The sequence below is a fragment of the Cricetulus griseus genome, chromosome 7, assembly GCF_003668045.3.
Source record: "Cricetulus griseus strain 17A/GY chromosome 7, alternate assembly CriGri-PICRH-1.0, whole genome shotgun sequence".
Taxonomy (NCBI): domain Eukaryota; kingdom Metazoa; phylum Chordata; class Mammalia; order Rodentia; family Cricetidae; genus Cricetulus; species Cricetulus griseus.
In genome coordinates, this window is record NC_048600.1 from 83,774,827 (window position 1) to 83,909,784 (window position 134,958).

A 134,958-nucleotide genomic window follows, 5' to 3' on the forward strand; every position below is an offset into this window, starting at 1 on the left:
ACGGGGAGTGGGCTGTTAGTGATTATAAAGGGGAAAGAGGTGGGCAGAATCTTTTGGGGGATTATGAGAAACAACCTAAAATTAAGCAATAGTTGCATACTTCTTCAGATATTAAAAAACCAACTTTGATGGGCTAGAGAGATGGCTCAGAGGTTAAGAGCACTGGCTGCTCTTCCAGAGGTCCTGAGTTCAAGTCCCAGCAACCACATAGTGACTCACAACCATCCGTTATGAGATCTGGTGCCCTCTTCCGGTATGCAGATATACATGGAAGCAGAATGTTGTATACATAATAAATAAATAAAAAACAATAACTTTGAACTGTACTTACTAATTTATTTGATGGTACCAGGGATTGAATCTAGGGCCTGTGAATACTCATTAAGGAATTTCCACTGTGCAATATTCCTTACCAGTTTTTTATTTTTTTGTTTTGTTTTTGTTTTTTGTTTTTCGTGTAGCTTTGAAACCTATCCTGGCACTCGCTCTGTAGACCAGGCTGGCCTCAAATTCACAGAGATCCACCTGCCTCTGCCTACAGAGTTCTGGGATTAAAGGTGTGCGCCACCAATGCCCGGCCTTGTTTTTGTTTTTTGTTTTTTTAACATAATGAAAATAGATTTACTAAAGGAAGGAAAGGACCTCTGAGGATAGGAGGGACCCTAACAGAATGCCAAACCCCACCCCCAGACATGGTCTCAGTATGTAGCCCTGGCTGTCCTGGAACTCATTATGTAGACGAGGCTGACTTAGAACTCACAGACATTATCCTGCCTCTGCCTCCAACTACTGAGATCAAAGGTCTGCACCACCACACTGGGTTCTCCAGTTTTTACAGAAAGGGCCTTATGTAGTTCATTCCGTCCCTAAACTTACTATGTGGCTGAGTGGTGCTATGAAAGGCATGTACCACTTTGATGCCTGTTTGCTTTTTGTATTTTATTTTTTTAAAGATTTTATTTATTATGTATACAACATTCTGCATCCATGTATATCTAGATGCACACCAGAAGAGGGCACCATGTCTCATTATAGATGGTTGTGAGCCACCATGTGGTTGCTGGGAATTAAACTCAGGACCTCTGGAAGAGCATTGTGCTCTTAACCTCTGAGCCATCTCTCCAGCCCACTTTGTGTATTTTAAATTGGACTTTAATGTATTGTACTTTAAAATTATTGTATATACACAAGAGGTGTCTTAACTTTTTGGCTTCTTTAGATTACAATGAACAAATAATAGTTGACATTTGTTAAGTACAGAATCAATCATTAATGAAAGCTGACAAGCCAGGAGGTGGTGGAACAAAATTTTAATCCTAGCACTTGGGGACTCGGGAGGCAAAAGCAAGCAGATCTCTATGACTTCTGTGTTAGCATGACATACAGAACAAGTTCCAGGACAGTCAGGGCTGTAAGAAAGAGAAACCCTGTTTCAAAAACAAAAAAGCCAACAAACAAAAAAAAAGCCATCTTACAGGTCCCATGTTTGCTAACACTAATAAAATGAGCATTTTATTTTTAGATTTTATTTATTTATTTATTATGTATACAACATTCTGCTTCCATGTATATCTGCACACCAGAAGAGGGCACCAGATCTCATAAAGGATGGTTGTGAGCCACCATGTGGTTGCTGGGAATTGAACTCAGGACCTCTGGAAGAGCAGTCGGTGCTCTTAACCTCTGAGCCATCTCTCCAGCCCCTAAAATGAGCATATTTAAGTAATAAAATTTCAGTGATTAAAAAAGTTTTTTAGGGGCCAGGCATTGTTGGCCCACACCTTTAATCCCAGCACTCGGGAGGCAGAGGCAGGCAGCAATCTCTGTGAGTTCGAGGCCAGCCTGGTTACAGAGCAAGTGCCAGGACAGACTCCAAAGCTAATAATAATTTTTTGGCCAGCAGTGGTGGCACAAGCCTTTGGTCCCAGCACTTGGGAGGCAGAGGCAAGCAGAACTCTGTGAGGCCAAGCTACACAGAGAAACCGTCTCTCAGGGAAAATTTTTTTTTTCTTTTAAAGTAAGTGTGTGTGTGTGTGTGTGTGTGTGTGTGTGTGTGTGTGTGTGTGTGTGTGTGTAAAGACACCCACAGAGGCCAGAAGAGGGTGTCTGATCCCCTGGAGCTGGAGTTAGAGTCAAGGGACCTGAATATCCATCCTACGGACAAGCGGTAAACACTTAAACACTAAACCATCTACCCAGTCCTCATTGGTTTGGTTTGGTTTAGTTTGACACAAGGTCTCACTGTGTAGCTCTGGCTGGCCTGGAACTCCCTATGTAAACCACACAGAGATCTACCTGCCTCTATCTGAATGCTTGGGTTAAAGTTGTGGGACACAATATCTGGCTGTTTTTTTTTGTCTGTTTGTTTTTTAAGATTTATTTTTACTGGGGCTAGAGAAATGTCTTAGCAGTTAAGAGCACTGGCTTCTCTTTCAGAGGACCCAGTTTGAGACCTGGCTTGTACATGGTGGCTCACAACTATGTGTGACTCCCAGGGATGTGTCTTCTTCTTCTGGCTTTTGAAAGTGCATGGCCCACAGATTTATATTTAGGCAAAATACCCATACACATAAAAATGCTTAAGATTTATTTTTATTATTTTAAATTGTGTGTAAGAGTGTGTGTATGTGTGTGTGTGTGTGTGTGTGTAAATGCAGGTGTCCTCAGAGGCTCCAGAGCTGGAGTTAAAGGTGTCTATGAGCTACCTGATATGGGTGTTAGGAACTTGAACTCAGGTCCTCTGTAAGAGCAGCAAATACTCTTAACTTCTGACCCATCTCTCCAGCCCTGATTTTTTTTAAAAAATCTGTGTGTATAGTTGTGTGTGTGTGTGAGAGAGTGTGAACACTTGTGCACCACATGTGGAGATCAAAATACAATTTAAGGTGTGGGTCCTTGTCCTCCACCCCGTTTAAGACTGGGTTTCTTTATTGTATACTGATACAAATGGCCTGGTAGCTGGACCCCCAAAATCCGGGATTCTTATGTCCCCACTTTGCTTTCTTAAGTAGGAGCACTTGGGATTACAGATGTTCATCACCTCACTGATTTCATGTGAGCTCTGGGGGATGCAAATTCAGGTCATCACCCTGGGTAGCCTGATTTTTGTTTGTTTGTTTGTTTTTTGTTTTTTTGTTTTTTGAGACAAGGTTTCTCTGTGTAGTTTTGGAGCCTATCCTGGCACTGGCTCTGGAGACCAGGCTGGTCTCAAACTCACAGAAATTCACCTGCCTCTGCCTCCAGAGTGCTGGGATTAAAGGCATATGCCACCAACACCCGGCTGCCTGATTTTTTTTTTAATTTGCTTTTATTTTAAGCATAAAAGAGGAGGGAATGGAGAGATGGTTCAGTGGTTACGAGCACTTGCTGCTTTGCCAAAGGAACTGGGTTCAGTTCCCAGCACACACATGGCAGCTCACAACTGTCTATAACTCCAGTTCCAGAGGATCTGACATCCTCACATGCATGCATGCAAAACACCAATGCACATAAAATAATTAAAAAAAAAAAGACAGAGAGGAAAGAGGGTCTAGAGAGATGGCTCAACGGTTAAGAGCCTGTATTACTGAGTTCAATTCCCAGCACACACCTCAGGCATCTCACAATCGCCTATAACTCTGGCTCCAGGCCTCTTTAGGTAGGGGTGTGTGTGTGTGTGTGTGTGTGTGTAAACAAGCAATACAGAGGTGGGGCAGTGGTGGGGCACGCCTTTAATCGCAGCACTCGGGAGGCAGAGGCAGGCGAATCTCTGTGAGTTCCAGGCAAGCCTGGTCTCCAGAGTGAGTGCCAGGATAGGCTCCAAAGCTACACAGAGAAACCCTGTCTTGAAAAACCAAAAAAAAACAATGCATAGGATTAAAAAAAGAAATTTTGCTGTTTTTCAGGACATGGTTTCTCTGTGTATATCTGGCTGTCCTGGATCTCATCTGTAGCCTACCCGGGCTGGTCTCCAACTCACAGAGATCCACCTGCCTCTACCTCCAGAGTGCTGGGATTAAAGACATGACTACCACCACCTGTTTTTTTGTTTTGTTTTGTTTTGGTTTGGTTTTGGTTTTTCGAGACAGGGTTTCTCTGTGTAGCTTTGGAGCCTATCTTGGCACTCGCTCTGGAGACCAGGCTGGCCTTGAACTCACAGAGATTGGCCTGCCTCTGCCTCCCGAGTGCTGGGATTAAAGGCGTGTGCCAGCAACACCCGGCCCACCACCTCTTTTAAGAATGAATCTTAAACAAACAAAGCTGAGTGTGGCCCATGCCTTTAATCCCAGCCTTGAGGAGGCAGCCTGGCAGATCTCTGTGAATTCAAGGTCAGCCTGGTCTATAAGGCTACTTCCAGGCCAGTCTTGGCTAGTTACTTAGTGAAACTCTGTCTAGAAAAACTTAGTAGAAGAGGCCCTGTGAGACAGCTGAGTGGATAAAAGTGCCTACAGAAGAATCCTCTGATCTCCACATGTAAGCCATGGCATATGCACATCCCCACATGTATCCACATTCACACATACACATAATAAATAAGAGAAGGCAACATAAAACTAGTGGAATATTTGAGACTTTATTTGAGAAATTGTTGCATCGATACCTGGATCAATGGAATTAGCTGCAATTCTATGAGTTCTCACAGTGCTCTTCAGCACCACTTTGGTTCCAATTCTCAGTTTGCTTCATTCTTGAAAACAGTTACGTACAAATCTAAGTGCTGCCAAAAATCCATGACATGAATAAGGTGTCACTATGGAGTCAAGGACAGTTGTCTCTGGAAAGATGGGAACCTTTAAAAGTCTACTAAAAACACTTGCTCAGATTTTTTTAAAATTGAGCTAGGCCTGGTGCTGCATGTCTTTAACCTCTGTTCTTGGGAGGAAGAGGCAGGTGGATTGCTGTGAATTCAAAGCCCAGCCTGTTCTACATAGAAAGTTTTAGAACAGCCAGGCCTATACAGTGAGACCTTCCCCAAAACAAAACCAACCAAACAAAAAAGGCAAGCCTCCAAGATTTTCACTGCCCACAGAGTGTGCCAAAACTCGATTGGGGGGCACTGGCCTGCACAGGTGTGCTCCCATCTCAGGAGTCTGAGGCAAAAGGCTTAGGAGCACTCCAATGTCCTTGGCCACAAAGGGAGTCTGGGACCAGTTCGGTGTCACCAAGAAAACAACAACAAAACAATAATAAAGTTTTCCTTAATTTCCTTAATTTGAGCTTGCAATATTGTTCAGTTTCATTTGGTTCACTGTTTGGATTTGAAATATTGCATTGCTAATTTGATAAAAATTTTGGTTTTGAGACCATAAAAGATAATGTACTGCAGGTCATAACACCTTTTCAGAATTTGACATTGATTTAGCCATCTTATTTTTGTTGTTGTTGTTTTTGTTTTGTTTTGGTTTTTTTGAGACAGGGTTTCTCTGTGGCTTTGGAGGCTGTCCTGGAACTATCTCTTGTAGACCAGGCTAGCCTCCAACTCACGGATCCACCTGCCTCTGCCTCCAGAGTGCTGGGATTAAAGGCGTGCACCAGCACTGCTGGTTCTTATTTTCAAATGTCAGTGATATCGCCATAGTCAGTATCAGCACTTGTAAGGACTTTAGCTCTTAGGAATTTCACAGCCTTGAGTACCATTTTCGAGACTATTATCCATTTTTAATGATTTTGCACATGATTTTTATTGATCCAGTGAAACCTTCATTCAGCTGAGTTTGGAGTAGCAATTGCTTCATCTTCTGTGAATTTTACAAGCCCTTCTTTTACCTACCATCCCTGGGGCCTGATCAGTAACTATACCAGATATGGCTGGCAATTGTCAAAGAAAAGCACCTGAACATACCTTTTTATTGATTTGTATAAATTTCCTGATTTGTGATATGTGTGTGTGTGGTGTATATGGGGTGTATATGTCTGTGTGTTTGGTATGCTTGTGTATGTGGTATATGTGTGTGTAATGTGTTTGTGTGGTGTGTGTGTACATGGTATGTGTGTGGAATATATGTGTATGTGTTATGTGTGTGTTATGTGTGTAAAATGATGTGTGTGTGGTGTATATATGGTGTGTGTGGTGTACATGTGTGTGTGTGGTATACATGTGTCTATGGTGTGTGTGTGTGGTATATATGTGGGGTGTGTACTTGTACTTGTGAGTACAGGGCCTTCAGATGTCAGAGGCACTGGGGCATTGGATCCTCCTGGAACTGGAGTTACTGGTTGTGAGCCACTCAATATAGGTGCTGGTAATTTAACTCCTCTGTTAGAGCTGGTTGTGCTTTTAAGTTCCAAGCCCTCTCTCTTGCTGTGTTCTCCCCCACCCCCCACCCCCCCCCCCCCCCCGCTGACGGGTTTCTTTGTGTAACCGTCCTGACTGTCCTGGAACTCACTTTGTAGACTAGGCTGGCCTCTAACTCAGAGATTCGCTGCCTCTGCCTACTGAGTGCTGGGATTAAAGGCGTGCACCACCACCACCTGGCAGTTTCATTATTTTTAATTACATGCTTGTGCCTGTGTCTATGAGTCCAAAGGTGTGGGATGCCCCTGGATCTGGAGTTACAGATTGTGAGCTTCCCAACTTGGCACTGGGAACCAAACTCAGGTCCTCTGAAAGAGCAACAAGTGCTCTTAATTGCTGAGTCATTTTTCTAACCCCTGAGATATAACGTGTGTGTGTGTGTGTGTGTGTGTGTGTGTGTGTGTGTGTGTGTGTGTATTTGAGAAAGTAATCTTTTTCTGCCAGTTCTTCTATTTTGTCTTTATGATAAACAAAGATGTCTTTGTTGGGAAAAAAGAAAAAAGAACACAGCAAGAGAGAGGGCTCAGGAGTTAAAAGCACAAACAGCTCTTACAGAGGAGTTAAATTACCAGCACCAATGCAAAGAAAGTTCCAGGACAACCTCCAAAGCTACACAGAGAAACTCTCGAGGGGAAAAAAAAGCAGCTGAACTATGGAAATCCCCCTAATAATCAAATAAGAGGGCTGGAGAGGGGGCTCAGTGGGCAAGAGCACTTGCTGCTCCTGCAAAGGACAAGGTTTGGTTCCCAGAACCCACATGGTGGTCCCCAACCAAACACAGCTCCATTTCCAAGGGATCTGACGCCCTCCTCCAACCTTCATAGGCACTAGCTGGGCATGCACACGGTACACATACATGTTTTAAGTATACAATTTTGAGCTTGGATACATTCCACAGCTATCTTCTGTCCTGTAAGACACACAAGCCCATGGATTGGCTGTCTTGATGTGAGGTCTCGGTAATAGAGAGCTTGCTTAGTCAGCCATAGACCCTAGATCCAACCCCTATGGCCATAAGGAAACAAAACATGAATGGGAAAATACCAAGTGCTAACAAACACAATCATGACAACAGGACAGAGTGGTGATGACTCTGGGGCTGCTTCTCAGGGATGTGTTTCCCTGAAGGTGGACTGGAGTGATTCTACTGCTGGAAGGGTAGCCAAGAAGGCGGAGGCTGCTGCTGTCCTACAAAGGGGCCATACCAGTGGTATGAACCAGGTAGGGGTAGAGAGGATGGGGAGAAAAAAGTGGAAGTGAGAATGAAGACTAGACAGATCTTGAGATAGTGAGCCTCTGAGAAGGAGCAGTAAACTTCCAGACAGAGTCCTAGGTCTCTCATTCAAAGGTGGTGGTGGCCTTTACCAAGGCCAGAGACCCCAGAGCTTTTCAGCTCTGAGTTCAGGAGGATGTCTGAGCTGAAAGGGATCAAACTCACCTCCTAAACCGGTCACATCTGATAGTGGGGGAGTGGAGAAGTCCACACACAAACACATGCTCAAAATTAAATCTTAAAACAAAAATCTCGCCAGGGCGGTGGTGGCTCACGCCTTTAATCCCAGCACTTGGGGGGCAGAGGCAGGCGGATCTCTGAGTTCGAGACCAGCCTGATCTACAAGAGCTAGTTCCAGGACAGCCTCCAAAGCCACAGAGAAACACTGTCTCGAAAAACCAAAAAAAAAAAAACCCCAAAAAAACCAAAAACCAAAAATCTCAGCTAGGCCTGGTTGTGTATGATTATAATCTGAGCACTTGGGAGGAATAAATAGGAGACTTAGTTGCTCAAAGCTAATCAGTCTAGAATATAGAGACCCTGTGACAAAAAAAAAAAAACTGGAGGAGGCCGGGCGGTGGTGGCGCACGCCTTTAATCCCAGCACTCGGGAGGCAGAGGCAGGCGGATCTCTGTGAGTTCGAGACCAGCCTGGTCTACAAGAGCTAGTTCCAGGACAGCCTCCAAAGCTACAGAGAAACCCTATCTCGAAAAACCAAAAAAAAAAAAAAAAAAAAAAAAAAAAAAAAAAAAAAAAAATGGAGGAGGGCTAAAGAGGTGGCTTAGAGGTCCTGAGTTCAATTCCCATCAACCACAACTATATGTAATGAGATCTGGTGCCCTCTTCTGACCTGCAGGTATACATGCAGGCAGAACACTATATAATAAATCTAAAAAAAAAAAAAAAAAAAAAAAGAGGCAGGGCTAGAGAGATGGCTCAGTGGTTAAGAGCACTGACTGCTCTTCTGGAAGACCCAAGTTCACTTTCCAGCACCCAAAACTGTCTGTAACCCCAGTTCCAGGGGACCTGACACCCATGGCAAAAATGTCAATGCACATAAAATAAATAAATTTGTAAAAAATGGGGTGCAGAGATGGCTCAGTGGTTAAGAGCATTAGCTGTTCTTTTAGAGGACCCAGATTCAATTCCTAGCACTCAGAAGGTGACTCACAACAGCTTGTTCAGTGCCAGGGTATCCAACATCCTCTTCTGGCCTCCTCTGGGACTGCACACACATGGTGAACAGACATTTGTATATACACAAAAAGCAAAACAAACAAACAAATCTTTTTAAAAAAATCAAAATAGGGGCTGGAGAGATGACTCAGAGGTTAAGAGCACTGACTACTCTTCCAGAGATCCTGAGTTCAATTCCCAGTAACCACATGGTGGCTCACAACCATCCGTTAGGAGATCTGGTGCCCTCTTCTGGTGTGCAGATATAAATGGAAGCAGAATGTTGTATATACAATAAATAAATAAATTCTTTAAAGCAAACAAAAAAAATCAAGATAGGGCTGAAGAGATGGCTCAATGGTTTAAAAATTTGCCATTAAGCCTATATTCCATCCCCAGAGCCCACGTGTTAGAAGGAAAAATGTAGGGGACAGCAAGCCATGCCTGTTAGAGGCTGGCTACAGGTGTGCTTGACCACGCCTGTTAAGCGTGAGGTCAGAATGATTCCGCATAGGTTCTGAAGGTACAGGGAGCCCATGGAAGCCCCTTCTCCTTCCCCTTCTCCCTGGTCTCTCTGCTCGGCTGCCCCTGGCATGCTCTGGCTTGCCTTTGGCTGGTATTTATCTGAATAAAGGTATCTTGAACCTACAAGCTCTCCCATCAGAGAAACTGTAATTCCTGCAAATTGTCCTCTTACCTCCACTTGAGCACTGTAGTGTGTGTGTGGGGTGCGCGCGCCCACGCGTGTTTGCACTCACTCACATGTGCAAACAGATACACACACAGAAGATACATAAAATATATGTTAAACAAAAGCAAAAAGGGACTGAAAAGAACTGGCTGCTCTTTCAGAGGACCTGGGTTCAATTCCCAGCACCTACATCACAACCATGTGCATTTGATCTTCTCTTCAGGCTCAAAGAGCCGCAGGCTTGTTGGGCTGTGATGGTGAAAGCCTTTAGTCACAGCACTTGAGAGGCAGGAGCAAGCAGGCCAATCTCTGGGTTTGAGGCCTGGTCTACAAATTGAGTTTCAGGACTGCTACACACAGAGAAACCCTGTCTCAAAAAACAACACAACAAAGAGAGAGAAGAAAATTTTCACAGTAACCTCTTTCCATGATTACTCAGGCACCAGACAAGCTAAGGCTTCTAAATACTTAGCTTACTGTGTGACACAGTGAGTACTCAATATATTGCAATTCTTCTCTGCCATCATAAATGGGGAACTCTTGTGGGCCCTCGAACTCTTCCTATCATGTGAGGACAGCGCTCAAGACAGCTTGTTGGAGGGGAGAAAATCAAACAAACAAACACACACAATACAGCAAGGTGTGGCGGCCCATGCTTTTAATGTTGGTATTGGGAGGGAGCAGCAGTGGTTCTTCATGCTTTGAGGCCAGTTCACATAGTGAGTTCCAGGCCAGCCATGGCTGCATAGGGAGACCCTGTCTCAAAAACAAAAGCAGGAGCTGGAGAGAAGAGGGCTCAGAAGTTATGAGCCACTGCTGCTCTTGCAGAGGACTTGGGTTCAGTTCCCAGAACCTACATGGTAGCTCACAACAGGATGGAATTCTACTTCCAGGGAATCTGGCATCCTCTTTGGGCACTGAACACATGTGGTACATAGGCACATAGATAAGCAAACCATCAAAATGAATGAATGAATTTTAAAAAATGCAAGCTGGGCGGGGGCGCACGTCTTTAATGCCAGCACTCGGGAGGCAGAGGCAGGTGGATCCCTGAGTTAGAGACCAGCCTAGTCCACAGAGTGAGTTCCATGGCGGCCAGAGCTACACAAGAAACCCTGTCTTAAAAACAAAACAACAACAAAAACTAAGCCAGCTGGTGGTGGTGCATGCTTTTAATCCCAGCACTCAGGAGGCAGAGGCCAGCTTGGTCTACAAAGCTACACAGAGAAACTATGTCTTGAAAACCAAAAAAAAAAAAAAAAAAAAAAAAAAAAAAAAAAAAAAAAAGCTGGGCGTTGGTCTTAAAAACAAAACAACAACAACAAAAACTAAGGTGGTGCATGCTTTTAATCCCAACACTTGGGAGGCAGAGGCAGGCGGATTTCTGTGAGTTCGAGGCCAGCCTGGTCTATAGAGCGAGTGCCAGGACAGGCTCCAAAGCTACACAGAGAAACCCTGTCTCAAAAAACCAAAAAAAAAAAAGAAGGAAAAAAAAAAAACAAACTAAGCAAAACAAAACAAAAACTTCTTTGGGAGCGGAATCCAAGGCCTCTAACAAGACACTGGACCTGCCTTGGACTTGTAGAACAGCACGGAATAAATTTCTGTTATTTATTATACTAGTTAAAAAGAAAAATATGAGCTAAAGTTCCAAGAAAGAGGTGGTAGATAAGGGTTTATCAGGCGGAGCAGCTGGGATGAAGTGAAGGTGGGTGGAGGAAGGGGAAGCCCAGCAGATCTAGGGAAAGCAGAGGCGAGGGCAGCTAAGAAGTGAGTGGAAGAGAAAATGACAGTGGCCACGGGTATGGGACAACCTAGCAGCTAAGAAACAAGAAAACGGCTATAAAAGAGAAGAAAGAAGCCACACACTCTTATGAGAGCCTTTAATCCCAGCACTGAATAGGCAAATGCAAGCACTCTCTGTGAGTTCAAGGACAGCTGGTCTACAGATGGGAGTTCAGGATGCCAGGGGATGTTACATAGAGAAATTTTGTCTCTAAAAACCAAAAAAAAAAAAAAAAAAAAAAAAAAAAGAGGGGTGGTGGTGGAGGGTGGGGAAAAGAGAGTGGCGTGGTGGAGCATGCTTTAATCCCAGTACTAGTACTAGGGAGGCAGGGACAGAGTCCCAGGACAAGAAGGGCTACATAGTAAGACAGCATCTTAACCAGTGTCCTCCAAGCAAAAAAGAAGAGATGAGAGGAAACGAATTTGCGCAAAAAAAAAAAAAAAAAAAAAAAGCAAGTTGGAGAGGAAAGTCCAGGAAGTTTATGTTCTGTTGTCTGGGAGACAACAGAAGCAACACTAGCTTTTTGTTTGGTTGAAGACAAGGTTTCTCTGTGTAGCCCTGGCTTTCCTAGAACTCCAGCTAGCTTTGAATTCAGAGCTCCACCTGCCTCTGCCTCCCCTGGCAGGGATTAAAGGCCTGAGCCACCATCACTTTTTTTTTTTTTTTTTTTTTTTTTGAGACAGGGTTTCTCTGTAAGTTTGGAGACTGTCCTGGAACTCTCTTTGAAGACCAGGCTGGTCTCGAACTCACAGAGATCCTCCTGCCTCTGCCTTCTAAGCGCTGGGATTAAAGGTGTGTGCCACCAATACCCAGCTGAGCCACCATCACTTTGAATTATTGAATTATCTAAAATAAATGCCACCAGTTCTCACCTTTGCTTTGCTAAGCCTTAGCACCCAGTAGAGTATGTTCTAAAAATGAAGCCGAGGAATGGCCATGAGAGACTATCGTCACATGCTGAAAACTTAATTCAGTGAGAGGGAGGAGAGGGGAGTTTAACTTGGCTGTGTTCAGAAGGCTGAGTCCATGGCTTGGAAAGGATTGTACTGTGCTCAGGGTCTGCAGGAGGCATAGGACTCAGGATTAGAGACAAACATTTGAGAACTATCAGGAAGTGCATAGTTAGGACCATTGAGGTGGCTCATCACCTAAAGGCATCTGCTGCAAAGCTTTACCACCTGAGTTTGATCCACAAGGCCCACGTGGTGGAAGGAGAGAGCCGACACCCCCACAGGTTATCCTTGGATCTCTACAGGCACTCTGGCATATGCTCCTCTAATAACTAATTGCAATGGGAGGTGTAAGTGTTTTGCCTGCATGTATGCAAATGCGTTGCACACTTGCAGGGCCTGAGAAGGTTAATAGAGTGTGTCAGATCTCTTGGAACCAGAGGTACAGATGGTTATGAGCTACCATGTAGATGCTGCCACCCAGATCAAAGTTCTCTGTAAGAGCAGCAAACACTCTTAGACACCGAGTCAGGTCTCCAGTCTGTAATAAATATATTAATTTGTTTTCTTACTTAATTAATTTTGGTTTTTTTGAGACAGGGTTTCTCTGTTTAGCTTTGGAGCCTATCCTGGCACTTGCTCTGGAGACCAGGCTGGCCTGGAACTCACAGCGATCCACCTGCCTCTGCCTCCCGAGTGCTGGGATTAAAGGCGTGCGCCACCAACGCCCGGCTTTATTTTTTATTTTATGTGCATGGTGTTTTGCAATGGGTGTCAGGTCCCCTGGAACTGGAATTACAGACAGTTGTGAGCTGCCATGTGGGCGCTGGGAATTGAACCCGTATTCTCTGGAAGAGCAGTCAGTGCTCTTAACCACTGAGCCATCTCTCCAGCCATCTATTTTAATATATATGTAGCAGATCTCTCTACATAACCCTGGCTTTCATGGAACTCATTATGTGTACCAGGCTGGCCTCAAATTCCCAGAGCTCCATTTGCCTGGGCCTTCTGAGTGCTGAGATTAAAGGTGTGTAACACTACACCTAGCTAATAAATATAAATTTTAATAAATTAAAAAGAAAGTAATTGCCAAAGCTAGAGAATAAACAAAATGACCTACAGGTGATAGAACATAGCCCTGAAGATGCTAGACATGTTGAAATTGGCTGAAGAGTTAGAGAAGGCTGGGTTGTGGAAGAGATGAATGGCAATGAAGACTGAGGTAGGAAGGTCTAAAGTTCAAGTTCTACCTAAGTTACAGAAGGAGTTAAAGGCCAGCCTGAGCAACTTAATGAGACTCTGGCTCCAGAAGAAAAAAAAATGTAAAAAAAAAATGGGTAAGAAAGTCAGGAGACCTGGTTGAGTGGGAGAGTTAACCCCACCACCACCACTACCAAAAAAGAAAGGAAAAAGTCGTCGACAAGTGTTTCAGTTGGAAAAAAAGCCTCTGCTTCAGGTAGCACATGCACACTGGTGGCGCACACCTTTAATGCCAGCACTCGGGAGGCAGAGGCAGGAGGAGCTCTGTGAGTTCCTACAGATTGAGTTCCAGGTCAGCCAGGGCCACAGAGTGAAATCCTGTCTCAAAACCAAAATGAAATAAGTAAAAAGATATTTTAGACTTATTTGTTGTATGAGTGTTTTGCTTGCATGTATTTATGTGCACCATGCCCAAGAGGCCAGCCACAAAAGGGCATTAGATCCCTTGGGATTGGAGTTGTAGATGCTTGTAAGCCACCGTATGTGCTGGGAACTGAACCCAGGTCCTCTGCATGAGCAGCTGGTGCTCTTAACCCAAACCAACTCTCCAGACCCAAACGCAGGGCGTTGTAAATGGTAGTCAAGCTTTCTGCCAACTGAGCTACATCCCTGACTTTTGACATTTCCCAATTTTTTGTTTTCAAAGCAGGGTTCCTTTGTGTAGCCTTGGCTGTCCTGGAACTCACTGCATAGACCAGGCTGGCCTCGAACTTCCAGAGATCTGCCTGCCTCTGCCTCTGCCTCCTGGGTGCTGAGACTAAAGGCATGCGCCACTGCTGGCTTACTACAAACAAGGGCTCTCTTCTTCTTTTGGGAGAGCTTCCTCTGACTTCACCCTGGGACTCATTATTCAGTCCACACATGAATTCGTCCACATCTTTATGATTCTTCTGTTGCAGCAGTGAGATATTCTGATTACTTTCCATAGCAGTGATGTCTCTTCGAGGTCAGGGCTCGACACAGATACATCATACTTAACAGTGTAAGGAAGGGGTAGTCATTTTTGTGTACCTTACTGACTCACTGGCGATTTCTTTTCTTGCCTCTCTCTTCTCTTTTTCTATTCACTATTCCTGGTGGCTTAGAAATCACAGCCCTCAACTCTGAGAGGACCATAGGGTTTGGGTGAGCAAGTTTGCTGATGGAATTCTCGTTTGGAATGTGGCTAGGTGGACTCCGGGAGCGGCCAGCAGAGGGCGCGCTGGGACAGGGAGAGACCACACCGCGGCCGTCGGCGTTGCAGACACTAGCAGCGCCAAAGCGCAATTGCCGAGTGGGGACCAGCGCAGCGGCGCACTCGTGCTACTCGGGGGGGGGGGGGGGGCGCGGGGGGCGCTTTACCCGATAAAAATCGTCCGTGTCTTCCCATGTGGAGGAGGCGGCCCTCGAAAGCCTTACTTAGAGCCGTCTGCAGATAGGGAATCATCAGCACTTATTCAATAAACTGATCGGTGGGTGGTGCGATGTTTTTAGATGTCAGGGATTACTACAAAATTCTTATTGCTGTGGCGGTTTTCTGCCTCGTGTGATGTTCAGTGGATTAAAAGAAATAAACGGTCTAAGCATTGCATTTTAAAATAAGTCACGATATGATAGGATAGTTAATACTTGAAGGGACCCATCCCAAGAGACAGTAATTCTAAGCAAACTGCAAGCCCAGGTGTGCCAGGGGTCCTGAGATCCCGGACCTAAGAAAATCGGTGGGAGGCGTCAGACCTGTGGCAGCGGGTCAGGGAAACTTCCTGTAGCAAAAATAACTTGTTTTTGGTTTGCTTGTTTTAACACACGAGCCCTGGCTGGTCTCAAGCTAGTGACAGTTTTCCTGCCTCAGCCTTCAGAGTACTGGAATTACCGGTGTGATCTACGGTACTCAACCTAGAAAGAATGTATCTTAGGGTGTTGGTTACATGCATGGATACATTTATTAAAACCTTGTTGCGTTTGTCTTTTCTTGAGACACTGTCTCTCACTGTAACCCAAACTGTCCTGGAACTCACTCTACGACCCAAGCTGACTTTTTAACTCGAGGCAATGCTGCACTATCGGGACTCGAGAGCTAGAGGATCAGGAGTTCAAAGCCAGGCTGCGCTACAGAGACCTTGTTTCAAAACCCCTAAAAACACAGAAACGAGGGCCTTCTGCTTGCGATAGCCACTGTGCCTGCTCAGGAGTGTGCGGGGAGGTAGGGGCAGCAGAGTCTAGGCACCGACCGTCCGAAGGGTAGAGGCCAGAGGGACCTTCCCTGCACAAGGTAGCTGCTGGCCGCTACCCCCACCCGGGTCGTCAGGGGCAACCTGGAAGGCTCGCCCCGGGCCCCGCCTAGCGCGCACAAGCCAGGTGGCCGTTGGGGCGCCACCAGCCGGTTTGATTTCCCGCGGCCGGTGGAAAGGGGCGGAGGGGGGGAGGGGAAAGGAGTCTCTGGCCAATGGGCTGGGCCGAGCGCATCACGTGACGGAGGGGAGGCGGGGCCCAGGTGTACTTACGGAGTCGCGGGCGGGGGCCGCGGTTTCAGAGCCGAGTCCAGGAGGCGGGGCTGGCGTGCGGGCCCGGGGGGCTGCGCGGCTAGGATTGGCCTGCGGCCGGGAGGCGGGACCTGAGCGCGCCGCTACAGCCGGCTGCGATTGGCCTCGGCTCAGGGCCGCGGCCGGCGTGCGGGAGAGGCTCGGGGCGCGAGGACCGAGCCCGGTGGCCGGTCCGCGAGCCGGGGGAGGGCCGGGGCGGTGGTGGTGGCAGCGGCGGAGGAGGCGGTGGCGGCGGGGGCCGGTACTGGACCCGGCGGGATGAGCGAGGCGGAGGCGGCAGTGGTGGCGACAGCGGCCCCCGCGCGAACGGCGCGGCAGCGGGGTGGTACCCGTGCCCGCGCCGCAGAAGCAGGCGGCGGGGCGGGCGGGGGCGGAGCCGCCTCTGGTCCCGCTGCTGGGACCCCCTCAGCGCCCGGCCCTCGCACCCCTGGCAACCCGGCGACGGCGGCTTCGGGGACTCCCGCGCCCCCGGCCCGGAGTCAGGCGGACAAGCCGGTGCTGGGTGAGGGGGGGCCACGCGCTAGGGCGAGTCTGAGGGTCGGCGGGCTGGGGGAGGGGCAGCAGGGTTTGGCAAGCCGAGGGTAGGCCTGGCCCAAAGGACTAACCGGTCCGGGAGCCGCCTAAGGAACTATTAGTGGATCCCTCCGGAGGGAAAGCTTGCCGCACCTTCCTGGGCGGGAGGGCGGGACGGGCAGGTCCATCTTGGGCCTTGGGTAGGAAAATAAAGCCTCAGGGCCCGGCCACGCCCCGGTTGGCGGGAGACTTGGTGTAGTTGACTCCGGTTCTTACTAGGTCAAGCTCTGAGCTTGGGGAAGCAGGTGCAGTGGGGACCCTTAAATTTGGGAGGGCTAGGAAGGCTGTTGAGTTTTGACCCTGAGGGTGGACCAGGTGAGTACCCGGTTCTAGGTGAAGGGAAGGACCTGAACTTCTTAGGATGTGAGGAACGTGGGTTTGAACGCCTGAATCCCCTGTGTGAGTGATTCCAATTAGTAGAAGAACCAGGGTACGAATACTTTGATGCTCCCGGTGAGATCTGGTGACTCGAAACTTAGTAGGGAGGCAGGTTAGATTCTAGCTTAGTTTTCTCTCAAAACTCAGCCCAACTCCGTCTCTTCCCCCATCTTACTGTCCCCACTGCATCTCTGCCTGGCAGCAATCCAAGTCCTGGGCACTGTCAAATGGTTCAACGTCCGGAATGGTTACGGATTCATCAACAGGTATCCAAGGAGCCCAGGGAGGGGGCGGAAACGGGTGTCTTTTCCTAAGTGGCCTGTGGGACTGGACACCGTATTTCATCTCCACCCCTGCCAAGGCACATGGTTGTCATGTCCAGCTGAGGCTGGTTGAGAGTCTTTAACCACAGCACAAATGTGTGCTTCCTGGCAAGGTGATGCTGTATCCACATCTTGAAGGGCAGCAGGGGATTAATGATCCAGGAACTTGGCAAACCTGACCCTGACCTTCCCAGCTCCTCTGTCTTCACCTTCCGGAGTTGCTTCATTATTTTTAGCTTGCTGTCCCTTTGGGGTAGAATGTTAGGGGCTCCTGGTTGGAGCCCTCACTGGCTTCCTGGTTAAGGGCAACACTCATGGCACTTACACACATTCTCTCAAGAGCTGTGGCTCATTTGAGCCCCCCCCCAACACACCTGATGGGACTGAAGCTGGTGGGGGGTTCCTACCCAGCCAGAGGCTGTTGCTTCTCTTCAGTTGGCAGCCCCACCCCTCTAAGCTGTGGGAAAGGCTGTGGCAGAATCTAAGTAGAGCCAGGTCTCCCCTACTGTGGCCTTCCCCAGCCCAGGCACCCTGCCCAGCCAAGCCCTCCTGGGAGCCTCAGTTCCCTCTTTGCAGGCTGACCTCTGTGCAGACCCAAGTACTTTAGAACATTTGTTCTGGGGAAGGCGGCTTCCTGCAAGGAATCCCTCCTATCCCCTGTCTTGGAAGTAAACCAAAATCATAGGCTAGGTAGTGATAGAGAATGGGAGTGTGTCTTTCCAATCTGTTCAGTTTGTAGAGAGTTTATGGTTCACCTCCAGGCTGAGGGTGAAGATAAAGCTTCGTGGCTGCTGGCTGTTTGGAGAATGCACCTTAGGCCCGTTCTCTTCTCGCAATTGTATGCCCCTGGCCCTGCTTTCTCTCGGAGCACAGAAGGAAGGAGCCTGTGGAATTTTCCAACCCCAACAAGGGTTGAGGAGGGGAGGAGGGGATATTGGCCAGGGACAGTTACACCCGGCACCAGCAGGTTCTGAGGTGCCCCTGGGGTGGAAGGCGAAGCTGTCCTGGCTCCTTCAAGGTGCCTTTGCGGCTTCCTTCTGCCTTTTTCCTGATGAAGTCCAAGTTTTCCGCTGGGGATTTGCAGCATGATTCTCTTTGCACCAGCTTTAGAGGTCCTGCTGGCTTGCTCTTCTTGTTCCCAGTGCCCATTATTCCCCCCAGGAACTGAAACAGTGGAGAGGATGGGCCCATCTTGGGAATGGGCACCTAGGGGGGCCTCAGTGGAACTGAGTGCCTTACCCATCACCCCCTTAACCACCCATCCTGTTCTGCAGGAATGACACCAAGGAGGATGTCTTTGTTCACCAGGTAAGAGCTAGGTTGGCTTTCTGAGGGGAGGCACCCGCCCTCTCTTTGGAAGCCTTTGCCACAACTTCTAGCTGCACACAATATATTTCTCTGGCTTTTAACTTCACAACGGCCTGCCCATGAGGAATAGCTGGCCTCCCATCTACCTCAGGTGCCTGCCTCTATGAACCACCATTAGCCCCACTTTCCTTGAGTTGCTGAACAGCTGTCAGAATTGTGCATGTTGCCCTCAGGGCACAGCATGCTCACCACCTCCTGGGACCTGTTAACACCACTGGAAGGAATCAGGCAATATTCCGAGGGCAAGGCAGAGTCGAGTCTCAGTGTGTTCCCTGAACTAGCAGCAGCATCACCTGAATTGTCAGGCCCTGCCCAAGCCACTGAATTAATGAACCTTGGGGCTGGGGCCGGGCACTCTGTTTTAACATGCTCCCAGGTGATTCTGATAACTGGCTAGTTTGAAAACCACTGCTCTGGTGGAGAGAGTGCTCAGTGGGATCCAGGTAAGAAGCAACTTAAGACCATTTCAGCCTTTGTTTTGCTTTTGAGTTTCTGCTGCCTCCATTTTTTGAAGTCCTTGAGGGGTAAAGGGAGAAGGGAGGATGTCTTGGGGACAGTGGTGGCTTTACAGTGGATCCCTCAGAACTCTCCTTCATGACTTTCCCCTACTAATACATTTTCTTGTGGTACTGTGGTGGAGCTGTGCTCCAGGCCCTCCCCTACTACTTTGAACACTTTCTTACTCTGCCCCTCAGCCCTAGGAGACTCCAGTAAATGTCACAGTGGAGTTGGGTGGAGGCTGAAGCTGGTGACAGAGATGGTGGTCTCTGCCCTCACCTTTCTCTCATGACTTTTCCCCCAACCAGACAGCTATTAAGAGAAACAACCCCAGGAAGTTTCTGCGAAGTGTTGGAGATGGGGAGACTGTGGAGTTTGATGTCGTCGAAGGAGAGAAGGTTTGGGAGCTGCTGTGGGGTGGGGTTGGCCAGGGCTGTGGGAGGGTGGCCTGGTTGTTGGCCTAGGCTTTGACCCTCCGGGACCAGCTCTGGCTGATTGTGGGGATGGGGCCTGTGCTCTCTCACCTGGATGTTATCGAATGCTAGGGCTGTTCTAGGACGTGTCCTAAAGAGTCCATCCCTGTTACCAGCCAGTAACAACTGGGTTTCTTCTCTGTAGTTCACCAAGCACTTCCATGTCTGTTTTCTACAGGGGACCCCAGCCCTAACAGGACCCTCAGTCAGTCCTCTGGAGTGAAGGAGGGACAGTGGCTCTCTCTATCTCATCCTGTCCTGTCTTTTACACAATGGGGGGAATGTGGCAGTTATTTCTAAGGACAAGTTGTTTCTTCTCAGATGGGTACAAACTCCTTCTGCTGCCCCTGGGGGGAGGGGAGAAAGGAGTGATTTTGAGGAGCAGCAGGATAGAGGACTTGGGCCAGAAGAAGGGGGACACTAGTGATCTGACAGGTTTGTAAGTGCTTTGTGTTTGTTATCAGGGCAAGTTCTGACTGCTCCCTCTCTGCCTCCCCAGGGTGCAGAAGCTGCTAATGTAACTGGGCCTGGGGGGGTGCCAGTGAAGGGCAGCCGCTATGCCCCAAATCGACGTAGGTTCCGCAGATTCTTCCCGAGGCCTCGCCCAGCTGCCCCACCACCCATGGTGGCAGAGGCTCCCTCGGGTGGGACTGAACCTGGCAGCGAAGGGGAGCGGGCAGAGGACTCAGGGCAGCGACCTAGACGACGGCGCCCACCACCCTTCTTCTATCGAAGGCGGTTTGTGCGAGGCCCTCGGCCCCCCAATCAGCAGCAGCCCATAGAGGTGAGACAGAGTTGCAGTCAGGGAGCCAGCTCTCCACTTCTGGAAAGAAGTGGGCCAGTTGTGGTGGGGGGCAGAGACCACAGAATCCTCAAAGGAAGTAGTACTGAGACTAGGAAGAGCCAAGGATTACCTGGCCCAGGGACAGACAGCAGGGGAGCTCAATAGCTCACCTAGGCCTTGTATATTCCCAGGGCTCCGACGGGGTAGAACCCAAGGAGACAGCCCCATTGGAGGGGGACCAACAGCAGGGAGATGAACGGGTGCCCCCACCCAGATTCCGGCCTAGGTACCGAAGGTAAGACTTCACTTGTGTCTTCCCCTTCAGGGTGCAGTGTTGGGCCCATGTAAAAGGACAAGAGTTCTAAGAGCCTGGAACAGGTGGGGATAAGAAAACAGGAATCCTGGGAGAAGGGAGTCTACCCTGGGTGCCCTGGTCCTGTCAGTCTTTCTCTTTCTAGGCCTTTCCGCCCCAGGCCACCCCAACAGCCTACCACAGAAGGTGGGGATGGCGAGACCAAGCCCAACCAAGGCCCCACTGATGGTTCCCGGCCTGAGCCCCAGCGTCCACGAAACCGCCCCTACTTCCAGCGGCGTCGGCAGCAGCCCCCTGGCCCCCGGCAGCCTATAGCCGCAGAGGTGAGGGTCTTGGTTGCCCAAGTTCAGTTACCCTCCTTTCTGCCCTTTTCCTTTGCTTCTAACTTCAGTCCTTTTGAACCTCTGCTTTCCTTGTCCCTGTTCTTCCTGCCAGCCTGCTTGGCCCACCCCTGGCAGGCATTGTATTCACCAGGAAACCCCAGCACAGGCAATCAAGTCCAGGTTTCCTTGAAGGGATGCCCTACCCCCATCCCCAGCTGTTGGGAGTGTGATCTGTGGGAGTTGGTTGGAAGGTATGAGAAGAGGAAAGTTAGGGAAAAGTGGAAGGTAGGATGTAACAAGTCTTAATTAGCCACGGCTTTCTTTAGACCTCAGCACCTATCAACAGTGGGGACCCCCCCACCACCATACTGGAGTGATTCCACCTCAGAGGACACCCAGAGCTACCATCTGGTGAGAGTTCCTCTCAAGGCAGATGATTAAAAAGGCCAGGGACTGGGTTCTGCTAAATTATCCTTTTATGATTTGTCTTTTTTTCCCTCTTAGGTATCTGCCAGTTTCCAACTGACTCTACCCAGCATCCCCCTCCCCCCTATCCCATAATTCATGACATCAAAACATCGGCTTTTCCCTTGAGACTCAGGAGGGCCAAAGCAACAGCCTTTGGCTTTTTTCTCTTTTTTCCCCTCTCCCCTCCCAAGGGTTGAAGGAAGGGATCCATCCTTACTGTTCAGAGGCACCACCTCCCTCCCCTAAGTCAGGCTGAGAAGGAACCAGCCAGCTCTTAACCTCCTCCTGATTGTTTTTCTTTCCCACCCATTTATTTTTTGTTTCCCTTCGACCTCCCCCCAACACCTCTGAAGCCATTTTATGAACTGTCATGTGCCACCTGAGCCTCCAGTAAAAACAAAAGCAGGCTTTCTTGTTGTCTTGGTCTCTGCCTCTTTTCTGTTTGAGAATGAACCACCTTGCATGGGAGTCAGATGTGCACAATGGGCAGAGCCTGCCATTTACTCCTTGCTCCAGTGTCCAGCTATTGAGTTCTAACAAGAGCCCTCATCACTGAGAATCATGAGTCCGTTATGAGAGCACTGTCTCTGTAGTGCCTGGGCACTGATGAACATAGTTTACAAAACACTTACTGCGAATTAAAGCAATAGAGAACAAAGGAGGGAGCCAGATGGACCCAACACTCGGGAAGCTGAGTCCACTGGATTCCTAATTCTGGGTCAGCCTGGGTCACATGGACTCTGTCTCAAGAAAAGTGTTTTAAGCCAGGAAGTGGTAGCACATGCCTTTAATCCCAGCACTCGGGAGGCAGAGGCAGGCAGATCTCTGTGAGCTCCAGGCCAGCCTGGTCTACAGAGTGAGTAAGCTCCAGGACAGGCTCCAAAGCCACAGAGAAACCTTGTCTGAAAAAAAAAAAAAAGTGGGGTATTTGGATTCAGGACTGTAAATCCAGCACTCTAGGAGGCAGAGGCAAGAGGCTTGCTATAAGTTGAAGGCCGGCCTGGGCTGTATATTGAGACCCTGTTTTTTTGTTTTTTTTTTGTTGTTGTTGTTGTTTTTTGTTTTGAACAGGGTGACAAAAGTAGATAGGAATAACTGGCAGAATCTAGACTCTTAGAGACTTTTGAGCCCTTGAGCCGAGGTAAAGCAAAGAGGAAGAGGGGTGGGTGAAGGCATCTGCCTGTCTTAGCCCACCCTCCGGTTCCTCCACGACAGGACACTCCTCTTCATACAGTGACTTTATGGATAAATCTCTATATACATTTAATACAGCAGCCCTTGGGTTTCTGCTCCCTACCCCGTTCTTCAAAACATACAAAAATATCCAAAGGCTCCCTCCCAACCAGTCTATAGGCAGCCTTTCAGATTCCCTCTTGCCCTTAGTTGGTCAAAAGCTTTCAGGTCTAACACCCTTCCTGAAGGGGAATAAGAAAGAGCTGGTACCCACACTTGGCAGCCCTGGGGAACAACAGGCTATCGCCCCAAGTCTAGAGACTGATGCTTGCTACTGCTCCTTGCTGTGTTCAGGTAATTGCTGTTGTGTTCCTTTGCCTTGGAAGGTGGAGCCTACACAGACTGAGGAGAGACTAGACTTTGGGAGGGTATGTCCTTTGCCCTGGAGGGGTCAAGACAGAACCCCCTTCACCCAGAATCTTATGTGGCAAGAATTCAGTGAAAGTGCCAAATTGTGGGCAGAGTTAGAGTTGGTAGGAAATCGCTCATATCTGTTCCTGTTCATCCCACTGAATTCAGCTCAGCACTTCCCCTCCTGCAGGTCCACTCCTCTAAAGGGAACAAAGGTATTCTGGGGCCAAGTCTTGAGTAGGGGCAGGAGGAAGGCAGGAGGGCAGAATAGCCCATGGGGTGACCACAGCCTAGCCACAACACATAAATAATCCAAGAGTCACAGGAGGGGAATGAGGGGGGTACTTGAATCACCCTTCCCTCAGCTTCCCAGTTCTCCAGGCTGCAGTTTCCTCCATCCTGGAGGAAACGGGAAAAGAGGGCTAAAGTGCTGCAGAGGAAAGGAGGGGGCTGTGGGGGTGGAGAGGGTGGGTCTTCCACCCTGCCTTGCCCCTCAGTCGTTCTCATCTGGCCCTAAATATTCAAGTTCTGTACTGGGTTTCACCTCCTGCTCTAAAAGGGAAGGTGTCCGGCGGAAGGCAGCTGAGATCTGGTCAAACGTCCGGCCTCTGGTTTCAGGCACTTTTAGGAAGGTGAAGATGAAGAAGCCAAGCAGGAGGACGGCAAATAGAAGGAAGACGTAGGGACCCATAGCATCCTGGGACAGTTGGAAAAAGAGGTGTTGACGGGTGGGAAACCAGAAACTAAAGACTAATAAGGAGCTGGAGCTACTTAAAGGAGCAGATGGCTCCTTCCAGAGGCAATAGAAATGAAAATTTACATTGAAAAACCTCTTCAGCTTTTCACCCTTTGCTGTCCTAAGAGTGTACACTTGGAGTAGATTCCTAAACCATTTATAGCATTAATAGAAAGTATCATTTTATTTCTGGTCTAATTTATACCATTGTTTATTTTTTAAAAGATAGCTCTGCTGCTCGCCCACCTATTTCCACCCACTTCTTTGATTTTTGATTCTGGTGTAGTTCCACCAGAGTGGCCATCCAGAAACGACCTGTAGGACTGGGAAGGGAGTCCCTGGCCATATAGCAAGGGAACTAGGGGTGAGTTGCCTCCTCTCTGGCCACTGGTAATATGAAACTGGGTAAAGGGAGGGGAACCTACCGCAACATACTGGAAACCCATGCCAACGATGAAGTTACACGTCCAGTTGGAGAAACCAGCTACAGCCATGGCTGCTGGGCGGGGTCCTTGGCTGAAGAGCTCGGCCACAATGAACCAGGGGATGGGGCCAGGGCCAATCTCAAAGAAGGCCACAAAGCCAAATATGGCCACAATGGAGACATAGCTCATGGCTGGAACCCGTTCCTAGAGGCCGGGAAAGAATATAGAAAGTTTGTTCTGGCCTCTCTAAGATCTCCCCTTGTCCTTGACCCTGATAACTGAAATCTCCTTTCCATGGCTTGGGTGGAGGCTGCCATTCTAGGCTAGAACAGGTCTTGGGGATCCCCTGTCCACCCCCTTTTTAGACAGGGTCTCCCTATGTTACCTAGACTGGCCTTGAACTTGTAACCCTTCCACCTCAGCCTCCCAAGTATTGAGCTGCCCTGGAACATGTCTGAGTGCTGCCATTTTGTTGGCTACCTCAGGTAGTTCTAAGGTGGAGATATATTTCGGTCTTTTGTTCCTATAATGGTTGATTCCCCCTTGGCTCTGAAGATGTGTCTTTGGGAATTATTGCTCCTGAGACTTCATAGGGACTGCTAGACATGTGCTATGCTAGGCCCTGGTGTGGCCAGGGTACCTGAGACACACAGACTACAGACTCTAGAACCCAGCACCCATGTTCCTGGCACACAGTCAGCCACGCAGTCTCTTGAGGTTATTCCCATGGCTTAGACTGCTGTGTCCTCACAGCCCCTAGGCCTCACCAGCAGAAGCAGAGCCACAGTCATCAAGATGGCACAGCCACACATGCCTGCCAGGCCCAAGAGATGGAGTGTCCGTCGCCCAGCCCGTTCTACTAAGAACACCTGTGGAGGAGGGCAGGGCTGATCAGTTGGGAACAAACACCCAGGCTATAAAAACCAGTGATGTGTCCATTCCATGGGCAAGCAGTTACCGAGACCAATGTGAAGACAGTGTTGACCACACCAGCTCCTATGGTGGCATAAGCTGGCTGTCCCACCCCAGCAGACTCAAAGATGCTGGTTGAATAGTAGAAAACCTAGGAGTAAGAGAGCAAGAAAAACAATGGCGGGGATGTCTGTCCTTCATTCCAAACACACCAAAGTGGACTGAGCCTGAATACTAATAGAGGCGATAACCTGCTCCCTTCTCCCTTTCCCCACGCTGGTACCTGACCCATGGTCTGTCTGGGTCTCCATACGTACAGCATTGATGCCTGAGAGCTGCTGGCTCAGCTGCAGCACAACTGCAATGATCAGAGGCTGCCTGTGGGTGCGGCTGCCCAGGAGCTGGGGCAGGGACATTGGACGCTCTCGCTCCAACTTCCGCTTCTCATCCTTCAGCTCAGCCAGTGCATCAGACACATCGGCCCAGCCTGTCAGGCGCTTCAGACCTGGGGGTGGGGAATGTCAGGCCTTATGGAGCCTGAGAGGAGGCCGGGTACTAGCAAGATGGGGTGGAGGTGTGCGCCGGGGCTATATGCAAGGCGAGAGCTCACTCTTTCTGGCAGGCCCCTCCAAGTTCCGGATGATGTAGAGGTATCTGGGGCTCTCAGGACAGAAGGGCAACAGAATCAGCTGAAGGAGGGCAGGAAGCACTGTGATAGCCAGAAGCAGTGGCCACAGGGTAGCTGTGCCCAGCATAGACTCCAAGCCCAACACCTGTGGGAGAAGGTAGAAAGACAATAAAGGTGTGTGTGGTCTCCTTCCTGCCCAGCATGGATGTCCAATCCAACTCCTATTCCTAGCTCCCTATAGGCCAGCCCTATTTACCTGGGCAATTAGAATGCCAATGACGATGGCCAGTTGGTTGAGTGTTCCCAAGGCACCCCGAAGATGAGTGGGGGCAATTTCTCCCACATACATAGGCACCAACCCTGATGTTAACCCTGGGCAGAAGGAAGAAAAGAGGGCTGAGGGTAGCTGCATATTCCCTTACAGAAGTCCATACATGGTTAAGGACAATAGGAACACAGAGTAGAGCCACAGCACCCATGGGTACCTGAGTAGGCGCCAATGAGGAACCGTCCGAGAATGAGTATTTCATAGGAGGCAGCGGCATTGGCCAGGCCCATGAGGGCACCCCCCAGCACTGCCAAGACATTGTTGGCCAGCATAGCCCTTTTCCTGGCAGGCACACAAAGAGGAGAGCTGGTCAGGGCACTCATGCTATGACCCTCTTTCCTTCCTCCCTATCCCTGCTCTCCAGCTCCATACCTTCCCAGCCACTGAGAAATGATGCCAATGAGAAAGGAAGAAATCATGCCCCCCACAGAAAAGATGGCCACGGAGAGAGCCCAAAGTGTAGTGAGAGTGCCTTGTGGGATGGAACCGGCTGCCTCAGGACCCTGTCTCCCCAGCCATGTTGCATTGTAGCTCTGTTCGATCACCTGGGGGACAACATAGGAATGAGTCTAGAGACCCTTCTCCTTCCACCGCCTCCAAGTACTCTCCCCCTGACAGCTGTAGATCTACCTTTTGTGGGGCATTAATGACCCCAATGTTGTAGCCAAACTGAAGGGAGCCGAGGACAGCTGAGAACACAGCAAGGACCAGAGTCCCAGTCACTCGCTGCCGAGGGGGTTCCCCATCCTGGACAGACAGAAAAAAAGGGAGGCATGTCACATAGAATCATTTTTGCCTTCCTTCGGGGGCCCAGGCCCAGCTGGGGCAGAAGATGCTGGGCTCCATCCAACATACTGGATGAGAGAAAGTGGGCCATATTAGGAATTGTTCAAAGATCTGACTGTAAACAGAACTCAACAGGAACCTAGGCATGTAGGAAAAACAGATGTCTGTGTTCACATTATAGGCAAATTCTGAACCTCAAAATTCCCTTGTGACCTTGAGGCAGGCTTAGATTTGTGTGACCTTGGGTAAGTCACTTCCCCACTCTAAAGGGAACCTCGGTTTCCTCTTCTGTCAGGTGATATTGCCTCCCTGGGCTACCTGTCAGTCTGCGAAAACACTGCAAAAATCAAAATCAACTCTTAATAGGAGCCCAGACATCGCCTGTTTCTATAAACTGATAAATTTAGTATTAGCATCAGCCCTAATCCTCATCTCTTCCTTCTGCAAGTTCTCTTGGCTGGCTCCAGCAGGCCCTCGACAGGCCAAAGAAGGGCCATTCCAGAAAGGACATCTGGGTCATTGCCTTGGGTGGCTTTAAAGTCTCGGCCTAACTTTCCCTCAGCTCCTAAACCGAGACTAAGTACTAGGGGATATAACAGGGGATTTCAGCAGGGAGAGAGCCATGCCCAAGCAAAGAGTGAGGAATGGTGGTGGTGTGGTGTGAGGGGCGGTGGCAGTGGTGGCTGCTGCTGGCGGCACAACCTGTCTCCAAGCGGAAACCTGATCTGGGGGGTGGGGTGGGGGCTGACACTCCCCTCTGCCCCTCCACCCACCGCAAGGCCAAGAGAAAGTTCAGCCTCCTGGAGGCCGGCCAGGGGTGGGGGTGGGGCCCCCGAAGTGCCTGGGTCCCAGAAACACTGTGAGTCTGAACAGGCCCGCAGCTCCTGGGCGGTGAGACTCAGGATCTGCCTTCCCAAATAGAGTCGAGGGCAAGGTGTCCCCCAGTGCTGCGCACAGTTAAGACAGGACACAAATTCTGGATTCGTAAGAATCCAGTCCCAGCCTGGGCGCGTGAAGAGTCTTTCGGACCCCCTCTGCCTCTTGACGGGATTGGAATCTGACAGTCACGGGTTGTCTAGGCTGAGTATAAATAGCCAGCCCCCCAGCTCCAACCCTTGCGCCTGCGCAGGAACCACCTCCTAGCTGACCCCAGCCTCGACCCCCGCCCAAGACAGGCCGGACCCGCGTCCGCGACTCGCCCCCGAATGCTGAACCTTACTTCAGAGCCGATCTGCTGGAAACCCGACGGCATCTTATCTTAAAAGAACTGAAGACTCTGGCGCCGCAGTGAGAACAAGCGAATGCGGTACCTGCCCCCGCCTGGTGGGCAGAGGGAGAAGACCCCGGCCAGGCGCCCCAAAGTGATGTGCGCAGGGCGGGTCTGGTGGGACCCACGGCCGCCAAGTCCAGGAGCCGGGGAGCACCGCGGCTCTCCGGGATCCAGTGGGAACCGCTTGCGGGTTAAAGATGCGGGGAGCTGTAGCCACCGCCTCACTCCCGCCCCGCCACCGGCCACGCCCCTCACAACACCATTGGCCAGGAGCCCACACACCCCAAAAGGCCACGCCCCCACCCCTAGCCTAGTGCGGACGGGGAGACACGCCCCTGTGGTTCCCGCCAGCCTCCGAGTTTTCAAAGTAGGGTTCTTGGTACAAAACGCTCCTCCCGCCATCCAAAATCCTGGACTGCGAAACTTCTTAAAGAGTTGAGTGCAGCTGGTCCCCCTGTGAGGTCGAAGAGGAGGAGGGCATGGGCTAAGGTGCCCTTGCAGCCAGGGTACCGGGTAACTCCAGCAGGGTGACACGGAGCGCGCGGGGGTGCGTGTGTCAGAAACAATGCCCCGAAGTAACCCGGGGCGGCTATTTTTAGCTCCCACGTTAGGCTCCGCCAAATGTCAGGTCCCGGGTGTCCCGAGCGGGGGAGGGCAAGGGACATGGAGCCTTAAAGGGTTGGCTTTAAAGGGGATGGCCCAAGGGACCAATCGCTTCCGTTCCCGGCGTGTCTGGGGACCGAACCTTGGGCGGGGCTCTGCCTACTGGCCCATCCCCTACACACATTCCCTACCTTGGTTTCTGGAGGGGGCCCAAGGGACAGGTGCTCACGCCAGCCACACTACCCTCCCTGAAGTCCTTGAGCCTCCAGGCATGTGCTGGCCGCGTGGGTGACATGCTTTCCACAGTCAGCTCCTGTTTTGGGTCTGCAGCTGAGAAGGCACGATCTAGGCACGTCCAGGGAGAGAGAAGCCAGACCGTGTAGAGAGAGCTCGGGTCAGAAAACGATCCTGAGAAGTGCAGGGCTGTAGCGCCATCTAGAGGAAGAGCGAGGAAACTCAGTGGATCGGACCAGGGTAGGAAGCCTCTGGGCTGGGGTCTCTATTAATAGTTCCCCTGAGATTTCAATCCACCCCTCTCTGGAGCGCCAGAATGGTGCAGTTCATAAGACGAACATATACAAACATGGACTCCTCCTACTTTTCTTACTCCAGTGAAGTTGGGGGCTTCCCGGCATTGGTGTTTTGACTTCATTCCTCTCTTGTACACTGGGTTTTCTCCATCTGTTCTACTACCACTTTAGTCCAAAAATATCATGAACTGACTGCTTTTCCCTGTTTCCCCTCTTTCCTTAAAAAGGTGGCATAGGGGCTGGAGGCATGGCTCAGCAGTTAAGAGCACTGACTGCTCTCCCAGGACCCACCTGGATGCTACAGCACCCTTTTTTTGGATTCTATAGGCCCCAGGCACACATGTGGTACACAGGCATACACACAGACAAAACATTGCTTCACATAAAAATAATAAAATTAAATTCATAATGAAAGGAAGGTAGAATGGCGAGCGGTGGTGGTGCACACCTTTAATTCCAGCACTCAGGAGGCAGAGGTGTCTCTTATGTTTGAGTTCCAGGACAGCCAGGGCTACACAGAAAATCCCTGTCTCAAGAAGAAAATAGAAGAAGGAGGAGGAAAGAAAGAAGGAAGGAATGAAAGAAGAAAGGGGGCTGGAGAGATGGCTCAGAGGTTAAGAGCACTGACTGCTCTTCCAGAGATCCTGAGTTCAATTCCCAGCAACCACATAGTGGCTCACAACCATCTGTAATGAGATCTGGTGCCCTCTTCTGGTATACACATATACATGGAAGCAGAATGTTGTATATGTAATAAATAAATAAAAAAAAGAAAGGAAGGAAGGAAGAGAAGGGTAGAGTACAATTTTCAATAGTTTGTTTGGTTTGATTTTTTTTCTGAGACAAGGTTTCTCTGTGTATCCCTGGCTGTTCTGGAACTCAGAGAAATCCATCTCCTTCTGCCCCTCCCTCCCCAATTCTGGGATTAATGGCATGTGCCAAATTTTCAATAGTCTTACCACATCACTTTTGTTTTGCTTTCTTTTTTGAGACAGTCTCTCTGTACCTGAAGCTGGCCTGGAAACTCACTATGTACTACTGGCTGGCCTCAAACATGCTGTTTTATCCAGTCTTCTGAGTGTTGAGACTGCAAATCTGAGGTTAACATTTGCCTAGAGTCACTGCCTCTTTTTCTTTTTTTTTCTGAGACAGGGTTTCTCTGTGACTTTGGAGGCTGTTGTCCTGGAACTAGCTCTTGTAGACCAGACTGGTCTTGAACTCACAGAGATCCACCTGCCTCTGCCTCCAAGTTGTTCTGTTTGTTAGTTTGTTTTGGTTGCATGCATCCACTGAAAGAATATTAATCCCACTGATTGAAAATAAGACCACTATCAAAGCCAAATTTGAGGGTTGGTCTGCTGATTATGGTAGATAATGTATATGGGGCAATAATAATTTATAACCAGAAAGGAAGAGGAGAGACTGCTGGAAGGTCAGGAGGACTGAGAAGGAAGGGAAACAGACACAGGGATGGTGGGATGCCATAAGGGGAAATGGCAGAAAGAGAGTGCAGGAGCCAGAAAGGTCAAGACACAGAAGAGAACAGGAGGGAGGCATGGACAGGGCTGAGGTGAAAGCCATGTGGTAAATGGGAACAGGGTTGGATGCTGAAACCCTAGTCGCTCAGCTCTCATTGGGATGTCTCTCAGGTATCCTAAAGTGGTTTTTGTTTTGGTGTGTGTGTGTGTGTGTGTGTGTGTGTGTGTGTGTGTGTGCGCGTGCGCTCATGCCAGCAGACACCAAAAGAAGGCCTCATATCCCTTAGAGCTGGAGTTACAGGCAGTTGTGAGGTGCCTGATGTGTGGTTACTGGGAAGTGAACTAATGTCATCTGAAGAGCAGCAAACACTCCTAAGTACCAAGTTACCACTCCAGCTTTGGTGTTCAAATGCATAGAAAGTGGAATCAGACAGCTGGGCAGTGGTGGCACACACTTGGAATCCCAGCACTTGGGAGGCAGAAGCAGGTGGATCTCTGTGAGTTTGAGGCCAGCCTGGTTTACAGAGTTCCAGGACAAGTTCCAAAGCTACAGAGAAACCCTGTCTTGAAAAACAAACAAACAAAAAGAGTGTTGGAGAAGCCCATCAGTGGTGTCTCAGGCCTTTAATTACAGCACTCTGGAGACAGAGGCAGGTGGATCTCTGAGTTGGAGGAGACCAGCCTGGTCTACAGTCTACAGAGTGAATTCTAGGGCAGCCAGGACTGCACGGAAAAACCCTGTCTCAGAAAAAAAAAAGTGTTGGAGAAGTAGAGGATTCAGAAAGGGTATAATGAGAGTTGGGAAGGAGAAAAGAGGCAGAAATTTGGAGATGGAATAACTAAATTGGATGGAAGAAAAGGGAGCCACATAAAATAGAGAAACTTTACATTGGAGCTGTGTGTGTGCTGATCTTTTACAGAACCCATTGTGGCTTTTCCTAATCTCTGCCGCTTATCTCTGGAAGCTAATCCCTGCAGACTTTTGTTTTCTAAACCCTGTATCTAGGTAAGGAGGCAAGAGGACTGCAGGAGAAACCCAGGATATTCCCAGGCCTGCTTCCAGCTCCCAGTAACTACACAGATTCACTTTGCTTCCATCTCCTGGGTGGGAGGTGGAGCTTTGCCCCCAGTTCCAGAAACATTTCCTCCTTTCTGCTCTTTCTTGTATTTTATCTGTGTGTTTGGGACAGGTGCAGACTACTGAACTAATGACCTAAGTTTTAAGACAGTATCACTCCATTGCCTAGGCTAGCTTGGAATTCAAGGCAATCCTGTCTCAGCTGTCAGAGTACTGTCACCATACCAATCATAACACAGCTCTTGATTCCTGTCTTCACTGATCTACTTTTTTTTTTTTTTTTTTTTTTTTTTGGTTTTTCGAGACAGGGTTTCTCTGTGTAGCTTTGGAGCCTATCCTGGCACTCGCTCTGGAGACCAGGCTGGCCTCGAACTCACAGAGATCCGCCTGCCTCTGCCTCCCGAGTACTGGGATTAGAGGCGCCACCAACGCCCGGCTCATCTTACTTTTAATACATTATTACTATTATTGGTGGTGGTGGTGGTGGTGGTGGTGGTGGTGTGTGTGTGTGTGTGTGTGTGTGTGTGTGTGTGTGTGTGTGTGTATGTGTGATAGCACACTTGTGGAAGTCAGAAGACGGTAGGATCCAGGTTGTCAGACTTACATGGAGTTGCTTTACCTACTGACCCATCTTGCCAACCTGTTTTTCCTTTTAGAAGTGTATCTCCAGGTTGGAGAGGTGGTCAGGTTGATAGAGTGACTCTCTAGCATTTATGAATCCATAGATTCCGTCCCCAGCACTATATAAAATAGGCCTTGGGGCTGGAGAGATGGCTCAGTGGTTAAGAGCAGTGGCTGCTCTTGTGAGGACCTGGGTTCTACTCCCAGCACCCACATGGCGGCTCACAGCTGTCTGTAACTCCAATTCCAGGGGATCTGGTATCCTTACACCAACGCACATAAAATAAAAGTTAAATAAAGTATTTTTTAAAAATAGGTCTGGTGTCGGGGCTGGAGAGATGGCTCAGAGGTTAAGAGCACCAACTGCTCTTCCAGAGATCCTGAGTTCAATTCCCAGCAACCACATGGTGGCTTACAACCATCCGTTATGAGATCTGGTGCCCTCTTCTGGTGTGCAGATATACATGGAAGTAGAATGTTGATACATAATAAATAAATAAAATCTTAAAAAAAAATAGGCCTGGTGTCACATGCCTGTAATCCCAACACTCCATTAAGGAGGTGGAGGTAGGACTGGGGGTTCATGAGCCACATGGAGAATTTGAGGCCAACCTAACTCTGTTTAGTAACACAGTGAGAGGCCTTGTCTCAAAACACACAGTGCACACTCAGGAGGCAGAGGCAGGCAGGGTCATCTTATTTTACCTGCTTATGGTCCCATTAGTGGTCTCTTACGTCCCATCTAATTTCCAACCACAGCAAATAATAATGTGGCCATGACTTTTTATGCTTGGTTCCTTTGGGAGATTTGTCTATGTCATGACTGTGACTGTCTATATTTATAACTACTCATAGAAGCAGAGTCGCTGAGTCATAGGGTGTTCTGCCTAGTTTGATTCTGTACTGTACTGCCAGCTTTCTTCAGATAGGCTGCCCCAGCAGTACAGGAGGTTGTCACCACTGTCCTCTTCAGCACCACCCAGTGGTGGCACAGTCTGGAGTATGGATGATTGAGCTGAGCCCCAGCTGTGTTACTCACCAAGTTGGTGCCCTTTGTAAAGGGACCTGAGCTCTTTGTGTTTTGTTGACCTAGTTGGGGGAGTGAGAAGGGTGATATTAACAGTAGCTGCATCTTCTGGCCCTAATGAAGGTGAGCGGTACATATTCACAGAGTGCTAAGAATGGGTCCCGTGGCAAAGCTCATTTGTTTCTCAAAGTAGATTTACTAAGGTACAATTGACATTGAGCTGATTGCTGGAGGCTAACCCCAGCACCTGGGAAGCAGAGGCAGGCAGATCTCTTGAGTTTGAGGCCAGCCTGGTCTACAGAGTGAGTTCCAGGACAGCCAGAGCTACACAGAGAAACCCTCTTTCAGCAACAACAAAAAAGATAATTGACATTGAAACCATCACAAAACTATACAGTTCGGGGTTATGACATAGGTATACACAAGTGACTAGCCCCACAATCAAGGTAAGGAACATTCAAGAATGTATTTTATGTTTATGAGCATTTAAGTGTAGCATTGTGCAGTGCACAAAGAGGCCAGAAGAGGGCATCAGATACCCTGGAACTGGAGTTACAGATACCTGTGGGGCCCATCTGATGTGGATGCTGGGAACTGAACTCCATCCTTGGCAAGAACAGTACAGGCTAGCCTCTCTTAATACACAAGCCACTTCTCCAGCCCCATTTCTCTATTTTCTGTTTGCTTTTGAAACAGGGCCTCATGCAGCTCAGGTTGGTCTTGAATTTTCTATGTAGCTGAGTGTAATATTGAATTTCTGATCCTTCTGCCCCACCTCCCAAATGCTGGGATCACAGGCATATGCCATCGCGTCTGGCTGACTTCGTTCCTTCTTATTGCTGGATAGTATTTTTTTATGACACTTATGTATTTACCCTTGTATATTTGTGTGCACATGAGCCTACCATAATGCACCATTCAGAGGTTAGAGGACAACTTGTGAGAATTCTGGGCCCACAAATGTGGGTCTTGGGGCTCAAACCTGAGTCATCAGGCTTGGTGGCAAGCACCTGTATCCACTAAGCCATTTTGTCAGTCCATGAATAGTATTCTAACATGAATATATCACAGTTTGCTTTCCCAGTCCCTTGTGGGGCTTAACAAATAAATCTGCTAGGAGCATTTCTGAACAGGTATTAGCATGGACATGTGCCTTCACTTCCTCAAGCAAAATCTGAGTTATGTGATAGGACACTTCCCGACTGTTTCCAAAGTAGCTGGGTCACTCCCTATCCCTACCAGCATCCTGTAAATTTCAGTTTCTTCACACCCTTACAATACAAAACAAAACAAAAATCCCCAAAAGCATTTAGGAAAGGTGGTGTCTCCCTACGGTTTTCTCTTGTTAGTAACAGCTTAAACATCCTTTTGTGGGGAGAAGGTGCTGGGAATCAAACCCAAGGCCTTGCACACACTAGGCATGTGCTCTGCCAGGGAGCTATGTCCAGAACCTTTGTTTTCCTTGAAACAGGGCCTTGCTTTGTAGCTCAGGCTGGTCTTTCATTCACTATGTACCAGAGACTGGCTTTGAACTTGTGTTGTGGCTCATAGTTGTAATCCAAGCACTTGGGAAGCTGAGGCAGAGAATCACTGAGAGTTTGGGGCTAGCCTGTGTTACATAGTTCTAGGCTAGCCTGAATATGAGAAGCTGTCTCACAGACAAACAAACAAAAACAAACAAACAAAACCCCAAAAAACCCCAACAAAACCCCAAACTCAACTCAAACTGTTCTAGTGTTTTCCTCTGATGTTGTGCTGACTGTATGACAAAAGCACCTGGACAGGGGAAAGCTTCACTTGGCTTACTCAGAGTCCATCCTCAGAGATGCCAGGACAGGACTGGGAGAGACTGTGGAGGAAAGCTGTTCACTGCCTTGTCCTTTGGCTTGATCATCTTGCTTCCTTTTTTCTTTTTCATTATTTAGTTATTTATTTTGGTTTTTCTTTTTTTCTTTTTGTTTTTTTGAGGCAGGGCTTCTCTGTGGCTTTGGAGACTGTCCTGGAACTAGCTCTTGTAGACCAGGCCGGTCTTGAACTCACTGAGATCCTCTGCCTCCTGAGTGCTGGGATTAAAGGCGTGTGCCCGTCTTAGAGGCTAGTTTTGATGGGTGTGGTGGCACATGCCTCTAATTCCACATTTGGGAGACTGAGATCCACACTTGTCTGGATCAAGCAGTAAGACCCTGCCTCAAGAACCATAAGGCTGGAACGATGGCTCAGTTGTTAAGAGTGCTTTCTTTCCTAGAACTCCTGTGCCAGAGGCAGGTTGATCTCTGTGAGTTTTAGGTCAGCCTTGTCTACAAAGAGAGTTCCAGGACAGCTAGTGATGTTACATGGAGAAACACTGTCTCAAACAAACAAACAAATAAACAGAACTTTAGCAGCCTGGCCTAAATAAGACCCTATCTAAAAATAGAACAACACCAATAACAAAAAACCCTTTTTTTCTACTTTGGTCTTGTTTTCTAGTTGGTTACTGTTGGTATATTAGAACACTAGTGATTTGGGGCTGCAGAGATGGCTCAGCAGTTAAGAGTATTTGCTGTTCTGGCAGAGGACCCACATGGTGGCTCACAAACATTTGTAAATCCAGCTCCAGAGGATCCAAAGTCCTCTTCTGACCTCCTCGGCATTAAACAAGCACATGGTATACATACATACATACACACATACATACATACATGGAGACAAGATGCTTATACATATAAATAAATAAAATCTAAAACTTTTCAATAAAATATTAGTGTTAGTTTGATCTTGTATAGCAACCTTGCTGAATACACATGCTGGTTCTAATGGTCTTTCTATCAATTTTATTTCTTTTCTTTTATTTATTAAGCTTTATTGTTAGTTTGTGTTCCTGTGCCTACATGTGTATGTAGACCAGGCTGACTTTGAACTCACAGAGATCCGCCTGCCTCTGCATCCCCAGTGCTAGGATTAAAGGTGTGAGCCAATACCACTTGGTGACTTTTATTTATTTTTTAAATATTTATTGATTGATTGATTGAGACTATTTAGTCCTGGCTGATCTGGAATTTGCAATGTAGATTAGGCTGGCCTTGAATTCAGAGAGATCCTCCTTGCCTACCTCCCTAGCCCTTCTACTATTTTTTTTAAGGTTTTCAGTTTGTTCTGTTTTTTGGCTTTCTCCATACTATGCCTACTCTGCACTACTAACGCACCTCTCTGTTCCCTTGAGTATTCTTTTTTTTTTAAAGATTTATTTTTTTAAAGATTTTATTTATTATGTATACAACATTCTGCTTCCATGTGTATCTGCATATAGAGGGCACCAGATCTCATTACTGATGGTTATGAGCCACCATGTGGTTGATGGGAATTGAACTCAGGACCTCTGGGAAGATCAGTCAGTGCTCTTAACCTCTGAGCCATCTCTCCAGCCCCTCCCTTGAGTATTCTAATCCATCTGTCCCACTCACCTTCCTCTTTCCAGCTAACAAACTCAGTGGCTTAGTGTCACTAATGAGCATCCTTGTGTTTTCCCCCCCTCCCTCTAGTATATTTGAAATAAACCACTGACTGCAAGAACTCAAATGGATGGATAACTGGACTTACCACAGTTGGTACCTCTGCCTCCCAAGATTAAACAATAAAGGTGTGAGCCACCATTCCCAGCTTAGTGTCATATTGAGGTGTGACAGAGGGTCTAGTGACATCTCATCTCTACTAACATTGGCAGATCTCAGGATGCTGTTAAATGTACTATACTACCCACAGTAGCAAAGACTTTCTAGCTCCAAGTATTGACATTGCCAACATAAGCGATGAGCCTCTAATCCCAGCAACAGAAAGGGAAGAGCAAGAGTGTTATTGTAAATTATTGTGAGTTCCTGACCAGCCAGGCATACATAGTAAGATCCTGTCTCAAAAAATGCCAAAAAAGCCAGGCATGGTTGTTCATGCCTGTAATTCCAACACTTGGAAGCAGAAGGGTCATGAAGTCCAGGCTGCCCTGGACCACAAAACAAGATCTTGTCTCAAACAAACAAACAAACAAACACTAACCAAAACAAAAACCCAACAACAAAAAACCGCAACCAAAATAAAACAAAACCAACACAATCCTGCTTCAAATCAATGACTAAGCTCCAGAGAGTTTACCGGCACAGGGCCTTTGCTCTTGTTCTTCTTTCTGCCTATAGCATGGTTCCCTCATGACTGACTCATTATTAACAGTCACTTGCTCAGAAAGTCTCCCTGATCTCACTCGAGATTGGACCCAACCTTATACATTACCTTGTTTCATTGCCTTCAAAACAAGCAGCATTTTATGTCTTTATTGCCCTGCTTTATCCTCCTCCTAGAAAATAAGCCAGATGAGCAGCTTGTCCTTATCTGTCTTGTCTACCAGTGTATCCTCAGGGTTAATTACAGTGCCCAATACATTTATAGGCATTCAGAAAACACTTGTGAGGCAGTGGATGAATTTTTTTTCAGAATTCATGCATTGGTAATAAAAATCTAGACACATCTATACTTTACAGTGCAGCAGGGAAATTGATACTCAATCCCTAAGCACACAAAAATAGTTTCAGACTATGATAAGAGCCTTGACAGGGAAATACAGGTAACCATAAGAGCCTTGAGCAGATGACCTGACTCAGCGTGGGTGGGGTAGTCAGGCTAGGCTTCCTAGAAGAGAGTTCAGCCAAATGCTGAAGGATGAATGAATGTGTTAGCTGGTAGAGGAAGGTGGGTAGGGTAAACGGATGGGAGCATTCAAGCATAGAGAACAGAGAGCTGCTTTAGTGGGTAGAACATGCATAGTATGTTTTGGGGAAAGAGAGAAGGCCAACATAACTGAGTGACAAGGCAGATATATCACTAGTCGAGAGTGCCACTTGGGTGTAGCTCAGTGACAAGCACACTAATGTGAGGCTCTTGGGTTCAACCCACAACAATGGAGAAAAAAAAAAAAACTGCCACTGAGTGATTTTTACTTTGTTTTTAATATTTATTTAGCTATTTTTTATGTGTATGTGTCTGAGTATATGTGGGAGCTGGAGGAGGTCAGAAGAGGCATTGGAACTGGGCAAGGTGATACATTCCTTTTTTTTTTTTTTTTTTTTTTTGGCAGGGTTTCTCTCTGTGGCTTTGGAGGCTGCCCTGGAACTAGTTCTTATAGACCAGGGTGGTCTCGAACTCACAGGGATCCACCTGCCTCTGCCCCCCTAGTGCTGGGATTAAAGGCGTGCGCCACCACTGCCCAGCCCCCCCCCCCTTTTTTTGAGACAGGGTGATAGGGTTTCTCTGTGTAGCCCTGGCTGTCCTAGAACTCACTCTGTAGAACACAGAGATCCATCTGCCTCTGCCTCCTGAGTGCTAAGGACTAAAGGTATGTGCCACCACTGCCCTGCAAATTCTAGCTCCTTTAATCCAATTATTCAGTTAGCAGAAACAGGAGAATTTCTGTGATTCAAGGCCAGCCTGGTTTCCATAGCAAGTTTCAGGACAACCAGGGCTACAAAGAGAGACCCTGTCTCACAAAAACCAAAAAAGTTAGAAAAAAGTGATGATGATGATGCCAGTTGTCCCAGCACTTGGGAGGCAGAGGCAGGCAGATCTTTGAGTTTGAGGCCATCCTGGTCTACAGAGCAAGTTCCAATACAGCTAGGGGTATGCAGAGAGACCCTGTCTCAAAAAGAAACAGAAGACGAAGAGGAGGAGGAGGAGGAGGCAATGGATCACCTAGAACTGGAGTAACAGGATTGAGTGTCACAGTGTGAGTGTTGGAGACTGAACTCTGGTCCTCTGCAAGAATAGTAAACTCTCTTAATTGCTGAGCTATCTCCCAAGCCCCTCTCCCCTCACTAAGTGCTGTTTTAAAAAAGAATGGCAAGATTTAAGTATATTGGGTACTCTGGGGAGTGGATTTAGGAAAGGGCAGAAGCAGGGAAATTGATTTGGGGCCAGTTGTGGTCTTCAGGTAGTAGATAGTAGGTTGGCATGTGGCTGTGAGAATGATTGCTGGTTATAAAAACAAAGGGATAATGAGAAACATGGACTTTCAGAGCTGGAAGACACTCTCCTGGAAGGCTGGCTTCAAACTGTTCTTTAGCATGCACCAACCACATCCAAGCAGGAAAAAAAAAAAAAAAAAAAAAAAAAAAAAAAACGTAAAAAAAATCCCAGCTGTGCACAGAAGTTCAGGTCTGTAATCTCAGCAGCATGCCAGAGGCAGAGCCAGGCAGCCTTCCTGTAAGGTTCAGTCTAGCCTAGTCTATATAGTGAGATCCTGTCTCAAAGTTAACCAACCAACCAAACCACCCCACAAAACAAAAGTCAAAAGGTCACAAATAAGAGAGTCCACAAAGGTCTGCATTTTATACAAAAGCAGGTTAGTTAGCTGAACAAGCAGGACCTTTATTGGATAAATGAAGGGAGGGTTAACAGAGAGATGTATTAGGGGAAGGAAGAACGTGGGGAAGGGGAAGGGGCTGACTGAAAAATAGCAAGAAGGGCAGTGGTGGCGCATGCCGCCTTTAGTTCCAGTACTCGGGAGGCAGAGGCAGGCGGATCTCTGTGAGTTCGAGGCCAGCCTGGTCAACAGAGTGAGTTCCAGGACAGTCAGGGCTTCACAAAGAAACCCTGTCTAGGAACCCTACTACTCCCCCACCCCGGGAGCCCAAATAAACAAGCAATAGCAAGAGTAAGAAAGATGTATGAAAGTCTGAGAGAGGTAAGGAGGTCCTAGGAGAGGCAAGCTAGGAGAAAGAACTAAAAAGGGGGTTAGGGAAGGCAGTGACAGGCACATTGTGTGGTTGGACGGCTAGGCTCTGGAGGGTGCAAACAGACTGAAAGGGAGCAAAAATGCAAAAGGGAGGAATGAGAAACTTTACGTTGGGCAGAAGGATGCCGCCAAACTTTGGGAAGTCTGAGATCCGGTTCTTTAGGGGTGTGTCAAGGACACCTTGGGGAGTCAGAGGCTAGAGTGGGTGGGAGGTGGTGTGAAAAGACACACATAGGACCCCGGAGGCTCAGGATGAGGGAAAGTGTGTCTGGGGAAGGAGGTGAGAGTGGAGGGTAAGCTTGAAACGACACCTGGGGAGGGGAATGTTGGGTGTGGCAGCGACTCTGACCTAGGTTCTACTCTACTCTTTCCTCACCCTGGGAGGAAAGGGTTTCTGTGCTTTCTTCCTTTGGGAAGAAGGAGCCTGGATGTTGGAGGAGGCACTGACAGGCTCGGGTAGTAAGTCCTGTTATCCGTACTGGCCTCAGGGACCAGTATGTGGAGCCGCTGAAGAGCCATGCCTGCGTGGAGGGCTTGAGCCGTGAAGCGGAGGGTTGCCAGACCATGTCTCCGAGGCAGAAATTCCTAGAAGGGTGTAGCACCTGTGATTTTTATCATAACGGGCTAGGGCTCCTGAAGACAGCATTGGCCATGGTAGGAGACTGAAGAAAAAAGGTGAGTGTGGAGGCGAAAGCAGGGCTGGACAAAGAGTACGCGCCGAAACCCGCAGGGAAAGCGCGGCCGGGAGCCCTTCCAGGGCGTCTAGGGGACTGGCTCCGCAGTGACCCAGGCGCACCTGTCTGCAGAAGAAAGGAAGGGGCACTCTGGAGTCCGCAGCGGAGACTCCAGGGACTCGTGCGACGCCCTCACCTACTTCCCATCAGCGGTTAGAGCCAGGCAAATGAAGGGGCGTGACGCTGCGCTCAGGTTTCTTCCTCTTCACCTGGCTGGACAAGGAGGGGGTGGGGGCCAAGACTTCCGGTTCAGGTGAGTGTCCCTTCGGTGACGTCAGGTCACCCTCCACTGCCCCTCTGGTCCCGCCCCGGCTCCCGCGCTCCCGTTGCCTGCGGGAGCGCGTCCCCGACGCCCTACATATATACTCAGGTGCGCCGCACCTGTCCGCCCGCACCTGCTGCTCGCCGCCCAGCTCTCCGCCGAGCACCGCAGCCTGGGCCCGGGGGCCCGCGTACTTTCTGGGGGCCACGCCCTAGCGGCCCCTCCACTTCTTTGGGTAGTCTCTGCGCACGCCGGAGGGAGCCGCCTGGCCTTCGGGGGCCCCTTTTGTCTGGAACCAGTCCTTCGGGCGAAGCCGGTTCCCTCTGCTGTGAGTGTCGCTTCACCGGAGGGGACGATTTGTTTTTACCTCGGTTAACAAGATTTACAGTTAACCGGCCAACCGCTCCCCCCCCCAAAAAAAAACCAAACAAACCCAAAACTTTCTTTTTTCCTGTTTCTGGGTGACTTAAACCTCCGTCCAAATTTTCTTGTGTTGCTTCCCGGATTTTGTTTTACTGTAGGGTCGCCCTCCCGGCGCGTCCCATCTTTTCTGAGACGGAAATGGCCAATTCGGGCCTGCAACTGCTGGGCTTTTCAATGGCCATGCTTGGCTGGGTGGGCCTGATAGCGAGCACTGCCATTCCTCAGTGGCAGATGAGCTCGTATGCTGGCGACAACATCATCACAGCCCAGGCCATGTACAAGGGGCTCTGGATGGAGTGCGTCACGCAGAGTACCGGCATGATGAGCTGCAAAACGTACGACTCAGTGCTCGCCCTGCCGGGTAAGGCCGCGGGACCGACGGGGCGGACGTGCCCGGAGTCAAGGTGGCGGGGTTGGGTGTGGGGCAGGGCTGAGGTCGCACGGCCTGGCGCCCGGGGTTGCCAGGGAGCAGGAAGTGGACGCCTTGAGCCCAGTCGGGTGGGATCCGGAGGAAGAGGGCCTGGGACCCGGCAGTCACACGTGGGCTCACGCCCCTCTGCCCCGCTTGAAGTGGGGAGTCCTGGGAAGAGGCGCCCCTTGCCCCTGGGCAGTCAGTGGTCTCTGTCTGCTGCTTCTTTCTCTGGGACAAACGGGGGTCGGGACGGAGGCGCCTAGGGCCGCAGTGGTGCCCTCGTTAGACGTGGGACCGCACTTGTGGCCTCTAATCTTATCGGCCGATTAGCTGAAGCCACAAACCCGGTGGCCTCGATAGCGAGGGCAGAGCTAGGACACGCGCCGGCCCGTGTGGCTCAAACGAGGGCCCTGGCCGCCACCTGCACTTCCCTTTCGCCCCCTTTCTTCCTCCCTTCCCCCTACCTGGCGCGGTTTCATCGAAACCTCGGCGCCCCGGGCGGGTTCTGAAGCTGGGGCGGGGCGGGGAGCTGGATGGCCGTCGTGGCGGGATGGGGGCGGGAACTGTCTGCCCAAGGACTGTCTTGGACGGAGGGGGCCCCAGGCTGGCGGTGGAGCCCAACTGGCACACTGCGGTCCAGGGGTTAGTGGGCGCGGTTTGCAGCACTTAGGCTGGCGCCATCCTAAGGCTACATGCCATTTCCAGCATTGACCTCCTTCCTCCTCCTCCTCTGCAGCGGCTCTGCAGGCCACTCGAGCCCTAATGGTGGTGTCCCTGGTGTTGGGATTCCTGGCCATGTTTGTCGCCACGATGGGCATGAAGTGTACAAGCTGTGGGGGTGATGACAAAGTGAAGAAGGCCCGTATAGCCATGACCGGAGGCATTGTTTTCATCGTGGCAGGTGAGCCACAGGTCCAACGTGGGATCAAGTGCTCTTTTCCACCCAGAACAGCATGCCAAGGTCTTGGTTTGGACACCCAATAAATAGCAGAATCTTTTTTTCTCTTTCTAGGTCTTGCTGCCTTGGTAGCATGCTCCTGGATTGGTCATCAGATTGTCACGGACTTTTATAACCCCTTGACACCCATGAATGTTAAGTAAGTCTTCTAGGGAGACAAATCTGTGGACTTGGGACAGGGAGGAGGACATCAAGCCCCAGTTGACTCCAATCCTTTCTCTCCACAGGTATGAGTTTGGTCCTGCCATCTTTATTGGCTGGGCAGGGTCTGCTCTGGTCCTCCTGGGAGGTGCCCTGCTCTCTTGCTCCTGTCCTGGCAGTGAAAGCAAAGCTGTATACCGTGCACCCCGCTCCTACCCTAAGTCGAATTCTGCCAAGGAATATGTGTGAGCCGGGTGCTCGGCCTGTGGGCAAGGTGTGGGACAAAGGCCTCCGGGTCACTCCATCCCTGAACACCATGTACAGTCCTGGGGGCGGGGAGGGGGTGGGGGGGTAGAGGAGGGACTGGGAGACTACGACAAAACATAGGGTGTGCTTTTTGTACAGTAATAAAAATTAAGTTTTGGAAATTAGGTGTCTTTTCAGGCCTCCTTTCTCCACACCTGGATCCTCACACAGGAGTTGGCACTGAAGTGTGCCTATAGTAACATCGAACTGAGTGAAGTGCCAGTTGTACCCCTAGGCCTTTAGTCCTTAATTTTTTAGGCTCTTACCCATTCTCCCCAAACTCTTTTTCTCATTAAGTACTATCCTGTGTGGTCAATGCTATATGGGTGTGCATGTGTAGGTCAGAGACAGCTTTGTGGAAGGAGGTCTCTCCTTCTACCTTTCTGTGGGTTCCAGGGATTGAACTCAAGTCACCAGGCTTGTGGCAACTGCCTTTACCTGCTGAGCTATCTCTCCAGCCCCTACCCACAACATATACTTTTCTTTAAGTAGTTACCAAGGAGCTTATTCAACTAATATTCATGTGTATCTGTTTTATTAGAAATAGGCATGGGAAGAGAGAAGTTCCTTATTCTCTTGCTGTACACTATGCTTTCACCACACTTTCTGCCCCAATTAGATGCCACTCCTTGGTTCATAGAACAGGGCCTCCATACACAAAGCAACAAAGGGAGGGTAGGGATCGGTAAGGTTCTGAGGCAGTCTTCCTCTCCCATTTGTCTAGTCAAATGTCTAAGTCATCATCTGGGTCTTCTTGGTCCACGTCATCAAAAGCATCTGGTTCATAGAAGATGTGGCTAGTTGTCTGGCCTGGTCCACGGCGCAGCAGAGCTTGTTGTCTGAGGAAGGAAGAAGTGACGATGATGAGGGTGGGTGATAGGCAGGTCTGGATAGTTCCTTCTAGGTGACAGCGATACTCACTTAGGCAATCCTATGTATGTCATTTTCCCACTAGGGCCTGGAATAGGGACTGCCCTAACAAAACCCAAGTCCTTAGCAGCTGGAAGGGGAAGATTCTTCAGTCATGCTTTACACCCACCCACATACCCGGCACAGAGCAAGAGGCAGCTCACGAGCCCTGTCAATCAGTCCTTGCCACACCCATATATGTTACAGTTTTGGCACCACTACCTGGAGAAAAGGGCCACCTCCTCATCTGGTCTGGCTCAACCAGGGCCCATAGCTTTACTGGAGAGAGTGAGGAAAAGGCCCTCTATCATTGTAGGAATTCTGTATAGGTGGGCAAGGAACCACTCCTAGACTTGTCTCTGAAGGTGGACTTCAGTCCCTATAAAATCTTGAGGTTAATCAATAACCCGTCATTGCCCCACCTTCCTGGACCCAGATGCTGAGATCCCAGCCCAACCCTTACTTTTCAGAGCTGAACTGGAAGGGTAGAGTGAGGCTGTCTCTTGCTTCTCTTTCTTTCTTGGATAAGTGAAGGTTAAAGGTCAAATCAGTCGTGGGATCCACCTGTGGGTACAAGTGCTGTTGCCAATCAGTTCTTCTTTTCAACCCAGACCTCCCAACATCTAGGTTTTTGTTTTTATTTTTTCTTGAAGGACAGGGTTTCTCTGTATAGCCTTGGCTGTTCTAGAACTAGCTCTGTAGACCAGTCTGGCCTTAAACTCAGAGCTTTGCCTGCCTCTACCATCTAGCATCCTCTCTCCCCCTTTATAGATTTTCCAGACAAGGTTTGTCTGTAACTTTGGAGCCTGTCTTACAACTGCAGACCAGGATGGTCTTGAACTCAGAGATCCACCTGCCTCTGCCTCCCAAGCGCTGGGATTAAAGGTGTGCACCACTACTGCTTAGCTTTCCCATTACAATTTTTACTTTTATTTTATGCTCACGATATTTTGCCTGCCTATGTTTGTGAGGGCATCAGAAGCATGCACTGCCAATGCCTGACTAACATCTCTAGCTTTATTTTTCCTTGTGCCAGACTCTAAGCTCACGCCTGGCCTGGCTCTGCCACTTGTAGATACCTGGGTTGTGTGAGGATCCGGGTGTAGCTCGGAATGGAGGGGAAGCTTCTCACGGAGATCCACACTCAAGTCAGGAAGAATGGAGAACCACCAAGTCTAGGGAAGAAAAACAACTCCCTCATTTATTTGGTGTAAGACAGCATTCTTAACTGGTTAAGTTAATAGACTCTTAGTTTTTGGAGACAGGATCTCTAGTCCTAGTTGTCCTGGAACTCACTATGTAGCCCAGGTGAGCCTCAAACTCACCTACCTCTGCCTCCCAAGTGCTGGGATAAAAGATGTGTGCCACCATGTATGGCTAGTTTATAGCTCTTGAGTTGTGGAACCCTGAGTTCAAATCCTGTGTATTTCACTTGGTGTTTATTACTTAGGTAAGTGACTTAAATTTTAACAACCCCGGATTTTGTTTTCCAGTCTGAAAAACAAGGATAAAACAATTACTTCACAGGGTAGCTGTGAAGACTGAATGAGGAAAATGACAGAAAACACAGGGAAGGGATGGGTAACAGCACTCAATGGCAGTGTGTGTGCTGACATGTTTAAGGACCACAAAAAATAAACCCAAGATGCTAGGCATGGTGGTACATGCCTTTAACCTCAGAACTTGGGAGGCAGAGGCAGGTGGACCTCTGTAGGTTCCAAGTTAGACTAGCCTCAAAAATAAATAAATAAATAACAAATGAATAAGTAAATAGATTAATAAGATCAAGTTCCAGGCTAGGCAGGGCTACAAAGTGAGACCCTGCCTCAAACAAAATGAAACAAAACAAATCAACACAGAAGTAATTAGATAAGCTTTCCTTTTTTTTTTTTTTCTGAGACAGAATCTCATGTATCATAGACCAGGCTGTCTCTGAGCTTACTCGGTACTTTAACTCCCAATTCTCCTGCCTCTACCTCACAGGAACATCCTTTTTTACTGCTCTTCCCATCATGCTGCCTGTCCTGGCTAGTTTTATTTCAATTTGATATTGAGAAAATTTCTCCGATTGATCCAGCTTGTAGGGTATTTTTTAAATTAGTGAATGATGGAGAAGGGCTCAGATCCCTTTGGTGGGATCCCTTGTGGGCTGGTGGTCCTGGGTGCTATAAGCAGGCTGAGCAAGACAATGAGCAAGCCAGTAAGCAGCTCTCCTCCTTGGTCTCCTCATTGGCTCCTGCACCCAGGGTCTTTGCCGTTTTGAGTTCCTGGCCTGGCTTCCTCATTGATGAACTACAACATGGAAGTGTGAGCCAAATAAACCCTTTCCTCCCCAACTTGTTTTTGGTCATGGAGTTTCATAGCAGCAATAGAAAGAAACCTTGACTAAAACACTGGCCCTTCCCTGATCCTAATCTCCAGCCTTCTCTCTTGTCTTTCCTGACCTGGTAAGTTGCACGTTGTTGGGGCCTTCGATAGAGGATGGAGGCTGAAGTCTGGCCCATTTTACCACTCACAGTCACCTCTGTTTGAGCAAGGGTGCTCAGTGCTCCCATGGGGCCGGGACCATGAAGCTCTTCATGCAGTAGGCCCAGGACACGTACCTGATCTACTAGGGAGTCAGCACCTGGATAAGGACAAGAAATATAGAACATGAAAGATACAAGGTAGCATTTAGGTGAAGGCCTTGGAGTACACAGTGAAGAGAAGAAAGGAGAGGCCCACATCCTACCAATAGTGGACCTACCTTGGCCAGTCTTACTATCTCGTCATACTGCTCTGTGCCTTTACTAGCTCACACCTTAGTTATCCAATCCAGATCTGAGTAGGGACCACTGTTTCTATCTTTCAGGACGACACGAACACTTAGCATGTATCTACAAATTCTGCAGCCTCATCAATTACTGAGCTGCTTGTATGCTATGGATATTAGGTAGTGTCTTCCTTCCTTTCTGGGAGTATCAACAGTGTGATATTCTGTCTCAAACACTTTGGCATGTTTTATTTTTTACATTTATTTTGTGGGTGTTTATGCATACACATTATGTTCCACGGTTAGCATATGCCACAGGTGCTTGTGGAATCAGAGGCATTGAATAAAGGCCCTCAGACTTGGTGGCAAGCATCTCTACCCACTAAGCTACCTTGCTGGCTGGCCCAACCTGGCACATTTTATTTATTCACTTATTTCTGAGACAAAGTCTCACTAGATAGGCTTTGCTGGCCTATATATGGCCTGATATATAGATCAGGCTGGTCTTGAACTCATAAGAAATCAGCTTGCCTCTGCTAGGATTAAAGGTATGTGTCTTTTCACAGCCAGTTCTAATTTTTAAAAAATGATTTATTTTTATTAATGTGTGTGGGAGTCCAGAGGCCAGAAGAAGGTATTGAGCTTTATTTCCAGTCACATTTACTTCTTTGCATCTTTTAAGAGAACAAGCTTCTAGAAGGCAATGATGCAGTTATAAAGGCAGTCTTTATTTTTCCACCTGACACTGCACTGCATTTATATTTGTAAGATAAGTGAATGAGGGGCTAGAGATGTAGCTCAGCTACTAAGCTTCCTGCCTGGCATAAAAGAAAGCCCTGGACTCTAGATGAGTAGCTTATACACTGTGCATGGTGATATGGTCTACACTTAGCCTCAGGAGGCAAAGCTCAAGGTTGATCTAGCCTCTTAGCCAAGCCAGGTCCTGTACATCCTTCACCAGCATCTAGCTGAACTGAGACCATTACAGAAAACCATAACTGACCAAAGTACAGAGAACAAATGATTGTATAATGCCCATCCCCAACGGACATATCTACAACACAACTCCTGAACCTAAGGCTCAGGAATCATCTTGGAAGAGGGTTGGAAAGATTGTAAGAGCCAGAAGAAAAGGAAGTTTGCTCTGAGATTTCTTTTTTTTCCCCCCCTTTGAAAGATTTATTTATTCCTGTATTTACATAGAGTGCTGTGTTTGTGCACACCAGAAGAGGGCACCAGATCTCATTACAGATGGTTGTGAGCCACCGTGTGGTTTCTGGGAAATGAACTCAGAACTTCTGGAAGAGCAGCAATTGAACTCAGAACTTCTGGAAGAGCAGCCAGTGCTCTAAACTGCAGAGCCATCTCTTTCACCCAGTAAGTCTCACTACCATAGCTGCCTAAACAAGACCCAAACAAGGGAGACACCAACAGACTAGCTACCATGGAAGGGGAGAATAAATCCCACAGGGCCTCAACACGAGACAAAGAACTACAGGCAACTAAGGGATGCTGACGAGGGAGAAATTGTCTTCCCAACACCAAATAGTCAGCCTTGAAATCATACACATATAAGTAACATACAAAATGATGAATAGGTTATATTTAAATAGTTAGGAATACATATCTATGTAACATTAGAGATTTTTAAAATTATTCAGATAATAATAATAATAATAATAATAATAATTAATAAAAGAAACTGTTGCTACGCATGGTGGTGCACGTCATTAATCCCAGCACTTAGGAGGCAGAGGCAGAGGCAGGAGGCAGGAGGCAGGAGGCAGAGGCAGAGGCAGAGGCAGAGGCAGAGGCAGAGGCAGAGGCAGAGGCAGAGGCAGAGGCAGAGGCAGAGGCAGAGGCAGAGGCAGAGGCAGAGGCAGAGGAATCTCTGTGAGTTGGAGGCCAACCTGGTCTACACAGCGAGTTCTAGAAAGGTTCCAAAGCTACAGACAAATCTTGTCTCAAAAAAACAAAACAAAATAACAAAAAACAAAGCAAAATCCTTGTTACCCCCCTCCTCCCCCCTCCCAGAGTATGGGATTAAAGGCATGCTCAACCTTGGCCAGCTAGACACACAGTTTTAAAACAACAAATCTCCAACAGCCAATACTCCACGTCCCAGTTCTCCCCAAAAGGTTAAGGAGACAGAATATTGGACTGGAGATCCCTGATGGTGACATTCTTTGCAGGAGGTGCTCTGTGAGGGTAAGTAACAAAGGAGAAAACTCACCTGAGGAGACACTTGGCTGGCTCAGGGCATGCAGGGTTTTACAGAGTGTAATACAGGGGAGATGGAACAGCAGCCAGCTGACAGAATCCAGAGCAATGGTGACAGGGCCAGGATCGGTCCTTCTGCACAAGGTTCTCAAGGTTCCTAGAGGTCCTTCAGGGACAGCTTCACCAGATTTTGACCAGTTAAGAGGGTCTTTAAAGAGGTCATGGTAAACCACACTATAAAGGGAAAACAGAAGACTCCACACAACTTTGAACATTTTTTTTTTTTTTTAATTTGTTTTAGACAGGGTTTCTCTGTGTAGTCCTGGCTGTCCTAAAACTTGCTCTGTAGATCAGGCTGGCCTCAAATTCACAGAGATCCACCTGCCTCTGTCTCCTGAGTACTGGGATTACAGGCTTGTGCCACCACCACCCACCTCTTCCTGATTTTTAGGCTCATTTTCCCCCTCAATTTCACCAATATCTTAAATATTAATGAAAGCTAATTACTGAAAGGGTTTGGTGACTGACAGTAGACTTTGGTGTCTTATAACCTAGGTTCCAAGGCTGACTTTGGACGATGTCCAGGGTCACCTAACTGGGAATTCTGCCCTTTAAAGTCCTTTTGATATTTGTTTTAAATTCCCCTTCTGGGGGTTAGAGAGCTGGCTTAGTAATTAAGTGTATACTGTTCAGAGGACTGGAGTTTAGTTCCTAGTAAGTTCACAACTGCTTATTACCTGACTTTTAAGGGATCTGATGCCTTTTTTCTCACTTCCACAGGCACTTATACTCATGTACACATATTTATACACATTATTAAAAAACAAATCTTGGCCAGGCAGTGGTGACTTATGCTTTTAACCCCAGCATTCACCATTCAGGAGGCAGAAGCAGCTGGATCTCTATGAGTTCTAGGCCAGTCTGGTCTACAGAGTGAGTCCCAGGACAGCCAGGGATACACACAGAAACCCTGTCATGAAAAACCAAACCAAAAACTCACCCAAACAAACAAAACAGAAAACCAAAACCAAAACCAAAAAATCCTACCAAACTAGGCATGGTGCAAACCTGTAATCCTAGCACTCAAGAGGCAGAGACAGGTTTATCTCTGTGAGCTCAAGATCTGCCTGGTATACATAGCAAGTTCCAGGCCAGCCAGGGATATGTAGTGGGACCCTGTCTCAAAATAACAAGACAAAACCCAAACAACAAAACAAACAAAAACTCCTGTCCTCTAGAGATACAGCCATACACAAGGACTCTGCCATTCCTTACCATTGTTTTCTAAGACTCACTAGAGCAGGCAACAAACTTGTCTCTTAACCACCGAGCCATATCTCCAACCCCAACAAGCTTGTCTCATCCAGTGTTCTATTACCAGTGTAGCACAGCTCCTGGTTTTTGGTGCTCAGTACAGATAGACCTAGGGAATAAACCTAGATACTGCACTAACCTTCCTAACTAGTCTCTACCTCCAGGCTGCCTTGTTTTGTTACATTCTCTACATGGTAATCAATGGACTAGTGTTTCTAAGAGGTATGGTGTGACTAACTCTCCTCCCAACTGTCCTTGGCATAACATCTAAACGTCTATTGTGCTCTGTAAGATCTTTTTAGCATCAGGTACCTCTTTATCTACCTGACCTCTTATGCCTTGTCATACGTTATTCTGTTGTTCCCTTTGCTTTTAGGACAAGTCCATCAGTATCCTGCAGTCAGTGCTGATGCAAGCCTGTATTCTATGACTAAATTAAGCACCATTCAGAATAACTCCAAGAGCAGTTAATTTATTCTGCCATCCAGTAGGTCCTCTGGTGCTGAGATAGATATAGTGCCTACCTTTTTATGTCTATTACTCTCAACTTCTAGGGTCTTTTTTTTTGGATTGTCCAAGTTGTCACCACTCCTCATTTCCTCAGTTTCCATCAGCTCCCAACTGCCTGTAACTTCAGCTCTAGGTAACCTGATGTAATCTAGGGTTCAAAACTGCTATATGGTCCAGGATGCTCTTGAATTTCTGACCCGCCTGTCTAAACTTTCCAAGTACTGGGATCACAGATATATGACAGCACACAGGTTTATGTAGTGGTAGGGACCAAACCCAGAGCTTTGAGCATCCCAGGGAAGCACTCCTTTACCAACTGAGCTGTCTCTAGACCCTAAAAATAATTTATAATTTATTTATATTTTTATTTTATGTACATTGGTGTTTTGCCCACATGTATGTTTGTGTGAGGGTGTTGGGTTCTCTGGAACTGGAGTTACAGTTGTGAGTTGCCATGTGGGTGCTGGGAATTGAACCTAGGCCCTCTGGAAGAGTAGTCAGTGCTCTTAATCGTTGAGTTATCTCTCCAGCCCTGATAATTTATAATTTTTAAAAAGGACTTTATCTTACTTTTAATTATGTATGTATGAGTTTGATTATTTGGAAGTGAGTACAGGTGCCCAAGAAAGCCAGAAGAGGACATCACATACCCTTGCACTGGAAATACAGGTGGTTGTGAGCTACCCTATGTATTTAGGTGTTGGGAACCAAACTCAGGTCCTCTGCAAGGACAGCAGACACTCTTAATTGGTGAGCCATACTCTGTTTGTGACTTATTTGTTGCTCGTGCCTTTAATCCCAGTGCTCAGAATTACAGGTGTGTATTGCCACAGTGGCCTTATACCATTGTTTTACTAAAGACATAGTATAATTAGATGTGGCTTGTAACATAATGATAGCACACCAGAGGGTGAGACAGGATTGATTGAGGAGAGTTGGAGGCTATAGTGGGCTACACAGTCCATTGCAAGGCAGCCTAGGCCACATAATGAGATCATATATATATTTTTAAATAACCAAATGTCCTTTTCTGAGGAAGAAAAAAATAAAAAGGAAAAAAGTTTTGTTCAAAGTTTAATTTAGCCTATTACACTTTGGAGTTAGTATACTTTTATCTTGTCTTGTGTTTTCAATTCAATTCTAGCATCCATAGTCCTGAGCCTTATAATAAGGCCCAGAACAAAGCAATTCCAAGGACATTTATGAAAGACGATGGCATTATCTATAGGAGAAGCTGCAGTTTCTTATTAACTTGCAAACACTAAAGCCAGAATGCTTATGTACAGGAAAATCTCTTTTGTTCAGTGGGCAACACCCTCATGATGTTCCTTTCCCTCAGGGTTGTGTCCCTTTGTCTCCAGTCAAGTCAGCCAGCTGGAGCTAGTCTCCAGAACCCTGCTAGTCGTGTTTGTAATTCCTACTGTTCCAAGTCATACAATCCCATTTCCACACAATCGAGATCCTGTGCTCCCGTTGAAAAGACGCCGCTGACCAACTGTGGTCCGAATGAAACTCGTTCTAACTTATACTTACCGGCTGTTGATATCAGGGCCAAAACCTTCGCGAAACTCTTCTTCACTCACTTCACAGCCCAGGACGTGGATCTGCTCCCCACTAAAGTAGAGATGAGGGGAATATGTTGAAGAGTGGGGACACCAACTCCCTTCCTGGGAAGGATCTGGGGAAGCTGAGGGATAACTCACCGAAGTGCAGATTTCTTGATGAGAGCCTTTAGTAGACTGCGCCCCTCACATTCCACGGAATCTGTGGAGAGCCAAGCCCTTAGTCTCCCACTTCATAATCCACCGCGACTTCCACCCCTAGCCAGGTATCCCCGGCGGGTGCCCAAGACTTCCTCCCCTTCAGCCAGGTCCGAGGGGCCCCCGCGTGCCCCTATTCCTCACCTCGAAGAAGCACCAAGCCGCCGACGGCCAACAGCGAGTCCAGCATCTCGGACGCCTTCGGTCGCCTTCTGATGTCGTCATGGCCAAGGAGGCGGAGCTCTTACGATTGCTTCCACCATTAAAAGTCCGCCAGGTCTGGAACCAGGGGGGAGGGGGGTCTGTTTTTTTCTTTTTCTTTCTTTCCTTCTTATGTTCAGTGTTCTCAGGGGGGTCACTCGGAGGGGACGCTCCAGAGCCTCTGTACGCAGTCGTAGAGATGACATCCTCAGTCTGATCTTGGACTATGACAAGGGCGAGAAGGGCCGTTGGAACAGTTGTCAGTGGGACGGGGACAGGGGCCGCACGAGCCCCGCTCCCCGGAGGATCCGAACCTGGGAATAAATGACGTCACGAGCCCCGCCCACACCAATAGAGGCTTCGCCCCAGGTCCCGCCCCGCAGTAACCTTGCGCGCGTGCGCAACGCTGCATCCCTGTTGTGGGCTCTCTGCTTTCCTTAACTCTACCCTCCCTCATTGGAACCAGTTGAGGGACCATCAATCCCAGGGAAGTGAATACACGTCACTACCGGAAGTACTGTCAGAGGGGAAGAGGAGGAGGGAAGACGGGAGGAGGGAGCCCTTTGGGCGGTAAAATGGCGCCTGTCAGAGTGGGAAGCCCAGCTGCAGGGGCTGCAGCCCCGCTCCTTAGCGGCTAAGAGACCCCGACCTCGGGGAGGGGGAGGCCACTCCGGCCCAGCGCTCCGCGCCCTTCGGCTCCCCCTCCCCCTCCTCCCCTGGTGCTGCGCCCGCAGGCCCCCGAGTCGTCGTGGCCCTTCGCGCGCCGCTGCCCCGCCCGCGCCCCCTTCCCGGGGCAGACCCCTAGCGCGCCTGCGCAGAGGGCCACCCTTCGCTTTCCCCTTCCCTCCCACCTCCCTCCCTCCTTCTCCCTCCCCCTCCCCCAGTACCCCCTCCCCCAATTCTCCATCCCCTTCCCTCCTGGTCTCAGAGGACCCCGTCCTAGCCCGACCCGTTTCGGCCTGCAGCCCACGCGAAGCCGTCGGTGCCACTTCCCGCTCATGTGGGCCCCTGCGGGCTGCCCACGCCAGTCCCCCAGCTCCCGGTTCCGCTGGGCTTTCCCTTCGCCGGGGGTGGCTTTCTGAGCCACCCACTCCGTGCTCATCTCTGCAGCCTCTCCTGCCGCTCGGGGCCCCCGTTCCCCCTCCCGGCGGCGGGGGGCTGCCCCCGGGGGGCTGGCGGAGCTGGGCCGCGGGGGCCCCGGGGCCGGCGGTGCCGGGGTCATCGGGATGATGCGGACGCAGTGTCTGCTGGGGCTGCGCACGTTCGTGGCCTTCGCTGCCAAGCTCTGGAGCTTCTTTATTTACCTTTTGCGGAGGCAGATCCGCACGGTGAGTTGGTGTGGGTGCTGCCAGTGGCGGGGACCTCTGTCCGCGGTGCTCAAGGGATTTTGGATAGTGTTGGGCCTCTGTTTGGGGCCTAGGAAGGGAGCCTTGGCCAGAGCTTTACCCGCTGGAGAAGTAGGGCACCTTTAAGCAGGGTTTAGACCCTCACAGAAGAACCAAGATCTGTAGTGGTTTTGGTTTCTTTTTTTTAAATCTGCCTAGATGGGATAGGATTTGGCAGCTCTTGGGAGCTAGAATGGTGCACTCCTTAAGAAAGCTGGAGTTGTTGCTAAAGAAAGCAAGAGGCTGGGGACACCTGTTTGCTGGTAGCCAGACTGTTGATATGGGCTCTGGAAAGACCCTGCTGTTGAAAGAGCCAGGCTCCTTTGTCAGTGGTGTGTGTGTGTGTAGGAGGGCATATGTAGCAGGGATGGGAACTTGGGGAAAAGCCTTGGTTGTGCAGGAGCTCCTCCAAAAAGGCTCTGGAAACCTATATCGTGTGTATATGGGTTTACTGAGACCCTGGGACTGAAAAAGATGCTTTTATAATGGGCATCTTTAGTTGTAAGAGTTGGCACGTTAAAGTTGGGTGTCTCATTAGAAGACCTGGCTGTTAGCTGTAGAGCTTGCATCTGAAGGTGGGCATGTTTCTTCAGGAGACTGTAGTAATTAGGAACAGATACCTGGAGAGTAGAGACTGTTTGGATGAACCCAAGCATCTCTGGGTTCTCTCCCTTAAGCTTTTTTCCAAGGTAAAATTTATTTCAGCTAACATCACTTGATGAATGTTCCCTTATGTTTTCATCACCTCCGGGGCAAACCTCCTAGAGTCGGGTGCTGGGGAAAAGTGAGTAAGCTGAGTGTAATTTGTGGTAGCCTAGGTCAAGAGACTTCCCAGAAAGACTTTGGTGGTACTGGTAGTACACTTGACTGATTTGAGAGAATACCCTGGATTTGCATTCATTCTCTAGCAGTCTGTTCTATTTCTTCCACTTCCTGGTTTAGGGTGAGGATTATTCTGGGTGGTGGTGGTTGTAAGCACACCTATTCTAAGAGTGGTGGGATTCATGAAAGATTTGGTGTGTGCAAGGCTGACACAGTGTGGGCCTAACTCCTGTGATTTTACTTGTTGGCATCTACTCATCCTTTCGTTCTGAGCTTGTCCTGAGAATCTGCCCTCTGTTAACAGCTCTTTTTTTTTTTTTTTTTTTTTTTTTTTTTGACTGCAGGGAGTAGTGCTCTAGGCCTTTTATTGGAAGATTAGTTACTTCCTAAATTGCTCTCCTGTGCATCCCTGACCCCACAGCCTTTTGTCCTCCCTTCCCTTTCAGTCTGGTTTCTTCCCCACGCCCTTTCTGGCTGATACTTAGAGCATTCCCTACATGCCCAGCATGTGCAACCCGAGATAGCAGGGCAGGACACCCGAGCTGTTTCAGCCCTCATCACAGGCTCAGGGAGAAAAGAAGGGCAGATGCCTTGGGATTAAAGAAGAGAGGGCTTTTTGGTTTTCAAGTAGGGAGTGTGTGGCTTAGGGCCTAGGAATGGACTGAGAGCATTTGAATGTTAGAAGCAGAGGAGGGACTTGCCAGGCTTTACATAGAAGCTCTGGGGATTAGGAAATAACTTCTAGAGAAGCAGAGCTGGAAAGCTGGGGTGATGATGTCCTTGTCCCTTTTCACCTTTCTCTTACAGTCTTTGCTTCACTTTGGCCTTCTTTATGTCCTGTCAGGTGTAGTAGGACTGTAAAGTAGGACATCACAATGTTCTCTACACTGTCCTGGGTACCAGGATAAAGAGGCCCTTCAAACAGTCACTACAACTTGTGACTTGGCTAGTAGAAACAGAAGTGGACAGGTGGCTGGTTAAAATAGTCCTGATGGCCCCTAGCCAGAAGAACTTAGCTGACCCGACAACCCCTGGATTCCCTCATCTACTGTTCCCCCCAGTGATCCAAGGACTTCCTTTCCTGACTCCTATTCTCTGCCCACTAAGAGTCTGAGGTTCTTGGTTTCCAATGAGAGGTGACATGAGTGGCCATGAAGAATCCTTGAGGTGAAAGTGGGGAACCTGTGTGTTTCTTTGTTCAGTGTAGCAGGATATATTAAGAGGGCACATTATGCTATTAGCTCATTATTCTTGCTACAGTTTTTTTTTTTCCTTCTTGTTTTGAGACAGGGTTTCTCTATGTAGCTTTGGAGTCTGTCCTGGATGGAACTAGCTTTTGTAGACAGGCTGGCCTCGAACTCACAGAGATCTGCCTGCCTCTGCCTCCCAAGTGCTGGGATTAAAGTTGTGCACCACCACCACTGGGCATCCTTTCTGCGGTTTTTAAGGCACTGGAAAAATAGGCATGATTTGAGAGGAAATTTGTGTTCTCATGGAATTTTGAGTTTAGTTTTAATAAGGAGACAAGACTAGCTGTGCAGCCCTAGGCATGAAGAATTTAGTCTTTGTTGCCTATCTCATCACTTGTTAAACAAGGATAATTATAGTATTATTATTATTTTTTTTTTTTTATGGTGCTGGGCATTGAACCTAGATAGAGTCTCTAGCATGCTGACAAGTGTTCTATCATTGAACTTTACTCTATCCCTATTATTAGGTCCTGAATCTTACATATAGTGCCTAGCATATGTGGCAATGTTCAGTATTTGCTATTATTATTGTTAGGAAAGATTTCTTTATAAGGGGTTCTAATTTCCTTTCTCTTGCTATTCTTAGGTAATTCAGTATCAGACTGTTCGATATGATATCCTTCCCTTATCTCCTCTGTCCCGGAATCGACTAGGTGAGTATGTTGGATGGGAAGACTACCCACAGGTGAAATAGGCTCCAGCTTTGGGCTGGAGGTCATCGGTGTTTTCTTCCCATTGTGGTTCAGCCCAGGTGAAGAAGAAGATCCTGGTGCTGGATCTGGATGAGACACTTATTCATTCTCACCATGATGGGGTCCTAAGGCCTACAGTGAGGCCTGGAACACCTCCCGATTTCATCCTCAAGGTGTGTGGGGATTATGAAGTAGTTACATCTCTTACTGTTTCCAGACATAAACTCTCTTTCCCAGTCTTAAGGGTTAGGGCTTGGCAAGACCTGGCATCATCATCAGCCAGAAGAGGAAAAGCAGGTGGTGGGCATAGGGCAAGGTCAGTGTGGTAGTGCTCAGGACTCCCACATCTTTTCCCTGTTCCTTTGCAGGTGGTAATAGACAAACATCCTGTCCGGTTTTTTGTACATAAGAGACCCCATGTGGATTTCTTCTTAGAAGTGGTGAGTGTGCATTAGCTAATGGGAGCTCCCTGATGAAAGAATGGTGGTAGGGTTCTGGGTCTTCAGGGGATTTGGAGAAAAGGGTGAGAAGTTGGTGTAGTGATCAGGGTTCTTTAGAGGAACAGAACTAATAGAATACAAGTATATAGATCTATGTTATTCAGCTTACAATAAAATAGTAATGAGTTGTCTCATACCTGAAACGCTAAGAACCAGATAGATGCTCAGTGCTGGAGTGGTTTCACAGTGTTTCTCTTATACTGGAGAGGCTGACAGTTTTATAGTTACTCAGTCCATGAGACTGGTGTCTGAAAACTTGGGAGGTTCCTGAAGAGCTGCTGGTCCTTATTATGCTGGTTGTGACATTAGTGAAGGAAGCAGCTGCAGCAGCAGGGTGAATCAGCACAGTGGCAAGGGGGAAGGTGAAATGAGCAAGAGGCAAATACCAGAAGGTTCTACCAACTCTCATGGTGGGTCTTCCTACATCACTTAAAGCAATCAGGACAATTCTACAACTGAGAGCCCATTTGGTGGTTCTAATCTATGGCAAGTTGACATTAAAACCAAACGTCACAGTCTATCCCTTGTCACTTGACAAAATGACGTCACTTTAAAAACCATACTCTTGGGTGGGAGAGATGGATAGTACTTGTTTCTCTTTCAGAGGGCTGATGTGTATTAGCTCCCACATCAGGTGGCTCATAACCACTTGTAACTCCAGCTTCAGGGGATCTGATGCCTGTGGCCTTTGTGGGCACCTGCACTCACATGTACATAACCACACCTACATGAACATAACTTGAAAAAAAAACATATGCAAATAAACCGTAAAAACCATAACTTTATTCTCCTAAGTCTCATATTTATTTCATAATATAAAATGTAACTTTAATAGTTCCACAGTCTTTAAAAAATCCAAACACTTAAAAGTTCAAAGTCTCAGCAGAATGATGGTGGCTTGCACCTGTAATCCCAGCACTTATGAGACAGAGATAGGGGGATCTCTGTGAGCTCAAGGCCAGCCTGGTCTACAAAGCAAGTTCCAGGTCAGCCAGAGCTGTTACCTAGAGAAACCCTTGTCTTGGAGGGGGAAAAAAAGAGAAAAGAAAAATTCTCTGAGGACTATATTTACACCTATGGATGGTAGACAGCCATAATTTGATACAAATTACTGTTCATCTATTTGGCTCTCTTAAAATATTCAGTCTCTTAACTGGCTTCCTGTAAAATCAAAAACAAGTTACTTTTTTATCCCCCTAGGATGGGTTTCTCTAGTTATCCTAGAACTCACTCTGTAGACTAGGGTGGCCTCCAACTCACAGAGATCTGCCTGTCTCTAACCAATACCTCCCACCCCTCACCTCTCCATCCCTGCTTGGATTAAAGGCATGTGCCACCATTGCCTGGCACAAGTTACTTATAAGAGGGAAGAACCAGGGCTACAATCAAATCATAGCAAAACCAACATCTAGTGGTGTAAATCAAATCTTACAGCTCAGTGTCTGACATTTGGGACTCACTTACGGTCTCCAGGGCTCCAAAGAGCTTGGGCAGCTTCATTTTTCTAGCTTTGCCATCAGTAGCACACACGGCTTGTCTCAACTCTGCTTCACGTCTGTCACTGTTTTCTGTGGTTATCCCATGGTCCTGGCATATACAATATACTAGGGTCTGTGCTGCAGCTGAGGTTGTATTTTTACCAGTTGTCTGCTAGCCTCTTCAAGAATTCTGACTCTGTCCCATGGTACCAAGCCTTAGCTTCACTTCATGACCTCAGTCCTGGGGTTTCCACTGTAACTGTACCTTCATCAATAGCCTCTCCTGACCTTTCACAGTGCCTAACCTCAACTTTTCTCCATGATCCCTTTAATTCTGTACCCTTCCTGCTGCTGAAACCAGTAGTAAGGTGTGGACTTTGAAATACATACTAAGTTTGGCTGCCAGCTGTAGATGCAGCCTTAATTAGACCATAACTTCTAGACCATAATTTCTGTGTATCAGCCCTGAGGAAATACTTCAGAAGATTTCACCTTGGTATGCTGGTCTCTTCTCATAACTGATTCTTCGGCTCTAGCTGAGCAGCATCCATTGTCTCATTAAAGCACAGACTGCGGTTGTTTGAAACAGGGTCTCTTTATGTAGTTCTGGCTGTCTTGGAACTCTGTAGCCCAGGCTGGCTTTAAACTCACAGAGACCCTCCTGCCTCTTGCCTCCTCAGTGCTGGGATTAAAGATAGGTGTGTGCCACTGTGCCTGGCTTTGGTCCATAGATTCTTCTTTTTGAAGGAATTGTGTTATTTTTACTTTATGTATATATGTGAGTACTTGTATGTATGTCTGTGTACCACATGCATTCCTGGTGCCCGTGGAGGCCTGGTGCTGCAGCAACGAGAACTGGAGTTGCAGGCAGTTAACTTATGAGCTGCCTGATGTGGGTGCTGTGTCCACAGATCGTGATTCTTAATTCAAAATATTACATAAACAGCCCTGGTAGTCTTGGTTTTCCTCTAAAACTTTACAGGCCAGCCTTCCATCCTTTGCATAGTTCTTGGCATTATCTTTTAAGCTCTCCGAAGAACAGCCCGTTAGGCAGTAAGCATTCAGTGGCTTCTCCACCTCAAAGTTTCACACACTTCCATAGTCCTCCCCCAGACCAACATGGGCAGGTCTGGCACAGCAGATCCCATTTTCCTCTGCAAATTTGTAATAGGGTTCTCTAGAGGAACAGAACTGATAGGATGGGTATGTATTAGCAGAATTTATTAATTCAGTTTATGTTAAAATAGTAATGAGTTGTCTTACACTTTCAAGGCTAAGAACTTAGTGGAAGCTGTGTCTTTGTGGTTGGAGAAGTGGACAACTTAGTAGTTGCACAGTCCACTGAGGGCAGTGTTACCCCTGGACAGTTTGTCCTGTGTTGGGTAAGAAAACATACTGAGCAAGCCATGGAAACAAGCCAATAAGCAACATTCCTTTGTAGTCTCTACTTTAGTTCCTGCCTCTAGGTTCCTCTCTTGACTTTCTTCAGAGATGGAGTGTGATCTGGGAGTTATTAGAGGAAATAAATCCTTTCTTCCCCAAGTTGGTTTTGGTCAATGTTTAATTAAAGCAACAAAGTAACACACTAGGACTGTGGGTAAGGGCAGTTTTGTAAGGGGAATTTGTAGGGAGGTAAGGGATGGCTTTGAGTAGCTGGGGTTCATTTGTTACAGTGCTATGATTCTATTCTTTCACAGGCATCCTGCACTTTTGTGTTTATATTTCTATCTTGAGGGTGTTGGTTATACTAAGTTTGGAAGATTGGCGGAGGGTCCAAATATTTTGCATTTTCACAGACTTTGATGTTACTTGAAGGCCAAAGGGCTAGGCTGAAAATCATTATGTCTTAACGATTACTTTGTATGACATCTTTATTCCTCTTCAATCTACTTCAGGTAAGCCAGTGGTATGAGCTTGTGGTGTTTACAGCAAGCATGGAAATTTATGGCTCTGCTGTGGCAGATAAACTGGACAATAGCAGAAGCATTCTTAAGAGGAGATACTATAGACAGGTAAGGAGCCAGAGTCAGGTTTGAAAGAGAGGCAGGTTACCTGGGTCCTGGGTGTGTGGTGGGGATGGGGATGGGGATGGGGATGGGGATGGGTGTGTGTATGCTACATCACCCTCTGCTTTTCAGCACTGCACTTTGGAGTTGGGCAGCTACATCAAAGACCTCTCTGTGGTCCACAGTGACCTCTCCAGCATTGTGATCCTGGATAACTCCCCCGGGGCTTATAGGAGCCACCCAGGTATGGGGAAGGTGGTGAGTCTGGCAGGACCAGGAAATGGCTCTGACACAGGGCCTCCTTAGAGAACCAGGCTGGCCTGACCAGACTCTTTTAGTGGTTCTGGGGATGGGACCCAGGTCTTCACACTAAATCCCAGGCAAAGCACTATACTATTTAGCTATACCCCTAACTCCTTGAGGGGTTCAGTGCCAGGAGCTAGGAGGCAGAAGACCTGGGTTCTGGTCCCAGGTCTTCTGTACTACTTCTGTACTACTGTACTACAGATCTGAATGTAAGTTATTTCTCTATTCCAAATAAGGTACCCATGCTCATGCGTTTGCTTTATAAATGGGACTTCCTGATCACTTTTTAAGTGAGGCACAGTGGCAGTTTGACCAGAACTCTAGCCTCACACTGTTGTGAAGTCTATTGATAATTCATTTTGACATTTGAAGAGAAATGGTTGATGACTTTTGGTGGGTGAGGTATATGGGTTTTTAAGTAATATTAAGGAAAAACTTAATAGGCTCTCTTGAATTCTTCACCTCTTCTCAACTGTAATTTTACCTACCCTAGACAATGCCATCCCTATCAAATCCTGGTTCAGTGACCCCAGTGACACAGCCCTTCTCAACCTTCTCCCAATGCTGGATGCCCTCAGGTAAGGGAAGTGGTCTGTAGATACTTTTTGTTGTTCTTTTTTTTTTTTTTTTACCCTCTCTCTTTGCTAAAGTTTATTTTGAGACAAATTCTGTGTAGCCTGTGCTGGCCTAAAACTTGGGCTTCCTGGCTTAACTTCCCAAGTGCTACCTGGGGTCACAGGTGCACTACCATATCTAACAACACTTGGATTGCCAAGGAAAAGAGGTGGGTGGATCTCAAAAGAATTAGAAAAAAAAGTGCTTCAGAACTTCAGGGTTTGGGACAGGTCTTTTTAACTTCAGAGCTCATTGTTTTTAGCCATTTGATTTCTATCAAATTGAGCTTATCTCACTGTTTGAAAGTGGTATTGAGTTCCGTCCTAAATCTCCAGTGAGGCTCCATTGTGAGGATATCAACTGTAAGGTACTCCACCAATGCAAGTTACTGTCATTACAGGTTCACTGCTGATGTCCGTTCTGTGCTGAGCCGAAACCTTCACCAACATAGGCTCTGGTGACAGCTGCTCCCCCTCCACCTGAGTTGGGGTGGGGGGGAAAGGGAGGGAGAACTCTTGGGATGCGTCTGTTGCCCTGTCCAATGTGAGGACTGCCTGGGCAGGGTCTGCCCCTCCCATCCCTCTCTGCCCTCGGAGCTCTGCACTCCACTATGGAGTCTGGATGGACACATGGGGCCAGACTGTGAAGCAGCCTCACTCTTCGTGTTCACACTCCATGGAAATGCCACACCGGGACAGGTGAAGGCCTTGGAGAGCTGAAACTGTCTGGCGGAGAGGCAGGACTGGCCTCCGTGACAGACGTGATCCCAGAGGCTTACAAGAAGCCAAGTCAACTTTGTTGTGATTTGATTTTTTAAAAACTCTTGTACAAAACCGATCTAATTCTTCACTCCTGCTCCAAGGGCTGGGCTGTGGGTGGGAGCCTGGGATTTTGGGCCACTGGATCTTCCTCAAACTTGTCCTTCCCTTACTTTTCCTCATTTTTTTCTCCCCCCAAACCCCTTGATACCTGTAATCAATCAACTTTCTCTTTTCTTCCTTCCTCTTTTAAACCATGCATTATAACTTTGAAACCAAAGCTGCCATAGGTCCTTCTGGCGTTTTTGAAAGCGGAGGGAACTTGTTCACATCCACCCTGCCCCTGAAACGGGGAAGATGCTGTTTGGGATGTGGGGAAGTGGGACTCGGTATAGGAATAAAGTAGTTTATGTCGAGGATGGGGACCCCAGGAGCAGTGGAAGAGCAACTTGAGACTAGGATATAGAGGCTGAAGATGAGAAGCCTGGATCCTTCAAAGGGCATCCGCAGCTGGAGAAAGGCAGGGCTTGGTCTGGGAGGTTGACGTGGACAGGCTAAGAGGGCTTGTTGGCTCTCCTGCGGTGAGCTTGGGGCGGAACTCTACCGCCTCCCTGACACCTCTCAGAGCCGGGCCTACTTTCTGGTACTCGCCACGTGATGCTCCGCCCTTTTCTGAGGTCACATGATACTGTGTGCATCTCAAAATGTGTTCCTCCGCATTGGCTAGGTCCCTATCTTTTGGACGTTGCAGTTCCTATTGGTCCACTCAACCCCAATCCCTAAGCGTTCTGTATGTGTCTGCAAACCCTTTTCCTTTCTGCCTTTTTATTGAGGAGTCCATATCCACCTTTTGGGTACTACTTTGTTTTGGTGTCAACGGCCGCCTTTAGCGTAGTGACTCTCTTCGTGAATGCCTAGACTTGTAATTTTCTGCGTTCCCCTACGTAATTTACGAAAAGGACTAGAGGCCCAAATCTTAGGACTATCACCTGCTACCCTATTTTGTCCTCAGCTTCGTGCTGCGAGACTACCGGAGAAAGGGTTTTCAGTTGATTTGAAACGACAGTAATCTTTGCTGCCATGTCATCTGCGTAACACACAAATTGATTCCAAAGCGGTTACGCTGAAGGCGTGAGGGGGCCGGACAGCGGGTGGCGCTACGTCAGTGGCGTTAGCAAGCTGAGCTAGTGGCGTATTTCAGCAGGCGGGGCCGCACCGGATGGTCGGGGGCGGGGTTGGTGAATAGGGAAGTGGCGCAAATTCGTGGATCGCTCCGCTGAGTCTGTTCGTCGCAGCCGCCGCCACCTCCGCCGCCGCCCCCTGTCCCGGCCCCCCCCCTGGGTTTCCTCAGCCCAGCTAGGTCCAGCCCGGTTCTCGGGAGAATGAAGTTCGTGTACAAAGAGGAGCATCCGTTCGAGAAGCGCCGCTCTGAGGGCGAGAAAATCCGAAAGAAATACCCAGACCGGGTCCCGGTAAGGACAGTATCCAGGGCCAAGGCTCAGGGTGCTGACGCTGTCGCCACAAGCTAGGCTTGAGTCTGGGAAAGTGGAGGTCAGCCTCCAGTCTGTTGTGGGGTTAGGAGTCTGAAACGGTTGTCTCTGGTACCAGGGATGAGAAGCTTGTATAAGTATAGCTGGGACTGCGATGTGGACAGGAGAGGGAGACACCTTGGCATTTGTCAGAATGGAGGCCTTTAGGGAGCTTGACCACCAGCGCTTCCGTGGCCATCCTCTCAGCTACCTAGATTTAAGGTAGAGTTTGACCAAGCAAGTCATCCTGTTTCTCTGATGAAATAGTTATTGTGATTTGCCATTCTGTGACCAATACTCAAAATTTAGGTAAGCCACTGAGGCCAGGATCTCTGGACTCAATGCTGCATGCACCACGTATATAAGGATAAAGAGAAATGAGATTGCAGTGGGTTTCAATACAGGGAATATCGTATCTTGAGTTCTTCATCGATGTAGCTGTATTTTTTTTGTGTGTGTCTTCTCTGTCATATCTTCCTTTCATCAGGTGATAGTGGAAAAAGCTCCCAAAGCTCGGATAGGAGATTTGGACAAAAAGAAATACCTGGTGCCTTCTGATCTTACAGGTGGGAATGTGATCCCAGATGTGGGATTCCTTCTGAGGGTGGGAATGCCATCTTTGTGGGAGAAGGCTTCACCTGGCAGCTGTTTTCTGGAAGCACTGATGACCTCTGTGACTTTCTTGCATCTCGTGTTTTGGCAGTTGGTCAATTCTACTTCTTGATCCGGAAGCGAATTCATCTCCGTGCTGAGGATGCCTTGTTTTTCTTTGTCAACAACGTCATTCCACCCACCAGTGCCACGATGGGACAGCTATACCAGGTATAGTACCTTGGAAGTAATAGGAGTGTTCGGAGTCCCTGACAGCTTGAGTAGAAAAGAAAGTCAAGGTCAGCAATTCCCTGTAGTAGCTGTCTTACTATGTCTTACTAGCTTTAAAATGTCAGTGTTGTCCTGGGCAGTTGGGATTTTAATAGCAGTGGGAACAGAGAGAAGAGCTTGAGTTGGAGTAGCTGTTTTGATTGGGACTTCTATTACCCAAGTTTCTTCCCCTCATCCAAGATGTCAGAACAGTTTGAGATTTTTTTTTCTTTTCTTTTTTTTTGAGACAGGGTTTCTCTGTGTAGCCCTGGCTGTCCTGGAACTTCCTCTGTAGACTAGACTGGCCTTGAACTCAAGAGATCCACCTGCCTCCTGAGTGCTGGAAATAAAGTTGTGCTCTACCACACCTGTAGCCCCCACCTTGAATAACAGATGCACAGTGTTGTATACTTTTAATTCTGTAAGTCCTCAGGAGGCAGAAGTCTGTCTCAATACAATCACAGTTGCTATCATTAAAATTGTTATATCTCTGAAACGAGAGATGCATATTAAGATCCTGTCTCAAAACAAACATAAAACCGCCGACAGTAGGTTGTGATCATGCACACTTTGGACCTCAGCACTCTGTAATGGTCTACATAGAGAGTTTGAGGCTAGCTAGAGCTACATAGTGAGACCCTATCTCAAAAACAAAAACCCAAGAGAACTCACACACACACCCCAAAAACAGAATAAATGAAATCAAGTAAACACTGGGGGTGCTGAGGGAGTAGTGTCTTGATTTGGAAGCCACCTTGGCTATATAGTGAGTTTGAAGTCAGCCTTTCTTAAAGGAGAGAGAGAAAATAAGAATAAATGGCTCCTTTTTTAAAAATTATTCCTTTTGTATTAGGGACTATATTTAGTGTCTACACTTGCTAGGTAGGTACCTTATATATATCTTCAAATGTATTTTGAATCAGGTTCTTAAGGTGCCTTGGTGGCCTTTACCTTTCAGTCCTTTCCAGGAACTGGAATTACCAGGCCATGCCTAAAAGAATGATTCTTGCTCTTACTCTCACGCTCTTACCTTCCTCTTCCTGTTCCTCTTTGCTCTCTGCTCTAACTCTTACCCCTTCTCCCCCTCTCCCTCCCTGTAGTAAATAAACTCTATGATTAATGTTAAAAAAAAGGATTCTTGAGGAGTGTCTTGGATCCAAGTTGCTATTATACTCTTTTTGGTTTCACTGTAGGAACACCACGAAGAAGACTTCTTTCTATACATTGCCTACAGTGATGAAAGTGTCTACGGTCTGTGAAGCTGCTGTCCCTGAGGTGGGGGTTCCATTCCACAAAGAGAGGTGGCGCTCCTTCCTTGACATCTACTTCCTCCTTCAGGCGAAAACATCATCTCCCTTCTTCAAGATCTGCACTTAATGTTTGAGGCTGATTCTCCAGTCCCTCTCAGCAAGAGGGGTAATGGTAGACACAGTCTCTACATCTCCTTCCTTTCTCCTTGTTTGCCCTCATTCCCACTCTGCTTTAGACTTCTTGATTGTCAATCTCTGTCACATCCGTTGATTGTTTTGGTTTCTATTCCCTTTCTAACTGCCCAGCAGGCTCAGAACCCCAACAAACCCTTCCTTTCACTACCTTCTTTTTGGGGGGGTAGATGGAAGGGGTTGACTTTGTCAGGGGGAGGTAGGAGGCATATCAATAAAGAAGAAACCACCGAGCTGAATTGAATTTTGCCCTGTGTCATTCCACCTCCTGTTTGCTTGCTTCAAGTGTCATGAACTTCAATTGTGGGAAAGGAGGAATGTGGTATAGGTCAGAGAAAGGGAAACACTTTGTTGATGTAGGTATTTCCATGTTTGAAAATAAGATTTTTTTTAAATGAGTGGAATAATGTGAGCATTTATCTCATGAAACTTTGAGGTTTATTTGGGGGGGGGGGCGGCAGACAGGGTTTCTCTGTGGCTTTGGAGGCTGGCCTGGAACTCTCTTTGAAAATCGGGCTGCCTTAGAACTCACAGAAACCCGCCTGCCTCTGTTGGGATTAAAGGTGTGTGCCACCAACGCCCAGGGAAGCTTTGATTTTATATATGTGTATATTGGGTTTCGATGTAAACAAAGGGGTGATAGCAGTGGGTTTCTATGGAGAAAGTTTGAAAGTACCACTTTTAGGTAAGCATATCCAAATTTGTTACTTTGTATTAAAGAAGAGATGTTCATGTTTGGGAGGTTGTAAAAGGTTTGTCTTTAACTGGCTGTCACTTGCAGAGTTTGTGCCAGTGTATGGGATCCTGTAAGCCGGGCGGTGGTGGCGCATGCCTTTAGTCTCAGCACTCGGGAGGCAGAGGCAGGCGGATCTCTGAGTTCAAGGCCAGCCTGGTCTCCAGAGCGAGTGCCAGGATAGGTTCCAAAGCTACACAGAGAAGCCCTATCTCGAAAAACCAAAACAAAACAAAAATGGGGGGGGGGGGGATCCTGTAAAGTGGAATTTCAGAGAGGGTGAAGGGTGCCATTATCACTAGGAGAACTTCATCTCCCAGCATCCATGTCTCCTTTTGGCCGGAAGTGGGGCGGTTCCCTGAGGGGGTAAAAAGAAAGTACAAAATGAGGCAGTATGGTGGCCGAGAGTTCTAATCCCTTCTTCATCTACTTTCTTGGTCCCGCCCAGCCTACACTTCCCGGGAGTCTGTGCGGACTCTTCCGCTCTACCCCTCTGGCTCCGGATCTCCCCCACCACTCCCCTGTTGGGCGGGGGGGAGAAGCCGCTTATTGCGCCTGCGCCGATCCGTGGCTTTCTGGGAACTGAAGTTCCGGAGGTTCTTGTAATCCCCTTTCCGCTGCCCCTGTACAGACTACAAATCCCTTGGTGCACTGCGCGGCAGAGCCGGCGGGGAGGGGGAGAAGGGAGGGAGGAGAGAGGAGGAGGAGGAGGAGGAGGAGGAGGGAGCAGGAGGCCGGCGGTGCGGGGGGAGGGGGCCCGGTCCGGGAGTGCGGGAGGCAGTGGCTGAGGGAGGTGGCGGTAGCGGACTGGAGTCTCAACCGCGCCAAGGCGGACACTTCGGTGGAGCGAGGCAGTAGGAACACGGAGCACCCAAGGCAGCACCGGGAATCCCGGCTTAAAGAAGGGGGTCGCCGGGCCGGGTGGAGGGGAGGGGGCGATGCTGGAAGCCATGACGGAGCCCAGTCCCGAAGGTAAGCGCTCCATAGGCGCAGAGGGCAGGGAGAGGGTGAGGATTCAATTGGCAAAGTTGGAGGTCGATCCCCGGCACCCAGCGGGGGAGTGCGGGAAAAGGGGTCGGGGGCCTGGCTGTTGAGGTGGGAGAGCGACGAGTTGAGATAGCTTGGAGAAAGAGGAGTGGGAGACTGGGTCGGGATAGTTGGACACCAGGCACGGTGTGGATGGTGGTGGTCGGGTGTCCGGGCACAGGCGCTGGAAACCCAGCTTCGGGGGCTGTGGGCTGAAAAGGCCTCGGACTGGCTGGCGCTCCGAAGCAGAGAGGCTGGGGGAATCTGGTTGCTGGAGAGTAGTTGAGCGAGCACGGTGAGGACTGAGTGAGGGGCCCGGTAGTTGGCCAAGGTGGGGGAGTTTGTGACGGTGGCGCTTGAGCGCCTAGTAGTTGCCGCCAGAGATAGGTTGGTGATTGTTAGAGGGGTGGGCAGGTAGTTGTGGGAGAAGAGAGGGTCTGGGTATTGTCTCCGATAGAGCCCGATCCTGAGGGGCAGTTGTAGGGCCAGATAACTGGGAAGCGAGGCTAGCCCGGTACTTGTAGGGGCGGCGGGGCGAGGTGTGGGGGGTTAAGACCGGCAACTTGCGCGGGGGGGGGGTTGGTCGGTCGGCTAAAGCAGGAGCTTGCGAGTTGTGGAGCGTTATTGGGGGGCAGCGGCGGCGGCAGGGGGCAGCTGTGGAGTGTCTGGATGGGGACCGGGGGGCTAGAGTTTAGGGGTCGGTAGCCTAGGGACTTGCTGAGTACGGGGGCGGGAGGGGGGCGGCCGGAGAAGCTCGGAACTGGGCCCGGGGGCCCGGCGGGGAGCCCGAAGAGCTCGAGACGGGGAGGGGCCAAAGCCCCGGATGGGGGCGGAGGGACAGCGAAATTGTGGGGAGCGCGGCGGCGGCGGCGGTGGGGGGGCAAGTGGGGCTGTGTCCGGGCTGCAGCTCTCTGCCTGTCCCGGACGCGAAGTAATGTTGGGAGTGTGTGCCCGTGTGTGTTTTGGGTGGGGGTAAGGGGCGCGCCCGGCCTCGTGTTCGAGTGGAAGGGGCCGGAGGGCGGGAGCAGTTCAGCGTGGTCATCCTGGACCCTGGGGGCGGGCGGGCGGCCGGCCGGCCGGCCGGCGTGGAGGGCCCAGGGCAGTGGAGCGCGGCCGGGTAGGAACTCTGGGCTCCGGGCGCGTGTGAAGGACGGGGGCGGGCGGTGGCCTGGTCTCGCCCCGGGAGCGGTATGGCGGGGTGGGGCGCCAAGAGAGCCGAGTTGACTGGAGAGGCTGGGAGGGGGCGGGGCGCTGGGCCTCTGGTTGGGGGAAGGGGAGCGCTATAGCGAGGCCGGTAAGGGCGCCGCGCCCAGGCTCCGCCCCTTGGGGCGGAAGGGGGAGCAGGGGCGGGTCCGGCACAGCTGGGGGCTGGCTGGCTTGGTCAGGCGACCTAACAGTAGATGGGATTAGGTTGAGACCTCCAAGGTTTAGATGTAGGATTTTACAGACTCTTTCCTAGTGCCTTGACTCAGCTTTTATTGATTTCACAGATCCACCTCCGACTCTCAAGCCAGAGACTCAGGTGAGCTGTCCCATACCTTTGGCTAGTACACTGCTAGACAATTTGGGAGCTGTGTTTTTGGGAATGTCCCTTTAACATTCGTGCCTGGCTTCCATTTGATCCACGTTTCCTTTCTTTTTAGCCACCGGAGAAACGGCGGAGAACAATTGAGGATTTCAACAAATTCTGCAGTTTTGTCTTGGCTTATGCAGGTTACATCCCTCCTAGCAAAGAGGTAGGGAACAGAAAAGTAGCTGACTTGAGTCAGAGTGAATTACTTTTATAGGGAGATCCTACTATAATGTGTAAGACTAAGAAAATTATAAGATTTTAGGGCTATGGTGGGAAAGCTGGTGTGGAGGAATGGAATAATGGCATTAGCCGGCTTAAACAGCAGGAACAACAGTTTGGAGTATTGGTCAAGATTTCTTAGTGGTCTTGAGTTGCTGTTCATGGAAAGTTCCCAGGTAAGTATACTAACAAGTGAGATACAGAAGCAGTTAAAGGCGGAGCACCGGGGAGGTGCTGATGATGACTGGGGTGAAGGTATGTTTAGAGGGCATGTCAGATTTGGGGTAGGGCTAAGTCTGGTTCCTGGTTTTGTGCTGGATATGTGGCGAGGCTGAGCTGTCACCAGACTCCTGCTGATCCTAGTCTCTTCCTCCTTTTAAGGAAAGTGATTGGCCAGCTTCTGGCTCTAGCTCGCCATTGCGGGGTGAGAGTGCAGCAGACAGTGATGGCTGGGACTCAGCCCCCTCGGACCTTCGAACTATCCAGACTTTTGTTAAGAAAGCAAAGTCATCAAAGAGAAGGGCAGCTCAAGCAGGTCCTACCCAGCCAGGACCCCCAAGGTCCACTTTTTCTCGCCTACAGGCCCCTGACAGTGCCACTCTGCTTGAGAAGATGAAGCTCAAGGACTCTCTGTTTGACCTGGATGGGCCCAAAGTGGCGTCTCCACTGTCTCCCACATCCCTGACGCATACCTCCCGGTCCCCTGCTGCTCTCACCCCAGTGCCACTTTCCCAGGGGGACCTTTCCCAGCCTCGAAAGAAGGACCGAAAGAACAGAAAGTTGGGACCAGGAGGTGGGACTGGCTTTGGGGTGCTTCGGAGGCCTCGACCGGCCCCTGGGGATGGGGAAAAACGGTCTCGAATCAAGAAGAGCAAGAAGCGGAAGTTGAAAAAGGCAGATCGTGGGGATAGACTCCCACCTCCTGGCCCTCCTAGGGCACCTCCCAGTGATACAGACTCTGAAGAGGAGGAGGAAGAGGAGGAGGAGGAGGATGAAGAAGAAATGACAGCAGTGGTGGGGGGTGAAGTCCCAGTTTCTGTGCTCCCAACACCCCCTGAAGCCCCCAGGCCCCCCGTTACAGTCCACCCTGAAGGTGTTCCCCCTACTGACAGTGAAGGCAAGGAGGTGGGTAGCACAGAAACCAGCCAAGATGGAGATGCCAGCTCCAGTGAAGGCGAGATGCGGGTCATGGATGAGGACATCATGGTGGAATCAGGTAAGAAGTTTAGGGCTGCCCAGGATGGGGAACTGGGATGATGGGTTTGGGAGATATTGTGAGCCAACCCTTAAACACTAAACAAACTTTGTCTTTCCAGGTGATGACTCATGGGATCTGATCACGTGTTACTGCAGAAAGCCCTTTGCTGGGCGGCCCATGATCGAGTGCAGCCTGTGTGGGACGTGGATCCACCTCTCCTGTGCTAAGATAAAGAAGACCAATGTTCCTGACTTCTTTTATTGCCAGAAATGCAAGGAACTTCGGCCAGAGGCCCGGCGGTTAGGGGGTCTCCCCAAATCGGGAGAACCTTGACATCACTCTTGAGGCTGGAACTTGTGACTTTACTTGGGAACTGAGGCTCAGAGTCTTCAGCCTCTTCAAAGCAGGAATTCCCGAGGGAGACTTGTTTGGAATTGAGTGTCTTGTACGCTGTCCTTCCTGCTCCATGGACTTGAATTAGACCCATTACATCTGGGTCAGGGGAGGCTGGATCTGTAGACAAGTCTCTGTCCAGTCAACCTACCACCCTTTGACTTTCAGGGCCAGGGCTCAAACTGGGATGTAATGGGATAGTTGTCTATAAAATTGTAGTGTAAATACAGCACTCCCTCATGTTTTCTTCTCTCTCACTCCCATTTGCTTTCTTCTACACCGGTTGTTTTTAATTTTGGGCTCCCATGTTTGAGCAAAGTGGTTGCTCAAAGGCGGAGTACCATAGCTGGTGGAGTGGGGGAGAAAAGCAAAAAGGTGTCAATTATCACTAGCCTCATTTTTAATAATATTGGCTGGCTGCTTGTACAGACAGCCAGCGTGTTGTAAATAAAGCAGAGTGGGCTCTTGTGTTTTACAATCCTCGTTGTCCTATTTGGGGAGGGGACCTGGCAGATGTCTCGATGTAATTAGGGCTGAAACCGACTCTTATGATCCAGAGATATAATCCCACAATTTGGGAGGTGGAGACAATTTAGGGGCTAAGGCTGGCTTCCACTACATGAGACACTGAATCCCCCATCACCCTCTCTCACTCAAAAGTCAAATCTTGAAAGGTCTAGTTTTCAGCGTTCTCAAACCAGAAGTCGTCCTAGAGGTCCAAGTTGGTTTGCAGTTCTCGATTTACCAGTACCCTCCCACACCCCCATAGTTGCACCTGAGGTGCTTTGAGCTCTGGGCCTGGGATGGGTAAAACAGTGGGAGCCAGTTGCCAGCATTCTAAGAGTCAACGGGGTTGGCCATAGTACTTGGTGTGGGGCGGGGTACACGTTTGGGGGCGGAGTCTTCTAGGGCTGAAGACCGTTGCTCAAGGCAGCGATCACGTGAGTGTCTAGGCGGAGCTTCGCAGTCACGTGACACGAGCGGATCACGTGAGGGCAGTCGGCTGCGCAAAGTGGGCGGGCTTGTGTCACGTGGCATGGGGAGAGGTGGGCGGGGACCTCGATACTGTTCGCGACGTAGGTGGTGGTGTTGGACCTCGGCTGTGGGGTCCAGGGTTCTGGGTCTCGCTCCACGGCTCTAAGCTATCACCCTGCTGCTCCACGCCGTCCTCCTTGGGCGCGTCTCCCGCACTGGCCCTGCCCTGTCGGCGCTAGCACGTCAATTTGCGGGTGTGCGCAGGCGCGGCGGGGGCGCTTAGTCCTGTTGGGTGGGCGGCTGAGCCCGGGAGCGCGCGAGCGAGACCATGGCGGGCAGCAGCGCGGGGGGCGGTGGTGTAGGCGAGACGAAGGTGATTTACCATCTGGATGAGGAAGAGACTCCCTACCTGGTGAAGATTCCTGTCCCGGCGGAGCGCATCACCCTCGGCGATTTCAAGAGCGTTTTGCAGCGGCCCGCGGGCGCTAAGTACTTTTTCAAGTCTATGGATCAGGATTTTGGGTAAGCGTGAGGCCTAGACTGGGAAGGACGATGGATGTGCTGGAATGGATTGGGCGATTTTGAGGGGGACTGGACTGCCTTGGAATTTTTCTGGCCTGTTGTAGAACATAGCATATTGTACTATGCTAGAGTAGATCGCCCATCCCAAGACGGACAAGGTTGGACACACAGAGCTTGGGAAGAACGGGCTGGACTTCAGTAAACCAGAGGCAAGAAAATTAGGTTGGAATAATGGGGCACACTGGTTTGTTTGGCCATTCTCTCTACTTGATTTTAGCCACAAGGCTAAGAGGCGATGCTTGAGGATATTTTAGGCTGTGCTGAGATTAGATTCAACTATCTTTTGGTTGTCTGGTATGTTCTCAGACGTCTTCACAAGGATTGTATAGGAATATTCTGTAGGGTTATTTTGTTTGTTTGTTTGTTTGCTGGTTTTGATTTGGTCTTTTGTTTTGAGACAGGCCTTACTCTTTGTATCCTAGGCTGGCTCCGAACTCATGGAGTTCCTGCTTTCAGCCTTGAGAGCTGGAGTTAACAGGTGTGAGCCAATATGCTGGGCATGCAGTGTCATTATGTAGATTGAGCTATACTTAGACAATTTAGGCTATCCTGGCTTATTAATTAGGTCCCATAGTATTATTTTGAGATCTGAAATAATGCAGAGAGGTCTGTCGGGGATAGGTTGGACTGTTTTGAATAGATTTTTTTCTGGCAAAGTTTGCAACCTTCTGAACTCTACTGGGTTCTTTTTATTTTCTCTTAGGAGTAGATTCCCCTCCCCCTACGGGGGAAATTGGAGGTTTGTTTGTTTATTTTAAAGATATTTTATGTGTATGGGTGTTTTGCATGCGTGCATATTTGTGCACTACAAGCATGCAATGCCTCAGAAACCAGAAGATGGCTTGGGATCGCTTGGAACTGGAGTTATGTATATGTTATCCTCTATTTAGGTGCTGGGAATTGCACTCCAGTCCTTTGGAAGAGCAGCCAGTGCTCTTAACTGCTGAGCCAGGATTTCATCCTGTAACTAAAGCTACCTAGAGCTCACAATGTAGAACAGACTCACCTTGAATTTGTAGCAGCCCTGCCTCTATGTCTGCATCCTTCATGCTGAGGCTAGAGGTGTGTGACACTATACCTGGCCCAGACCTGGGTTTACTGTGTTACAAGATAGGAATAGGCTGGTGGAGTCCGTGCATATTGTATTGGGGTATTGCAATCAGTACTGGTGCAGACAGCTGCTTGTGTGGAGGCACTGGGGCTTTGCTAGATTAGATGGGGGTTGTTCTGGGGTAATTTGGGACATTCTGGGTGATCCTGGGCTGGAGTAGAACTCTTGAGTAAGGCAGCCTTTTGTTTTGTAGCTATTGAGACCGAGTCTTGTGTGTCCTCAGGCTCAAGGTCTGAAGATAGAGTGCATTGGATTCTGATGTTCTGAGTTGGCATAAGCAAGGATAGCAGGGTACTGGGGAGAAAAAGGTTATCTACCACCTGGGTTGGAGCAAGGCTCCTTACCTGTGGTTGGAGCACATTCCCCATTAGCTAGAACTGAACAAACTGGACTCTCACTGAAGATTTTTCGACATGGGCAGAGTGATACTATCTAGGGGGTTGTCTTGGATTTGAATCTTGGTTCTTCTTTTTGCATTATAATTTTAGGCAATCTATTTAACTTTTGTGCTTTGATTTCTTCATCTGTGGCATGATGATAATCATAGTGTAAAATACTTAATTTAGGTGCAAGCACATGGTAAATCTTGGTGGCTGGTAATTTTCATTTAGTATTGAGGCTAACTAGTTCATAGACTAGATTATAGTGATACAAAATTGCCTGCTTTGGAGGAGACTGGGCCACGCTGGGTTTGATGAGGTTGGGTTATGTTGGGAAGAGTTGTATACACTGAGCAGACCCCTGGTGACTGGGCTATGTTGTCTTGGCAGCTAATATATGAGGAATATACCTTCAAAATGTGGCATATACCCAAGGCCCCCAGAGCATATTAGGCTAGTGTTAATCAATCAAGAGGTTTTATTTTAATTTTTTCATTATTTTTATGTATATGAGTGTTTTGTCTGCATGTATGTATATCATGTGCATGCCTGGTGCCTGTGAACATTAGAAGAGACAGAGCCCAGAACTGGAGTTACAGATGGTTGTGAGCCACTATGTGGGTGCTGGAAACTAAACCTGGGGCCTTTTGGAAGAGCGATAAATGCTCTTAACCACAAGCCAACTCTCACTAAGCCAGCCCCCAGACAAGAAGTTCTAATTTGAAGGTGAGGGTGTTGTGTATGTGAAAGTAAGCCTCATGGCTCATATTTTGTCACCATGTATTTGCTAATGCTTACTAAGTATCAAGGCTGGTGCTGCACACCCAGGACACATGTTGAACAGAGTAGGTGCTAATGATTTCTTGTGGGTATTGAGAAGGAACAAGTTTAATCCGAGGCGGGAGCCTGTGGGAGGCTGGCCACCAAGGCTGGGCTTCAGGATGTTTCAGGCTGAGCAGATTGCTTAGTGAGATGAGGCAGCCAGGAAACGGGAAGCCTCTCATCCCCTCTCAGTGGGCGCTTTCCTGGTGTGGAGTGTTACTGTCACATTGAAGGGTGTTTTCACCTAGCAAAGGCCACACATTTGGATGTCTCTGGGTGTGAATTAGAACTGAAAGGCTGTGGAACAGCAGAGGAGTACACGAGTACCAGGGCCTTTAATGGGACAGATGTGTAGAACAGAGATAAGGTTAGCAAGGCTCTGAGTTAGATATTTGGAGCAATTGGAGAACTGTCCCTAAGGGCCTTTGGAGAGGTACTTGGAGGTTTGGATCAGATGGGAAGCACTCTTTAGAGCAGCATTATATTTCTAAGGATGAACTGGGGGTGGGTAGTAAAATAAGGCAAGAACCTGAGTGAAAGCCAATAGTTTCACTGTAAAAGCCGAGTGGCCAGGCACCACAGTGATGCATGCTGGGCATGGTGACATACCTTTAGTCCTAGGAGGCAGAGGCAGACAGATCTCTGTGAGGTCAATCTAGTATACATAGTGAATTCCAGGCCATCCAGGGATACAATGAGACACCCCCCCCCCCCGAAAAAAAAGGTAGAAGATTGGGTCTGGAGGGATGGCTTAGAGGATGAGTGCTTGGTCCTCTGAAAGAGTTCAGTTCCCAGCATCAAAATGGTAGCTCATTACTACCAGTAACTACAGTTCCTGTAGGATCTAATGCCCTTTTCTGTCCTCTACAAGCACCCTCACATGTTCATATGTGTGACAGTTGTATACAGGAACATGTACATATAAACATTAAAAAACATGAAGAGTACTAGTGAGGGCAGCAGAGAGTCAACATGCTTGGGTTGGATGCAGCTTGGGAGAGGCTTTGAATGAGATTTGGGGTGGGGGTACTAATCTATCTCCCCCCCCCTTTATCTCTATCTCTTGTTTTTTCAAGACAGGGTTTCTTTCTCTGTGTAGCCCTAGTTGTCCCGGAACTCGCTCTGTAGACTGGAATAGTCTAGAACTCACAGAGATCTACCTGCCTCTGCCTCCTGAGTGCTTCTTCATCTTTGGGGGGGGGTAGGCAGACAGGGTCTCTATGTAACACTGGCTGGCTTCAAGTTCACTGAGCTCCTCCTGCCTCTGCCTCCCAAGTGTTAGAACTGAAGGTGTGCACCATCACACCTGACATCTTCCTGAGTCCTCTACTCTCTCCACAGGGTGGTGAAGGAAGAGATTTCAGATGACAATGCCCGCCTACCTTGCTTCAATGGAAGGGTTGTCTCCTGGGTAAGGAGAGTCATTACCAAGCTGCTTCCAACCTCAGTCTCTTTCTGCAACTCCCCGCCTTGCCCAGTCATTGGTGGCCCTGGCTTCCCACTTCTACTTGTAGAAGCAGAGGGCATTCCTTAGCCATACTGGCTGTTTTTTCTGGGCTGTTCTCCCGGGTCTCTGAGATCCTGTTCTCTTTCTGCCCCTTTCCCTAAGTCTTTCCACTTAAACCACTACCCAATGGAGCCATGTTTTCTTGCACTCTTTTAGCTAGTGTCATCAGATAACCCCCAGCCTGAGATGGCTCCCCCAGCCCATGAGTCTCGGACAGAACTGGTTCCTCCACCTCCACCATTACCGCCTTTGCCTCCAGAAAGAACCAGTGGTATTGGGGACTCAAGACCTCCATCCTTCCAGTGAGTCCTTTACACTCTTGAATCTAGGGGAGGGGGGTAAAGAGGGAATCCAGTCCAAGCCCTTGGAGAGGGGAGACTGAGGATTTGGTGCTGTTCTGTTGACACTGGTTGGAAACTGTCTCTACCCATGTAGCCCCAATGTGTCCAGCAGCCATGAAAATCTAGAGCCTGAGACAGAAACTGAGTCTGTTGTATCACTGAGACGAGAACGAACTCGAAGGAGAGACAGCAGTGAGCATGGCGGTGAGGGGACAGGCCCTGGAGGCAGGGTAGACTGGGAGCTGGGAGGGGAGGTTCAGCATGAAGGATGGGAGGCCTGGCTCCTGAGGTTCTCCTTTATACATAGCTGGTGGCCACAGGCCCAGTGGCACCTCAAGGCTGGAGCGCCACCTGGCTGGGTACGAGAGTTCTTCCACCCTCATGACCAGTGAGCTGGAGAGTACCAGCCTAGGAGACTCTGATGAGGATGACACCATGAGTAGGTATGCTTCACACATCTCCACCCAGGAATCACTCTCCCCTCCCTCCCTCCCTCCCTCCCTCCTCCCTCCCTCCCTCCCTCCTCCCTCCCTCCCCTCCCTCGGGCTCCCTGACCACATCTACTTCCAAATGCCCTGCTTCTCAATCGCTATCAGATTCAGCAGTTCCACTGAGCAGAGCAGTGCCTCCCGCCTCCTCAAGCGCCACCGAAGGCGGAGAAAGCAGCGGCCACCACGCATGGAAAGGGTGAGGTTTCTTTGGGAGAAGTGGGCCTTTGTTTAGCTGGTCCACAGAGGCTTGGGGCTTGTCTCTGTACTGGTGAAGAGCAGTTCACCTCTTTCCTGTCTTCCTGCCACAGACCTCATCCTTTAGCAGTGTCACCGATTCCACAATGTCTCTCAACATCATCACAGTTACACTCAACATGGGTATGGAAGCTCCTAATGAGAGAAGGGGAGGGGAGGGTCTCCAGGGTTTCTGGGGCTTAGTCCCCTCATGTGAACTCCCCCCACAGAGAAGTACAACTTCCTGGGCATCTCCATTGTGGGCCAAAGTAATGAGCGGGGTGACGGAGGCATCTACATCGGCTCCATCATGAAGGGGGGCGCTGTGGCTGCTGATGGGCGCATAGAGCCTGGAGACATGCTTTTGCAGGTGTGCTGACAGGTTGGACACTGGCTTGGGCAGAGGCTCTCACCCTCCCACATTGCCTCTGACCCACTTCTCCCTTCCAGGTGAATGATATGAACTTTGAGAACATGAGCAATGATGACGCTGTACGGGTACTGAGAGACATTGTGCACAAACCAGGGTGAGCCTCTGCTAGGTTCCCACCCTTAGGCCTCTTGTTTTTAAGTTCTTTCACCTTTGTTGTGCAATTTAAAAAAGAAGTGAGGCCAGGCATGGCGGCACACACCTCTAATCATAGCACTTGGAAGAGGCAGGTGGCACTTTGATTGTGGTCTACATAGTGAGACCCTGTCTCAAAAAAAAAAAAAAAAAAAGCAAAATAACAAATCTAAGTGGCAGTACATGTCACTCCAGCTTAAATCATGAAAAAATTTTGGTGACTACCTCAGAAAGCCCACCCACTGCACACTCCTTCCCACTTCCACCCTCCTCACTGATGGTAATTACTCTCTTGACTTCTTTGGTCAAGAAAACCTTTGATGGGTTTTTCCACCCATGCCTGAATCCTGGAACAAGATGGTTCAGTGTTACCTGTCTCGTGCTTCCTGTGAATGAATGGTACAGTGTGTACTCCCTTGTTTCACTCAGCACTATGTTTTTAACTTGCCCATATTGGTGAGTCATCCACATTGTGGAGCCCTCCACTCTCACGTTCTCATAGCCCAGTTATGTGTGTGTTCCTTTCTCCTGTATCTTATGCATCAGACGTTGGTACTTCTGAAGTCTCTTCCCTTTGTGTGCTTGACTGTGACTGGCCTTCTCTTTTCCACAGCCCCATCGTGCTGACCGTGGCCAAGTGCTGGGATCCCTCTCCCCAGGCCTACTTCACCCTCCCCCGAAGTGAGTGATGCTCAGGCAGGGGTCTGAAGTTAGATCTGGGGAGCCTGGGCATGGTGGCTTAAGCTTGTGATCCTGGAATCTGGGAGGCTAAGACAGGAGGCTCTCCCAAAGTTTGAGGCCAGCCTGGAATATATAGTGAGTTCCAGGCCAGCCTGGGCTACAGAGTGAAATCCTGCCTCAAACAAACAAGAACAAAAAGAGATTAGAGGTGCCAGAAGATGAGGGTGGGCTTCCAAGTTACAGGGGATGGGTTCAGGAAGGTCAAGGGAGGGACAGGACAGGGCTAGTTTCGTACGATTGAGTGGTGATTATTTTACTTTTGCACCAGATGAGCCCATCCAGCCAATTGATCCCGCTGCCTGGGTGTCACACTCCGCTGCTCTGACTGGCACCTTCCCTGCTTATCCGGGCTCTTCATCTATGAGCACTATTACATCTGGCTCGTCCCTGCCTGATGGTGAGTCTCAAGTCCCTTCCCACCTCCCTGTTTGAGTGAACCTTTCTTCAGTTCTCTGTTCTCTCCTCTGTTAGGCTGTGAAAGCCGGGGTCTCTCTATCCACATGGACATGGCCTCTGTGACCAAGGCCATGGCAGCTCCAGAATCTGGGCTAGAAGTTCGGGACCGCATGTGGCTCAAGATCACCATCCCAAATGCCTTTCTAGGTATTCCCAGACCCTGAGCAAGGTGGCATGGGAAGGGGAGGAAGAGACCAAGGCCGGGAACAGCACAAGGGTGAGGGTAGGGTTTGGGAGGAAAGTCTGACTTTTCCCACTGTTGATCTCAGGCTCAGATGTGGTAGACTGGCTGTACCATCATGTGGAAGGCTTTCCTGAGCGCCGGGAGGCCCGGAAGTATGCCAGTGGACTATTGAAGGCGGGACTCATCCGACACACTGTCAACAAGATTACTTTTTCTGAGCAGTGCTATTATGTCTTCGGGGACCTCAGTGGTGGCTGTGAAAGTTGTAAGTCACCTTCCCTGGTGTGGGAGAGCAGATTGTCCTACCTTGTTCTTCAGTCCAACCCTAGACCTGGCCCAGGAACTGTAGCCATGGCCACCAGGGTAGTCAGGCACTGTGTGTTCCACGCTTGGCCTTGTAGTGGCCAACCATGGGGGCTGATATGTGCCTATATACTGCTGAACAAGCCAGGTACTAGTTGCAGAACTGTATTCCCAAGGGAAAGAGTGCCTCATGAGTCCCACAAAAGCATATTGGGCTAGTGACCCTGGTTGTGTCTGTGCCCTAGTAGCTGAGTTTCCTATTCCAAGCCGCCATAATCCCTTTGGCCTTCCCATTGTGGGTGGCTCTGGGGAAATGGTTCCCGGTTTCTCTCTGTTCTCAGGAATCCTGGCCTCTTAAAACAGGGACCTCTCTTTCCCTTTGTTCCAGACCTAGTTAACCTGTCTCTGAACGACAATGATGGTTCCAGTGGGGCTTCTGACCAGGATACCCTGGCTCCTCTTCCTGGAGCTACCCCCTGGCCCCTGCTGCCTACCTTCTCCTACCAGTACCCAGCCCCACACCCATACAGCCCACAGCCTCCACCCTACCACGAGCTTTCATCCTATACTTACGGTGGAGGCAGTGCCAGCAGCCAGCACAGTGAAGGTAAGTCACCCCACATACTAATACAGCTAGAGAGTGAGGGCACGGTAGAGGGGACTCAGGGAGGAGGCAAGAGCAGGGGCTTCGGGAATCCAGAGGACTCTGGACTGAGCTTCACTTACCCCATTCCCCCCCCCCCAACAGGGAGCCGGAGCAGTGGGTCAACAAGAAGTGATGGGGGGGCCGGGCGCACAGGGAGGCCTGAGGAACGGGCCCCTGAGTCAAAGTCTGGCAGTGGCAGTGAGTCCGAGCTTTCCAGCCGGGGAGGCAGCCTTCGGCGGGGTGGGGAACCCAGTGGGACTGGTGATGGGGGTCCCCCTCCATCCAGGGGCTCAACAGGCGGTACTCCTAATCTCCGAGCTCTTCCAGGGCTCCATCCCTATGGACCTCCCCCTGGCATGGCTCTCCCCTATAATCCCATGATGGTAGTCATGATGCCTCCACCCCCACCCCCTGTCTCTACTGCAGTGCAGCCCCCTGGTGCTCCTCCAGTTAGAGACCTGGGCTCTGTGCCCCCAGAACTGACAGCTAGCCGTCAGAGCTTCCACATGGCCATGGGCAACCCCAGTGAATTTTTTGTAGATGTTATGTAGGGCCTACCCTGAGGCCGCATTGGGTCCGTGCCCTTGGCCTGTCAAGTTTCAGCTTGGTGCTCCTTATAGTGCCTGTGTTCATCCTGGTGCTTGATACCTACCACAATGTTTTTGCCACTGTGACTCTCACCAGCAGTGCCTGGTCCTTCCCCTTCCTCAGGGGTAGTCGGGGACCTTTGGTTATTTTTAGCTTTATTTTTTATAAGCCTTTTGGGGGGTTAAAATAGACTTTCTTATATTTTGGGGAGTATTTTTTTAGTAGACATTTTCTCTTTTATGTGAAGAAACCCTTCATATAAAATTTCCTGGGTCCCTTCTAACCCCAGAATATGACCACCACCTCCAGTTGCCTCATTAGCAGTCACTTGGAGGGTGGGTGGTGGTTAGTGGTACCCTGGGAAGAGGAAGGGGGGGGCCTGGGTACCCTAGACAGCAGTCCAAGGAAGCTGGTGGTGTGTACATGGGGACTGTGTAGCTGCCTTTGTTACTCTATTTATTTTAGTCACTTGTATAAAATACCAAATAAAGCAATAGAGGCCAATTCCCCAAGCCTCTGGCTCCTTTCTTTGGGAGGCAGGCAGTGGAGAAGAGGGAGACACGAGGAGGGACCAGTGAGGTACAGCAGCAGAGGGGCTTGTTAGAAAGTTGGGATGGAAGCAGGCTCTGGACAGGAGGGACTGGAGAGATGCAGCAGCAGAGGGTGGCTTGTTAGAAAGTTTATTGTTCTTAAGGCAGTAAAGAATCCAGAGAACAAACACTTATTGGGGCCCCATAAAGGGGGCCTGTGTTTTGGCATAAGGGAAGGCACATAACTTAGATGCTAGAGCCTGACTGGGTGTATTCAGATTCGAAGGGGGTTGCTGGTCACCACGCCACCACTATCCACCATGGCCTTGGAGATGCTTTTGAAGTTACGGAAGAGCTGCTGCTGCTGAGGGTTGGATTGCAGGTTAGCCATGTTTTCTCGGATCCGTGCTGCAGCCTGGGGGAGAAAAGAGGGTCAGGCCTCTGTCTCAGTTCCCCACTTGCACTGGGTACCTCCAAGGCTCACCTCAATACACCAGCTGTCACAGAGCATTTTCTCATGCTGTGCTTCGGGGTGGCCCTCACTCAGGGATCTTGAAGCTCTGTAAGGAAATGAGAGGTTGATAATCTTGTGCTGTGGTACTGGCCCAGCTACTCTGTGGCTCAAAGCTCCCAAGCTTCCCACTCTGCCTTCCTACCTGGAGAGAACCACCACCATGGCATAGAGGTCAATGGCTCCATCTGCCAGCCGGTGCAGCAGGAACTGTTCATCTGTCAGGTAGATGAGGGTGTGGGGGTTAGCAGTCTGAGGGGAGGAGGGAGGGAATGGGGCGGAAGGTAAGGGGGTTGCAGGGCTCACTCACTGACGATCCCTTTCTTGTGTTTCATCAGCTTGGCCTCCACTACAGTGGCAAATTGCTCCAGAGCCTGCACTGTCTGAAGAGACAAGAGTCACAGAGCTCAGAAGAAGAAGGCAGCCCAGCCCCCGGCTGTAGGCTCTGCTCAAAGGACCACTCACCAGTTCACCACTGTGACTTAACTCTGGGTGGACAACCCCGGAGAGACTCAAACCACTCCCAAGTCCTGTCCGCCTGGAAAGAAATGGAAGAGTGGGTGACTGGTTAGTTGCTGCATGCCTACCATCTTGTCTTCCCTGGCCCTGTCCCTGGCTTACCGCCTCAGCTGTTTGCCTGCTTCTCCTATCAGGAGGCCAACATTCCCAAGAGGATTCTTTAGGGCATTGCCAAGCCCAGTGAGTTCCTTTCCTTTGTCCTGTCGGGGAGGAGGGTCCAACAGTCAGGACTCAGTGTCCTTCACACTTCCTCTCCCTTCCTCTCCTTCCTCTTACCATACAGCCCTGCAGAGCCACAAACAATCGAAGAATGTCATTTGTCCCTTCAAAGATCCGGAAGATTCGAGTATCTCGGAGCACACGCTCTACCCCAGGTTCCTAGTGAAGGGGGAGATACATAAACCTCTGTCGCCAGGTGCCTGTCCACAATGTAGGACACCATGCTGAGGAATACTCCGTACCTTCATGAAACCCATGCCCCCCAATATTTGGATACACTCATCTGTTACTCTCCAGGCTGCCTCCTAAGGACACAGAAACAGATGAATTTGGTTTTGGAGCTGAGTTCCTGAACTGAACTCTGCCCTTCCGTCATGCCTGGGTCCTCACCGAGCCAAAGATTTTGCTGATGGCGGCCTCTATCTGGAAGTCTGTGAATCCCCGGTCCATGTTGGCACTCAGCATGTAAGCCATGGACTGAGGGGGCATGGTTGGGATGTGGGGAAGAAAACAGGAAAGAGCTGCATCAGGCAGGATAGTTCATACTGCAAGACCAGCTCTGCTCGACTCCCCTACAACCCTTGCATTCATTCACTTTCTCTAACCCCCTGGTCAGGTCAAACATGTCTAGTAGGTGGTCCTCTGGTTTGGTGAACTGGGCTTCCAGGCCTCAGACCTTTTAAAGGGGTGGTTAGAATTAGTACTTGGTAAATCATCTGGGAAGCATGTAGCAGAGCAGCATCACTCCTTCAGAAGCTGAACTGACTATGCCTCCTCGCATCCCCTAGGGCATTGGTGTAAAGCTGGAGACCCACTGCCCCAGGTGCTGCTGGGGGTTGTAGTCTGACCCAACTGTGAAGAAAGTCATAGGGCTCCAGGGGGAGGGGCACAGGAAACCCTTACCTCAGTCACATACTGCAGAATTGCCATCCGAGCCAACTTTTCCTGGATCATCCCAAAGTTGTAAATTTTGTCCCCAAACTGGGTGCGGTTAGTAGCATGGTCAACCTGAAAGGCACATGTATCCCACTTGTGATTCTGCAGTCTCCACTGAGATGAGGACTATAGACCCAACTTATGAGATCTGGGAGAGAGAGAGAGAGAGAGAGAGAGAGAGAGAGAGAGAGAGAGAGAGAGTGTGTGTGTGTGTTGCTCTGATGGAGGCAGTGCCTACAATGTAGCCAGGGGCACATGCAAAGAGTAATTCCTTACTTAGTAGATCTGGAAGTGTGTGTGTGTGTGTTGCTAGATAGCCAGGGGCACATACAAAGAGTGATTCCTTCAGGCTAGCTAGGGACTGAGGCAGGACTCACCGCCTTTGCAATGATGGCTTTCATGGTGCCTGCTAGGGTTGCAGCCATCCCAAATCTTCCATTGTTGAGGATATTCACGGCAACCTTGAAGCCGCTTCCCACCTCTCCTAGAACATTCTCTGATGGTACCTTTACTCCATCAAAGTACACTTCTGCTGTGTTAGATGCTTTGATACCCATCTTCTTTTCAGGGAGCCCACTGAAAAGGCAGCGCAGGAAAGTTGAGGTGTGAATAGTGAATAGGTTGCTGTGGCGGAAAATGGCCTGTCTAGTCCTTACAATCAGGGAGGAACTCCTTTAGAGAGGGTACAGGCACTGCACATGTGCCCTAGGGCTATGGAAGTCTGGCAATGTACTATTACCTTTGTTCCCCCAAGGAAACAAACTGCCCACTTCCTCTGGCTCTTGTACATGCCCCAGCATGACCTGTAATAACCATTTGCTTTTGAGAGCCCAGTGCTGTCCCCGTCCTTGAATCCACCTTATCTTCACCACGCTCACTCACTGGGTAACACCTCCGAAGCCCCTTTCCACCACAAAAGCTGTGATCTTGTCTTTCACGGCCCCTGTGGCTGCATCTTTAATTGGTGTCTTGGCAAAGACAGTGAAAATATCTGCGATGCCTCCATTACTGTGGAAGAATGAGGCAGTAAATAGTGTGGCTCAGAGCAGTGAGGTCAGGAGATGGGCTGAAGGGAAGAAGAGAAATGGAAGATTGCCTGATCCAAATCTTCGTTCCATTGAGAGTATAATATTTTCCACAGGGGCTGGGTACAGCTGAGGTTCTGATGGAGGCTGCATCTGACCCACTCGAGGGCTCTGTTAGGCAGAAAGCCGCCACAGCCTGCCCTGTCAGGAAGAGAACTTATTTACCTGGAATCATGATGCCCATCAAAGTTGTGTCCCTCCCATACAGTTCCTTGTAACTCCATGAGTGACACCACACTCCTTACCCCTAGGTCTTTTAAGGTTGCCTTACCAGATGCCACTTTGGGGAGGTATTTTTCTTTCTGGGCCTTTGTGCCATAGAGCAAGATGCCTTTGAAACCGATGCTCTGATGAGCTCCCAGGGTAACGCTAACACCAAGGTCATGCATGCCCACGATCTCTGCCAAGCGAGCATACTGGAGGGGAAGAAGGCATCTGGGATTGTAACGGGCTGCACTGAACTGGCCCTCAACAGGAGAGTACAGGCAACAGGGTAGAGGCTGTCCTGGGTCATCTCTACTGTAGGCATGTAAAATGGGATCATAAGAGGCACGGGCAGGACTGGTGATGTAGCTCAGTGCTAGACAGCTTGTCTAGCCTGCATGAGGCCCTTAATTGAGAAAATAGGAACAGGGACATAAAGGTCCTAGACCTTTGTTTTCTGAGATAGTCTCACTATATAACCCCAGCTAGCCTGGACCATGATAATGTAGACCAGGCTGGCCTCAGACTCAGAGGTCTACTTGTTTCTGCCCCCAACATGTTGCCATTAAAGGCATATATTGCCATGCCCAGCTGTTACTGGTCTTGATGGGAATATTACCCACTACCCCATTGTCACAACACAGTCCCTGTAGACTTGGCTTCCAGGGTTAGGTCCTTGGTCCTAGTGGCCTGCACAGAGATAATGTTTTCAGGGAAAGATGTATACACAGCTGAGAAATTGAACAGGCAGACAGTACCCCTAGCTACTTGCTTGGTGAGGAAGCTGAATCTGCCAAAGCTGGAGTAATGTGGTGTATTAGTAAGTTAACAAGGGAGGATCCCTCACCTGGGTATTGCAGAGGCCCAAACCACCCAGCTCACTGGGTACTTGCAGACCAAATGCCCCCAGTTCCTTGAGGCCCTGCAAAGTCTTCTCCTCCACCTGCTCCAAGGAGTCGTTTTTGGCAGGATCATTCACTTCCTGGGCAAGGAATAGGACCCCATATTCAGAGGCTCCTTTAAGCTTAGCATTTGGCTACCCCAAGGGGCTGTGCCCAGGTATTGCTTACCTCAAAGAACCTGCCCACTGGTCCCACCAGCTCTTTGAGAAATTGTGTCTGTTCTTCATTGAGCACTTCAGGATGGGAAAGAACAGGCCAGTCAGGTAGGGAGGCTGCCCTGCCCACACTGCCACTGATTAATTACCCCTTTGCTTACCAGATGGGTATGGGAACACCTGATCGGTGGTGAGCTGGCCTTTGAACATTCCCACAGCAAAGGACTTAGATTCCTGGGCAGGGAAGAAAAGTTTCAGGGCTGATTGGAATGAGTCTACTCCTGGCTTATACGGGTCAATCCAATTTCCGGGTCACTTACCGCCTTGGCTGTTTTTTCTTTGGTGGAAGCATCGGAGGAGAGGGTATCTGGCTTGTCCTGAACAGCCTGGGGAGAGGGGAAGAGCCGTTAAAATAAGCTGGAGATGGGTCTTAAGGTGTGCCGAGCAGAACACCGGAAGCGCTGGCTCTGGGAATGGTGTGAGCAGTGTCTTTTCCCCTACTTTCTCACTAGGGCACCCTGGCTTGCCCTTTCCCCTACTTTCTGTGCCAGAGCTATCACCAGGTGACTGGGGTAAGACAGAGACCCCTATTGGTCGCAGTTAGTGGGAGCCGACAATTCCCATTTCTGTGCCCCTCTTCCTCATCTGTCACTTACCTCGCTGGCATAAAGTCTCTGGGCAGAGGTAGGCCGGTGCTGCCCCAGAAGCACAGTAGGTCGCGAGCTGTAAGGAATCTGGGTTCAGTCCTGCCCTGATTCCCAGACCCACTGCCCCCAGCCATATACTGACCTTCGGGCCCCCAGCCGCAGCAGCTGCCGCCCCACGCTCGGAGTTATCCGAGCCGACTGCATCTCTAAGCTGTGGCCGAAGCCTTGACCGCTGACCTCCCCTTACGTCCCGCCTGCCTAAGGGTTGTGTGTATCTAGGCCTTGAGTCATGCTCCACAATGCACTGCGTGGTGGGGGTGTGGTCTTTCGGGCCCAGATGCGTGGTGGGAATTGAAGTTCGGCGGGTACCCGGTTCCTGTATTTTGACCGACCTAGAGTGATCGATCTTCAAGCGATCCGTTTTCTTTCCCACTCTTTAGTGCCGCGGGTCTGAATGAAAGTCTAGTTCGATAAAAAGGGATGAGATAAGATGAGCGAAATGGGGAAGAATTTAAGTGACTACAGCCAGAGGGATGGAGAGAGGACTTCCTAGATGGAATTAGAGGGGAGAGATGGGAAAAAGGACCGTAAGGTAAATGTCAGATGCAGAGGCATGGATTCTTTGGGAAAATGATTCCTACAAATAAGGAGGGACATGGGGTGGCAGATTCAATCTGGTGTGTGCTCTAAGCAAATTCTGAGCTAGGAGGTTTCACAAGTTCAAAACACCTAAAAGGACAAAACACATAGTAGGTGTCTTTTATGGACTCTGGGAGACACTGAATCAGGGAGATCACCGTGAATGAGGTCTCAGAGACCCTGTTTTTGTTTTTTTTTTTAAAAGTAAAAACTCCAAAATAACACGAAATTTATACTTTTTTTAAAAAACTACGTGTCTGTGTGTTTGTATATAGGTACATGTATATGAGTGCAGTGTCTGTAGAAGCCAGAGACTATGGGTCCTCTGGAGCTGGAGTTACAGGCATTTGTGATCTCCTGTCGGGTGCTGGGAACGTGGGTGTTCAGGTCCCTCTGGAAGAACCATGTGCATTTCTCTTTCTTCCTTTCAAGACAGGGTTTCTCTGTGGAGCCCTGGCTGTCCTGGAACTCCCTCTGTAGACCAGGCTGGCCTAGTCACAGAGATCCACCTGCCTCTCCCTCCCCAGTGCTGGGATTAAAGGTGTGTGCCACCACCATCAGGTTTGAGATGGCTCAGCAAGTAAGAGTATTTGTTGCTCTTGCAGAGGACCTGAGTTCAGCTTTCAGTGCCCACATACATAGTGGCACATAAGTATTTGTAACTCCAGTTGCTCTCTTCTGACCTCTGCAAGCATGTCATATGCACACACACATGAACATATACATAACATTAAAAAATAATACAATAAACCTAAAATATAAAGAAATGTGCCAGGAGGTGTGCACGCCTTTAATCCTAGCACTGGGGAGGCAAAGGCAGGCTGATCTCTTGTGAGTTTGAGGGCAGCCTGGTCTACTGAGCGAGATCCAGGACAGGTTATAAAGCTACAGAGAAACCCTTTCTCAAAAAACAACAAAAAGTTTGTTTGTGTGTGCACTCACAAGCACACATCAGAAGACAACTTTCAATAGTCAGTTCTCTCCTTCCACCTTTATGTGGGTTCCTGATGTCAGGTTTGGCAGCAAGTTTCTATACCCAGTGAAGCCATGCCACTGACCCCTGTACACCCCCTCCTCTTTCCATACTTCTCATTGCGATCAGGCCTGGGAAGAGAAAGAGCTGTGCTGAACTTAATTCTTCTGAATTGCTGGGACTGCCTTAGAGAAAACCCTCTTTCCCACTTTTCGGGAAAGTAGCTAAATTATACCTGGCTTTTGGGGAGGCACACTATGTGTTTCAAGGGGACCTGTGGAAGAATGGAACCATGATCTGCTTGCCTACTTTACTAGCTACAACTGCGTAGGGAGAAGGCAGCTCAACTCCAATCTTGGCGGATTAGGGAGATTAGCAAGAGAAGAGAGATGTCCCAGAGACCAAGAGGTGAAAAACAACCGGGTCTTTAGAGGGGAGATCTGGATCTGTGGTGGGGGCCTGGGTGCTCTTTCTGTTCCCAAATCTTTCCATGGGGTCTAGAATGAAAGGACAAAGGCTGGAGAACCTTAGATAGCTAAATGTGTAAGTGACTTGGCCTCACTCCTTTGTCCCTTGCTTCTTACTAGTTCCCAGGTCAGCCCTCTGGCTCTTGGCCCCCCCACTATTGCGGTGGGCGCCTCCCCTCCTTACAGTGCTGCACAGTGACCTCTTCCAGGCCTTGCTGGGTGAGTAAATCCAGGCGTCTAAGGGGGGTAAATCCATGGTGGAAGGGGCTAGCCTGGGCCTATGAGGGCAGATGTTACAGGTTCTAGACTGTGTAGACGCCTGCAGAGCATCTGGTCCAAGCTATGGCTTCTGTAGCTAGAGGAGCTTCTCTTGACAAACTGAAGCCATGGATAGAGGTGGTGGCCAGAGAGGCCTGGGATGTGGGAGGGTAACTTAGTTATGTTCCTGTGGCAGATATCCTGGACTATTATGAGGCTTCCATCTCAGAGGGTCAGGTAAGGTGGTAGAGGTGGGTGCCTGGCTGGCTTCCTAACTGAGGTGGCAGGACTGGAGGGACTCACAAATTCCTTGCTAATATTAAACTGAGAATTAGGGGCTTGGCAACACAACCCTGAGTATTGACTGAGGGGTTGAGGACACTGAGAGTGCTCTTTCTGTGGTTAGCCAGTCCCGAACCCTTTTCTCCTTCTCCCCTTTCTTGGATTGCCCCAATTTCAGCACCAGAGAGACCAGGCCATAATTAATTACTTTTCAGACTTCCTCTGAATCCTAGGGGATAACTAGGCCCCCAGGATTCCTTGCTGCCTGCCCCTCCCTCAGCCCCTACCCCATGCTGTGACCTCCCTCTAGCATTCAAATAACCAGGGATGTTCCCATCCCAGCTGTGGGCTTTTTCCTTCTAAGAAATGAAATCTATCCTCCTTGCCTATGCTGTCATCACCGAGGCAGGCTAGGTCTCCATGTTTGCTGTAGGGCTTCTCGGCTTGTGCTTCTATCTCCTTTTCCATTATCCGGGTTCCTGCCAGCAGTGAAGGAGTTAACACTGCCAAGGCACCCCCCCATTCTGGCTCCTAGCTCCCTCCCTCCCTCCCCCTGCTTCCTCTCTCCTCCTCTCTCCCCTTCCCTCCTCGGCACCGCGGCTTCATCGGCCGCTGCCATCTCCAACCCCCCCACCCCACTCCCCCGCCACGGCCCCTAGCCCCTGGCCGTTCGGCAAGACCCCTGCATATCCCGGGGCTTCCCGAAATCCAGTTCCCCTCCCCCACCCCAGCTCATGCCCCAGCCCCAGAAGTCCGGGGCTGTCAGCCCCCGGTGCCCCTGCCCCTCCTGAGAATCGGGGTGTGCTCCTCAAGCCCCCTCCCTTTCACTTGGGAGCCCCTTTTAGGGTCCCCCCTCCCTTCCACGCTTCCCTATCCTTCTCTTCTCCAACCTTCTTTTTCCCCTCTCACCCCTCCCCCCATCCTGGCCCCCCCTGCAAAAGTGGGGTGCGGAGGGGGGAGGGGTGAGAACCCACTGAGGGGAGGAACAAAACTCCAATGAAGTCAGAGCCCCCTACTCGCCGCCGCGGCCAGGCCCCCCAACATGGACTGTCTCTGTATAGTGACAACCAAGGTAAGCATGATGGGGGGGTGCCAGTGGGGAGAGGGAGTAGGTAATGAATTTGTGGAGAGGGGTTAGGTAGGCCTTATCTAGAGCTGCAGACACTGGAGTGAGAGCACCTGGAATAAGATGCATTAGAGGGGTCACAGTTTAGTTTTGGGGTTCACATCTGAGAAAATGGATTTGGCCACAGGTGCCTCCTGGAGTGATCATTTTGTACCTATAGAGAAATGGAGAATTTGGTGTTTGGGGTGGCTTGGTGGGCTTTGATGTTCACCAGCAACGTTTGGAGGACAATTTATTTAGGGAGAAGCCTGCCTGGCTCACATGGGAGTTCTGCTCATCTATGTGGGAAGGTGGGCTATGTATGTGTGTGTGTGTGTGTTGCGGGGTGTTTCTCTTCCTTCCTGGGCAAAAAAAAAAAAAAGCTGATTTCTAGGTGCTGACCAGTTTTGGGGTCTCTTGGCATAAGGGTAAAGGTTACTGATTGTGAGTGTTTGGTTTGTCTGGGGGTATCAGCTGGCAGGTAAGGGTGGCCCTTCAAGACACAGAACATCTTGTGGTAGATATGTTTGGGATGCTCCTGATTTGAGGGAATTGTTAATTTAGGGTTTAATTATATGGAATAAAGCAATCTGGGAGTTGTCAGAAAGCTGGGGTCTGACACAAAATTACCTGAGAGAATGGACCAGGTGAGATTAGGATTTGGGGTACTTCCATGGGGACTAGAAGGTTGCAACAGCTGAGGTTGCCATTTCCAAAGAAAGGTAGGAGGGAAGAGAAAAGGTAGTTGAGAAGGGGAACTGTGTGGGTGGTGCAAAATTTGGGGGTAGCCCAGGCAGGTGCCCAGTATCCCTATTTCCTACATTTCATCTAGTCTTGGTCAAGAAAACAGAAGAGCAGATAGAGGGGACTGTTACCCCTGACTCTTGGGAGGACACCTGGGTATAAGGGTCTCTGAAGACTTACAGGGTGAAGAGGTTACTGGGATTAAAAGGTGTAGGAGAGGGCAGGGCTAGCAGAGCCAGGATCCATACAAGAGTACAGGGTTGCTGTGGTTAGAGCCCGGAAAGAATAGGAGATCTTGGATGAAAAGCCCAGGCAAGCTCCTGGTAGGATGTTTAGGTTGTTTGCTCCCAGACTCTGGGACTGGCAAGCCTGGTGTGTGGAGGGAGGCTTGGGCGGGTGGCAGGCAGCTGGGGGTTGGGGGTGGGACAGGAAGTGGGGGCCGGGGGAGGCGGGGTCCGGGTGAGTCACAGGCTGGGGAGGGGGTTATATTTAGTGGGAACTGCGGCTTCTTATGGGAGGGAGCTGAGGACACACATGTTCCTTGCCACAAACTCACACATGTGTATACACATGCATTGTGCACGTGTGAGCATGATTGGAGATTGGGGGCTGAAGACTTTAGGTCTGTACCCCTCGCCCCATCTACAGGGCTGCTTGTTTTTCTCCTGTTCTGTGAGCTTTGGGCTTTCTTCCAGGTGGCTGGTTTTCTCATCCACTGTAGTTTTCAGTAGATTTTTGTACCTCAGTTTTTCTGGCCCTCTTTGAGTGTCTGCTTGTGTTCTTTCTGTCTCTTGTCCTTAGGCCTAATCATTGGCCTTGGCTCCCTAGTTGTTGTCACCTGTGTACAGATGTATATAGGAAACCCATTGGAATGTGTGGGTTCTGCTTCTAACACGTGAGCACATGAATGCCAGTAAGGGTGAGGGGCTTTGCCTGCACTGGTAACTATTCTGGGTGGATGCATTTATTCATTTCTCTGCCCCACACTCCTATGTATTTGATGGAGCACATGATTGAGCATCCGTGAAGGTAGGAGGCTCGCAGAGAGGATCATGCATTCGGGTTTTACTGAGATTTGGAGACCTAGGTTTGCCACATTCATTGGCCAGAAAACTTGTCAGCCTTTAGGGTGGAGGGACTCCAACTCCCATAAGGCCTTGAGGTACAAGATCACTCAGTGGTAGAGTGTGGCTGTCTTTAGGACTGTTGGGAGTTGTGGTTCCTCTCTATCCAGGGCAGTGGCGGGGAGCCCAGGGAGAACCAGCAGGGGGCACATAGCTTCTGCCCTCCGAAAATGCAGGGAGGTGGGTTTGGGAATGCTCAGCCTTTGTAGTCCCTGATCTCTCCTGGTCTATTTGATGGCTCTCCCATCTTTCGTTGCCTATATTTATAAACTGCTGCAGTAATTTAAGGAACATTTATTGAATACTTAATATGTGCTCAGCTCAGTGCTCTGTGAAAACTGCTTTAGAGCCATCTCTGAGTCTTATTCGGTACTAGATCTCTGCCAGTATCTCTACCTCAGATCAGCTTTCTCCCACTCCGCCCCCGTCCCTCCCCCTTCTCCCCGCGCTGCTGCTGCAGTTGCCATGGTAACCAGCGACGACTGAAGTTGCGTGGCAGACTTGAGGGCAGGGCGAGGGTGGCGGAGGGCGGAGCAGAACAAATGGGGGCTGGGGGGAAAAGTAGGGAAAAGATAGGGGGCATTTGGCCAGGGCCCCGGAGGCGAAGTGGTTAAGTCCTCTGGGTGGTCCTTATTGGGCAAAACTAAGATGCTGGGGGCGGCGCTGTGGCCAACAGCTTCATTCATTGGTCGGCAGGGGCGTGGTGGAAGGGTAGTGTGGGCGAGGCCGGGGGAGCGAATGGGCGGGAAGCGGAGGGAGGCGTGGTTTCATAGAGCCAGGTGGGCGGAGTCGGCTTACTCTATCGGAGGAGGCGGGCAGCAATTCTCAGAAAGGGGAGGGATTAGGTTGCCAGACCAAAATGAGGGCGGGGCTGACCCAGGAGGGGCGGGGTGTGGTTTCTGTACGGAAAGGAGACCGGGTTCGTGTGGCGGTAGTCCAAGTAACTGCGGGATGCGGGGGTCTTTGGAAAGGAGAATCCGTGGGTTGGAGATATGACGTCTCAATTTTCCTAAGATGGAGGCCTGTTCAGATTTCATCAGCGTACCCCTCCTACCTCAGCTCTATGTTCCAGGGAGACAGTTGCTAGGCGACGGCGAAGTCCTTGATTGCTGCGTTGCCAAGCAACGGGGAAACGGAAAATGGAGGGAAAAAGGAAATGGGGGTTGGGAGAGGGTCTTACTAGTCCATAGCGCCTACTGGTGGAAGAAGAAGGGCCTATGTATTTTCTAAACTAGGAAGGAATTTTGAGTACAAGCCCAGTTCGCATTGGTTTTTTCTAAGGACCTATGCATTTTATCCAGATATGAAACTAGAACATTGAGGGGAGCATTCATCATGGGGGGGCTTACCTAACAGATGTCGATAAGTGCAGGGGTGAGATTCTACAGAGGTCATTAACGCCTTTTGCCTTAGGTGGAAATTTTATATTCTGTAGACAGCTGATTTGGGGAGAACCCTCACTAGAGAGTGGACATTCACAGGGAGACTATTTGGGACAGAGGTTTGCAAGTTCCAGAGTTTGGGAAAGGATGAAAGACAAGTGACATGGGACCATTTAGGGTATTCTGAAAGATTTGTGGGTCACTGTAAATTGAGGTCCAGATCATTGTTGAAATTATTTTGAGATAGGGTCTCACAATGTAGGCCAGGCTGGCCTGGAACTCACAGAGATCAGCCTGCCTCTGTCTCCCTGGTGCTGAGGTTAAAGACATGTACCCCATTTCTAGCCTGATGCTCCCCCACCACCATTGAGTATTGTAGAAAAGATGTATTTGCAGCTGGGTGGTGGTGGTGCATGCTTTTAATACCAACATTCGGGAGGCAGAGGCAGGGGAACCTCTGTGAGTTTGAGGTCAGCCTGGTCTACAGAGCTAGTTCCAGGACAGCCAAAGCTACACAAAGAAACCTTGTGTCAACCCTCCCCCCCCAAATAAAGAAAAAAGAAATATATTTTGGAGCAAATCTTCCAATAAAAATGTAGCTCAGAGCCGGGCGGTGGCTGAGCACACCTTTAATCCCAGCACTCGGAGGCAGAGGCAGGCGGATCTCTGTGAGTTCGAGGCCAGCCTGGTCTACAAAGCTACACAGAGAAAACTTGTCTCAACCCCCCCCCCCAAATGTAGCTCAGAATTATAGAGAGGATGTTGAAATGGGGGAGGGGCAGCCAGAAAATTTACAAACTTTAGGGGTAAAGAGAAGAATAGTTACATATGGTGGGCATGCTTGTAATCTCAGAACTTGGGAGGTGGAAGAGGTTGGGAGGTAGAGGAAGGAGGTTCGGGAGTTCAAGGTCACCCTCAGCTACTAGAACATTTTGGGGCCAGTTGTAGTTACAGGGGACACTATTATTCCTCAATATGTATACATATATGGCTCAGGGGTTAAGACACTTGCTGTCAATCCTGATGACCTGAGTTGGTTCCTTTTAACCCACTTGGGGAAAGGAGAGAACCAACTCCTAAAATTGTTCTCTGACCCCCTTGTGCATACCACAACCCTATTACACACACACACACACACACACACACACACACACACACACACACACAGTAAATGTAATAAAAATTTAAGTAAAAGATCAAATATTTCTTAGTATAGGGCAAGTATTTGGGCATAATATGAAGAGGCAGCAATTGAGTTTGGAAGGTTTGCTTTAAGGCAGATTAAATAATACTCAATTGGGTTCTGGTGAGGTTTTGGGGGTTGGCATGTTAGAAAGTCCATCATATCATTCAGTTAAATGATCTGGACTAGGCAAATCCAAACAAATTTGAAGAGGCCTTATATGATGTTTGTGTTAGCCAAGGGCAATAGATTAATGTTAAGGTCACTAGTGGTGGACTGGGGGGCAGATAGGACTTAGAAAGGAATGACTTAAAGCGTGTATAAATTTGAAGGCACTTGGAAGATCTGTGGTTCTTAACTCTTGAAAAAAACATTGTCCAGTTTTGGGGTGGGGCTGGATGGGCTGCAGGAACTCTATCAGAGTAGATGCTTTGAAATCTGATGAGATGTTTACAGTAAGAGGCTTAGGGTGGGGGCCTGAAATTAGTAGTAGTCCTCAGAAGTGATAGGGAGAAATGCTGTTGCCTCCCCTGAAGTCTAGGAGTACAGTACTGATGAGATACCCATTGGGGGTTTTGTAATAGTTAAAGCCTTGTGTTTTGGGGGTGGAGGTGAATTCAGAAATAAGGGAACCAGAGAGATAAATTGCTAAAGTTTACAAGTGCCAGTATTTGTAGAGGGGTCGAAATAGGAGTATACCGTGGATGATGAATTCCGCAGGGAAATAGCTGGAATCAGGGAAGTTGGTAGCCAAGAGGGTCTCCCCTCACCCTTCTCTCCCATCATGACGCTCTCCCGTACTGCGCAGGCGCCGCCCCCCCTTCCCTGGCCGCAGCCTCCTGTCGCCGCGGCCGCTGCAGCCCCCGCCCCCTCCTGCCCCCTCCCCCAACCCAGCACCCTTGCTATCCCACCTATATCCTCCCCTTAGTCCCCCTCCCCTTCTCCATGTCGACTCGGAACAGATTCGCCTCCATGTGTCTCTGCGTGGTACGTGCCGCGGTACGGGATCCGGCCCGCTTCCCTCTTCCCAGACAACCCCCCCCACCCCATCTCAGGATGCGAGCTTCAAGTGCTGTCGCTCTTCCCTCTGCTTGGCATGGGGTCTCTGGGTTGCAACTTCTTGAAAACAGGCTCAGTGGGTTGTACATGTTGTTATCCACTTTAACCCACACCCCTCTATTTTTGGGGTGCAAGCCCCTGTTCCAGGTCATTCTATGCAGCTGGGGCTTTGAAGGTAGGGGACATATTGGGGGTGCAGACTTGCCCCATAGAGTGCTAGTCAGGACCCTGCATCCCAGTGGGTTTGACTTCAGCTGGCCTATAATCCAGGACTGAGAGGGGTCGACCTCCCCACCCCCAGGTTTGCAATGTAGAGCTGTTTTCCTACCATCTCTACCCCTCCAGAGTCCTTTCTCAGTGTAAAATTTCCGAACATAGGCCCCAACTCTTACAGTTACATTTTGAGAACTTTGATTCTTCCTTCTGTGGTCCCCATTTCCCCTCACATTGTCTGCCAATCTCCCAAGCCTTTTCTTTAGTGTCAGATGCAAGTCCTTCCCCATCATAGGGGTGGAACAGGGAGATATGGGGACTCACTATGATAAAAAAATTACCCTTGTTTCTTATCTAGAATAAATGATTGATTGTCTCCCTTCATGTCTCCATTTTCTTTGGTGCACCTGGCAGTTGCTCAGATTTAGAAATTTCCCATTAAGTGGGGTGACCATGAAGGGACATTGGGCTCAAGTTCACCCCAGTCTCCAAAACTTGGGAGGTGCAAGTTTTTGTCCTGCTTAATTTATCTTGCAGGGAATTCAAGGCAGTTCCTGTTGGGCATTTACTGTCCTAGGGCATTATCCCCCAGCTTGTGAAGTGGCCAGGCTGTTGACCTGATCATTCAGAACTTCTAATCTAAGACCGTTCAGCCTTCAAGGAGGGCTATTTTGCCTGTATTTTCCTTCCTCTCTGCTTTTTTGTTTTTCTTCTTGGTGTGTGTGTGTGTGTAATAGGGTTCAGGCTGGTCCTGAACTCACTATATATCCATGGATGACCTTGAACTTCTAAGCCTTCTGCCTCTACTTCCAGAGTGCAGAGATTTAAGCATATACTACCATGACAGATTTTCTTCTGTATAGTTTTCTTTGTCCATGGTATTGACACTAAAGTTCAACATTGTCTAAATCTGTGACCCACACTTGGTGAGCCCCATTTTCCTTCTTTAAGGCTCTTCAAACATTGTAGTTGTTTATTTTATACTCTTTGCTCTTTAGTTCTTTTTGTTCCTTTGGGGACCCGTTACCCAACTCCCAAATAAGTCACACAGATTCTTATTCTTTCTTATGAATGCCTGGCCTTAGATTGGCTTGTTTGTAGCCAACTTTTCTTTATTTAAATTAACCCATCTACCTTTTGCCTCTGGGCTTTCACCTTTCTCTTACTTCTGTAAATCTTACTTTCACTCTTACTCTGTGGGTGCTTGGGTGGGTAGGTGGCTGGTCCTTAGTGTCCTCTTCTCCTTGTTCTCTTGTTCGTTTTCTATTCCCAAATTTCTTCTATGTTTTCTCTCTGCCCACCAGTCCCACCTATCCTTTCTCCTGCCTCACTCCTGACCATTCAGCTCCTTATTAGACCATCAGGTGTTTTAGACAGGCAAAGAATCACAGCTTCCCAGAGTTAAACAAATGCAGCATAAAAGAATGCAACACATCTTTGCATCATTAAAACAAATGTTCCACAGCATAAACAAATGTAGCACACCTTAAAATCATATTCTACAACAAAACATGTAGAGTCTCTATCTATCTGTCTGTCTATCTATCTATCTATCTAGACAGGGTCTCACTATGTAACCTTAGCTGGTCTGAAACTTTCTATATAGATCAGGCTGGCCTCAAACTCACAGAGATCTGCTTGCTTCTGCCTCCTAACTTTGGTATTAAAGGCTTGTGCCATCATGCCCAGCTCACGGTGTTGTTTGACTTTAGCTGCCTTTGTGTCTGGTAGGAGAGTCTTTTGTTGACAAGACCACTTGCCTCCCCTAATTCTCCTGCTGCACCCTGAACCTACAGTCAACTTGATACATTATCCTCAGACTTTTCAGAATCACGCTCTAGCATCAGGCATTGGCTGGCCTTGATAAGCTTCCTTCTACTTAATCTTGCAACTCCTGCCCCCCCCCCTCCATGTTGGTACTTGAAGTTTCTCAGATCTTGGGAGTGAGATTTGGCTGTGTTTTGTTTTCTCCAGTCCTGCAGGGAGACCTGCATCTGGTACTCTCTTTTTCCTTGACTCTAGTTTTGACAGTTCTGCTTCTGTACTGGTGAACTTTGGAGGGGAGGGCCTAGAAGGGCATAGTAGAGGAAGGAGCCAGGTGGACTTGCAGTCCTTCACTGCTGCTTCTATCTGCACATTCCCTCTCTCTGACCCCCAGTTAATCTCATTTACTGATGTTGCTATTAAGCTGGCTAGGGGGCTCTTGCCCTGGCAGCTGGTTAATTGAGCAGGGAGTCATGTTGAGCCTTTTACATCCAAAAATCAGGGGGACACTAGAAATTCAGTTTTAATGTTATGCCTTCTTCAATTAGAGGGCCTGACACCCTTCCTGCCCACTGCACCCTCCCCCCAGCCTTCCTGCCTCTGTTCCCCTGGCTTCCTCCCCCATTCCATCCTTGTCTAGTATATCCGGATTAGCCAGCTAGCTTCTGGGGCCCCTTTGCTGAGTAATTGGGAGTGAGTGAGGCCAATGAAGGAAGAGTGGGGCAGGTTTAGCCCTGCCTTGCATAGGGGCTGCTGATGGCAATACTTTCTAGCTGAAGTACCTGACTTGGGTTCCTGTTTCAGGCATACAGGGTGCTGGTGAGCCAGTTGCAATGGGGAGGCTGGGGTGATAAGGATGGGGTGTAGAGCAGGGGCAGTAAATGGAGTGTGGGAGTGGGAGATGACGATGGAAGCCAAGAACTTGGGACAAATGAGGGCACAAGGGTCAGATGCTAGAACTCTTAAAAGGGTAGAGTGGAAAATGAAGCCTTGCTTGAGAAAGGTTTGAAGACGGTGGTGGTGGTGGTGGGGTGTGGGGTACATGTCCAGAGCCCTGGGATATGCGGAGTAGGAAGTTGGAGGATGGAGCCTGGACTTGGGTAGAGATGAGAGGTGCTGAGGCCTTGGCAGGAGAGGGGGCTGTCGGGAGGGTGGAGAGAGGGGAGCCAATGGGCAGGAGGAGAGGGAGGGGGGGGGAGGAGCTGGTCAGGCCCCAGGGCCTTCCGCACTGCACTGCTGGGGGAAAAGGAGGCGGTCAGGCGGGCGCCTGAAGCCCGAGGCGCTGGGCTGGCCCAGTGATGGCTGCCTCGGTCCCCATCCCCAGAAATACCGCTACCAAGATGAAGACACGCCCCCTTTGGAGCACAGCCCGGCCCACCTCCCCAACCAGGTAAACGCCCCCGAGCTGGTGCACGTGGCGGAGAGGAACTTGTCCCACCTCGAGGCCGTCCATGGGGTCGTGGGCCACGCCCACCTCTCCCCCCTCAAGGTAGGAGACCCTGGCGGCCCCCTCCCCAGTGGGGCCCTCGGAACTTCGGAGCTGCAGCAATCCCCAAGGGCCGGTAGGGCAAGAGCTATGGGGGAAAAGATTGGGGGTGGCCTGGCATCTGGGGCTTGGGCTCCTGGGGGGGGGCGTATGCTTCTTGATTGGCAATGGGGGGAGGGGACACGTCGCTGGAAACACTTGGGTCTCACAGAAGAGGAATAGGCCAGGAAAGTGGGAGTGGGCACAGAACCTAAAGCCAGAATGTATGTGCCTTTTTGTGTGTTTGGTGTGTTGAGATGGATGAAGGATCCCCAAGAGGTGCTCTCAGTGCCAGGGCCCTCTTCATCCCTTCGCACCCCCAGCCTCCGCTTCAGTTTTCTGTGTCCATAGCTCTGTTCCAAGTGCTTGGTGCCCTCATTTGCTCCTGTCCCTTTCCCCACCTCCTCCCCCAACCTCTGCCTCTGGGCCTGGCTCTGCCTGTTCCCGAGTCTCCAGCTCTTTCCATCTGGCTGGACTGAGACTTCAAATCTTGGTCCTTTCTGCCTCTTCCTGTGCCCCAGCCTTTGCTCCTCTCCCGTGCCCCTCCCTCCTGCTGGCTGGCTGGCTGGTTCTTGATGCTGTCTCTCTCTTCCTCCCACGCATGCATCTCCTTCCCCCTCTCGCTGATCCCCAGCTCAGGCCTCTGTGTGTGGCCTGATCAACCCTCTCCTGGTTTGAGCAGTCGGTCCTCTCTCTCTCTCTCTCTCTGCCCTCCAGCTGCCCATTTCTTTCCCGTTTCACTCTTCCCTGATCATATCTGTCTTTTTTCCTCCTCTTGGTCTCACCTGCACCCATTCCTTCTTCAGCCATTCCCTGTCCTCGTTATATATATGGCCACCTGTTCCCCTTCCCCTCCTCCTTTGTGCTCACAGTCAGCTTTTATTTATTTATTTATTTTTCTCCAGGCCTGAGAGGCCTTGTTTCTGAGACCTTTCATTTCCCAGCCCCCTTTCTCTTAATTGCCTCTTATAGGGGGACACGCTGTAGGATTGAGGAGAACACAGAGGGGCCAGAAATATGGGATGTTTTAGGAAGGGGACCCCAGTTGCTGATATTTTACTTAGAAGATGGGAGAAGGTTTGTGAACCAGGGATGAGGCAGGAAAGTGGCTGTAGCAGTCTCTGAGGCTAAAAGTGGCAAAGGGAGGAATAGAGAAAAGCAGGAAGGCAGGGGTCTTAAGGCATGGGGGTAAGACGGAAATTGGGGCTCAATAAGCTGCTTGGTGGGAGGAAAATGAAGCACTGGAAACGGGCACAGTGCAGAATATTTGTGTGTGTGTGTGACTTGAGGGGGTGAAGGAAGGTTCTAGGTGCCTTTTGCAAGATGAGGCCTTTATGTCTGGGGTGGGGAGGAGACCGGTGCTGAGGGTAGTAGCGGTACAATGCAAAGGCTCAGGGAGTGGCTAGGAGAGGCGGTAAGTGAAGGTGGGAAGTCTCAGGACAGGGCTTCGGCCAAGGGACAGGAGATGCTCCAATATCCAGAGTTGGGGAGTGGGTTGGGAAGTGGAGGGTGTTATTTGGAGCTAGGACCTTAAGGGGTTGCAGATGAGGTAAAGGGGGATAATGAGGTGCCCTCTCTCTTCAGAGAGGTGACAGGCGAGGATAGGAAAGAGAAGGGATAGAGCTCAAGTCTGCTATGGGGACAGGGAAGTGGGTGGAGAATGGTAACTGGGGTTGGAATATTTTGGCAAACTTAGGGAGGGTGTGGGATGACAGTAGAGATAAAGAATCGTTAGGGACTGGGTGCGGGGAGAGGTTGTAGTCTAAGGGTGGGTCTGAGGATGTGTGCTACGATCGGCTAGACAACAGCGTTCGCTTGGGGCCGGGGGTGGTGGTGGTGGTGGTGGAGATGACAGTTGATTCACGGGTATGAAATCTATTAAGGGGCCTGAAATGGTTCAGAGTTTCTGGATTTGAGAAATAGCAGTAAGGGAGAAGAGGGACCTTTATAGGAGAGGGAGAACTTAGGAAGGGAATGGGAATCCTCGTACTTGATCGGTTTCAAGTATTTGTCTAAGGAGGAAATAGATTGGGGACCCCCGGAAGGAGTCTCTTGGCAGCCTCACCTCATTGCTATAGAGACGGTGGCTTCGGTTGCCCTGGCAATTGGGGAAGCCCCTAGGACAAGTCTAAAGCTGTCCCCGCCCTGCAGTTTAGCTAGAGACCCGGCTGCAAAGTAGAGGCCACTGACGTCAGGGACCAGGGCACGCCTCGCTTTAACCCTTTCCTTAATGAAGTGGGGGCAGTAGAACAGGCTAGGTTCTGGATGCCTTTTACCATTTCTCCTTCCTGACGTTCTCTGCACTGCGTAGGGTGAGGGGCTCAAAGGAGAGAGGAAGGCAGGTTATTCAGGATGCGCTGCGCCCACGCCCAGGAATAGAATCGTTCTGGCCTCTTGGCCCGGCTAACGGTGGGCGGGTCCAAAGCCGGAGAGGACTCATCCAGTCTTTTGCTCTAGGGAGTCTGTCGTACCCTAGGCCACGCCCCCCACCCGTTGTCCTGACTACCAGGCCTCCTGGAGGTGGGTCTCCCCAGGTCTTGGCTGGTCTTAGATACCGTTGCTAGGCAACCTGGTCCCTGGAGGAAGGGGTGGATTGGATGGCGGGTGGGTGAGAGAGAGGGAGGGACCAGAAGCTGGGGAAACCCCGGATTCTCATGGCGCAAGATTTAGAGCAAATGTGTGCCAAGGTGAGGGACAAATTTGGGGGAGGGTTATCAAGATATCTGGGTTGATTGTTAGGATATAGAGACAGGAAGGGGACCCCAAAGAGGAGAGCAGGACCTAGTGGACCTGAACCCTGGGGTGTAACGCGTAGCACGTAATGCATGTAGCACCCTGTAGTGTTACATCCGGTGAGAAGCAACCCCCCCAGCATGCTCCCCCTTTCCCCATTCTTTACCATCTGCTGCTCCCCTCTCCGTCTGGCTGTCTCTCTCTTCCCTCTTCTCATACACCTCTTTAAACATACAGGGGCCTGGGTTGGGCAGAGTTGTGTGTGCATGCGTGCATATGGTGTCTGTGTGTGTGTGTGTGTGTGTGTGTGTGTGTGTGTGTATGTACACGAGTGAGTGCATGCATGTGTGTGTAATGTAGACAGGCTGGGTCCTTTAGAGTTGCCCTAAGGTGTGGCTTGACTATACAGCTAAAAGGAGATCCAGATTGGTTGGACCCACTTTTGGTTATGGACTTCCCCTGGAGTTAAGGCTTAGGTAGCTTTTTGTCTTCTGTCTCCTCTCAGGCCAATTCTCCCCCTGTGATTGTCAACACGGATACCCTAGAAGCCCCAGGATATGTGAGTAGTTTAGATTTTGGATCTGGGGCCATAGCAGAAGGGTAGGAGAGAGGAAGGGAATGAGTCCCTGAATGGGGATGGAGGGGCATGTTCTCTGGCCAGAATGTCTGTCTCACTGTTTTTGTGTTTCTGTCCCGTGCTGGAGTTGCAGGTGAACGGGACAGAGGGGGAGATGGAATACGAGGAGATCACATTGGAAAGGGTGAGAACTAACCCCTCCATTCAAAGTCCCTTGGCTCTGGGCTGGTGTTTCTAGGGTCCAGACCCTTAACTGTGTCCCTGTGTATTCTAGCTGCTCCTTTCTAATCCTGTCCCCTTCTTGCATCCCTTAATAGAATTAGGCAGTAAGGGATGTTGACCCTCTTATCCTCCTTCTTCCCAGGGTAACTCAGGTCTGGGCTTCAGCATCGCAGGTGGTACTGACAACCCGCACATTGGTGACGACCCATCCATTTTCATCACCAAGATCATTCCTGGTGGGGCTGCAGCCCAGGATGGCCGCCTCAGGTTGGGAGAGAAGACAGGGCTTAGAAAGCTAGTACTTGCTGGGAGTTGGTGTCCCATGCTTTTAATCTCAGCACTTGGGGGGCAGAGGCGGGTGGATCTCTGTGAGTTCGAGGCCAGCCTGGTCTACAGAGGGAGTTCCAGAACAGCCAGGAGAATTACTGTCTCAAAAAGAAAGAAAGAAAGAAAGAAAGAAAGAAAGAAAGAAAGAAAGAAAGGAAGAAAGCTAGTACCTGGAAAGGGAGGGCTGGGCAGTAGGAAACTCCTGGCTTAGACCTGTATTATTGTTCCCAGGGTCAATGACAGCATCCTTTTTGTGAATGAAGTGGATGTTCGGGAGGTGACCCATTCAGCTGCGGTAGAGGCCCTCAAAGAAGCAGGTTCCATCGTTCGTCTCTATGTCATGCGCCGGAAACCCCCAGCTGAGAAGGTCATGGAGATCAAGCTCATCAAAGGGCCTAAAGGTAGTGGTAACCCCATGTTAGCTCCCCTCCCCTCCTCACCATCCTGCTTCTCCCTGCCTCCAAGGCTTGCTCCCTGGGCCAATAGGCAGCCACTTCTCCCCTCCCTGCCATCCAGGACTTGGCTTCAGCATCGCAGGGGGTGTAGGGAACCAGCACATCCCTGGAGATAATAGCATCTACGTAACAAAGATCATCGAAGGAGGTGCTGCCCACAAGGATGGCAGGTTGCAGATTGGAGACAAGATCCTGGCGGTGAGGCCCTGAACTGTGTTTCTAGTAGAGACTCGGGTCTTATTGCAGGCCTGGGTGCCTCACTGCCTGACCATTTCTGGCTCTGTCTGAGCTTTGCTTCCCTTGACCCAGGTCAACAGTGTGGGGCTAGAGGACGTCATGCACGAGGACGCCGTGGCAGCCCTGAAGAACACATATGATGTTGTCTACCTAAAGGTGGCCAAGCCCAGCAATGCCTACCTGAGTGACAGCTATGCTCCCCCAGACATCACAACCTGTGAGAGCCCTCCAAATCTCAAAGCTCCTCATGATGCATCCTAATAGTTCCTAAGACATGCAGTCCCACGACAGCCCCTGTGGCCTATTTCTATGAAATGGCCATGACCTCTGATCCTTGTGGTGGTTGGAGAGGAGATGGAAAATCAACTATGGAGAAGGACTAAAAACGATTGTTGAGATCCTCTTGTCCAAGGGACACAAGGCCCACTTGGTTTTGTGGTTCTGATCAAATCCTTAAGTAACAGATAATTCTCACATTCTTTAAAAATTTAGGAAAAGAACCAGGCATGATGGTGCCTGCCTTTAATCCCAGTACTCAGGAGGCCGAGGCAGGTGGATCTCTGTGAGTTTGAGGCCAGCCTGGTATACAGAGCAAGTACCAGGACAGCCAGGACTACACACAAAAGCCCTGTTTGGATGCCCCCAAACACAACACAACACAACACAACACACACACACACACACACACACACACACACAGAGAGAAAAGAACCAGGTGTGATGGGACATACCTGCTTTTCCAGTACTTGGGAAATAGAGGCAGGAGTGGCAGGAGTTCAAGGCTATCCTGGGCTGCATAGCAAGGTAGCAAGTTTGAGGTCAGCCTGGGATACTTGAAACTGAGAGAAAGGGAGAAAGACAAAGGCTTCGTATTGCATGTTATAAGAGCAGTTCACATGGTCACAAAGATAACACAGAAGGAACAGAGAGGGCAGCTGTATGCCCAAATAGAGAGGCCTAAGTTTAGAACACCACAGTGGGTGTCCACACAAAGCAGTGGGACATTAAGAGGCTAACATCACAGAATAAGGTTTGTTTCAGAAAACCATAGTTGGCTCAATATTAGGAACCTTTTTATTCAATATATTAAAACTGCCAGGTGGTGGTGGTGCACGCCTTTAATCCCAGCACTTGGGAGGCCGAGGCAGGCGGGCCTCAGTGAGTTTAAGGCCAGCCTGGTCTATATAGAGTGAGTTCCAGGATGGTCAAGGCTACACAGGGAAACCCTGTCTCAAAAAATAAAAACAACAAGTAGGAAAGATGGGGATGGTGGCCCACACCTATAATCCCAGCATTCTGGGGCCAGGAGCAGGAGGATTGGAAATTCTGGGGCATCCTGGGCTACATAGTGAGATGAGACCCTATGGAAGGAAAGAAAGTTAGAAAATCAAGGATAGATATGAAAATCCATTGATGATACTAAACATCTGTCCTCAAACCAACCTTTAGTAAACCCAGGAGTAGAGTTTGTGTGACCTGGGGAGTAGTTACTAGCAACCAGCAGCAGATGCTTCATATTAGTAAATCCCAGCGATGTGTCCACCCCTCTAGGAGTTAGACAAGGCTACCTCTTAACTGCTGTTCCTCTTCATCGCTTTCAGCAGTTTCTCCATGTTGTGCCGCTATTACTTATCAACGGGAAACTCAGTTCTGGAATTTCCAGTAATTAAGAAAGTCACTGGCTGGCCTCGGGAGGCAGAGGCAGAGGCAGGTGGATCTCTGTGAGTTCAATACCAGCCTGGTCTACAAGAGCTAGTTCCAGGACAGCCTCCAAAGCCACAGAGAAACCCTGTCTCGAAAAGAAAAAGAAAATCACTTATTTTATCTTGCAAAGTAAGAAAGAAAGAAAGAAAGAACTCCTCAGAGGGCTCCATTTCCTTCCTTGCTCTTTTAAAGACAGGGTCTTTATATGTAGCCCCAGCTATTCCTTATGGAGGCAAGGCTGGCTTTGAACTTGTGGTAATTCACTGGTCTCATCCTCCTCAATATTGGGGTTACAGATGTGTGTCACCATACTTGGCTTTAGAATTTTTATTTATAGGTATCTTTTTGTTGTTGTTTTTTCAAGACAAGTTACTCTGTAGACCAGGCTGGCTTTGAGCTCAGAGATCTCCTTGCCTCTGCCTCCTAAGTACTGGGATTAAAGATGGGTACCATCATGCCTGGCCCCATTATACTAAATCTTTTTTAAAAAATTAGAGGGGGAAATCAGTTTATTTATTCATTTGTGTGTATTTGTGTGAGTATGGGTATGCTGTGGTGTGTGTATGTGTAGGTCAAAGGACAACGTGTGGAAGCCTGTTCTCTCCTTCTACCATGTAGGTTCTGGGGTTTAAACACAGGGTATCAAACATAGCAAGTATCTTTACCTGTCCAGCTATCTCACCCCCCCCCCCCCCCCCCGTCTTTTTTGAGGCAAGGTGGTGCTGGGATTTCAGGCCTATGCTGCCATGTCCAGCCAAGCTTCTTTCCTTCCTTTCTCTTCCTCCTCTTTCTTCTTTTTTTTTTTCTTTGTGGTACTGGGGCTTTAACCTTAGCCCTTGAACATGCTAAGCAGCTGTCTGTAACAGCTATATCCTGCCCCAGCTATGCTACAAATTCTTGTTATTGTACATGTCGGGTCTTGAACTAGTACTGTTGCCTCAGCTAAGGAGTGCTGGGATTACAGGAGTGAAGCATTACACTTGGTGTGGTCACATTATTATTTTTCTTTTTCTTTTCTGTTTTGAAACAATCACTGTGTAGCCCTGGCTGGCTTGGACCTCACAGAGATCCACTTGCCTCTGCCTAAGGGCTGGAATTAAAGGTGTGAGCCACCATGTCTGGCTATATTCTTAACCACCCCCCCCAAATTTTTTCCTTTCCTTTTTTTTAAAAATTTTTTTTGTTTGTTTGTTTTTTGTTTTTTGAGACAAGGTTTCTTAGTGTAATAGCCCTGGCTGTCCTGGAACTCGCTCTGTAGATCAGGCTGGCCTCAAATGCAGCGATCTGCCTGCCTCTGCCTCCTGAGTGCTGGGAGTAAAGGCATGTGCTATTAACCTCTCATTTTTTAAAAAAATATTTTTTATTAATTTGTTTTTTTACATTCCAATCCCAGTTCCCCCTCCCTCCTCTCCTCCCACTCCCCCCACTCCCTCCCACCTCCCATCTGCTCCTTGGAGAGGGTAAGGCCTCCCCTAGGAAGTCTACTAAGTCTGTCCCATCATCTTGTTGAGGCAGGATCAAGGCACCTCTTCCCCCCACACCCCTGTGTCTAGACTGGACAAGACCCCTCCCCCCTACACCCCTGTGTCTAGACTGGATAAGGCACCTCTCCCCCCCACACCCGTGTGTCTAGACTGGACAAGGCCCCTCCCCCCACACCCCTGTGTCTAGGCTGGACAAGGTACCTCTCCCCCCACACCCTGTGTCTAGACTGGACAAGGCCCCTTGTGTCTAGGCTGGACAAGGCCCCTCTCCCCACACCCCTGTGTCTAGGCTGGACAAGGCCCCTCTCCCCCCCACAACCCTGTGTCAGGGCTGGACAAGGCCCTCCCCCCACCCCTGTGTCTAGGCTGGACAAGGCCCCTCTCCCCCCACAGCCCTGTGTCAGGGCTGGACAAGGCCCCTCTCCCCCCCACACCCCTGTGTCAGGGCTGGACAAGGCCTCTCTCCCCGCCTCCCACTCTCCTGTGTCTAGGCTGGGCAATAACCTCTCATTTTTATGTCTTTAAGTTTTCAGTTAATGTATTTAAATATCTTAATCTAGATGCATCATAGTATAAATTTATTCTCTCTCTTGGTTTTTTGAGACAGGGTTTCTCTGTTCAACCCTAGCTGTCCTGGAACTCTGTAGACCAGGCTGGCCTCCACCACTGCCTGGCAAAAATAATAAAATTTTAGTGAAGGACATGAAACTATGTCCTTTTTTTTTTTTTTTTTAAAGATTTATTTATTTATTATGTATACAGTGTTCTTGTCTGCATGTGTCCCTGCAGGCCAGAAGAGGGCACCAGATCTTATTACGGATGGTTGTGAGCCACCATGTGGTTGCTGGGAATTGAACTCAGGACCTCTGGAAGAGCAGCCTTAACCTCTTAACCTCTGAGCCATCTCTCCAGCCCGAAACTATATTTTTTGATGGAAAAATTTTTAAAGGTTTTTTTTTACATTTATTTAATTTGTGTTTTTTGTGTTTTTCATGTGTGCCTGTGTATGATCAAAGGCCAATACATCATAATAAGTATGCAGAGATCAGTGGACCATTGGGAGTCGGGTTTCTCCTTCCACCATGTTGGTCCTGGGGATCAAATTCAGATTGGCTTGGTTCGCACAGATCTTTATCTATTGATCCTGTATGGAAAAATCTTAATATGTGATTAAGATTAAGATTCAAATTACATGTTTTATAGAATCCTAATTAGAATTTCAGTATTATCTTTCCCTGGAATTTATGTAGCATCTAAAGTTCAATTGGAAAAATGTGTGGGAGAATAACTAAGACATTATTTTGGGAAGGAATGAGATATTTACTTTATCAAATATGAGACATCATATTCAAATTTTATGGTACTATTCATTTTCCCCTTTTCTTTTGAAGACAAGGTCTCACTGTGTAGCCAAGACTGCCCTTGAACTGGCAATCCTGCTGCCTCAGCCTCCTAGGGCTGGATTATAGGTGTATCATATCCAGCTCTCTGGTACTATTTCTGAATCCTATAGCCTACCAAAAATAACTCGGCTCCTTGGGGAAAGGATGACTTCCAATCTTGGGCAGGAAGCATAAGACAAGAGACAAGAGGGGTTGTATATACTTGTAACCCTAGCATTTGAGAGGTTGACACAGGGTTGGGGGGTGGGGTTTGAGGATTTAAGGAAAACCTGGGCTACATAGAACCTGTCACAAAAATGGCTGGGGATGTAGTTTAGCTGGTGGAGTGCTTACCTGGTATACATGAAGCCTTGGGTTTTATCCCTAGTCCTGGATAAAACTGGACATTGTGGTACATGTTCCTAGTGCTTGGATGGAGGAGAAGGATCAGAGGATCAGAAGTTCAAGACTACACAGTGAATTTGAGGCCAGCCTGGGCTACACGAGACCCTGGGTTTTTTTTTTTTTTTTTTTTTCTGAGACAGGGTTTCTCTGTGTAGCTTTGGAGCCTATCCTGGCACTCGCTATGGAGACCAGGCTGGCCTCGAACTCATAGAGATCCGCCTGCCTCTGCCTCCCGAGTGCTGGGATTAAAGGCGTGCACCACCGACGTCCAGTGAGACCCTGTTCTTTTAAAAAGAAAATTCAGTGAAGGTCTGGGGAGATGGCTTACATGGTAAAGTGCTTTCTTTACAACCATGAGACCAGAATTGGGGTCCCTAACACCCACATAAAAGGCTGGGTGCTGTGGTACACATGTCACCCTGACTCTGAGAGGTGGTGCAGAGACAGGTGGATTTCTGGGGCTCACTGGCCCATTAGCCTAGCAGAATCCGTGAGCTCTAAATAAGGGAGGTGGAGCAAGGCATGGTGGCGCACGCCTTCAATCCCAGCACTCTGTGAGCGCAAGGATAGCCTGGTCTACATAGTGAGTTTCAGGACAGCCAGAGCTATATAGTGAGATCCTATGCCAAAATAAATACAAAACACATAAAAATTTAGATGGAGAATGCTTTTGAGGAAGACACCCAAAGTCAACCTCCGGCCTCCATCCTCTTGAACGCACATGAGCGTGCTCTGTCTCACACCACTCATGCACACATACACATCCCACCAACCAGAAAAAAAAAAATATATATATATATATATATATAAACGTATAATACGAGCCTTAACATTTGTCATGCTAGAGGACTCCAAAGAAGGAACCCAAGACTATTAGAGTCACAGCAGACATAGAAGCCACATTGAAGAAGATTTTCCTGGCCTTTCAGAATTCATTTAGTATATGAAACACATGAGGTTATAATAATACCTAAGAAAAGTTGGGAGTCAGGCAAGGTGATGGATGTCCCAACTACTAAGAGACTGAAGTAGCAAGATTGACTGAGCCCAGCCAGGCATGAGCAGCACAGCGAGATCCTGACTTGGAATAAAAGCCAAATCAGATTATGATCAAATGGGTTTGGGACTGGGAGACTCATGCAGCAATTGTATAAGATGAGAAAGGTCTGGGGTTCCATCTTCACTACAAGATCATTTTCTTTTACCTTGGGAGGATGCTAGGTTACCTAGAGGTATATCATTCTTCCTGAAAATGTGTAAGGGACAGAATTAGTCATCCGTCCCCTCTTCTATATAAACCTTACCCCAGAGTAAGCACCAGGGTTGCCATGCAGCAGTTCGTGTGTGTGTGTGTGTGTGTGTGTGTGTGTGTGTGTGTGTGCATGTTTTCTGTTTGTTACCATTTTGAGATAGGGTCTCATTATTTAGCCCAAGCTGACTTCAAAGTCATCATGTTACCCATGCTGGCCTTCAGTTTGCAGCAGTCCTCCTGAGTGGGATAGTGGGCTCAAACACGACACCCATCATCAGGTAGGGCAGTCCTTTATAAGAATCTTACTTATGATTGTAGAATGTTAACATTTTGCAATTCCTGCAAATAGCAGGATTAGACACCTGCCAGAACTTAGGGCAGGCTGACAGAGTACATTGTACTGAGCCGATGGGGCCGATGACCCCACATAGGTCCGACTGGCCTGGAACTCACTGAACTTCCACCGCTTCTCCCCAGGGCTGGGGTTCAAATGTGCTGGGCGTGGCCCCACAACATTGCTTCCTGTGGTCATGTAGTGGGAAGCACAGGATCATGTAGTGGGAATACCCCCTGGGGGAATATTTTCACAATGAATTTGAGTCTGCTCAAGCCTCTAGGACAAGCCTAGGAAAACAGAAAGGGAGCCGAGACAGGACTGAGACCACAGGGATATAAGCAGGACTATCCCTCATAGAATGTGGGAAAATAGACAGTTAAAAAAAAAGTAAATGAATAGCCACGAGGGAGAGAAATTTTATGGATTAAGAGACCTGAGAGACACTTTAACCAAAAGGCAGTCTGAAAAGCATAGTACTAATATTTCCCTTTGGTCTCACCATTGCTGGCATACTAAAGACATATGACCTTCAGATTATTACCTTTGATGTCATCTGTAAATTCCTGACCCCTGATGCTGTTGGTCACCAACATGCCTTTCTGGCAGAATAACTGCTCCTTGGTGGAGCCTGGCTCTAGGCTTCCCTGGAGAGACTGGGTGGGTGGGTACTATTGTCCTAGCATTTCTACCTCACCCATTTCTGTCTTCCCTCAGCATATTCTCAGCACCTGGATAATGAGATCAGTCATAGCAGCTACTTGGGCACCGACTACCCCACAGCCATGACCCCCACCTCCCCTCGGCGCTACTCCCCGGTGGCCAAGGACCTGCTTGGGGAGGAAGACATTCCCCGGGAACCAAGGCGAATTGTGATCCACCGGGGCTCCACAGGCTTGGGCTTCAACATCGTGGGTGGCGAGGACGGTGAAGGCATCTTCATCTCCTTCATCCTTGCTGGGGGCCCTGCTGACCTCAGTGGGGAGCTGCGGAAGGGGGATCAGATCCTATCGGTGAGAGAGGCCTGTGCAAGGGTCAGCACTTCCCCCTAAACAGAGCTCTCTGCTCTTGGGGAGGGGCTGGCTGGGATCCAGCCTGGTCCTGCTAGTCCATTCCCTGACCCCCTGAGACTTAGGTGACAGCCTCTTCTCCCCTTTCTAGGTCAATGGTGTTGACCTCCGCAATGCCAGCCATGAACAGGCCGCCATTGCCCTGAAGAACGCGGGTCAGACGGTCACGATCATTGCTCAGTATAAACCAGAAGGTACCAGGTCTAAGCTTCCCTGCCTAACTGGCTAAAATGGGCCTCAGAACTGTCACTTTAGCTGATGGATGGCCTCAGCAGGGATGGAGTGAGGGTAGGGGTGTGTGTGTGTGGCATTAGGGTGGGGCAGAATTCCAGAACCTTCTTGTCCTCCCTCAGAGTATAGCCGATTCGAGGCCAAGATCCATGATCTTCGGGAACAGCTTATGAATAGTAGCCTGGGCTCAGGGACTGCATCCCTACGGAGCAACCCCAAGAGGGGCTTCTATATCAGGTGAGAAGCTCCCTGGGCATGATGCTTGAGGCCTCCGTGTGTTCTTTTCCCCCTGAACGCGTCCAGTCCCCACCCAGCTCCTTCCCTAAATCCTGCCTGCCTTTTACTCTCCCATCCAGACCTGATGCTCAGGAGTTCATAGACTTGGCTGCATAGGCTAATCTAGAATATATTATCTAGCTTGAAAAACAGCCCCTGCCCCAAGTGTCTTAATTGCTTTCTAGCCCTGGTCACCCAAGCGCTTCCCCAAGCGCTCTCACAGTAGGACCTAAGTTCAGTGTCTGACACAGTAGGCATCTCTAGCACCTTCCCTCTCCCTCCTTCCTTCCCTCCCCTCCCTCTTCCCTCCCCTTCCCTCCCCGTTCTGCTTCTCTCCCCCCTCCTTCCTCCTCCTCTCCCCCGTTCTTGCCTAGGGTGAGTTTGAACTCCCGTGCTTTAATAATCTTCCTGCCTTAGACTCCAGGCACTTGTCACCATGCCCAGCTTTGGGATATTTTGAGTCTTTCAGTTTGGCAACCCTGTGGGAAGCCTCAGTGGAAAGGACTGCAGCTCTTTGTGTGTGCCTCCTGTATGTCTGTCTGTCTTTCTTTTCCTTCCTTCCTTCCATTTTTCCCCCTGTGCTGGGGACTGGATCCAGACAGAGCCTCATGCATGTTAGGCTCGCACTGAAACCACTGCTGAAAACACACCTCAGCTTCCCCCGCTGCCTGCCCAGCAGCATTTGTCCCCATCTCAGGGATCCTCTGCCTGGCCCCTCACAAGGCATTGGGACTTCCTTCCCCTCCTTACCTCTTCCTGCCTTGGTCCTTCAGCCTCTTTCTTTTTCCAGTTGGCTGGCCTTAGCTGCCTGTGCTATACACAGGTGTCTCTTAAAGCTGTCTGGCCTGGCTTGATACCGGCTTAGAGGCCTAGACCAATTCCGGCTGTTGTTTTTGGGCCATCTCCATTGGGCTGTCCCATGGGCATGTCACAGTCAACACAACCTAGCCTGAGCTTGCTGTGTTTCTCCTGGATGCTTGTGTTCCTTCTCGGAGGCCCACGTCCATGCTCTCCCCCGCTGTTGGAGCCTAGTAGGTCCCTAAGGGTTAGAATTCTTACTGCCAGCTGGTACTATATGACCCTGGGGGCTTGTTTCTTCTCCTCAGTCACATTGTTTTTCTCTGCATCTTTGCTCTTTCAGAAACTCGGCAGAGCTTTTAGTCCTTAGACGGTTCGGGGTTTCTTTGTGTGTGCTGCCAGCAGTCCATGCTTTGTATGGCAAGTTTCCTTGCCCAGAATCTGGCTGGTTCTCAAGGTGGCTGGTGCACCCTTCCTGGAGTTCTCAGCCAGTCCCTGACCCATAGTCCCTTGTGCTATAGGGCCCTGTTTGATTACGACAAGACCAAGGACTGCGGTTTCTTGAGCCAGGCCCTGAGCTTCCGCTTTGGGGATGTGCTTCACGTAATTGACGCTAGTGATGAAGAGTGGTGGCAAGCACGGCGGGTCCACTCTGACAGTGAGACCGATGACATTGGCTTCATTCCCAGCAAACGACGGTGAGGCTCCTGGGGCCCTGCAGCCTTCCTGATAGAGGCATTGAAGTTTATTAGGTCCCCCAGGCTGGGTGTGTGCTAGACCCTGCTGGGGACCATGGCTCCCATCAGCCCCTGGGAAAGAACTTCTCACTGAGGTACATAGGGCCCAGGGGCAGCTAGGAAGATATTATTCCCACCTGGTCCAGAGGGTGGGATGTCATTGAGCATTTCCCTACTATTTCCTGCTCTTCCTCCATGTAATCCCACAGGGTTGAGCGACGAGAGTGGTCAAGGTTAAAGGCCAAGGTAGGTGGAGGGTGGATGATGAGCTTGGTGGTGAAGTGGTGGGGGTGGTTTCTGAGCTAAATTCTGAACCTACCATAAGATTGGTTTTTCTTCTAGGACTGGGGCTCCAGCTCTGGATCACAGGGTAGGTAGGGAAACTGGAAAAGCTGTGGGATGAGTGGAACGTGGAGTTTCCCTTGACATTCTCGGGAAAGCAGGCCAGGTGGTCTCCAGGTCCCCTGTCTTGGAGCCCGTTGCAGATGCCCTGTCTCCTACTAGGTCGAGAAGACTCGGTTCTGAGCTATGAGACAGTGACGCAGATGGAAGGTGAGCCCTAGCCCCAGCCTCAGCTGTCCTGCCCGCCCACTCTGCTTGCTGCCTAAGCCCGGCTCTTTCTTCTCAGTGCACTATGCTCGCCCCATCATTATCCTTGGGCCCACCAAAGACCGTGCCAATGATGACCTTCTCTCCGAGTTCCCCGACAAGTTTGGATCCTGTGTCCCTCGTGAGTACGATGGCCTTGCATAGAGATGGAGTTGGAGTTGGGGGGCCCAAGGAGTCTTACTTAGTCGGGGCCATGGTACTTGAGTACAGTGGGACACAGATTGCCCAGTTTTCCAGCAGGCAAGGCTGGGTCCGGGTCTGGGAGGCCCCTGGGTGGCAAATTCTGTCTTGCCTTAGTCTCAATGTCCCCAGCAGCATCCTACCAAGGACCATCCGGGTACTCCGGTGGCTGGGGGGTTGGTTGATGTAGGCTAGTATTAAGGGATGGTGGTTAGATCTTTGTCGGGTGGGATGACTTCTTGGCAGATACGACGCGTCCCAAGCGGGAATATGAGATAGATGGCCGGGATTACCACTTTGTCTCCTCCCGGGAGAAAATGGAGAAGGACATTCAGGCGCACAAATTCATTGAGGCTGGCCAGTACAACAGCCACCTCTACGGGACCAGTGTCCAGTCTGTGCGAGAGGTAGCAGAGCAGGTGAGAGCTGGTGGGCACTGCATCCTCTTCCTCCTGCCCCTCCCTACCCCACCACCTCCCTCCAGCTCTCTCTAACTCTCTCTCTCTCTGTCTCTTTCCCTGCTGGGTCTGCACTCCGCTCCTCCACCTCCTTCTCCTCTCGGGCAACTCTGACCGCCTGCTCTTTTGTGGCCTGCTCCCCTTGCTTCCTGACCCCACGCTCCGCACTGCCATCTGTCCCGTCTCTCCTCTGCTTCCCACTCCTTGCCCCATCTCTCCTGTCTTCCTGGGGCTTTGCCTTTGGTGGCTTGGCCTTCCCCAACTTGTTCCCTCCTTTCTTCCCGACTCCCCTCTGCTCATTTCTCCCTCCTATAATGGGGGGTCTCCACTACCCTTTCTCTCACCCCTCCTTTAACTCCTTTTCCCTACTACTCCCCACCCTGCCTTCCCTCCCTCTGTGGTTCTTTCCTCCATCTGCCTCCCCTCCCTCCCATCTGTCTCTCCCATTCCTTCCATCTGTCTGTCCTCTGTCTGTCCTCCTCTCCCTCCTCCCTCTATCCTAATTCTTTCACTGCCTTTCCGTACCTGCCCTGGTCTGCCTTGTGCATACCACCTGACTTGCCCCCCTTGCCCTTGCTCTTCCTTCATCTTTTGGGTCCTCTCTGTCTTCTACACTCTGTTCCGTCCCTTCTCTGCCCTCTTGTGTGCTTGGCTTCTGCATCTTCCATTTCTTTTTCCTCTGTGTTGGTCACTCTGTCCACACCTCTTTCTGTTCTGTTGCTTACATGTCCTTTGACATCTGTCACTTGCCCTTTGGCCAACCTCCTGCCCCCCCTTTTCTATATTCTGTGTTTCTTCCTGGCACCTCTGTCTGTCCTTCCCTGCTACCTGCTGGTCCCTCCCCCACCCCGCCCCCAGGGAAAGCACTGTATCCTGGATGTGTCGGCCAATGCCGTGCGGCGGCTGCAGGCGGCCCACCTGCACCCAATCGCCATCTTCATCCGTCCCCGTTCCCTGGAGAATGTGCTGTGAGTACGGTCCTGGGGGCTTCCCCTCTGCTCCCTACACTTGTGATCACGGGCTCTCCAGGCCCCTACATTGATCTGCCCTCTCAGAACCTTGGACAGCAATTCCCACTGAGCTCAGAGAGCTGGACTGAGGTTGAGAGCCAGGACTGGAAGCAATGGCAGGCCTCTCCCCACTTCTCCTGCCTCGGGCCAGGCAGCACTCACTACAGTTCTCAGTAGCCCCCTGGGGCATACACAGGCTGGGGCAAATCGGAACCTCAGAGGCAGTTGGAAGTTGGAGTCTGGATCCCTTCTGTGGGGCTAAAGGCTGGAAGGATTGCTTCCAGAGAGGTTCTGGATTGGGTGGGTTTCCGGAGCTCATTTGTAGCCAGCCCCAGAGGATATCAGAAATTATGTTGTTTGCTTTGTGCTCCGACTAAGGAAAAGAAGTAACTTAGCATGCCAGGATGGAGGAGGTAAAGATGCGGAGAGGGGCCCACCCCTCAGATCTGCATCTCTCCCTCTTGACAGAGAGATCAATAAGCGGATCACAGAGGAGCAAGCCCGGAAAGCCTTTGACAGAGCCACTAAACTGGAGCAGGAGTTCACAGAGTGCTTCTCAGGTGAGAGGCCACCCACTTCCCTGTGTGCCGTGAGTGCAGGCAGTCTGCTGAGATGCGGTGTGGGAAGAGGTATCCTGCCTGTGGGCGAGGGACCAGGGCTTCTGGCTGAAGGAGTGGAAGGTGCTCCTTGCTCTGGGCTCCTTGGTCATGTGTCCTTGGGACCTTGGCCTCACTCCCTGCTCCACCCCACTGGCAGCCATCGTGGAGGGCGACAGCTTTGAGGAGATCTACCACAAAGTGAAGCGCGTCATTGAAGACCTCTCAGGCCCCTACATCTGGGTCCCAGCCCGAGAGAGACTGTGATTCCTGCCCTGGCTTGGCCTGGACTCGCCCTGCCTCCATCACCTGGGCCCTTGGTCTGGACTGAATAGCCCAGCCCCCCTTCCCACCCTTCTTATTTATTTCCTTTCTAACTGGATCTAGCCCATTGGAGGGGGGACACTCCTCTGCATGTATCCCTGTACCCCAAAACAGGGCTCTTGGACCCTGGGAACCTGGGGCCTGGGGGGCGCTGGGCTCCTGGTTCTGAGCCCCTGCTCCTTAGGACCCCTACCCCTGCCGCCCCCATGCACACACAGACCCACTGGGGGCCTCTGCCCTCCCCATTTTCTCCCACATACATTCCAGAAGTCAGGGCCCCTCTCAAGGAGTACCCGCTGTGGGGATGCAGGGCCACAGGCTTCCACGTTCTCCTGAGGCAGGGGCTGGGGTCACCCCTGCCCCATCATCACTCCCCATGTCATTTGATTTCTCATTTATTTTCTCCAGTTTTCTTCTCAAAGGTGGTTTTTGGGGGGGAGAAGTAAGGGACTCTGCTGTGGGTTCCCTGTCTTCCACATGCCTCCCACCTTTTTCTTTGCCGGTTTGCATGAGTGGAAGGTCTAACTGTGGCTTTTTTTTTTTTATTTCTGGGATTTTTTCTCTTTTTTTTCTTTTCTTTTTTTTGGGGGAAAGGGGAGGGATGGGTCTAGGGAGTGGGGACTATGGGAGGGGGTGGGGGGCGAGGGGTCAGGGGTTGGGTGTCTGGGAGCCAGGGGAAGACAGGAAATGCTGCCGCCTTCTGCAATTTATTTATTTATTTATTTTCTTTTGAGAGAGTGAAAGGAAGAGACAGATACTTGAAACCCAGTGTGTGGCCTGGTTCTTTGGGGTGAGGGAGGGCAGTGGAGAGACACAGGTGGGGGCCTGGGATGGGGGCATGTCAGAGAACCTCAGATCCCTCCTTACCTCACCGAGAATAGAATGCTTACAAGAGTCCTGGGAAGGAGTGATCAAGCCAGGGCAGCAGAGATGGTAATGAACAGGCCTGGGAATTGCTGGAGCTGTGCCGGTCACCATCAGACTTGTCATTGATTCTGAGAACTCAGTTTGTCCCTGACCATTCCTGGCCTCATCCCTGTGGTCAGCACATTTATTCCTAAAAGTACGAGGCTCCTTGACTACAGTAGTCTGGAATTAACCAATGTACAGAGTCATGTACAGAACGTAAAAACTTCATATACCTCACTCGCTGAACTTAGGGCTCGGCTCCATCTTAGAGGGCTCAGAGCGTGGCCATAGATGGGCAAAGTCTGTTGTGTTATAAAGTGCTGAGCAGCTCTCGTGTTGGCCTGCAGGCAGAGGTGTGCTTCTGGTGCTTCTGTTGCCCAGCATCAGGAGTCCCCCGCTATAATGGTAGCCAATAAAAAGATCAGAATCCAATTATGGAGGCTTACATCTAATCCCAGTACTTGGGAAGCCGAAACAGAATTGGGAGTTCAGGGCTAGCCTAGGCTATCTAGCCTGCGCTTCAGAATGAAGCTACCTTAAAAGGTGAAACAAATGCCACAAGAAATAGTTTATACTGAATGTGTATTTCTTGGTATTTTTTTAACTTTATTTTTATTACATGTGCATTGGTGTTTTGTTTGTATTCATGTCTGTGTGAGGGTGTCGTGTCCCCTGAACTGGAATTAGAGACAGTTGTGAGCTGCCATGTGGGTGCTGGGAACTAAATCTGGGTCCTCTGGAAGAGCAGCCAGTGCTCTTAACCACTGAGTCAGCTCTCCGGCCCCAACCTCTTGGTATTGTTTTAATGTAAAAATCACAGCTGGGGCTGTATAGAGGGAGCATTCTTTGTTATGTTCATGGGGTTGTGGACAGAGTCTTTACAGGAGTTTGCTGATGAAGGATGCTATATGAATAGTTATGCATTGGATTTCTTTATGCTCCATCTCTACAGAGAAAGATCTGAGGTGTCTTTGTAAATGCTGTGGGGTAGACAAACAGAAATGTGGCCATAAAAGCTGGAGAAATGAAGATGGGCATATAATCCCAGCACTGGACAAATAAGCTGCTTGCTGGCACCAACTGTGGTCCCATCCCCATGCCCATCTGATTGTCAGAGACACCTGAGGAGAAGGATGAGGGCACCCCGAGGGTTGTTAAATCCTCGGCAATTGCAGAAGGGCATTTTCTGCAGCCTTTCCTGAGCAAAGATGAGGGATGGATGCAAAAGACCAACCTAGGAAATCAGTGGATTAAAGATGGTGGTGGCACTCTCCTTTAATCCCAGCACTTGGGAGGCAAGACAGGAGCATCTCTGTGAGTTCAATCTAGACTGTTCTACAGAGGGTGTTCCAGGACAGTCAGGATTGTTATATAGAGAAACCTTGTTTTGGAAAACCAAACCAAAACAAAAAAACCCCAACCCCCAACCTAGGAGAAATGGTTCTGGGGAAGACATGCCATCCAGCTCCAGGGCAGGGATCACTAGAGCACTGTTGCATAAGTCCCAGACCCTCTGGATGGCCCAGTGGAACTGTTCCTCTTGGGTGGAGAGATGCTACTTCAGAGGGTGGTTTACAGAGAAGTCTCTTAGTTTGATTCTGTGTAGGGCGAGGTAGGGTGAAGCTGTACTGACATTCTCATGGGCCAGAAGCAGTGATCTCGGGCTAAGGAAGGTGTGTTAAGGCAATGGGTCTGGGTCCAAGGAGTTGAGAGTTTACCGAGAGGGGTAGATGATTCAGTTTTGTTTTTTATTATTAAGTTCCCCAGGCTGGCTTCAAACTTGTCGTCCTGCTATAGACTCCTGAGTGCTGGGATTACAAGTGTGCACCTCCACACCAGGCTTAAATGCTATGTTATTACTGCTTTTAATAAAAAATAAATTCACGTGTGTGTGTGTGTGTGTGTGTGTGTGTGTGTGTGTGTGTGTGTGTCTGTCTGTCTGTCTGTCTGTCTGTCTACGAGAGTATATGCCACGTGCATGTGGATGCTCCATGAGGCCAGAAGAGAGTGTTGGGTCCCCTGAAACTGGAGTTACAGGTGGTTGTGAGCTGCCCAGGGTGGGTGCTGGGAACCAATTTTGGGTTCTCTGGAAGACCAGTAAGTGCTCATGACCGCTGATCCATCTTTACAGCCCCTATTGCTTTTTGTTTATTTTTCCCTTTCCAATTGCTTCTTAGATTTATTGTGTGTGCACGCACACACACATGTGCACGCACCCCACTAGCACACATGTGCATACACCAAGGTGCCTGGGGGTCAGAGACCGACCTGGAGGAGTAGATTATCTCCTTTCACCACGTGGGTTCCAAGGACCAAACTCAAGTTTTCAGGCTTAGTGGCAGGCATCTTTACCTGTCAAGCCATATCACTGGCTATTATTGTTTAGTTTCATTATTTTGAGAGAAAGGGTCTCAGGTTCCCAACTCCTGATCCTTCTGGCTCCACCCCTCCCAGAAAGTGTTGGGGTTATAGGACTCCACCACCACACCTGTCTTGCATTGCCTTTTAGTGATGTGAGTGACCTGTGTACCTGACCACACTACACACACCTGGTTGTTCCACACATCTGAGGGAGTGTGGTTAGACTGGCGTGTGTTATTCTAAGTATACAGAGACTGCTTTCCTGGTGTCCCCTCACCCTGCATTGGGTTCAAGCCCAGAGCTCAGGCTGGGCAAACACTACTGAACTGTACCCTCAGCTTCTCTGGTCCATTGAGGCAAATTAAAAAAAACAAAAATCTTTTGGCTGGGTGGTGGTGGTGCATGCCTTTAATCCCAGCACTTGGGAGGCAGAAGCAGGAGGATTTCTGTGAGTTCAAAGTCAGCCTGATCTACAAATGAGTTCCAGGGCAGCCAGGACTGTTACCCAGATAAACCCTATCTTGAAAAAACAAAAACAAAACAATTTTTTTTTTTTTTTTGGTTTTTCGAAACAGGGTTTCTCTGTGGCTTTGGAGGCTGTCCTGGAACTAGCTGTTGTAGACCAGGCTGGTCTCGAACTCACAGAGATCCACCTGCCTCTGCCTCCCGAGTGCTGGGATTAAAGGTGTGCACCACCACCGCCGAGCAAAAAAATTTTTTTTGAGATAGCGTCTTTCTACTATATAGCTCTCTGCCTTTCCTGGAACCCATTATGTATAGCAGGCTGGCCTCAAACTCAGATCCACTGGCTTCTGCCTCCCAAGCACTGGGATTAAAGGCACGTGCCGCCACTGCCCAGCCCATTTGGCCTTTTGTTTTTGAGTCAGGGTTTCTCTGTGTAGCTTCGGTGGCTGTCCTGGAACTAGCTCTTGTAGACTAGGATGGTCTCGAACTCACAGAGATCTGCTTGCCTCTGCCTCCTGAGTGCTGGGATTAAAGGCGTGCGCCACCACTGCCTGGCACCTTCTTTTTTTTAAATATATTTTTTTAATTTTATCATCTTTTTTATTTTAAAATAATCTTTTCTCATTTTACATACCAATCCCAGTTCCCACTCGCTCCCCTCCTCCTGCTCCCCATTCTTCCCCCACACTCCTCAGAGAGGGTAAAGCCTCCCACAGGAGTCAACACATCTTGCATCACTCTGGGGCAGGACCAAGACCCTCCCCCATTTGGCCTTCTCAGTCTCCTCCCAGGGCGTCTCTGCTGGGGCTTCTGCCTCTGCCCCCAACTGCTGGGATTGAAGAACCACCATTCTTAGCACCAGACTGAAAATGTTTTAATTTACTATTTTGATGTGCGGGGCTGGAGAGATGACTCAGAGGCTAAGAGCACTTGTTGCTCTTGCAGAGGACCCAGGTTCAAGATCCAGTACCTGTATGGTGGCTCACAAACATTGTAATCCTAGATCCAGGAGATCCAACAGGCATGCATGTGGTATACATACATGGATGCAGCCAAAACATTCATACACTCACAGTAAAGTACATTTAAAAATAAAATTTTTATATGTATGAGTGCTTTATATGTGCGTCGTGCATTGTGTCTGCCAGGTGCCCTCAGAGGCCAGGAGAGGGTGTCAGGCCCCTGGAACTGGAGTTACCCATGGTTGTGAGTCAGCATGTGGGTGCTGTGAGTCAAATCCAGGTCCTCTGGAAGAGTAGCCGGTGCTCTTAACTACTGAGCCACCTCCCCAGCCCCAGAAGGCAGAGAAGAGCCCTGAACTCCCAAACCGACTTGGATTCAAATCCTGGCTTCCCTTACCCTACCCTCTTTATGTCCTTCATCAAATCCTCCTTGGATCTTTCCTGGTTCTAAACACAGAGACGGGAATGTCCTTAGTTTCAGGGAACTTGGGATCCATCAATTGGGGATGAAAAAAAAAAGAATGAAAATGGATACAGATAATTTAAAATGATAAGAGTTACAAAGCAAATAGTTACTGTTGGACTTGTGTTTAGGTGGGTGGTGGTGGCAGGGCACGCCTTTAATTTCAGCACCTGGGAGGCAGAGGCAGGTGGATCCTTGTGAGTTCAAGGCCAGCCTGGTCTACAGTGTGAGTTCTAGGACAGCCAGGACTATACAGAGAAACCCTGTCTCAACCAAACCAAACCAAATGAAACAAAAGAGAAAGTGGACACTGTCTCAGGCTAGGTTAGGTGTATGGCCTCCCTTGGTGCAACACTGTGTTGAAACATTAATGATGGCAAAGACAGGTGGAGGAGTGTGCCAAGGAGAACAACAGCTAGGGGTTAAGTTTGGAGGACTGGGGGAGAAAGGAGGGCACTGGGGTGTAGCCAGTGAGGTAAGCAGGACCTAGCTCACAGGCTACCTAGCCCAGGTGCCATGGAAAGCTGTCAGAGAGGCTGGAGAGATGGCTCAGTGGGAAAAGGTGCTGTTGTCAAGCATGTGACTACATGAGTTCAGTTCCACTCGGTGTAAGGAAAGAAGCTGTCCTCTGACCTCTGCGTTCACACGTCCACATGGTAAATGTTAAGAGGCAAAGCAAAACAACAACACAAAGAAGCTGTCAGAGTGGCAGAGTTCTATTTTGGCTAGAGCACTGACTCTTAGGTGCGAGCAGAGAACTTACAGTAGGGGGCAATAGAAAGCCTAGAGGTAATTGCCCATTGATATGAGAGGGTACTGTGGTGTCAGCTTAACCTCTCAGCAACAGTAGCTGTCTACCTAGCTGGGTCCTTAACAGGAGTAACATGGAACAGGGCTTGTAACGCCCTTCGTTACAATGAGTGTGATTGACTCTGGGTCCCTTCAGTTATTGAATAAACCTGAAAGTTACATAAAAACCATAGCATTCGGTTTTTAAAAAACTTTCCCTTAAACTGTCATGCCAGGATAGGAAAGAGACAGAGAAACACCGGGGCCACAGACCCCCCCCCCAATTGCTCTAAGGCTGCAAACTTGGGGTGTATGTACCTGGGTTGTAAAGAGTGAAATTGGGGAGGTGCAAGGCAGGGTGAAGAGGGACCCTGCTGGATTTGGTGGCTTATGCTTCCTTTGTTTTCTAAGGAGGGCATTGTCAACTGTAGAGTTGGGGTACTGAGGCCCCCCAGGAGGTGTCAGCTTCAATGGTACACTTGGTGCAGGGGTCCTGGCTGTCTCTCTCTCCCCTCAGCTTTGTCCTCAGCCATCCAGACAACACTCACCTCAGCCCTTGTATATTTGAATGCTTCATCCCTAGTTGGTGGAACTGTTTTGGGAAGGGTTAAGAGGTTTTGGGGAGTTGTGTCACCAGGGGTGGGCTTTGAGGTTCAGAAAGCCCACCAGTCTTGCTCTCTCTGCTTCTTGTTTGTGGATCAGATGTGAGCTCTCAGCTACTCTACTGTGTCAGCACCATGCCTGCCTGCTGCCATGGTCCTTGCTATGATGGTCATGGACTCACCTTCTGAAACTGTAAGAAGCCCCCAATTAAAATTTTTTAAAATAAGTGCCTTGGTCATGGTGTCTCTTTACAGCAAGAGAAAAGTAACCAAGACACAGCCCAATTCTTGCTGGGCTAGTAAAAATGAAGAAAAGGGCCAGCACACAGCATTTAGCATGGGCCTGCACGGACCCAGGTACTGCTGACCCAGCATCTTCAACTTGGACAAACCCTTGAGATGGGCATTAATCCAACTTCTCAGATGAGCCCAGAACTGTCTGATAACAGGCTTCAGGTTTCTCTTACATTCCCTTTGCAGGGCCTCCTGCCCCCGGCACCTCTTGCTCATCCTTAGCATTTGTGTGCTCACCTTGGCCAGTTCCTTCTCAGCTTCGAAGAACTTCAGGCTTCTACCAACCTGAAAACTGCTTCCCTCGCTCTGGTTTTCCCCAAAGGAAACTCATTTCTTTCTCCCCTTGTTCACCTCCAGCTCCTGGCTGGCATCCCTGGCCTGCATTCTCTGCTCTCCCCTGGTCAGGGGATTCATTCTATGTTTGTTGCTGTTGTTGCTTCTGGGAAAAGATGCCTGAGAAATCAGCTTACAGGAGAAAGTATTTGTCTTGGCCTAGGGTTTCAGAGGGCTCAGTGCTGCTCAGCTGGCTCCATCACTTTGGGCCTGTGGCAAGGCAGAACATTGTGGCGGTGTAGGGGGCGTGGTAAGGAAGGGCTGCTTAAAGCTCAGCAGCCAGGGAGCTGAGACCGGAGGAGGAGTCCCAGGACAAGACCTACCCTTCAGAGGCACATCCCTGGCTGGTCTCACTGCCTCTGGGCCACTTAGCCCCTCTGACCCAATTTATACCCCAAGGCCAGGCAGTTGCATACTTTAGGTATCTGGCTGCACCACTGTCTTGCCTGCACCTACCTCCTTCCCTCTTTAATAGGGTTGGGGACTGGACCCAAGGCTTTTGCATGCCAGGGAAGCTCTCTACCACCAAGTGACATTTCCAACAGAGCTGCAGCTCTTCATGGTCCCTGTAGTGAGGCCACAGCATCTTTAAACATATGGCTCATACAGTGATATCATGAGGCATCTTTGAACACACGTCTTCTTGGTATGTGTTCACTCTTCCTTCAAGATGGTCCCAGGACTTCTCGCCTCCTGGGACTTACACTGTATTAGTTCTTTTCCACAATTAGGAGGGCTGACCTGAGAGACTGGTGGGTCAGTGTGGAAATGGTGGGCTGTTACTCTGAGGCTAGGCCAGGAGTTATGAGGACATTCAAGCAGCCTTGTGGAGAGGCCTACCTGGTGAGGAACAGAGGACTCCAAACAGCAGTCGCTTGTCATCTGAGTGAGTCGCTTGGTCAGTTGACTTCCCAGCCTTTAGTCCAGGGTTTCAGAGAACTGACTGAGGTCTTGGTGTATCTCAGGAGAGATCCTGAGCCAGAACTAATGGGCTAAGCTGCACTTTGATCTTTGCAATAAGACTATCTGTGTCTATTGTTTAAGTTGCTAAGTTGTGGGGTAATTATTTTATAATATGTGACTAATACACATATCCAGTGGTGCAGGTCTGTTATACATACATTATGAAACGTATTTGTCTAAATAGAAGTCTATTGGAAAGGGATGAAAAACTACACACACACATGCACAAACATTCACAATCCACACCTACATTTATTCATATATACATACACATATACGTGCGTGTATGCGTGTGTACACACACACACACACACACACACACACACACACTCAACCGTAGTTCAGTACTACTCTTATCCATGATCGTAAGGCATGACTCTAGGGTACAAACCAGATTTCAAAATGCCTTGTTCAGCACAAGCTACAAAGAGAAAGATGCAAAAATCCCAAGTTTGCAGCATTTTTCAGTTTTATAAGCCAAAGCCAACATGTCACCAGCATCCAGAGACCAAGAAACTAGGTGCATCTTCACCCCCATTCCCTCACCCTACACCCTGCCCCCTCACCTCTACATCCCACCTTGCTGCCTGCCCATCACTACTTCTGTGAGTGTAACTACTATTCAGACTGGATCTGGGTCTGTTTGTTTGCCAGAATAAACTAGATCATAAGTGGCAAAAATCAGAGAGTGTTAAATTAATGGCCCATTTTTCACCAAAATCACTGGCAGCAAGCCTAGTCCATGTAAACACAAGGATTTTTAGGACACAGACAAACAAGGACACACGGAGCAATTGCATTTATGTAAGCGATGCCTTCCTGAATAACTCACAGGATCTAGACAGCCACAATTGGAGTCTAGTTCTCAGCCTAACACAGGGCCTGTTGATATTTTTAATGTCACTCACTTTCCAAGCTAGTGGCCAGGTTCTGACAGCCATCTCTGAAGATGTCCGGATGGTGAGGGGCCATGTTTAAGCATCTCTGGGGACTTGGGGACCTAGTGTATGAACCAGCTGGAAACTCTGTTCTGGGTAAAGTGCTTGAGGCAGCATACAGGGCACAGAGTTGGGCTGCTTACATTTTAGTCTGCTCTCTTCTGTGAAGTATGCTTGCCTTCCAGGGCCTCAACTTTCTTGCCTGCAGAATGGGTTGTTCTCTGGGGCTGAGAAAGGTTGAAGCCCTAGGGCAGAATCAGGGCTTTCTTGGCCCCAATCCCAGGAAAGAATTGCTCCTCCTGTCACCTCTGTACTGCTTGGAGGACTACAGGTGAGTGAGTGGGTCAGGCTAGGGCTGGGGAACCTGGAGCTGAGCCCCAAATAATTTAGGACTTGCAACTATAATGCCAAAGTCACAGGGCAGGATTGGGCAAGAGCTGGGGATCAGCCGGTGCCTCTGATCCTGGTCAGGGGTGTTTGGAGACACCGACAATTCTGGGAAATTCAGAACCGAAAGGGGGAGGGCCCTGAGAGGAAACAGCAAAGGCACCCTGGCCTGTCTCCCCACAAGATATAAAGAGTATTGAAGTGGGGCACAATGCGTGCACGCTGTGTGTGTGTGTGTGTGTGTGTGTGTGGGTGTGTGTGTGTGTGTGTGTGGTGTGTCTGTGTGTCAGGAGACTCCCCTTCTCAGTGAAATAGAATAGGGGTCACCCATGCCTTCTTTCCACTCCAAACACCTCCCCAGTTCCAAATCTATTTCCACCTCTGTTTAAAGTCCAAAGTCCCGGCATTGGTGATGACAGGTTCAGCGTGCTCAGACACACAGACAGCCAGGCACAAGGGACCCTTGGATGGACCCTGTCCCCTTCACTCCCATTGTCCAGGCCTGTCAACCTTATTCTTCAGACTTCAGCCCCCTCCTTAGCCTGGGCTCTGTGTGGTGTTGAGGGACCTTCAGTAAGTAAAGTGGGCAAGGGAAAACAGACGGCAGACAAATGAGAGAGTGGGTGGAGGGTCCTGCACATTCGAGTGCCTCTGTGTGTGTGTGTGTGTGTGTGTGTGTGTGTGTGTGTGTGTGTATGTGTGTGCGTGCACGCGCGCACATGTGTGTGAATTGGAGAGCATAGATTTTTCTTAGGATGTAGCCTTAGCTGACCTGGAACTAACTATGTAGACCAGGTTGGCTTTGAACTCAGAGATCCACCGGAGTATGCTTCCTGAGTGCTGGGATTAAAGGCATGCACCACCATGCTCAGCTGGAGGATAGTTTTGGGTGTCAGGCTTGGGAGCTGATGAAAGGAAGAAGGAAGGTGCTGTCCTGGAGGTCACCCAGGCAGATGTAGAAGGGATTGGACTTTCAGATCCAGGCCTATTGGCCTCAGCCTTGGCTCTAAACTTGGCTGTTCTAGGTCCAGCCACAGTGCTATTATGACAAAGGATTATCAAGATTTCCAACACCTGGACAATGAGGAGAACGACCTTCATCGACTCCAGAGAGGTGAGGGGTGCTCCCCACTGGACAGCACCGATGGCTCTGTCCCTCTGACTCAGCTCCTGTCTCCCCTGGTAACTCCTAGCTCTGTCTCAAGCATTCAGAAAACAGTGGCTGAGTCACCCTTACTGGGGAGGTTGGTACAGGACACAGTGTTGGAGTCTTTCTTAGTGACAGTTACCAGCTTCCTTACTTCTCAAGACCCCAGGCAGGGTGGATCCAGGGCTTGGGGACTACTGAAGGCTGGGGAGATGAGTTTGTTGTCAGTCTCTTCTGAATTTGGGTCCCTTGCTTTCTTCAGTTTTGACAGTGTGTATGAGTGGTGGTGGTGGGTGACCAGAACCAGCTTGGCCCAAGGGGCTAGGTTGAAGACCCTTGGAGAGGGCATGGGGGGGTGGGTCTCTGCTCTGATGGAAGATGAAGCATCCACATCTAAAACAAACCCCTCTCCCCATTTCTTTGTCCTCTGATCAGGGACTGCTGTGTTAACAGAACAAGGTCAGAGTCTTGAGGTATCCCAGGTGGGTAGTGTGCTTTTGTAAGGGAGGAGCACTGGGGAGAAGGAGAAGGCACCACACGCCAACTGACAGGACTAAGTGTCATTTTCTCCCTTGGAGGGAGACTCGCCTTCTCTCCCTGCATGCAGCCTTCTCTCCCTGCATGCACAGGATTCACGGAGAGAGGAAGAAACCCACTTTTGCCATACTTTGGTGGAGCAGTGTCCCCAGAGGCAGAGGTGAAGACTACTCAGGTCATCGTCTGTAATGACACGATCGTGCCACGAGAGGGCAGAAGAGGTCCAGGACCTCGGCAATGCTAGGGCAGGTCAAAGCTTTGCACTTCTGAAATAGCCCCTTTTCTTCCCATTCTTAGGTTGCTTCTGGTCCTTCAGGGTTGTCACTGTCCACATTTCTTAATATATATGGTTTCACTTGGTTTATTGGAGAGTTTAGTCTGCGCTCTTCCTAGGACCCCGGGTTCTACACGAGGTGAACTCCTGACTCCTTCTCTTGCAGGGCCGCCTCCCTCTCCATCGCTCTTGCACCGTCTCTGCTCTGGATCCCGTCTCCTCCTGCTCTCCCTGGGCCTCAGCCTCCTGTTGCTGGTGGTTGTCTGTGTGATCGCATCCCAAAGTGGGTGACCAGGGCTGGGCAGAGAAAGGGAGAAACTTTGGGTGTGTGTGAGGGAGTGATGGATGCAGCGGTGGGTAGACACAGGCGGCTTATGTTTTTTTTCTCTCTGTCTCTCTCTCTGTCTCTCTGTCTCTCTCTCTGTCTCTCTGTCTCTCTCTCTCTCTGTCTCTCTGTCTCTCTCTCTGTGTCTCTCTGTCTCTCTCTCTCTCTGTCTCTCTCTCTGTCTCTCTCTCTGTCTCTCTCTCTCTCTCTCTCTCTCTCTCTCTCTCTCTCTCTCTCTCAAGGTTTTTCTGTAGTTTTGGAAGCTGTCCTGGAACACACTCTAGACCAGGCTGGCCTCGAAATCACAGAGATCCGCCTGTCTCTGCCTTCCAAGTGCTGGGATTAAAGGCTCACGCCGCCACTGCCCAGCACAATTATGTTTTCATATCCTCATCCTCTCTTGCCTAGACTCCCAACTCCGGGCAGATCTACTGGCGCTACAGCAGAATTTCAGCAACTTCTCTGTGAGCACTGAGGACCAGGTCAAGGTCCTGAGCACCCAGGGTGAGGGGGGCCGGCCTGGGGTTTGGGGCGGGGCTGAGGGGTGGTACTGTTGTTAGGACACTGAACAAGTTTCTCCTCTAGGAGGTAGTGTGGGAAGAAAGATGAAGCTACTGGAATCACAGCTGGAGAAACAGCAGCAGGATCTGAGTGAAGGTGGAGGGGTGAGGGGTGAGGGAGGGGGAGAGGTGAGAGTGACGAGGGAGGGGATGGACATGGGGGAGGGGTTGGTCTCAGCCCAGATCAAAGCTTTGGCCAGAGGGTCTGTGATGATTGGTTGGTCCCCAATGTACACACTCACCTAATTTCTTTGCTCCCCCTTTCCCTCTGCTCCCCCTTTGTCCTCTGCCACCCCAGGTCACTCCAATTTGATGCTGCACGTGAAGCAGTTAGTGTATGACCTGCAAAGCCTGAGCTGTCAGATGGCTGTGCTTCAGGGCAATGGTGAGGGGGGGTTACCAGCCCCACTTCCTTGACCAACCCCACCCTTGGAAGCATCTCAACCCTTCACCCCCACCTCCCACCTCAGGCTCTGAAAGGACCTGCTGCCCCATCAACTGGGTGGAGTATGAGGGCAGCTGCTACTGGTTCTCCAGCTCCGGGAGGTCCTGGACTGAGGCTGACAAGTACTGCCAGCTGGAGAATGCCCACCTGGCGGTGGTGACCTCCTGGGATGAGCAGGTGAGGCCACCGTGGGTTCTTCTGGGACACTGGATGGTGGAAGGGAGAGGTCACCAGCTCTGTTTCTTTCCTCAGAAATTTGTCCAGCATCACATGGGCCCTACAAACACTTGGATTGGCCTAACTGATCAGAATGGGCCCTGGAAATGGGTGGATGGGACCGACTATGAGAAAAACTTCAAGTGAGTGTTTGCCTGCTGGGTGGGCCACTCTGCCTTTCCAGCCTGTGTTCCCAAGGCTGGGAACATGGCTGGATGGGAGTCTGATTTCCTGGGGCTCACAGCAGTCTTTTGTGTGTAGGAACTGGAGACCAGAGCAGCCGGATGACTGGCATGGGCACGGGCTTGGAGGAGGCGAGGACTGTGCCCACTTTACCTCTGATGGCCGCTGGAATGATGATGTTTGCAGGAGGCCCTACCGCTGGGTCTGCGAGAAAAAGTTGGGCAAGCCCAATTAGGAGCAGGAGCCTCCTCCACTTAATTTATTTCCTTAGTGCTTTGAGCTGCCGAAGTTTGGAATTGGGAGATTCTACCTAGGGGTCTCCACAGTCTTGGGGATTTTCATCCAGGGTTTCAAGGGAAGGGTAAATGGTATTTGAGGAGTGTGGTATGACGCACGATGGGTGTTGGGGTTATTGAGACCTATGGCACTTTGTGCTGTGTGCAGCTTACTATGGTTGACTTTTTTTTTTTTTTTTAGAGTAAAAAGAAGAGAAATATACTTAATAGTCCATGAGCTGTCTGGTCATTGGGGATCAGGAACCAGGAGCTGCTAGCTTTGGGAAGGCCTCAGACCAGCAGCAGTGCTGGGAAAACAGGGCAGCTTTGGACTGCACTGTCTGGCTAGCAGCCTGGCTTGGCTATGTATAGGTTCGACAGCTTGAGGAAGTTATTCTGTCCTTAAGTCTCAGTTGGGAAGTAGGATTGATTCTGGAAGGACTCTGGAGAACTGCAGACCCCTGGCATGGAGTGTGGAGAGAATTGAAACGGAATACACTGGCCTGTTGTATTTATCACAACAAATGTCATAGACTGAATAAGTACGATGAATACACTGAGGGTCACAAACACATGAGGACAAAATATTAATATTAGTACAATCACGGGGGCTGGAGAGATGGCTCAGCAGTTAAGAGCACTGCCTGCTCTTCCAAAGATCCTGAGTTCAATTCCCAGCAACCACATAATGGCTCACAACCATCTGTAGTGAGATCTGGTGCCCTCTTCTGGCAGGCAGAACACAGTATAAATAATACATAAATAAATCTTAAAAAATATTAGAATAATCAACAACCAAGGCTGGGAGTGAGGACAAATCAGTTTTAGACTCAGAATCATTAACAAAACTGGGCAAAATGTTTGCCTATAAATAACACCAAAATATAAGAAATGATACATATATACACATGTATGCATATGTGTATATATGTAAATGTATATATACATGTCTATATAAATGATGTAATATGTATGTGTTCTTTTTACAAATGCAATACAGAAAAAATAATATTTTTCCTCTACAGAAAAGATTGGCAAATCTGACAGCTAAAATTAGAAACAAGCAACAGACTTGGATGAAATATTTGCAGCATTTATAACAAGTAATTAATATCCAGACTATAAAGAACTACGAAATCGCAAGAGAAAAACTCAACTGAGAAATGTGAAAAGATGCTGTAGTAAACATTTGTCACTTTTATTTGAGGGAATTCTTTCCCATGTTCACAAGCTGTCAGCAGGCTATCTGCTTTGGCTAGGCTCCCCGATGTAGCTGTGTGCAGGCCTTCTCGAGGGAACTTGTCCAGCCAGAACTTTCGTCAAGGAAATTGTCTCCAGTATATGACACAAATTTGAAGTAATAGTTGCTGTATGTGGATCATATTTAAGAGATTTAAAAGGGGGGCTGGAGAGATGGCTCAGAGGTTAAGAGCACTGGCTGCTCTTCCAGAGGTCCTCAGTTAAATTCCCAGAAACCACATGGTGGCTCACAACCATCCTTAACAAGGTCTGGCGCCCTCTTCTAGCCTGCAGGTAGATATGCAGACAGAACACTATACATAATAAATCTTTAAAAAAGATACTTAAAAGGGCTAGAGAGATGCCTAATTAGTTAAGAAAATGCATTGCTCTTCCAGAGGTTCCAAATCGGATTCCCAGCAACCACGACATCCTGTAACTCCAGTTCCAGGGATCTGACACCTCTGGTCTCTGAAGGCACCCACACACACATGACAATACTTACACAGACATGCACCCACACACACATGACACATACACAGACATGCACCCACACACACATGATACATACTTACACAGACATGCACCCACACACACATGACATATACTTACACAGACATGCACCCCCCTCACATGACACATACTTACACAGACATGCACCCCCCTCACATGACACATACTTACACAGACATGCACCCCCCTCACATGACACATACTTACACAGACATACACACATTCACGTTAAAAATAAATTTTTTTTGATTTTTGAGACAGAGTTTCTCTGTGTTGCCCTGGCTGTCCTAGAACTCACTCCAGGATGCTTGGCAAAATAAATATTAAAAATGATTTTTAAGAGCTTATGTTCTTAAAGGCCAGGTGGTGGTGGTGCACACCTTTAATCCCAGCACTCAGGAGGCAGAGGCAGGAGGATCTCTGTGAGTTCGAGGCCAGCCTGGTCTGCAGAGTGAGTGCCAAGACAGGCTCCAAAGCTACACAGAGAAACCCTGTCTCAAAAAACAACAACAAAAAAGAGGTTATGGCATATGCAAACTGAAAAGTAATCATACAGTATGAGCCCACCTATATAACCATAAAAAGAAAAGAAAACCCCTAAACAGCAACAAATGGAAAATTCCATGATAGAAATATGCAGATGCTTCATGATTTATCATGGGATGATCTCATCTGATAAATTCACTGTGAGCTGTAAATGCATTTTGCTTGTGTGCACATATGTTGTTATGTTTGGGGACCATAGGTTGATGTTGAGTGTCCTTCTCAATCATTCTCTACCTTACTATTTTTGAGGCAGGGTCCCTCACTGAACATGGAGCTTGTAGAGCTGGCTACCGCTAGACTGGCTAACCGGCAAGTCCCAGGGATTCCCTAGTCTCTGCTGCCCCACTGCTGGGATTATTGTGAATAATAATGCTATGTCTGGCTTATTATTATTTTTTTCCATGGGTGTTGGGATAAACTCAGGTCCTAATGCTTCTGTGGTAGGCACTTTACTGACTCAGGCATGCACATGCATTTATAATGTGTCAGTACTGACCATCAGAAATCACTGTACACAAGTGACATAGTCGTCTCTCTTTCTGATAGTGTGGCTGACTGTGTGCTGTGACTGTCGCTGTCTGGGATTACAAAAAAAAGGACTGTACCCTTTGTTACTCAAGTTGCCTTTAGTCAGAATTTTATCGTAGCAATAAAGAAGCAAATGAGAACAGGGATCATGTGACATATTGCTTGCCCAGGAGAAGATCTAAATTCAAAATCCACAGTATAGACCTGACGCATGCATGCTGTGTATCCACCATTTGTAAGGTAGAAGAATTGTATGTAAGTCAATCCTTAAGTCAGATGCATTTCTTTAGCTGATGCTAATAACCTTTGTACCTACTCTGCCTCACATGGTATCCTCATCAGAGAATCTCTACTAGATACTAGATGCTTTAGCTCTCCCCAGGTACCGTCTTAATTCTTTTTATCACCTGAAATCAACTGTGGCTTGGAATTTACAGGGACGGGGTGTGGGGGGGAGACTGGTTTAGATTTGGGGTAATTTGAGGAGGGCTGTATAGCTGGATGTGAGTGCTGCAAGCCGTTTAGTGGTGTTTACAATGATAAGACACCAGAGGATGAAGTATGCCGGGACAGCTAGCTGGATTGTATAGCAGGACGTGTGTGTGTGTGTGTGTGTGTGTGTGTGTGTGTGTGTGTGTACATGTTGCCAGTGTGTGGCCCCGGAGAGTCAAGGAGAGGAAATAATATTCATCTGGGTTGATTCCCCCACCTCTGGTTCTCTGGGGCGCAACAAGCCATTTTTGTCTGTTGTCTCTGTGGTCCCTTTGTCTAGGACTCTTCGTTACCTGAAGCATTATAGAGCCCCCTGCTCTAAGTCAGGTTGAGTGGCCTCTGCATGGCGGCTGGATGCCGGCAGGGGTGATGATTTCTCGTCAAGAGGGAAAGAGGAGTCAGAATGTGGAGATGTCTGTCTCAGTCTAAGTGTCTCCTAGGAATAGAGTCTGAGGGAAGGAGTTGAGGGAGGTGGTTTCTTAGGAGCTGAAGAAGCCTGTGGGCTGGGAAGGAGGAAAGTGAAATAGAAGGGCGTTACCCAGTCGCTGTCTGTGTTTGGCACCTGAGGCAACCCTTGA

General features: G+C 49.3%; 11 protein-coding genes across 24 annotated transcripts; 8 read left to right on the forward strand and 3 right to left on the reverse strand.

The window, feature by feature from the left end:
* The first annotated feature begins 16,190 nt into the window (after nt 1–16,190).
* On the forward strand, nt 16,191–21,342 carry Ybx2 (Y-box binding protein 2). Its single transcript, XM_035448124.1, has 8 exons — nt 16,191–16,434; nt 17,086–17,149; nt 18,481–18,514; nt 19,381–19,470; nt 20,045–20,329; nt 20,521–20,624; nt 20,788–20,965; nt 21,292–21,342. Exons 1-8 carry the CDS (start codon nt 16,191–16,193, stop codon nt 21,340–21,342), a joined length of 1,050 nt encoding a protein of 349 aa, XP_035304015.1.
* A 90-nt stretch (nt 21,343–21,432) lies between these two features.
* On the reverse strand, nt 21,433–29,100 carry Slc2a4 (solute carrier family 2 member 4). 3 transcript variants are annotated; one of them, XM_035448055.1, is made up of 12 exons: nt 28,897–29,100; nt 28,052–28,556; nt 26,677–26,793; nt 26,419–26,591; nt 26,204–26,328; nt 25,975–26,090; nt 25,701–25,863; nt 25,408–25,595; nt 25,137–25,241; nt 24,946–25,047; nt 24,179–24,382; nt 21,433–23,714 (listed from the first exon to the last, which is right to left on the reverse strand). In XM_035448055.1, exons 2-12 carry the CDS (start codon nt 28,082–28,084, stop codon nt 23,511–23,513), a joined length of 1,530 nt encoding a protein of 509 aa, XP_035303946.1. In that variant the 5' UTR covers nt 28,085–28,556; nt 28,897–29,100; the 3' UTR covers nt 21,433–23,510. The 3 variants fall into 3 exon arrangements, with proteins under 3 accessions (XP_035303946.1, XP_035303947.1, XP_027282774.1); XM_035448056.1 differs by lacking the exon at nt 28,052–28,556; XM_027426973.2 differs by lacking the exon at nt 28,897–29,100 and having other exon boundaries at nt 28,052–28,868.
* A 12,650-nt stretch (nt 29,101–41,750) lies between these two features.
* Nucleotides 41,751–43,372, forward strand: Cldn7 (claudin 7). The gene is made up of 4 exons (XM_027426969.2): nt 41,751–41,973; nt 42,761–42,925; nt 43,037–43,121; nt 43,210–43,372. The coding sequence occupies exons 1-4, from the start codon at nt 41,751–41,753 to the stop codon at nt 43,370–43,372; spliced, it is 636 nt and encodes a 211-aa protein (XP_027282770.1).
* Nucleotides 43,373–43,942: 570 nt separating this feature from the next.
* On the reverse strand, nt 43,943–53,406 carry Elp5 (elongator acetyltransferase complex subunit 5). 3 transcript variants are annotated; one of them, XM_027426967.2, is made up of 8 exons: nt 53,039–53,405; nt 52,838–52,898; nt 52,668–52,748; nt 49,324–49,544; nt 46,942–46,964; nt 45,418–45,513; nt 44,802–44,902; nt 43,943–44,268 (listed from the first exon to the last, which is right to left on the reverse strand). In XM_027426967.2, exons 1-8 carry the CDS (start codon nt 53,082–53,084, stop codon nt 44,154–44,156), a joined length of 744 nt encoding a protein of 247 aa, XP_027282768.1. In that variant the 5' UTR covers nt 53,085–53,405; the 3' UTR covers nt 43,943–44,153. The 3 variants fall into 3 exon arrangements, with proteins under 3 accessions (XP_027282768.1, XP_027282767.1, XP_035303286.1); XM_027426966.2 differs by having other exon boundaries at nt 46,783–46,964; nt 53,039–53,402; XM_035447395.1 differs by lacking the exon at nt 45,418–45,513 and having other exon boundaries at nt 46,783–46,964; nt 53,039–53,406.
* Nucleotides 53,407–54,290: 884 nt separating this feature from the next.
* Nucleotides 54,291–63,187, forward strand: Ctdnep1 (CTD nuclear envelope phosphatase 1). The gene is made up of 8 exons (XM_027426968.1): nt 54,291–54,423; nt 57,139–57,205; nt 57,299–57,417; nt 57,613–57,684; nt 61,118–61,234; nt 61,361–61,472; nt 62,028–62,112; nt 62,550–63,187. The coding sequence occupies exons 1-8, from the start codon at nt 54,322–54,324 to the stop codon at nt 62,608–62,610; spliced, it is 735 nt and encodes a 244-aa protein (XP_027282769.1). The 5' UTR covers nt 54,291–54,321; the 3' UTR covers nt 62,611–63,187.
* Nucleotides 63,188–64,183: 996 nt separating this feature from the next.
* On the forward strand, nt 64,184–66,983 carry Gabarap (GABA type A receptor-associated protein). Its single transcript, XM_027426971.2, has 4 exons — nt 64,184–64,379; nt 64,924–65,002; nt 65,140–65,258; nt 66,491–66,983. The coding sequence occupies exons 1-4, from the start codon at nt 64,290–64,292 to the stop codon at nt 66,554–66,556; spliced, it is 354 nt and encodes a 117-aa protein (XP_027282772.1). The 5' UTR covers nt 64,184–64,289; the 3' UTR covers nt 66,557–66,983.
* A 1,230-nt stretch (nt 66,984–68,213) lies between these two features.
* Phf23 (PHD finger protein 23) lies at nt 68,214–72,359 on the forward strand. 3 transcript variants are annotated; one of them, XM_027426964.2, is made up of 5 exons: nt 68,214–68,444; nt 69,989–70,020; nt 70,142–70,234; nt 70,672–71,506; nt 71,607–72,359. In XM_027426964.2, exons 1-5 carry the CDS (start codon nt 68,411–68,413, stop codon nt 71,819–71,821), a joined length of 1,209 nt encoding a protein of 402 aa, XP_027282765.1. In that variant the 5' UTR covers nt 68,214–68,410; the 3' UTR covers nt 71,822–72,359. The 3 variants fall into 3 exon arrangements, with proteins under 3 accessions (XP_027282765.1, XP_027282766.1, XP_035303730.1); XM_027426965.2 differs by having other exon boundaries at nt 70,873–71,506; XM_035447839.1 differs by lacking the exon at nt 68,214–68,444 and adding an exon at nt 69,354–69,429 and having other exon boundaries at nt 70,873–71,506.
* Nucleotides 72,360–73,184: 825 nt separating this feature from the next.
* Nucleotides 73,185–82,314, forward strand: Dvl2 (dishevelled segment polarity protein 2). 2 transcript variants are annotated; one of them, XM_027426961.2, is made up of 15 exons: nt 73,185–73,378; nt 77,093–77,162; nt 77,415–77,560; nt 77,694–77,803; nt 77,907–78,042; nt 78,196–78,286; nt 78,399–78,468; nt 78,555–78,694; nt 78,775–78,851; nt 79,503–79,570; nt 79,899–80,027; nt 80,102–80,233; nt 80,356–80,535; nt 80,962–81,180; nt 81,322–82,314. In XM_027426961.2, the coding sequence occupies exons 1-15, from the start codon at nt 73,185–73,187 to the stop codon at nt 81,768–81,770; spliced, it is 2,211 nt and encodes a 736-aa protein (XP_027282762.1). In that variant the 3' UTR covers nt 81,771–82,314. The 2 variants fall into 2 exon arrangements, with proteins under 2 accessions (XP_027282762.1, XP_027282763.1); XM_027426962.2 differs by having other exon boundaries at nt 77,694–77,791.
* Nucleotides 82,315–82,471: 157 nt separating this feature from the next.
* On the reverse strand, nt 82,472–87,818 carry Acadvl (acyl-CoA dehydrogenase very long chain). Its single transcript, XM_027426963.2, has 20 exons — nt 87,658–87,818; nt 87,525–87,591; nt 87,189–87,254; nt 87,030–87,102; nt 86,882–86,946; nt 86,659–86,793; nt 85,879–86,023; nt 85,619–85,748; nt 85,405–85,530; nt 84,900–85,098; nt 84,490–84,594; nt 83,977–84,063; nt 83,829–83,891; nt 83,644–83,745; nt 83,470–83,567; nt 83,314–83,386; nt 83,159–83,231; nt 82,994–83,066; nt 82,822–82,897; nt 82,472–82,752 (listed from the first exon to the last, which is right to left on the reverse strand). The coding sequence occupies exons 1-20, from the start codon at nt 87,717–87,719 to the stop codon at nt 82,612–82,614; spliced, it is 1,959 nt and encodes a 652-aa protein (XP_027282764.1). The 5' UTR covers nt 87,720–87,818; the 3' UTR covers nt 82,472–82,611.
* Nucleotides 87,819–90,729: 2,911 nt separating this feature from the next.
* Nucleotides 90,730–118,402, forward strand: Dlg4 (discs large MAGUK scaffold protein 4). 7 transcript variants are annotated; one of them, XM_027426955.2, is made up of 20 exons: nt 90,730–91,206; nt 100,033–100,197; nt 103,472–103,525; nt 103,677–103,727; nt 103,908–104,032; nt 104,324–104,493; nt 104,609–104,745; nt 104,857–105,001; nt 112,063–112,358; nt 112,507–112,609; nt 112,769–112,883; nt 114,242–114,418; nt 114,667–114,703; nt 114,800–114,827; nt 114,962–115,009; nt 115,086–115,187; nt 115,493–115,665; nt 116,563–116,672; nt 117,183–117,274; nt 117,471–118,402. In XM_027426955.2, exons 1-20 carry the CDS (start codon nt 91,177–91,179, stop codon nt 117,575–117,577), a joined length of 2,265 nt encoding a protein of 754 aa, XP_027282756.1. In that variant the 5' UTR covers nt 90,730–91,176; the 3' UTR covers nt 117,578–118,402. The 7 variants fall into 7 exon arrangements, 6 of the variants coding, with proteins under 6 accessions (XP_027282756.1, XP_035304160.1, XP_027282760.1 ...); XM_035448269.1 differs by having other exon boundaries at nt 90,731–91,206; nt 103,668–103,727; XM_027426957.2 differs by having other exon boundaries at nt 90,733–91,206; nt 100,033–100,098.
* Nucleotides 118,403–129,022: 10,620 nt separating this feature from the next.
* Nucleotides 129,023–131,220, forward strand: LOC100763164 (asialoglycoprotein receptor 1). Its single transcript, XM_035447971.1, is given in 7 exon segments — nt 129,023–129,341; nt 129,792–129,887; nt 129,969–130,040; nt 130,242–130,328; nt 130,414–130,565; nt 130,641–130,747; nt 130,866–131,220. Coding segments are annotated over 7 exon segments (918 nt in total). The 5' UTR covers nt 129,023–129,130; the 3' UTR covers nt 131,059–131,220.
* The last annotated feature ends 3,738 nt before the right edge of the window (nt 131,221–134,958 follow it).

What these genes read in the sequence shown, in the direction of transcription:
- Ybx2 (XM_035448124.1), top strand. Translation starts at nt 16,191, where the DNA reads ATGAGCGAGGCGGAGGCGGCAGTGGTGGCGACAGCGGCCCCCGCGCGA. An exon ending in ATCAGCAGCAGCCCATAGAG is followed by an intron (nt 20,330 to 20,520) that starts GTGAGACAGAGT and finishes GTATATTCCCAG; the next exon opens with GGCTCCGACGGGGTAGAACC. An exon ending in TTCCGGCCTAGGTACCGAAG is followed by an intron (nt 20,625 to 20,787) that starts GTAAGACTTCAC and finishes TTCTCTTTCTAG; the next exon opens with GCCTTTCCGCCCCAGGCCAC.
- Elp5 (XM_027426966.2), bottom strand. Translation starts at nt 53,084, where the DNA reads ATGCTGGACTCGCTGTTGGCCGTCGGCGGCTTGGTGCTTCTTCGAG. An exon ending in GGCCCTGATATCAACAGCCG is followed by an intron (nt 49,545 to 52,667) that starts GTAAGTATAAGT and finishes TTCCCTTTATAG; the next exon opens with TGTGGTTTACCATGACCTCT. An exon ending in TTCCAGTTCAGCTCTGAAAA is followed by an intron (nt 44,269 to 44,801) that starts GTAAGGGTTGGG and finishes TTCCTTCCTCAG; the next exon opens with ACAACAAGCTCTGCTGCGCC.
- Dvl2 (XM_027426961.2), top strand. Translation starts at nt 73,185, where the DNA reads ATGGCGGGCAGCAGCGCGGGGGGCGGTGGTGTAGGCGAGACGAAGGTG. An exon ending in CACAGTTACACTCAACATGG is followed by an intron (nt 78,469 to 78,554) that starts GTATGGAAGCTC and finishes CTCCCCCCACAG; the next exon opens with AGAAGTACAACTTCCTGGGC. An exon ending in GACATTGTGCACAAACCAGG is followed by an intron (nt 78,852 to 79,502) that starts GTGAGCCTCTGC and finishes TCTTTTCCACAG; the next exon opens with CCCCATCGTGCTGACCGTGG.
- Dlg4 (XM_035448269.1), top strand. Translation starts at nt 91,177, where the DNA reads ATGGACTGTCTCTGTATAGTGACAACCAAG. An exon ending in AGGAGATCACATTGGAAAGG is followed by an intron (nt 103,728 to 103,907) that starts GTGAGAACTAAC and finishes CCTTCTTCCCAG; the next exon opens with GGTAACTCAGGTCTGGGCTT. An exon ending in TGCGAGAGGTAGCAGAGCAG is followed by an intron (nt 115,666 to 116,562) that starts GTGAGAGCTGGT and finishes CCCCGCCCCCAG; the next exon opens with GGAAAGCACTGTATCCTGGA.
- Slc2a4 (XM_035448055.1), bottom strand. Translation starts at nt 28,084, where the DNA reads ATGCCGTCGGGTTTCCAGCAGATCGGCTCTGAA. An exon ending in TCCAGCAGATCGGCTCTGAA is followed by an intron (nt 26,794 to 28,051) that starts GTAAGGTTCAGC and finishes CTGTCTGTCCAG; the next exon opens with GATGGGGAACCCCCTCGGCA. An exon ending in GGAGGGGCCTGCCAGAAAGA is followed by an intron (nt 25,596 to 25,700) that starts GTGAGCTCTCGC and finishes CCCCACCCCCAG; the next exon opens with GTCTGAAGCGCCTGACAGGC.
- Gabarap (XM_027426971.2), top strand. Translation starts at nt 64,290, where the DNA reads ATGAAGTTCGTGTACAAAGAGGAGCATCCGTTCGAGAAGCGCCGCTCT. An exon ending in AATACCCAGACCGGGTCCCG is followed by an intron (nt 64,380 to 64,923) that starts GTAAGGACAGTA and finishes TCCTTTCATCAG; the next exon opens with GTGATAGTGGAAAAAGCTCC. An exon ending in GGTGCCTTCTGATCTTACAG is followed by an intron (nt 65,003 to 65,139) that starts GTGGGAATGTGA and finishes GTGTTTTGGCAG; the next exon opens with TTGGTCAATTCTACTTCTTG.
- Ctdnep1 (XM_027426968.1), top strand. Translation starts at nt 54,322, where the DNA reads ATGATGCGGACGCAGTGTCTGCTGGGGCTGCGCACGTTCGTGGCCTTC. An exon ending in GGCTTATAGGAGCCACCCAG is followed by an intron (nt 61,473 to 62,027) that starts GTATGGGGAAGG and finishes TACCTACCCTAG; the next exon opens with ACAATGCCATCCCTATCAAA. An exon ending in CCAATGCTGGATGCCCTCAG is followed by an intron (nt 62,113 to 62,549) that starts GTAAGGGAAGTG and finishes CTGTCATTACAG; the next exon opens with GTTCACTGCTGATGTCCGTT.
- Phf23 (XM_027426964.2), top strand. Translation starts at nt 68,411, where the DNA reads ATGCTGGAAGCCATGACGGAGCCCAGTCCCGAAG. An exon ending in ACATCCCTCCTAGCAAAGAG is followed by an intron (nt 70,235 to 70,671) that starts GTAGGGAACAGA and finishes CCTCCTTTTAAG; the next exon opens with GAAAGTGATTGGCCAGCTTC. An exon ending in GGACATCATGGTGGAATCAG is followed by an intron (nt 71,507 to 71,606) that starts GTAAGAAGTTTA and finishes TTGTCTTTCCAG; the next exon opens with GTGATGACTCATGGGATCTG.
- Acadvl (XM_027426963.2), bottom strand. Translation starts at nt 87,719, where the DNA reads ATGCAGTCGGCTCGGATAACTCCGAGCGTGGGGCGGCAGCTGCTGCGG. An exon ending in GGCTTCGGAGGTGTTACCCA is followed by an intron (nt 85,099 to 85,404) that starts GTGAGTGAGCGT and finishes CTGCCTTTTCAG; the next exon opens with TGGGCTCCCTGAAAAGAAGA. An exon ending in TAAGTCACAGTGGTGAACTG is followed by an intron (nt 83,232 to 83,313) that starts GTGAGTGGTCCT and finishes TTGTCTCTTCAG; the next exon opens with ACAGTGCAGGCTCTGGAGCA.
- Cldn7 (XM_027426969.2), top strand. Translation starts at nt 41,751, where the DNA reads ATGGCCAATTCGGGCCTGCAACTGCTGGGCTTTTCAATGGCCATGCTT. An exon ending in CTCAGTGCTCGCCCTGCCGG is followed by an intron (nt 41,974 to 42,760) that starts GTAAGGCCGCGG and finishes CCTCCTCTGCAG; the next exon opens with CGGCTCTGCAGGCCACTCGA. An exon ending in TTGACACCCATGAATGTTAA is followed by an intron (nt 43,122 to 43,209) that starts GTAAGTCTTCTA and finishes TTCTCTCCACAG; the next exon opens with GTATGAGTTTGGTCCTGCCA.